Source organism: Natator depressus, chromosome 1 (genome assembly GCF_965152275.1).
Source record: "Natator depressus isolate rNatDep1 chromosome 1, rNatDep2.hap1, whole genome shotgun sequence".
In the NCBI taxonomy this organism is placed as follows: Eukaryota; Metazoa; Chordata; order Testudines; family Cheloniidae; genus Natator; species Natator depressus.
Genome location: NC_134234.1, coordinates 266,906,192 through 267,050,370, shown reverse-complemented (window position 1 = coordinate 267,050,370; position 144,179 = coordinate 266,906,192). Strand labels below are relative to the sequence as shown.

The 144,179-nt window shown below is 43.0% G+C and overlaps 2 protein-coding genes across 4 annotated transcripts; both read left to right on the top strand.

Moving 5' to 3' along the window:
• Positions 1-23,938: 23,938 nt before the first annotated feature.
• Positions 23,939-27,245, top strand: SOCS2 (suppressor of cytokine signaling 2). The gene is made up of 3 exons (XM_074941908.1): positions 23,939-24,339; positions 24,739-25,014; positions 26,685-27,245. The coding sequence occupies exons 2-3, from the start codon at positions 24,879-24,881 to the stop codon at positions 27,140-27,142; spliced, it is 594 nt and encodes a 197-aa protein (XP_074798009.1). The 5' UTR covers positions 23,939-24,339; positions 24,739-24,878; the 3' UTR covers positions 27,143-27,245.
• CRADD (CARD and death domain containing adaptor protein) lies at positions 24,994-143,490 on the top strand. Of its 3 annotated transcripts, none has more exons than XM_074941906.1 (4): positions 24,994-25,014; positions 55,334-55,631; positions 56,948-57,076; positions 142,063-143,490. In XM_074941906.1, exons 2-4 carry the CDS (start codon positions 55,334-55,336, stop codon positions 142,362-142,364), a joined length of 729 nt encoding a protein of 242 aa, XP_074798007.1. In that variant the 5' UTR covers positions 24,994-25,014; the 3' UTR covers positions 142,365-143,490. The 3 variants fall into 3 exon arrangements, with proteins under 3 accessions (XP_074798007.1, XP_074798006.1, XP_074798008.1); XM_074941905.1 differs by lacking the exon at positions 24,994-25,014 and adding an exon at positions 52,253-52,356 and having other exon boundaries at positions 142,063-143,489; XM_074941907.1 differs by lacking the exons at positions 24,994-25,014; positions 56,948-57,076 and adding an exon at positions 52,253-52,356 and having other exon boundaries at positions 142,063-143,487.
• Positions 143,491-144,179: the final 689 nt, after the last annotated feature.

Below are 144,179 nucleotides of genomic sequence, written 5' to 3'. Positions count from 1 at the left end.
CAAGGTCATGTGCCCCCCCACCTGCTGCTTGACTTTTTCTGATCATGCTTGCACAGACTGAACATGCTCAGTAATACTGCTGAAGACAGCTACCCTCACTCTGCCTCCCCACCCCCACAAGCAGGAGGCATGGGTCATATGACTGTTGCTTAAACTGTCCCAAACTCCTGAGAAAAGTTTCTTGAAGGGGCAATTGATTTCACTCTTGTACCTTCTCAGAGGGGCTTTATCAGTGATCATCAGGTAGCAGTTTTCCATTGTAACCCAGACACCTGTTAAAAACTAGTTTTTATAAGGCACAGAGAAAAGGTATTGCTTTCTGAATCACTGGTAGCAAGGGTGCCCAGGTCACCTTCCTATCACACCCTGGTCCCAATTCCCCCTCTCCTTTTCCCCATGTTTTACACCCAGCTTTGATAACATTAATGTAGATAAACCCCAAAGTATGCAGACACACTCATATTTGTTTTTTCAAAATAATTGTATAGTAAAAACACAAACATCCTACTTTAAAAGAAATTAACAGTAAATACCGAATGTATATTTCTATCAGAGAGAGACATTATTCAACTTGTGAGTAAAGAGATGGGTTGAGTAAATTAAGAGACAAAATGCACACTTTGCTTAAACTATTCTTGGTAAAAGGATTTGATAACATTTTTGCTTGTTCTTATCACAAAGTATCTCCATTCTGCTAACAAACTAACTCTTTCAGAATGTACATTTTAGTATTTGTAAGACTGAAAACACAAACAAAAGGCTTTCTGTAAGATTCAGCACATCAAATGCTTTAGCAGTGAATATTTTGCTTAAGTAGCAAATGACATACAGAAAACAAAAAGCATGAATCCCTTTTGCATAGGTCTACACTGCAGGTGAAGGTATGATTGTAGACAGAACTGTGCCAGGGTTAATCTAGCCAGCACAGGTAACAATAGTAGTGTAGACATGGTAGCGCATGCTAGCAATCTGAGTTTAAGCGGTCCAGGGAGCCTGCATTATATACTCAGTTGCTTGCTAGCTTGTGATAAAGCCTGTGTCACCATGCCTACTATTGTTATCTATGCTGCTAAATTAAAGCTAGCATGAGGTCCGCCTATCCTTACTACAATCACAGTTTCACTTGCAGTTTACACATAAGGGGTTGATGCTTATTATTTTCTGTTTGTAGTTTGCTACATGAGCAAAATATTTACAGCTAAAGCAGGTAAGATAAGCTGCATCTTGCTACAATCACACCCTCGCACTGTAGACATAGCCTAAGGGTGTGCAATCCAAGGTGTGACTGCAACAGGGGTAGGCAGGCCTGCGCTAGCTTGCCTAAAAATAGCAGTGTAGAGGTGGCAGCGTGGGCTTCAGCAAAGACCTGCAGCCATATTCCAGGAAGGTTTGTACAGCCCACACCACATCTACAGTGCTATGTTTAGCAGTGCTAGCATAGGTAAAACTAGCACCAGTATGTCTACTGAGGTGTGGTCACATCTTGGATTGCGCTATACACATCCCCCCAGATACAAACACATACACACTGCTGCAAACTAAACGTACGTAATGGCTGATAGTTAACTAGTTTAAAATGAAAACAAATTGCTCACATGACTGATCTTCAGAAAAAGCTGCCTTGCTTTCTTTCTCACTTCTTCTAGTTTGTCAAAAGGTCTGATTGCAAGAGTGCATCTAGCCCTTGTGCCTACAACCAATGAGGCAGAAGTTATAGCCCATACTTGGTGAGCAAGGCACACATGTTTGCGGACTACCTTGCCCCCCACCCCACCCCTTCCCTCTCTTTATTCAAAGCATAGAAAACTGGAGTTTGTGGGAAAGTTAAGGCATATATAGATTTTTACCTAACAGGACTTTGCCAATTTTGCAAATACATACAGGGACCTCATGAACATCAGCTGTAATAAGGACAAGTCACACAAATAGAAGCACAGAAAGTTAGACATACACATGCAGAGGAACACAAAGAAGCCACTTCCAAACACTTTTTTTAAAATTATTAAAAAATACATAAGGCACCCCCACATGTATGCAAAACCAGTATACTTGCTGAGTGAGAGAGAAAGTGTATTGAGCAGGTTAATAAAGTCACCAGACTGCAAAGCGAGCTAGACAATGTCACAGGCCTTCTGAGCCAATAAGAAAGCAGGTCACTCGAGTCCATTGAAGCATTTGTTACCCTACAGTCACATCTTCAGGATACATAGGAGTAGTTGCAGAAAGAGATGTGCCAGAAGCTGAGGCAGAGGGAGGAAGAGGAGAGCTCCAAGAAGCAGCAAAAGGAGGGGGGTAAGACCATGAGGTCCAGCTTGTGACTGAGAATCAGTTGCCCAGCTCTGGTGATGGAAGAACAAAAACGTGAAGAAGAGAAAGTGGTGAAAGGACACAGTGGAGCTGAGAAGGGAGGTCTTACTCATATAACAATGTGGGTGGAAGAAGAATAGATGGGGGGTTGGTTAAATGAAACCCTAAAAGTTTGAGGCAAGGTGATTCTGACCTTAGTAATTGGAAACCCCAAGAGGAGGCTAGATATTGTCACAGTCATTCTCAGTGCTGATGGGGGTTATGCATATTTTAGAAAACTCCCAAAGAGTAGTGAAATAGCTTTATACAAATTTAACCAGTGACAGCCTGACCTTGCTGACTTACTTCACAAGGACTGGATGTTCAAAATATACAGAAAGGTATAAATTATGACATTCCAAGAACCCTTGAAGACCATAGGAGTTGTATGAAGTGCACCAGACACAGTGCTGGCCAAGCTTTGATCACACTGAGGATGCCAAGATGGGGGCTATCAATAAAGATTTACAAGACCTTTTCCTGTCAGAAGTGCCCCCTTGGCTGGAGAATTGACAAAAAGAGTATCACAGAGCCTAACTGGGCATAGGAAGACTCTGGGGATGGGGAGAGGTCACTGGATGACTGGTCTCTTTAAGAGAAAGGGGGGTCAAGTGACCTGGGCTGATTACCTGCTCCACAACTGGGCGAAAGGGAAGGCACCTGGGCCTTACAAAGGAGAAGACAGCTGTAGGTAACCAATGTCTGCAGACACTGCAGGGGCTAAGAAGGCTCCTGCCGTGCCTTGAGTTAGGAGTGGAAAGATGCTAGTTTACCGCTGGAGAAGGTCAAGCCCTAGGCAAGAGATGCTGGGAGAGAAGGAAGACAGATCCTGGGGAGTCAGCTCAGTAGAAACTAGGAGGAAGCCCTTGTGAGTTTTCTTTTGTAAGGTTTTGTGTAGGATGTAATAAATTGGACCCCAGACGAGGAATGTTTTAAATATCTTGGCAATGTGGACTTTTTAAGGGTTCCTGAGTAAATGGAAAACTGAGTATAGCCTCACCAGAACCATATTTGGCCAGAAGGGAGCACTAGAGGGCAGACATGGCCTCTGACAACATAATAAAGAATAGAGTTCCTAATTTGATATGGACCTATCTCAATCTGTCCTACATGGAGTCAGGGTGTCTGGGATAGGAGTAAGAGTGAACTAACAGTGGGATTTTTTGTTTGACTTCCTTTACAGTACTGCACATTCATTGGTATAATAAACATACCTAAAGACAAAGCATAACAAAACAGTAACTGGTGCAGAACAGGGTAACTTACATATTATTTTAACCTTTAACTTAAAAAACAGGCAGCAGTGTACTCACCTTCTGACAATTCTAGTATAAGACTGTGGAAGCAGGAGAGGTGGAGGTTTATATAAAGGTTCTAAATAGATATAGGAGGTGTTATAAACTTATTCATGACCAAGAATTCACATTTTACTAATGCCGTATGTGGATTAGGATACACAACGGATGGGAAACCTGTAGCCAGACTGGGGCTGCTCACTAAGCAGCCATGACTTGCACTCCTAACAGAGCCTGCAGTGACTTATTATTCAGGCATGCTGCAACTGACTCATCCTTCAAGCAGAGCCTGCTGCAACTCAGCACTCAAGTGTACTTCAGCAGCCTATCCCTGGGTAAGACCTGGATCAGATGACCCCCAGGCACTGGTATGTCTCTGACCATGCCAGAGCTGCAAGTTAGTCTGCACAACAGCATTTCTTGACCAGGAACCCTCCTGCTTTCTCACAGTGTCACAGACTTCTATCGCTTCCAGCCTGCCCTTGATCCAGTTCCTGCCCAGGCCTTGCCGGAGCTTCATTCATGCCTGCTTCAGCCTTTCCTGTGCCCTACTCTGACTGTTCATGTCCTTTCACGGACCCACTCCAGGCCTGTAGCTGCCTTCTGACCCCAGAGTGACTCCTATCAGGCTTTGACCTTTGCCCTGTGTTTGGACTCTGACTACCATCCTGAATTGGCTCATCTACAAACTCTGATCTTGGTTCTGACCCACAGTCTGTCCCCAACCTTGGGTTTCAGCTGCCCTCAGCCCAGTCCCACCACTACAACCAGCTCCAACCCTTTACCTGTTCTTGACTATAGCTCTAACCACCAGAACTGACTGCTTCAAACGCAGACCCTGATCTGTTACCCATCTGTTTTCATTTAGACATTTTTCAGGCTATCAACAACAAAAACTCCTCTGACGAGAGATCTGTCCAAAAGATCAAAGTGATACAATAATGCTCTTTCGTCATGGATTCAGCTCCCTCTGGGAGCCCCACCACTCTTAAATTTCAGCTATATTGTCTCTTACTCAGGTCATCCAAATGTGAAGATAGTCACTTTATCTTTCAGCACAGGTGGTACAGTACCCTCAATGTCAAAGCTACGAGGCTCAGGAACTATCGTTTTGAACTCCAGCTTTGGTACTGATCTAAATACTGGCCCAGATCTTCAGCTCTGGCCAAGGAGCACAGCATAACTCAGGAAGGGACTGCACAGGTACCGTTTTTGAACTCCCAACTCTGCACTGACTGCGTGCTGGTCTAGTCCTCTGCTCTAGTGTATGTATGTCATGCTAACGGACACAAGGGGTTGTATGAGCAGCAAAGGATCTCTGGGGTTCAAACAAGTGTTTACCACTTTCTCCTTCTCCAGCTACAAGGGATATGCTGTGGGTATTGGACAGCATCTGACCTGATCCTCCCAGGGCCAGTTCTGCTTGATTTAGCAGTACAGCATAGGTGTAGTTTGACTTCTATATTGGGGGGGGGGCAGCTCCAGTCAGGCCAATGGAGCCACACAGTGGTGAGCTAGAGCCGGTTCGCTAGAACTGGTTGTTAAATTTAGAAGCCCTTTTAGAACCAGTTGTTCCGCGAGGGACAACCGGTTCTAAAAGGGCTTCTAAATTTAACCGGCCAAAAGTGGCGCCTTAGGCACCGACTCCACGGGTGTTCCAGCCCTGGAGCACCCAAGGGGAAAATTTGGTGGGTGCAGAGCACCCACCAGCAGCTCCCCGCCCCACCCCCGGCCCCAGCTCACCTCCACTCTGCCTCCGCTCCTGAACACGCCGCCCCGCCCTGCTTCTCTGCCCCCCCCCCAGGCTTCCCGCAAATCAGCTGTTCGCGCGGGAACCCGAGGCGAGCTGAGAAGCAGGCCGCGGCTTCCCGCTCAGGCCCAGGGAGGCGGAAGTGAGCTGGGGCGGGGGGGCGCGAGGAGGGCCACCCGCACCGCCGCAGGTAGCCCGGGGTGGGGGGCACTCAGGGGAACTGCTCCCCACCCCAGCTCACCTCCGCCACCCTCGGCCTGAGCAGGAAGCAGCCACCTGCTTCTCAGCCCTCCCCAGCTTCCCACCGAACAGCTGATTCGCGGGAAGCCGGGGGTGGGGGGGGCGGGCGGAGAAGCAGAGCGGGGTGGCGCATTCAGGGGAGGAGGCGGAGCAGAGGTGAGGTGAGCTGGGGCCAGGTGCGGGGTGGGGAGCTGCCAGTGGGTGCTCTGTACCCACCAAATTTTGCCCATGGGTGCTCCAGCCCCAGAGCACCCAGGGAGTCAGCGCCTAAGGTGCCACTTTTGATGTGATCAGTGGGGGAGCGGCCGCTCCCCCTGCTCCCCCCCGCAGTACGTTCCCCCGCCTCTAGGAGCCACAGGGCCCTGCCGGATGCTTCCTGGGAGCTGCCCCAGGTAAGCACCTCCGGGACTCCCCACCTCGCCCCCCGGGCAGGTGCCTCTGGCTCTTAGGGGTAGGGCGGTATTAGCACCCACTATGGTGGCCCACAAGACCCTCCTGCCAGGTTCTGGGGGCAGTCAGGGGACAGGGGAGTGGGGTGGATGGGGCAAGGGTCCTGGGAGGGGCGTCAAGGGGTGGGTTGGATGGGGCAGGAGTCCTGGGGGACAGGGGTGGGCAACGACCCCCTCGTGGGGTGAGGATGGAACCCGTTGTTAAGATTTTGGCAGCTCATCACTGGAGCCACATATGTGTGGGGGAGCAAATTCCATGCTTTCCCAAGGCTTGCAGTTTGCAAGGGGGGGCGGGGGGGGCAATGTCTTCCCTAAACTCCTCCCATGCAGTATAGTGCTGCTGACACTGGCTCAGAGAATTTATTCTTGGCCCCCATTTAGACACAGAGACTCCTGGGAGTTTGGCACCTAAATACCTTTGAGTATCTGTGTCAACATCCTGCATGGCGTCCAGCCTGTGTCTCAAAAAGTTCATTTAATGGTTTACTGTCTCTTCAGCGCTTTACCAGAATAAAAACCATTCTGCAGCAGAAGATGCTGCAGTTTCTTTGGACTTAGACTGATGTGGCCTGAAATTTTACTGTGCCTCAGGCATTTTTCCAGATAAATTATACCTTTATGAATAAATTTGATCGGGCAAGTGAGCTCAGAGAAGAAAATGAGTGCTAAAAATCCATAATGCATGAGAATAGCTCAGAGCAGTCAGAAAAGATATTCTACCAAAACACGTGTGTGCTCACATATGTAGTGTTTTTAAAAATCTCACTTATTTTTGTTATTGTTCAGGGATCTCAAGTTTGCTTGTTTTCGAGTTCATCTTTAAAAAGACAGTGATGATAATGTCACCTCAACAGCAGGTCTGAATTTGGTTTACACTGGACCAAATGCTAACGTCAGTTTACATGGCAATCAGAGATGTTTAAGTCCCACATGCCTATCTACATCAATTATGCTAAGGCCATTACAGCTCGGTAAGTCTAACTTCAGTACCAGGCAAATTGATTGAAACTATAATAAAGAACAAAATTATCAGGCACATAGAAGAGCACGAGTTGTTGGAGAAGAGTCAACATGGCTTTTGTAAAGGGAAATCATGCCTCACCACTCTATTAGAATTTTTTGAGGGGTCAACAAACATGTGGACAAGGGTGATGCAGTGGATATAGTGTACCTAGACTTTCAGAAAGCCTTTGACAAGGTCTTGCACCAAAGGTCCTTAAGCAAAGTAAGCAGTCATGGGATAAGAGGGAATGTCCTCTTATGGATCAGTCACTGGTTAAAAGATAGGAAATGAAGAGTAGAAATAAATGGTCAGTTTTCAGAATGGAGACAGGCAAATAATGGTATCCACCAGGCGTCTGTACGGGGACCAGTACTGTTCAAAGTATTCATAAATGATCTGGAGAAAGAGATATACAGTGAGATGGCAAAATTTGAAGCTGATACAAAATTACTCAAGACAGTTAAGTTCAAATCAGACTGTGAAGAGTTACAAAGGAATCTCACAAAACTGGGTGACTGGGCAACAAAATGGCAGATGAAATTCAATGTTGATAAATGCAAAGTAATGCACATTGGAAAACATAATCCCAACCATACATACAAAATGATGGGGTCTAAATTAGCTGTTACCACTCATGAAAGAGATCTAGGAGTCACTGTGGATAGAGCTCTGAAAACATCCACTCAATGTGCAGTGGCAGTCAAACAAAGCTAACAGAATGTTAGGAACAATCAGGAAAGGGATAGATAACAATACACAAAATGTCACAATGCCTCTATATAAATCAATGGTATGCCCACATCTTGAATACTGAATGTAGATCTGATCGCCCCATCTCAAAAAAGATATATTGGAATTGGAAAAGGTACAAAGGGCAACAAAAATGATTAGGGGATGGAACAGCATACAGACGAGGAGAGATTAATAAGACTGGGACTTTTCATCTTGGAAAAGAGATGACTAAGGGGAGATATGATAGAGAGCTATAAAATCTTGACTGGCGTGGAGACAGTGAATAAGGAAATGCTATTTACTCCACATACATGGGAACTAGGGGTCACTCAATGAAATTTAATAGGTAGCAGGTTTAAAACAAACAAAATTAAATATTTATTCACACAACACACTGTTAACCTGTGGAACTCTTTGCCAGGGGATGTTGTGAAGGCCAAAACTATAACAGGGTTCAAAAAAAGAACTCGATAAGTTCATGGAGGAGAGGTCCATCAATGGCTATTAGCCAGGATGGACAGGGATGCAACACCATGTTCTGAGTGTTCCTAGCTTCTGTTTGCTGGAAGCTGGGAGTAGATGAGAAGATGGACCACCTGATGATTGCCTATTCTGTTCATTCCCTTTGAAGTATCTGGCATCAGCCACTGACAGAAGACAGGATATGGGGCTAGATGGACCATTGGTCTGACTCAGTGTGGCCATTCCTATGTTCTTAATCTAGTCTGGCTTGTGAGTATGATATTCTATGTCTAACCCTGTCTACAATGAAGTGAGGGAAGTAATCATTTATCTTCTAAATCATTTGATGATTCACAGCACTCTTGTATGATCTTCATCGGCCTGTTTTAGTTATTTTAATGAGAAAGAATTAATTGTAGAGAATTCAGCTTGAAATTCAACTTATTCAGTGTGCTTGAAACTATCTTCTTTAATACAAGAATTAGAACAGTAATTTAACATTACCATACTCTTACGCAGAACAGAGACCAATGGGTCAGAGACTTTTTAAAGTACTGTCTTTCTCTTACTTTGGGTACCTCCCAGCTCTCTGCTTTGGAACTGTCTGTTGTATGTCCTGTTTTAATTTTCCCTATTAGCTTCAGAGCTGACTTTTTGCCACCAAGCAAATGCTAATTACCCATAGTCTGGCCGGGGACAGGACGACTGCCTACATACTGTCTGCCAGAAAAGCATGTTTCACAGACATTAACTCCTTTCTTCTACTTTGAACAACAGAACTAACAACTGTGAAGAAAAACTTCTGGACTCCTTGAAGTGTAAATTCTTGTTTTTTCCTGGCAACTTCTAGAACACTAATGCAGAAATATTGTAATGCATCCAACTGGGCTATCTGTTGGATTTTGGAAGAGAGAGATGTGTGTTTGGGTATGTACACACACACAATTCTAAAAATATCCAGAAATTCAAGGGAGTCTATATAGAAGAAACACGATAGTGTCTGTGCCCTCTATCTCAGCCAGAAATACAAGTGCCTGAATGTTACAGCTATATATTGTGATCTGAGCTTTAAAATTCACATTCAGTGAATATTCACTAATATTTACTTAAAATTTGCTGTTTCCAAGAACATTCTTACCTATGAACTCATTTGCTAGAATATTCAGAGCAACAGAACACAACAGGGGTGGGAGTACATTTGAAGCACATGTATTTAAAAATGTGAACTAAAGTTCACAGACGTTTTGCTGTATTTACCTCCTCTAATGTGTGTTTGTGTATATATGACTCCATGACAGAAAAAAGTCATGGAAAAGAACAGTTACTCACCTTCTCGTAACTGTTGTTCTTTGAGATGTGTTGTTCATGTCCATTCCAATCAGGTGTGTGCGCGCTGTGTGAAGGGCAGCCGGAAGATTTTTCCCCTAGCAGCATCCATCAGGTCGGCCTGGGTGCCCCCTGGAGTCGGGCCTCCAAGGCACTCAATATAGAGCCCTACAGACCCACCACTCCCTCAGTTCCTTCTTGCTGGCTACTCCGACAGAGGGGCAGGAAAGTGGGTATTGGAATGGACACAAACAACACATCTCGAAGAACAAGAGTTATGAGAAGGTAACTGTTTTTAGTTCTTCGAGTGCTTGTTCCTGTCCATTCCAGTCAGGTGACTCCCAAGCCTAAGTTCCGGAGGTGAGGTCAGAGTTCAGATGTCCACTGATTGGAGCACTGCTCTACCAAAGGCCACGTCGTCTCTGTCCTGCTGGGTGATAGCAAATGCAATGTGAAGGTATGTATAGAGGACCACGTCGCTGCTCTGCATATTTCCTGAGTGGGAACCTGTGCCAGGAACACTACTGAAGAAGCCTTCCCCTAATGGAGTGTGCTGTGAGTGGAGGGGCAGGCACCTCTGCCAGGTTATAACTCTCACGGATGCAGGACGTGATCCACAATAAAATTCGTTGAGAGGAGATTGGAAAACCTTTCATCATGTCTGCCACTGCCACAAACAGCTGAATGGACTTCCAGAACGGTTTCATTCTTTCAATGTAGAAGGCTAGATCTCTGCAGACGGCCAACAAGTGAAGCCTCTGCTCTCTGGAGCTCAAGTGTGGCTTAGGATAGAACACTGGGAGGAAGATGTCCTGATTGAGGTGAAATTAGGAGACAACCTTTGGGAGGAAAGCTGGGTGTGGCCTGATCTGAACCTTGTCCTTACAGAACACCATGTAAGGAGGCTCTGATGCTAGGGCCTTGAGCTCAGACACTCTCCTGGCTGACATTAAGAAAGGCCACCTTGTACGAGAGATAGAGCAGGGAGCAAGTTACCAGTGGTTTGAAGGGTGGCCCCATCAGTTTGGAAAGGACCAGATTAAGGTCCCAGGCTGGGACTGGTTGTTGGACATGTGGGTGTAGCCTGTCGAGACCTTTCAGGAAACAGCTGACCATAGGGTTGGCAAAGACCGAACGGCCTGCTGCGCCTGGATGGAAGGCCGAAATGGCAGCCAAGTGAACCTTTATTGACGACATGGACAACCCCTGCTGCTTAAGATGGAGAAGGTAGTCCAGTATAAGTGGTATGGAGGCAAGCGCTGGAGACGGACAGTGTTGCACCAACTAGATTGAAAATCTCCCATTTGGCCAGGTAGGTAGCCCTGGTAGAAGGTTTCCTACTGCCAACGAGGACTTGTCTAACCAGGTCTGAGCAGGAGAGCTCCATCGAGTTCAGCCATGGAGCTTCCACGCCCTGAGGTGCATCGACTCAAGGGCTGGGTGTTGGAGAGGTCCGTGTTCCTGAGTTATCAAGTCCGGGAAGAGCGGCAAAGTGACTGGGGCTTCCACGGACATTTCCATAAGAGATGTCCAGTGTTGGCAGGGCCAGGCTGGAGCTATCAATACCACTGAAGCTTCTTCCCTCCGTATCTTGAGGAGCACCTTGTGAATGAAAGGGATAGGCAGAAATGCACATAGGCTTCCCCAAAGGAGCAGGAACATGTCCGTGATGGAGCCCGGGCTGTGATTCAGGAAGGAGCAAAACTGCTGGCACTTCCTGTTGCATTGTGTGGCGAACAGGTCTATTTGGGGAAAGCCCTACCATTGGAATGTAACCCTTCTGCCTGTCAAAGTTGGCAGCAACAAGGGCCGGGTTCAGTATCTAGGGGTTCCATTCCAATAACACAATGCAAAACCGGCTCGAGCCCCCACCCAGTGACCTGGGACAAATATATACCACCCCCGCTGGGCGCCTCCAAGAGGCAATACTTCCCCTCTCGCAAGCACATAGTCTGAGTGTAGCAAAAAGCCTTTTAATAACAGAGAGAAACAATGTGGCATTATGTTGGGGAAATACCACCAACAGGATTCATAACAGGATTCAAGAATTCATGAGCAAAAAAACCCACCCCAAGCAAATTGGGGCATGTCCTTTCCCTTTGGTTCTTGAGTCCAGCAACCCAAAATCACCCAAAGTCCCAAAAGTCCAACGACCCAAAAGTCTCTGTCCCTGGTCAGGGCAGCCCCAGAGTTCAAAAGTTTATCTGCAGAGTTTTACCTCCCAACCTGGGTGGAGATTGGGTGGGGGGGGTTGAGGGGCACCTTACGTGGTCCAAAGCTGATGGCCCCACCTCTCCATGGGTCTCCGCTCTGCCAGCCGCCCCATTAGCTGCTCTAGGCATCCAACAAACTGCTCTGCTCCACCAGCCGCTCCGCTCCGCTCGCTGTCCCGCAAACTGCTCTGCTCCACCAGCCGCTCCGCTCTGCTCGCTGTCCTGCAAACTGCTCTGCTCCACCAGCCGCTCCGCTCTGCTCGCTGTCCTGCAAACTGCTCTGCTCCACCAGCCGCTCCGCTCCGCTCGCTGTCCCGCAAACTGCTCTGCTCCACCAGCCGCTCCGCTCTGCTCGCTGTCCTGCAAACTGCTCTGCTCCACCAGCCGCTCCGCTCTGCTCGCTGTCCTGCAAACTGCTCTGCTCCACCAGCCGCTCCGCTCCGCTCGCTGTCCCGCAAACTGCTCTGCTCCACCAGCCTCTCCGCTCTGCTCGCTGTCCCGCAAACTGCTCTGCTCCACCAGCCGCTCCGTGTCCCGCAAATTGCTCTGCTCCACCAGCCGCTCTGCTTGCCATCCCGCAAACTGCTCCACCATATGTCTTCAGGCTCCCCCACTACTTAACACAACACTCAGTGATTTCAGCTCTTAGTAAGTTTAGCTCTTTTATGATTTCAGCTTGTAGTAGGGGAGCCTCAGTGCTGGTGCACCATTAGCTCAAAATGAATTCAGCTCAGCAGCCTGTAACTAGACTCCTAATGGAATCAAAATTACCTCTGATATTCCACAGTGGAGAGAGGAGGAAGTGCAATTAGCATGTAAGGCCCTCACCAGGGGACCAATGCCACCAAGTATTAATACCTGTCCCCAGCCTCTCTCCATTCACAGAGTTTTGGAACCCATGTCCCTTGCCTAGCGAGTGCTACTTAGTTGATGGCAAGTCCCTCTATCATAACAAAAGGCCAAGTACAGTTCCACTGTCCTTGATTCCCATAATCAGGATAATAAAAATTTATTCTTCCTGCCCCAATAACAGAGACACTGGGGATCCCACAGCAGCCAAAGTGACCATTTGGGCAGCTATGGCCTCATTCTAGGTGGGGTGGGTGTGCCTATGCAAATGAGATCAGCCCCCGAAGTTCTTTTCCACAACTTGTCACACCTCACCACCAGATGTCAGGGTGGAGCTCATCCTGACTCTGCTTACAGGAAGATGGAGTTTGTGACATCCGGGCTTAGGGACCACTCATGGCCATGGAACAACCTGCTGAGATGGTCCACCAACTCGTTCTATACTCCAGGGAGGTACGATGCTTGCAGGTATATCGAATGCTCCACACAAAAGTCCCACAGCCTGAAGGCTTTCTGGCACAGGGGAGAGGAGCGTGCAGCCCCCATCAGTTGATATAAAACATCACTGTGGTGTTGTCTGTCATAACTGATACACATCTCTCTGCCAAGTGGGCTCAGAAAGTCTAGCATGCTAGGTGGACTGCTCTCAGCTCTCTGACATTGACGTGGAGAGGAAGTTCCGCCTGAGACCAGATGCCTTGCGTCTTGAGGTCTCCCAGATGTGCTCCCCAGCCCAAGGCTGATGCATCCGTCACTCGCGAGACGGATGGCTGAGGGCTGGTGAAGGGGATCCATGCACACACTACCTGCGGGTTGAGCCATCACAGGAAGGAGTCTAGGCCTGGGCGAGGCACAGTCATGACCCTGTCCAAACTGTCCCGACCCCGCCGATACACTGAGGCTAACCACAATTGGAGTGGCTGGAGTCTAAGCCTGGCGTGTTGCACCACATAGGTACAAGCAGCCATGCGTCCCAGGAGTTTCAGGCAATTCCTTGCTATGGTGGTGGGGAACTGCCTGAGACTTTGAATGATATCGCCCAGGGCCCAGAACCTCACTTCCAGGAGGTATGCCCTGGCCTGCGTCGAGTCCAGCACCGCCCCTATAAATTCTATCCACTGAACCAGGAACAACATAGATTTCCCCACGATCAGGAGAAGGCCTAGTTTGTCGAACGTTGTTCGTATGAAGTCAACTTGTGCCTCCACTTGGGCCCTGGAGCAGCCTTTGATCAAACAGTTGTTGAGGTACGGAAACACCTGTACCTGCTGCCTCCGCAGGAACGCGGCCACAACTGCCATGCATTTGGTAAATACCCAAGGTGCCACTGACAGGCTGAACCAAAGGACTGTGAACTGGAAGTGGTTGTTGCTCACCGCAAACCTGAGGTACCTTCTGTGGGATGGCGTGATTGCTACATGAAAGTACATGTCCTTCAAGTCAAGGGCGGCATACCAGTCCCCAGGATCCCAGGAAGGGATGATGGAGCCCAAAGTGACCATGTGGAACTTGAGTTTCTTCATGCTGAGCTCTCGCAGGTCTAGGATGGGCCTGAGCCCCTTTGGCTTTCGGTATTAGGAAATACTGGGAATAGAAGCCCTTGCCCTTCAGCTCGTGAGGAACCTCTTCCACTGCTCCCAGTGATAGGAACGAGTGCACCCCCTGTATGAAGAGTTGCTTGTGAGAAGGGTCCCTGAAGAGGGAGGGGGAAGGAAGGTGGAACGGCAGGAGGGCCAAGAATTTGAGTGAGTATCCCCTTTCTATCATGCGGAGCACACATCGGTCCGATGTGATACGGGCCCACCCGGAGTAGAAAGGGGATACTCAGGACGAGAAGGTAAGGCGGGTTGGATTCAGTCCATGCACTGGTGCACCATCCTCGTGTGCACCTTCAAAAGGCCTGTTTCTGGCCCAAAGATGACTTGGATTGGCCAGAGTCATGGCCTGAGGATGGGTGTTCTCTTTTCCTGCCGCTCCTGTTCCTCCTCCGGGAACCGCCCTGCTGGTTCTGTGGTTGGTAGAACCGTGGAGGGGGTTGTGGCCTGAAGAGCTTCCGCTGGGTGGCAGGAATGTGGAGGCCCAGTGACTTGAGAGTGGCTCTCATGTCCTTTAGGCTACACAGCCTTTTAACTCTCTTTTTGGAAAAGAGAGCCGAACCCTCAAAAGGAAGGTCTTGGATAGTCTGCTGGACTTCATACAGCAGACCAGAGACCTGTAGCCAGGAACTCCTTCTCAGGGCAACCTCTGTGGCCATAACCTGAGTAGCTGCATCCACCCCGTGCAGAGTGGCCTGTAGCGAGGCTCAGGAGATAAGCTTCCCCTCCTCCATCAGAGCAGAAAACTCAGCACAGGAGTCCTGCAGGAGCAGCTCCATAAACTTAGCCATTGCTCTGCAAGTATTATAGCAGTACCTGCTAACAATGGCCTGCTGGTTAGAAATACGGAGCTGCAAGCCGCTGGTCGAGTAGACCTTTCTCCCAAAGATGTTAAGTCTTTTCGCCTCCCAATTCTTTGGGGAGGGTCCCTGGTAGCCTTGGCGCTCATGCTGATTGGCAGCATCCACTACCAGGAAATCTGGTGAAGGGTGGGTGTATAAGTGCTCGTAGCCCCTTGATGGCATAAAATAGTGTCTCTCATTGTGCTTTGCTGTAGGGGGCAATGAGGCTGAGGTCTGCCACAAAGTCTTTGTGTGTCAGAGATGGCTTTTATGAGGGACAGGGCAATGCGTGCAGGTCCAGAGGGGATGAGGATATCCACCATGGGATCGGCGTCCTCCAGAAACTCCTCTGCCTTGATGCCCAGGCTCTGGGCAGCCTGCCACACAAGCTGCTGCAGAACGCTGCTGTCCTCTAGGGCCGGGGCTATAACAGTGCCCGCCAGATTCTCATCTGGTGAGGAAGAGGAAGAAAACCCCCAAAGTAGTGGCTGTTCCCTTCCCTCCATGCCCAGGGGGTCCTGCGGCGCCTGTGGTTCCTGGGACGCTGAAGTCAACCCCAATGGTGCCGTGACTCTCGGTGCTGGGACTATAGAAGCCCAGTGCCGGGAGAGTTGGTGCTGACATCAGCGTTGGTGCTGATGGCGTCCATGGGATCGGCGACAGTACCGCGGGAGCCAACGTCAGTGCCATGTATGGTGGTAACCCGCTATCGGTAAGTGCCAGAGCCACTCCTGGTACTCCCAAAGATAACAGAGCTGGAGGTGGTACAAAGGTAACCGAAGCTACTGACACCGCTCTAGACTGGGACCCCTGGCTTCGCCCGTGGCTTTGGTGGAAGGCCCAGGGTGTCCAGAAGGGCCACTGCGTCAGTTGTTGCCATTGAGCAGGCCATGGTGCCGGGGAAGCATGATGATCCTGCAGCGACCTTGATCTCCTGCTCATACTCCTGTCTGAACAAATGGCTCAGACTCTGACTCGGAGGTCTCTGAAGAGGACCATGGAGGAGCTGCACTGCGGGGCACTGACAGTTTGTGGCATGGGCTAGTGGACTGGTGTGGCTCCTGCATCTGGGCCGTTGCTGCTGGGGGGAGGTTTGGGGATGGTGAGTGCCGCGACATCATTGCTGGCTTTCCCCTTGACGGTGCCGTGGGACTGCCCAGTGCTTGTGATTAGTCCCTTCTGGGAGGGAAAAACAGCGCCGTATGGTGTAACAAGTTCTGGGCTGCCACAAATGTCTCAGGAGTCGATGGGAGCTGTAGTTGTTGGCTCCGTGAGGCTGGCAAACGGGGAAGGTCTGGACTCAACTGCGCCGCCACCAGGGCAAGGGTCGACGCGACCTAGCACATGAAGGGGCCAAAGTGGTGTGGCCCGACTGGGGTCTCACAGCGGCCAGCTCCTTGGTCTTGGCTGGGTGAGAGCGCCCCCTCTCTGGCCTCCTTTTCTTTTGTGGCACCAGCAATTACGACCGGTGCCTGCTCGCCGCCTGTATGTGGGAGGAGTTGTGATGGTGCCGAGAGTCTCGAGATGAGTCCTTTCTTGGCACCAATTCCCCTGTAGATGGTGCCGGGGTACTCTGCACTGAGGAGGAGGTGCTATGCGCGGAATCCCATGATCTGGAGTCTGACTGGGGCCGGAGCGCAGCGTCCGTAAGAAGGACTTTAAGACGCTGGTCTCTGTCTTTCAAAAACCTAGGGTGAAACTCGCAACAGATCTTGCACTGGTCTTTCTGGCGACTCTACCCTAGGCATCTTAAACACAAGATGTGCAGGTCACTTTTAGGCATATGCTTGCCAAAGGCCTCACAAGTTTTAAAACCCAGGGACTATGGCATACCACGGCGCTGGGAGCATTGGCGGGGGGAACCCCCAAAGAAAACCTACCTATATCTACATTACAATTACTAATAACTAACACTAACTAATGTATGAGAACTATATACAATGGACATTGCTAACAGCGCTTGCCAAGGCAAGAGCTATGGGATGTTCCAGCTAACCATCACTGGCAGTAAGAATGATCTGAGGGAGTGGCAGGTCAGCACGGCTCTATATTGAGCGCCATGAAGAGGTGACTCCAAGGGGTGCCCAGACCAACCCGACGGATGCTGCTAGGGGACAAATCTTCTGTCTGCCATGCACACACGCACGCACACACCTGCTTGGAATTGACATGAATAAGCACTCAAAGAAGAACAGGATTTGCCCCATTATTTGGTAGAGTCCTTGAGATCCTTTAATATGACAAGACTTGTATAAGTGTATGGAATGCTACGATTTATGTTTGATTCTCTGTGCCATCAGATTCCATCTCCCCTGCACCAGCATTTCCAATCAGTTCCCAAAGTATCAAGTTGATGTATGTTTCTAGTTTACTTTAAAATGCAGTTAATATAGTCGCAAAACTTATGAAAATACTGAATTTGACATATTTCTTAAAGTTCCTTAAGTATGTTTGTACAGCGCCTAGCACAATGAGGCCCCAACCTGGTTGAGGCCTCTAGGTGCTACCACAATATAAACATGATAATATAAAGCATATCATGAGATGAGAGAAGGGTCTTAGTGCCATATCTTCCCCCCACACACTACCACCACCACCAAAGCAGAGGAACAGACAGAGGAAAACAAATTAGAAAGACAAAAGGAAGATGTTTATGTTCAGAGTTCTAGGTTTGCTCGCAACCATTCATCTAGCCATCCAACAAAGGAAATGATCCTTTTCTCTCACCACAATCTCTGCAGGAAAATTATATTTTTATTTTAAAAAGACAAGGTGGGTGAGGTAATATCTTTTACTGGATCAACTTCTGTTGGTGAAAAAGACAAGTTTTCAAGCTACACAAAGCCCTTCTTCAGGTCTTTTTATTTTGTCGTTTAATTTTACCTTTTAATTCAGATATCTCCTGATCTAGATTTCTTTTATAACTAGAGTCTCTTGACAACTTCAGTGATTTATAAAACAAAAATGACTGAGTATATTGAATCTATGAGTATTCTCATTTAGCACTTTCATATTCATAAAGAATATTAAGAATTTACATCTAAATAGCTAAAATGGCAGGAAATACTGGTGGCAGCTGATTAACAGGAAAATTATTTGATAGAAATCATTATTTATTTCATAAAAACATTCTGTTCCTTCAGTGGCTGGAAAGAGCAGGTCAATCCCATTTACAAAAATATCTGTTGTATCTCTGTTGAATATATTTACATTTTAGGAACTATCTAACTCAATCCATTAAACTGATGGAAAGAACAAAAACAGTTTGTAGAAGCAGCAGCCCTTCTCCTTCTGGCTGCAGTCAGGAACCAAAGGAGTCTTCAGGGGTTCCATCAAAAACCCTGTTCTTGGGCTGGATGTAAAACTTGCAAGGCCTGAAATTTGGCACGCCCATTTCTTAGCCCAAAAGCTAGGGCAGAGGTGGTCAAACTACAGCCCACAGGACCATCCTGCCCAGCCCCTGAGCTCTCGGCAGGGGAGGCTAGCCCCAGGCCTCTCCCCTGCTCTCCCCCTCCCCTGCAGCCTCAGCTCGCCATGCCACCAGCGCTCTGGGCAGCACGGCGGCGTGGCTGGCTGCAGCCGGGCAGCATGGCTGCCAGTCCTGCCACTCTGAGCGGCATGGTAAAGGCACGGGGAGCGGAGGAGTTGGATAAGCGGCAGGGACTCCTGGGGGGTAGTCAGGAGATAGGGAGCGGGGCGGTTGAATAGGCATGGGAGTCCCAGGGGGCCTGTCAGGGTGCGTGGGTGCGGATAGGGGTCGGGGCAGTCAGGGGACAGGGAGCGGTCAGGGTTGAAAAGGGGGTGGGGTCCTGGGGGCACGGTCAGGGGACAGGAGGGGTTGGATGGGTCGGGGGTTCTGAGGGGGGCAGTCAGGGGGTGGGAAGTGGGAGGGGGCGGGGGCTAGGCTGTTTGGGGAGCACAGCCTTCCCTACCCAGTCCTCCATACAGTTTTGTAACACCGATGTGGCCCTCAGGCCAAAAAGTTTGCCCATCCCTGGGCTAGGGTGTTTGGTCGATTGTTACAAAAGTGGGATGAGGTGGAGGGCTGGTGGTTATAGTATTATTCAAATCAATTCTGGTAAGGAGTTGTCAAAATACAGCAAATAATCAGTAATTGTGGATGCTTGGGAAACAATACTGAACTCTTTAAGAAATATATTCCCTGGCCACGGAGCTATTCCAGTAATTGGGGGTTGTCAGAGTGCAAGGATGTTCTAGTTATGTATCCTGCACTGGGACTTTGAGGGGCAGGGATGGAAAGAATTAGGAAAGGCTCAGTTATACTGTCCATATATTCCCCTTGGTAGCTGGATAAACCTGCTTTACATCTATTTAGCAGCACAAAGCAACCTTAACCTGGCCAATAATCTGAGCGAAGGTCTCCCTCCTCCATTCATTCCATTACACAAATAAAACACTGTGCTAACCTGCCCATAAATTCAGCATACTTTTTAAGAACAAAGTAAAAACATTTCCATCAAAGACACTTCATGTTTTTGCCAAAAGCTATTGCCTCCCTCCTTGATTATGAAAAAAAGAATTTTGCTTAAATGAGAAAATACACAAATAAATCCTCCAGTCTCTCACCTCTCCTCTTTGTGAGCACATCACTGAAAGCATGTCTGAAATGCCAGTGTATTCTGTTCCTGATTTTCAATAGCACTTTGAAAATATAAGTATTCTCAGTAGTACAAAAACTATGTTAATCAGTTCAACTATTGGAGAGTGCACTGGATTAAACAAGATTTGTGCATTGTAGAAAGTGTCTGGAAAAGGTTCCCAAGAGACTTCTGAAATTCATGCTTTTAATCTTTCATTAGATGAATTGGCCCTAAAAACTGACTTAACCTGTCTTGAATACTCAGAACTGCTTCAGAATATTAACTAGTCAACACACCCAAAGAACTGAAAGTTTCAGCTGTACATGTATGTGACACTTCCCCTAAAATTGTTCCCATAAAGCACAGAGACAGAAGAATAGACTTTTTGGTTCAAGTTGAAATGATCACTTTAAACACCCTGTTTTGTAACAAATTAACTCTTTTTCCCTTCACACTCTTTGACCAGAGGAACCATTGTCAGGGAGCAGATTTTAAAATCCTTTTTCCAGTCTGCACTACTCCATGCTAAACTTTAAGAATTGCATTTATTACTGTTTCTTTTCTCCCCTCTCTCCATTTTTCCTTTTCCTCCATTCTCTATAACTTTGTTCTGTAAGACAGGACAGACCATGTATGCACCTAAAATAGCAGTGTCAAAGAAGATAAAGGGGCGCCATCAGCTTGCAATCTAGACAATTTATAGAAAAGGAGTTTAATGTATATACTGTATAGTTTAACATACTGCACATGCCCCCAAATCCCACAGCTAATTTAAATGAATGGTATTTTCCTACATTTAAAAAAAAGTTCTCTCTCCCTTACTCATTTTGAAAGACTCATACAAGCAAAAAGGAAAACAGACTAACAGATTATAGGTAGGAACAGAGAACTGTTAACTCATCCTGTCAAGCCTACAGGTAGTTATGGGGGTCTCAAAACAGCCTATAAACTTAAACATGTACTGAACTACAGTAATGAGGCACAAAAGTGTGATAAGAGATCCTACTGATATACTTTATATTTAATTTTTGTTCTAGCCTTTTTATAGTGATATTTGAATGAAAATAAGTTATTTACTTGTTAAAATTTTCTTTGTCCTTGTGGTTTATTCTCCATCTGAAGTCATAATTTCCTTCTTGTGATATCACAATCATTTTTACAGCAGCCAGTTGTGATTTTACAAACAGCGGATTAGGACTTCAAATGAGAAATAAATAGCAAGAGCAAAGAAAATCTTAAAATACAATTTACATACAAATGCCACTAACAAAACAAGAGAAGATACATACAGAAAATCTGTAATAAGGGCAGCTTTTTCTCTAGGTAGGATACATTACAAAGTTTTCCAGCATGAATCAGAGTGGCTTTAAAATGTGGTCCTCAACTGAAAAGCTATCATATTAAAATAGCATTTTCCTGAGCAACAGATCCGCTCCCAGCATATTTTCAGAGACACAATTATTTTAGCAACAAAAATACATTTGCACTACTTTTTTTAAAACGCCTGTTAACAATGCAGAAGCAGCACAGTTCTGAAAGAGTGAGCTAAATCCTATTCAAGTGCTCACATCATCAACATCAGAATTGCTAACTAAGTTCCGAACTATATGGACATATTCTGATCCCCTTCACATGTGTGCAGCTGGAAACAAATGGGCTCTACAGGAGTAACAGAGAGTGAATTTGAAAACATTTGAAATTGCATAGATGAAAATAGGAGCAGAATACGGTTTTCAAAATCTTTATTACTTTATATCACTGGTGACGATGCATGAGTCAGAAAGAAGCCTGCTTGATTTTGAACTCCCATCTTGAATCTGAGATGCTAGCAGTAATTAAAACCATCTTTTTGTTCAAACTAAACAAATGTGATCTGGAATCACTGAAACTTTATGAACATGGAAGCCCATAATGCCATATTTACAGTGTCACTTTGCAAAGTAGATTTTTTCAAAGGAGCCTCATGAATTGTATGAATGGCCAGCTAAATATTAACAATTCTCTTTGGCAACTAGCGAACTAAACAAAACTAACTCAGATCTTTCTCTCCACTTGTCCACATCCTCAACACAGCTGTTTGAAACAGTCCCCCCTTTCAGATGTTAAAGTAGTTGTTTCAGGAGTTACCCCAAAAGAACTCAAAAGACATTTGACACTCCCAGAGATTTCTCTCTGTATTGATAGTGAATCTATATGCATATTCTACCTACATTCTTTTATTCAGAAGTCATATTAATAGTAAAGTTCACATTACCTTATCACTAGACCTCACCCTTTTGCTTGCTATGCCACAAAACCTAGCAATGTTATACATATGTTTGCATCTTTCCCTGTGCCACAGATTTTGAGTTTTTTTTAATGACACAATTAAGTCTTTTAATGGAGTCTCTAGGATTTTTTAAAAAATCTTTCTAATCCTTTATCTCATGATACCTAAAAACAATTTTCCATCCCAATTTTTCCCTCTTCTGTTGGGCAATTGGTGACATTTTTCCTGTTTTGAACAGAGCTGATATTAATATGGTTATTATTTTGTTTGCTTTTAAATAATAAACAAGCTTGGCAGAAATCAATATTTATTTTATAATTTTGACAGATAATTTTTATTTTTAAGCATAATTTTTCTATTTTTATCAATGTTAAATGTTCAGAGCAGTCAGAAATTATGGTGGATCAGACAATAGGGGGGTTCGATAATAATTATTCAATGACAGTAGATGTTGAGACATAACTTTATAACTGTTAAAACACTAGCTGTCAACTTACATCAAAATATACAAACTAAATACCCTTAAATCAAACTATAAAAAGTTATCAAGCAGCATTTTTCTTACTTTGCCTATCTGTAAATTTCAGTTATTATCAATGGAAATATTTTTCACAGATGTCTGTCCAGAGAAATCCACATTTATCAACATTTCCAGGCAAAAATCTAATCCTTACAAGCCTCCTACCAAAACATCAACAGCCCTGAGCAATGCTGAATGGTGTTGGTTACTTAGGAGCTAATGCAAAGCCAGGGGAGGGACTACAATGCACCATTTTTGTGAGCCCCACCAAAAGCAGTTTACAGATTATATAAAAATGGAGTAACAGCCTAGAAGATGGTTGTAATAATGAGATATTTTAGTGTCTGGACGTGTAGGGGCAGGAGTTTCAACTATAAAAACATCTGTATAAAGAGTTTCTAACTCTTGGCAAAAAGAAAAGGAGTACTTGTGGCACCTTAGGGACTAACAAATTTATTTGAGCATCACAGACACCAGTGCCAGTGTCCAGATCCTGAGGGGAGACGGGCCTGCCAGGCGGGTGCCAGCTCCGGAGGGGAGACGGGCCTTGCCCCACGTGGCTGTCTCTGACGCTCAAATAAATTTGCTAGTCTCTAAGGTGCCACAAGTACTCCTTTTCTTTTTGCAGATACAGACTAACACGGCTACTACTCTGTAACTCTTGGCAGTGCCCCTTTAAGCCCCTAATGGGCCTGAGACTGATTTCCCCAAAGGAAACTCTGGAGCACTTTTATTACTGCGCAAGGCTCAGGTGCCGCTACAGCTTCCGAGTGCCGACTTCCCCTGGGAAAAAGAAACAACATCAAGCGTACAGAGAGGCTGGGACGCCCAACTCCTGAGGCGTGCAGGCAGGGCGAGGTTCCCCGCAGGTGAGGGCGACCCGCTTGCTGCGGGAGTCTCTCCAGAAGCGCCACCCGGCCCTTGAGGAGGGACCCTGTTTTGTATCCCGAAAAGCGAGGATTGCGCCCGGGCGGAGAAGAGGGTTTCCTGGGTCAATCAGCCCAGGGACAGAGGGAATAGCTAGTATGTGTGGGCTGCAGCCGGCCATGCGGCGCTGGGGCAGACGGCGTGGGAGGGCGGCTCGACCCTACAGCGGCACCTGGCCCTGGGCTGCGTCCGCCAGCCACACTGCGATCACAGCAGCCGCCTGACGCGCTGCCTCGGCCGCCGACCCCAGCCTATCCTCCTCGACCTCCGGCCGCGCCCCTGACCGCGTGGGCCCGAGGACGGGGCTCCGCAGAGCAGCGATGCGCCGGGGTAGGGAGGATTCACTAGCCTTGGGAGGCCGGCCCCGGCCCCTAGCACGGGCCAGAAGGGCCCGCGTCGTGCCCTAGCCGGGTGTGTCCCCTCCCGGCCGTGCGGGGTGGGAGGGGCGGCTGCTGGGGCTGCTCCACGCCTGGCGGCGGCAGCGGCAGCAACAGCTCCGGCCCGACTCCCCTTCAGCGCGGAGGCGCCAGAGCTGGCGCTGTCACATGATGCGGTTCCTGGAAAGTTCCTGGAAAGCAGCCTGTGCAGTCACCAGCGCGGAGAGGCGGGGGGCGCCTGGGGCTGAATACGTGCACGCGGCCCCGCGCTGCCGGGGGGCGGCACGAGCCAGCTCCCCTTAGCAGAGGCCTGCGCGGTGCGGGAGAGAGGGGCTCTCCGTCCCCCTCCCGCTTCCGCGCGCGCGGTTCGCCCTGGGGGCCCTGCCCGCGGCGGGGCGCCGCCTGCTCTGCGCAGTAACAGCCCAGAGAATCAGAGCAACCTGCTCGCCCCCCCTCCTGAGCCCGCCTGGCGGCCCCCACCTGGCTTCTTGTCTCCAAGTCCCCCCGCCCAGCTACTGACCCAGGGACGCTGGTGAGGCGAAGGTAAGAGCCGGGCTCGGTTCCCCAGACGCCTTCCTCTGCGGCCGCCCGGCTCCGGCCGCGCCAGGCGGTTTTGTTGGCGGGGCCGCGTGTTCCTCGACAGCAGCAACGGCGGCGGCGCCCTGGCTGGAGCGAGGCGGCCCCTCCGCTCCTTCCCCGCGCTGCGGACTCGGCCCCTCGGCTCGAGCTGCGCCCCCGGGGCTCCTAGCCAGGTCCGCCGCCCCGCGAGAGGCGAGTCTCCGCGCTGAGTGGGGGGCTGCCTCGTCTGCCTGCGGGCGGCTCCGTCCCCTGCTGGGCGCGGGCCGAGGTCGCTCCGGCACTCGGGAAGCGGGCGCTGGGCTGGGTGCGGGGAAGCGCGGGCTGGGACTCGGCGGTAAATCTCGCTCTCCTCTCCGCTTGCAGGCTGCGGCGGGCGAGCGCGGCCGGGCGCCCCGGGCAAGGGGCTGGGGGCATGTCTGAGCGGCGCTGAGAGCCGGGCGCCGCGGGGCTGGAGCGGAGTCTTCCCGGGCTGTCACCGGCGGGTGACTTCTGCCTCCCCCCAAATGACTCTGCGCTCTTCCGAGTCCTCGGATGGTGCGGAGCGGGCCGGGGCCGAGTGGCGGGGTCCCGGGGCTGAGGTGACCGAGAGGGCGGCGGCGGAGCGCCTGGCCGCGGCCATGGAGGAGCTGAGGCGGGCAGGTGAGCGAGCGAGCGAGGCGGGGGGACAAGCGCTTTTCCCGGGGAATCGGCCGGGCACATGCATCGCGGCTGAGCCGGCGGCCGCAGGGCTTGGCCCCGGAGCACTTGTCTGCTGCCTGGGGAGGCGGAGGTAGCCGCGGCGCGGAGGTGCCTCAACCTATCGCTGCCCCTTGCAGAGCCGGGCTTGCTTCCCCGGGAGTCTGGCCAGGCGGCCGGCCGGTGGGAGCGTCCCGTATCTCCCCTCAGTGGCAAATAGGCTGCCTACTAGCCCAAAGGCTGGGTCACATCCCCATCTTGGCGGGGGCTGGCTTCGCTGCCCTCCCCTCCGACTCCGCGGGCAGAGATGCCGCTTCCTCCGGCTAGCGCCCCGGCCCGATCAGCCTCTGCGCCAGATGGCGGGGCGCGGGAGACTGGCGAGGAGTCGCCTTGCCCAGGCTCCCTTCCCTCGGGCTGCGGGCGGACTAGCGATTTGTAGCAATTTCGTGCTGATCCGCTCGCCATTGGGTCACCCAGCGCTGCGCGCCCTGGAACCACGTCGCTTTTAATTGCTCGTAAAAAAATTTTTTTGTCTTGCTGCGGTGACTGCTTCTTAGAAACCAGCTCGGGGCGGGGGCTTTGTTTCTTATCTCTCTCTCTCTTTAGGTAGAGGAGAAGGAAGAGACAAAACCTTAGTTCTATACGCAGCAATGAACGGGGGAGGAAACTAATCCAATTGTAGATTACTGGGTTTCTATTTTACAAATAAATAGAAAACTTTTTAAAAAAAATCCTCTAACTTCAAGTTGCCTCTTTTGGAAAGATAGTATCTGGTGGAAAAACTACTCTTACAAATTCTCTGTGAGAACCATCTTTTTTGTTAAAGATCGCTTCACTTTATATATAAAAAATAAGCCTTAATAAAATCATGAAACACTTAAATTGCATTGTTATCCCAGATGGAATTCAGAATTACTGTCCAGGGAAAAATAAATGGTTAAAAATAGTATCAAACTTGAATTTCCCAAAGTCCAGAAGAGTTTAGCTTAGCCCTCTGAAATTCCAATACACTTTTTTAAAAAACCTCTTCAGTTATATTTATATCACTCAAATGTGGAAAAGGAAAAATAGCTGATCATACAGCTGTAGAAATTATTGGTTTTTAAAGTGAAGGATACTTGTAGGTCACAGGACAATCAAAGGCATTACAAAATGCAAGATTTTTATCTTCATTACACTGCCAGAATGGAAGCCTTGTCTCTCAACATGGATTTCCTCTTACTTGTACTGTCTTATTTCTAATTAATACAGATATCATTTGACTAATAAGCTAACCAGAATTATTAAAAGTAGGATCATTCTTGACTTCAAGCATTTATGTAGTTTGATATGAACTTATTTAGGATGTTGTACACAGGATGGTATATGATGGTTTCTCCCTATAGTTGTCAGCAAATTTTGAAATCTAATACTTATTCACACAGGAATACACATGAAAATAGTGACCTGATAGGGTCATGATAACACATTGTACAATAAACTAAGTTAAATATTTAATAGACATTCTACGATGCTTGCTTCTTGGCAAGTTATAGTACTTTTTCTAGTGATAAACGAAATAAGATACTATAAAAACTTTTTGCAATTTTTGTGTGGAGAAAAAACAACAACCAACCATCTCCCTCTTCTAACAGGGTGGTACTGGGGCAGTATGAATGTTGCTGAAGCCAAAGAGAGATTACAGGATACTCCTGAAGGTACTTTCTTAGTTAGAGACAGCTCCCATTCGGAGTACCTACTGACTATCTCAGTAAAAACATCAGCTGGACCAACCAATCTGCGTATCGAGTATCAAGACGGCAAATTCAGACTGGACTCCATTGTATGTGTCAGATCTCGGCTTAAACAATTTGATAGTGTGGTCCATCTGATTGAATACTACGTTCTTACATGCAAGGATAGAAAAACTGGGCCTGAAACTCCGTCAAATGGAACAGTGCATCTTTATTTGAACAAACCTCTATATACTTCAGCTCCATCTTTGCAACATCGCTGTAGAATAACTATAAACAAATGTACAAATAAGATCTTGGAACTGCCTTTACCAACAAGATTAAAAGAGTACTTGAAAGAGTATCAATACCAGGTATAAATATCTTTTCTAAATACGTCTCACATAGAGTAACTTTGAATGCAACTATTAAGATCAGCCAAAGAACTGAGTATCCAGCTGTACAATTCAGCATGGAATTTATTATTAAAATAGGGTCAGTCGGGGGGGGTGGGGGTGGGAGAAGAGGGAAGGTTTGGATTTTAAAATGCCTCCAAATAAGGTTCTGCGCAGAGCCTTCCCAAATCATATTTTTGATGGGAGCGGAGGGGGTGAGGCTGCAGTCTCTCTAACAAGGTATGTTGGCATCATATTAACTTGTGAGGACTTGGGATCCTGTCCAAAATGTAGTGTTATGTTTGAAGAAAATGGTGTAGAGCACTATAATGGCCACCATTGGTACATAAAATAGCAAAGACGATACTTGTATTGCAGTAGCTCCCAGAAGCTGTAAATGGGATGAAGACCCTACTCTCATAAGTGTGTGTGTGTGTGTACACACACACATATAATTTAGACTGAGGCACAGATGCATGTGTGCACACGTGTGTGTGTGTGTGTAACAGTAGGGTAATAGAAATATGTATTTTTTAGGGGAACTGGTCCACAGTTTGTTGCTCAGTCATCACTTTTATAAACAGGCAAAGGATTAAGATTATCTTAATGTCTGCTTTTTCAAATAGAACAGAGCTTGAACAAGGACTGCCAAGACTCACTATAAGCTAAACCTGCCCAGGTTGAAATGCTGCAAAACAAACTGGGGTTCTTGTTTTTGAGCAAAACTCCTTTATGCTACTGTCCAGACCCAATATCCACTAATCTAAAGAGACTTCAGTCTATATGATAAGAATCCCCCAACTCAGGCTCCAAGGCCCACTTGAAGCATTTTCAGAGTAGCAGTTTTTCTTTTTCATTGGGGTGGTTGTTTTTTTTTTTTTTTCCTTTCTGTATTTGATTTCCTAGAAGTGCGCAAGAGTAGAGCTCTCAGATCCCATCATGCCTTCTTGGTCTAACCACTGGTCTGTTTTTTGGGGAACCCTAATTCTGGAGTACCTTGGAACCAAGGCCTCATGTATGGCATGCTGGACCTGGAGATTGCTACTGGGAGACAGAGCCTTGCAGCAAACCAGAACATTTGGCAGCAGCTACCAAAGCACAGTCTCCCTCTATTCTGCTATTTACTTGTTGCATGTATATTTTCAGTATTTGCAGATTCACTTGTATTGAAAACCCATGACTGCACTACTGTTGTTGGCTGGAAATTTGAGTTGGGTGGGGGATAGTTTTAGCCCCAGTGGCATTTAGTGCTTTCTGTCTCCTCCCTTCTCTTCTTCTTCACCCGCACGCGATCCATTGAGATATGCTACTACTGCCAACAGCAAGATCTTATGCTTGCTGATAACTAACTGCTGGTGGTGTGGTTTGTTGTTGTTTTTTTGCTTTTGGCAAATGTGATATTTAATGGTCATTTGGCTTCAGGGATGCCACAGGGTGGAGGGGAGGTATTGTACTAAGTTGTGGAGGAAGGGGAAGGAGAGACTACACACTCTTAAAGATAGTCCTTACCCCCACAAAGAATCGACCATGTGTTAGAAAAGTGGATCAAACAAATTAGAGTTGTTTTGGGGAGTAGGGTTGTTAGGAGGCAACAGTAAGTTACTGACTTAGTACAATGAATGTGAGTCATGGCTTGCCAGTGACAGTGGGCCAGCAGGTGTCTTGTAGGTCTCGCAGCATAGTTAGATGGGTTTTTGTTGGAGGCTTTCCAATGTATATGGGTCAGCAAAAGAGAAGGTGAAGACTGGGAATGTCAGCCAAGTGAAGGAGACAGTACCTTATTATCCTATCAATCAGCTAGGTAGGGTGGGATTAGAAGTGCTCCTTGGCAGGGCTGAATTAACCTTTTGTGGGCCCAGTGCCAAACATATTTGTGGGCCCCCATGGAGGTAATGGAGCATGGCGTGGGGAGGTCAGTCCCCAGAGCGAGGGGTCAGCCATAGGCAATGGGGCATGCCATGGCAGGGGCGGCCCTGCTCTCCCAAAGCGAGGGCACTATTTACAAACTGGCAGTTGCCAGATGCACAGTGGCCTGCCCAGCCCTGTGCTGCCAGCATGCCCCTTCCCCTTGGGGGCAGGCCCATGCCACGCCACACAGTCCCCCTCCCCAACACCCTCCCAACTCCCTATGGCCAGAGCCCCCCCAGACCCACCCACAAATGCATAGCACCCTGCACAACACCTCCCCTGCCCACAGCCCCACTACAACTGCCTAGTGCCCTAACACACACCTTCCCCACCCCCTCACAGCCCAGCCCCACCCACAGCCCCCAAGAGACCCACTCCCCCACACCCTGCTTCCTGGTCACACTCACTGGCCTGCTGGGAGGCAACTGTGTCTGCCAGGCTGAGCTGGCAGCGCAGCCAAGGCTGGTCCCAGGGCCGGGAATTGCTCTGTCCCTTCAGGAGAGGTGCAATCAGCCAGGCCAGGGCCTGCCCTGGCCAGGCTCTCTCAAGATGCACTTGCCTAGAGGGGCCTAGCCAAGCCCCCCACATTGTCTTCCTGCTGCGCCCTCTCCCCCCTCCCCTCCTCGGCTGAGACTGGCCAGACTTCTGCAGCAGTCCCAGGCGGCTCAGCTCTGGGGAGACAGGAAGGGCCCCACAGGTGGTAGGAAGCAGAGAGGCGGAGGTGCACTGGGGTCCGGCCGGGGGCTGAGAGGGGTAGGGGGTGGGGCCAGGGAGCGGAGAGGAACCCTTTGCCACCTGGCGGGCAGGCCAAGAGGAGCAAGTGGTGGGCTGGGGGGGAGCTAGCGGGGTCTCGGGGCGCAGTGCAAGTGGAGCAGGCCAGGGCCCCTTCTGAGCATGGGCCCGGCTCCGTGGAGCCACTGGTGCCATTGAAATCCGGAACTGCTTCTTGGTAAAGACAAGCAGGTTGTGCTTAATGTACTAGAGGGACGTAGTGGTGGTGGATGTGATATGCTTTGAAGAAACAGCATTTTGAATAGATTTGAGGGCAAACATTCTTCCTATGAAAGCCTAGGTCAGTGGTTCTCAAACTTTTGTACTGGTGGCCCCTTTCACATAGCAAGCCTCTGAGTGTGACACCCTCCACCCCCTTATAAATTAAAAACACTTTTTAAATATATATCTAACACCATTATAAATGCTGGAAGCAAAGCAGGGTTTGGGGTGGAGGCTGACAGCTCATGACCCCCCATGTAAGAATTTTGCAGCCCCCTTAGGGATCCCAACTCCCAGTTTGAGAACCCCTGACCTAGATCTTGTCTACATTACGGACCTTAACACTGGTTCAGCTAGGCTGGTGCAAGCCCCAGGTGTAGACACAGTACACTGGTGTGACTTACCACAACTTGAAACCAGGGTTAATTGCACCAGTGCAAGCCCCACTTCATACTCATACAGTACAGCAGGCTGTGGTAAATTGCATCGATGTAAAAATCCCTCATGTAGAGTAGTTCTTCGATTCTAGGGCACAATCATGAGGCAAACTTCTTAAAAAAGCAGTGGGAGTAGGGTGGCTTTGTGGATTTTGCTGCAATGCTTAGAATGTTAATCTTTAAACTCATAGCTCTCTCAATTCCAAATCTGACTCTAACTGCTGTAATGTTGCCTTGAATCTGTAGTAGGCTCAAACAGACTGAATCAGCATTGCTAATCCTAAATGCTCAAAAAATGAGAATCAGAACACAAATCACGAAATTGCATTAAATTAGGAGACTTAAAAAAAAAAAAAAGTGCTGGGTCTTGTTTGCTTTTTTGAGCATTGAAGTTCCATATTTTCCGGTTCTTCCCTGCAACGGTAAGGGCTAGAAACTTCTTATTTTTAATTAATTGAAATCTGAGATTCTCTCAATTGCAGGAGGGTGGAACTTTAAGGAAAAAATCCTCCAAGTATTGAAAAACTCATGATGAAAATTACAAGTTGGCAATACAAATACCCAGTGTACTAAAACTCCATACTGAAGTGTGAATTTGGAGGCTCCACCTTTAATTGTTCAATATGGAGGGTTTCAGTGCTGCTTATACCATAGGCAGGGAGAATAAATGGCTCATCTACAAAATGGGTGGATGGGGTGGAAATGTAACCAGGCAGTTGTATCCATCCCATTAAATTTAAATCTGACCTCTTTAATATTGTAATTTATGTAATATTCTGAGTAAACACTCCTATAATTACTGTGTGGAAGGTGTGGAGTTGAGAGGGGAAAATAGTGTGGTCTTCCGTTCTAATGAGCCAATCTTACTTTGCCCACAGCATGGAAGTATAAGAATTAGCCCTCCCTAAATAAAACAGGATGGGCAATGTTCTATTAGTTACCCACCTCTGTCATGGCTCAGACAAACTTCCAGTAGGTAATTTCCTTTACTACAGAAGCTTATACCTAATAGTGGAGTTAAATGAAGCATCTTCCTGTTTCAGCCCAATTAGTTTTATAAGTTTGTTTTGCATACATACAAAAGGATCTATTGATATTATTCTTATTGACGCCTTCTCAGTATGTGCAGGATTTATTGTTTTCTCCTCCCCTCAAAATATTTGATAGAAAGAGAGCATTTAGAATTGGGTGTCTTTCATGAATAGTCTATTCATGTTTTAAATATCATTGCCTTTCTATCACTAAAATAAACTCTAGGCATTATACTGATGCAGCCAAAATGCATAAATTAAGTGTTTAAAAGGGTTCTCTAACTTATATTTGTGATTTGAAACCCAGATAAGTTTTAAGAAACCTTTTTGTGCGAGAAGAATGGCTTGAACAACGTTGTAGAAATTGTGATATATTCTATTGCATAAAAACATTCCTTCAGTTTCCAAACCAGCAGTATAATTAGAAACCACCTCAATGAGTGAGCTAGCCAGTCCACACAAAGGAAGTGGGTGTGAGAATACATGTTATCTTTATCTGAAGGTCATGAAAGCCACCTTTTCATGCTGCCCAATATTGTCTGATTGTTTCCCATCTGTCTGTATCCATCTGTTGTCTCTTATATTGTATGGTCGTTGGAGCAGGGACTGTTGTTTTGTTCGTTGTTTGTACAGCACCTAGCACAATGGGGTCCTGGGCTGTGACTAGGGTTCCTAGGTACTATAATACTAATAGTGCAGGTGGAGAGTGAGTTTAAAGATCCCCCGGAGGGATGGGGTGAGGGGGGGAGGGAAGAGAAGAAATAACTGAAATCCATATATGGCTTTGCCTATAAGTCTGAACTTAAAAGACAAAGCACATGGTAAAAACATGTGGCTGTTGGGTTCTCAGCGGGGCCAGAGGGCAAGGACTTAATTGATTAAGAAATACAATAAATACCTAATATGCTGAAGAAGAGACAGTTTACATAGAGCCTACATATTTCCAAGGAGAGCTTTAGAGAGCAATAAGAAACAAAAACTATCAGGCTTATAATGTCTGACTTCAGTGATAAACGATGTGGCTCTTTATTGCAGTCAAAAATCTAAAAGAAACCCTATTTAAAAAGGAGAGGGTCTTCTTCTGCCCCATCCCCTCCCACATGCACCCTTGGGACCAACCAAGAACGAATGAATAAATTGAAAAATGCTCCAGAAGCTGAATGCTGAGGCAACAGCATTAAGAAAAAAATTTAAAGTACAAGAACAAAAGCTGTGTATTTGTAGAGCCCTGCAAATCTGTAGCTATCTACTTTATATCCACAGACGATGTTTGCAGATACAAAATTTGTTATCAGCACAGGACTCTGTGTAGTTGGGGATGAGCAACAAGCAGAGATTTTATTAGAAAAGATTGGGATGGCTATTATGCAGGAAGTTTTCAGTGTTGACTCTGATACACAGAGTTAAAATAAGAAAACAACCAAATTAAATGTGTGCCTCTATTTTTCTTTCACTAGCATGGCTTATGTAAATGATTATTTTGTTTTGGAGCAAATTGGCTTTCAGCATTACATAATTGAGGCTTAAATTCTGCCTGCTGCAGAAAAATAGATGTCTGAAATATGCTTCATATAGGACCAGTCCAAAGTCCATAGAAAAATTCCTATTGACTTCAATAGGCTTTAGATCAGGCTCTGTAGTCTCTGTGTGAGAAACAGTTGCATGGTATTTATTGCTTTGTCAGAACCACTGTAAGATAACTTTACTTTTAACAAATACAACCACATTTAAATATACATGTTCAGGCCCCAGTCCTACAATCAGATGGAGTCAGTCTTTCATTGAGTTTAATGGGCTTTGGATTTGTTCCATATTTCAGGGTGGGTTTTTCTGTTACCCTGCAGTACTGTATATCACTCATTGCTGAAAATTTCCCTCGTAATATCTGAATCTCCACAAAACCTCTGCTTATTTCTCATCCCATAATACATAGCACAGGGGTTCCACATGTACAGTTCTAACTGTGGAACTGTAGCCATAATTAATGATATAATGGGACAACTTTCCTTCTCCTCCCGAGCAAAGATGGACATAATTAAAATACCATCTTTAGTAAGGAAAAAGTCATGGATCATTATTTCTGAGATTTATTTTTTGTTTTGTTTATGGAATTCCTTGTTGTTTCACTTTCTTATATGAAAAGCAGTTTTATACAGGACTTAGCCTTTGTAAGATACAATCTATGTGTGCTTATATGTAAGGATTGTGAAGGTTTGTATTGTTAATTATTACATTTTTGTTAATTGTTTTAACTCTGTTATACTTTAATAATACCTGCCATGAATTTAAGCTACAGTGGTGGTAATGTCTTTATATGGGTTTGCTTTGATGGGGAGAGATGAAAATAAGACCCGAAGCATCATATGTGACTACATTACACAAGCAATAGCAACAGAATGCCTGTCTGAGGGAAATTAGTTGAAGTACTTCAGAGGGACGTTATCTGTAAAGAAAATTGCTTGCATTAAGATCAGTGTTTTGAAGACCTTCATCTGCTCTTTCTCTTTGCTCCCTGATTGTCTCTGACAACATAATGAATCCACAGCAACGTCAAAGAAAACAGTAGTTTCACTACAACCAGGGAATAAATAGAGTAGTAGAGAATTGGAGGAGCCCGGTTTGTTTTAAAATGGATCCTGTAGAAAATGACAAGTCTCTGAATACACTACTTTGCAAAACTTTCTATGAGTCATGAATGTCCTCTTAAAATATACCCTGAAAGTTTTAGCCTTTTAAAAATGTAACATATATTGATTTGGTCATTTCAAAGTTGGGATAAGAAATATAAGCTTACCAAAATAAGGTACTTAATTTCTTCCTTTAAATAATAAAACCAGGTTTCTAATCTTCCCTGTATTTAAAATGCCAGGCAACTAGTTTTATGTTTGATATGTTGTAATTTGTAAATAAAATAGGGCTGAAACTGTATTTCAAACCCAACCTGACTCTTAATTTTCTTTCCCTTATTGGTCAAAGTCAGATGTTTAGGGTTAGTTTGTATATGTGGTTCCATATGTTTAATTCACACACTATTAAAATAATTGCTTTTCATTTTAATTTTTTTCTGTAAGCCTGAAACATTAAACATTGAGATTTTTCAATATTTCATCCATAAAGGTACTCTTAAAATTCAACTTGTAGATTCACTGCACAAAACACTAAAAAATGAAATTTACAAATAATTATGTATGTACTTTAAACAATGAACTAAACATTGCTTAGGTGGAAAATATCTATTAGACTTTGCAAATATCTGTTGCAAATGTTTATTGCCATGCATTCGAGGGATTTCTTCTTGTAAGGAATATGCTATATGCACACTTGAAGGTTGTTCTGCTCTTAGACCTACACAATATCTTTTTTTGGCCGGAGATTATCCATACCAAATTAAATATAATTAAGAAAAATTCCTTCCAGTACTGTTCATCAACAGTTACATTTTGTAGAAATTATTTTAAATTTAGGTATTATATGAACAGTTCAAGCTTTATTCATGGATTCTAAGGCCAAAAGTGACCACTGTGATCATCTAGCCTGACTTCCTGTATAACACAGACTATAGAATTTCCCTAGAGCATATCTTTTAGAGAAACATCCAATCCTGATTTAAAAATTATCAATGCTGGAGAATCCACCATGACCCTTGGTAACTGTTCCAATTATTAATTACTTGCACCGTTAAAAACATATGCATAATTTCCAGACTGAATTTGTCTTTGTTCAACTTCTAGCCATTGGATTGTGTTAAACCTTTCTCTGCTAGATTGAAGAGCCCATTATTATATATTTGTTTTCTGTGTTAGGTACTAACCAAATCACCCCTTACCCTCTCTGTGTTATACTAAATAGATTGAGCTCCTTAAGTCTATCACTATCAGGCATGTTTCCTAATCCTTTTAATTATTCTTGTAGGACTGCTCTGAATCCCCTCCAATTTATCAACATCCTTGAATTGTGGATAGCAGAACTGGACACAGTATTCTAGCAGCAGTCCAAATACAGAGTTAAAATAACCTCTCTTATACCTACTCAAGATTACTCTGTTTGTGCACCCCAGCATTACATTAGTCCATTATTTTACACTTGCAGCTCTTGTTCAGCTGGCTAGCCGTTACAATCCCCGAATCTTTTTCTGAGTCACTGCTTTCTAGTATAGAGTCCCCCAGCCTGTAAGCATGACCTACATTCTTTGTTCCTAGATGTATATGTTTACATTTAGACATATTAAAATGCATATTGTTTGCTTGCGCCCAGTTTACCAGGCATTCAGATCACTTAGTATCAGTGACTTGTCTTCATTATTTACCACTCCCCCAATTTTTGTGTCTTCTGCAAATTTTTATGTTTCCAGGCAGGTCACTAATAAAATGCTAATGCACCTAGGGCCAAGAACTGATCCTTGCAGAATTCCTCTAGAAACTCACGTGTTCAATGATGATTCCCCATTTACATTTTGAGACCTATCAGCCAGTTTTTAATCCATTTACTGTGTGCCATGTTAATTTTATATTTTTTTTTAATCAAAATGTCATGCAGTACCGAGTCAAATGTCTTATAGAAGTCTAAGTATGGTACATCAACACAACTATCTTTATCAACGAAACCTGTAATCTCAAATAATTTGTTTTTTAAGATATATTTTATCAACTTTGTCTGGATCTATTTTCCATAAACCCATGTTGATTGACAGTTAATTATAAAACTTAAACCATCTATTGTCCTTAACTCTCCTGGCTATAGCTTTATGTCCCTTTGCCTCCCTTATCTATTTTCTACAGTTACTAGTTTGGTTTATTTTCCTTACTGTCAACTTCCCCTTTCTTCCATATTACTGTTTTTTATAGCTGCCTTCACTTCCCTTTTAGTCCAAAGTGGTTTTTTAACAGCCATCTTCCTCGATTGTGGCTTTGGGGGCATCTAGTGAAGATTTCTTAAAGAATTCCTAATTATTATTTAAATTCTTCCTCCCAGCTGATTTTTGGCTCAGAATTGTTTTCAGCTTTGTGAATTCAGTCCTATTAAAGCAGTGTGTATAGTGTGTGTGTATATATACACACTTTTTTTATTTTATTTATAAACACTGGTCTGAACTTTGTACATTAAAAATGTCATGATCAATTTGTACCTAAGGTACCATTAATTTTTATATATCACGAAGACATCCAACACATTTTGAGTTAGGAAACTAACCTAAACGTTAGAAATTCCAAGGATGGTTTTTTTTAATGGCTGCATGAGATTTCAAGCATATATCACTCAAATTGAAGTCCTCCATGATTATACAGCTTTTTGCAATGGAGCAGAATCTCAGGCCTGGTCTATACTACAAACGTAGGTCGACATAAGCTGCGTTAAGTCGATCTAATGTACAGATGCTCCCTCACTTACGTAATCGTTCCGTTCCAGAAAGCCTTGCGTAACTTGAATTTTGTCTAAGTCGGAAACGTATACCCGAACGTTATGCCAAAAAAAACCCTCTTATTTCTAGCTTATGGAACTTTTTCTGTAAGTGCAAATTTGTGTAAGTTGGGTCTTGCGTAACCTGGGGAACGTCTGTATGTGTCTACACTACCAAGTCCCTTCCACCGACTTAAGTAGCTGTAAAGTCGACTTCTGTACTCCACCTCTGCAAGAGGCATAGTGCTTGATTTGACATTCAACATGGGGATAGTGTAGACACTGCGTTGTGCAATTTGAATGAATTGGCCTCCAGGAGGTGTCCCACAATGCTCTGCTGTGACCGCTCTGGAGAGCGCTTTCAACTCTACTGCATGTGAGCCAGGTACACAGGAAACAGTCGCTCCCTGTTAAAGCCCTGGAAACTTTGGAATTTTCAATTCCTGTTTGATCAGTATGGAGAGCTTGCCAGCACAGCTGATCATGGAGACTCAAGGCCGCAAACCCACTCCAGCATGGAGGACACAGGAGGCGGTGGATCTTATTGCTTGGGGGGGAGAGGGGAGGAGAAGAGTCTGGGCAGGCAGAGCTCCAATCCAGCAGAAGAAATGCTGACATCTATGCCAAGATTGCACAGGGCTTGGGGGAGAAGGACTATACCAGGGACATGCAGCAGTGCTGTGTGAAAATACAGGAGCTTTGGCAAGCATACCAGAAGACAAGGGAGGCGAACAGTCATTTTGGTTCTGCCACTTTTGTGACTCTACCACTCCCCCAAAACGCTCCATGGATACCTCCCAGGGGTTCTTCCCCACAGACATGCCACTTTTATGAGAAGCTGCATGCAATTCTCAGGGTTTTTTTGTTTTTTTTTTTTAATGTGTGGTCACTTGTAAAGTCTGGCATTTTGATCTCTAGTAATCCATGTTTAAAGAAAATAATAGCATTATCAGCGTGGGAGGCTGAGCAGTTTGCTTCCCACAGATTTTGACAGGCCACCCTAATCTAGATATTTTAGCCAAAGGAAGTCATGCAGTCCTGAAGTGTTGCTTCTGCATTCTTGCCCTAACTACAGGGGAAACACAGAGATAATCAACTTCCAACGTCTGTTGCTGATGATGAACTTAAACAACCAGAACTACATTTACTATTTCCAGTTATTGCTTTATATTTAAAGAAAACACCAAGACAAGCACGTGCCTTGAATGGATTAACCACATGATCATCTTGATGTTGCTCTCATCGTTTCCTGCCCCATCTTCTCCTGATTGTCATTCTAACTTGTTGCTTCATGTCTACACTTACTTTGGCCAGGAGGGATCTATGAAGGGACTTAGGCATCGCATCACTGAATGTTGCAGTATCTAACTTTTAGGCACCTAGAAAAGCACACGAACAACACTGTGATCCAGAAAGCTGAGTTAGATACCTAGCCTCCCTATATAGTGTTTGAGGAGAGACAGGTGCCTAAGAATGTGATCCACAAAAGGCAACACACTAGGTGCAGAGCCACCTAAGGTAGCCAATGGGAGATGCCAAGAAAAGGGTGATAGGTGCTGGGGGACTGGACCCAGGGTCTCCCACCTCGCAGGTGGGTGCTCTAACCATGGGATTATAGAGTCATTCTCTCTTGCTTGCTCTCTCTCAGGCCCAATGACTGTTCCACTGTGGATACTTACTTAAATGGTCTTTGGACCAGAATGAGAGAGAGAGAAACTAGTCCAGTGGTTAGGGCAGCCACCTGGGAGGTAGGAGACCCCTGGCTCCAGTCCCCCAGTTCCTATCACTTTCACTAGTTAGCCACCAGGGAACAGCTTCAACAGGAGAGACTGAAGGAGTCCCATAGCACAGAGTGCCTGAGATGGGGGAGAAGCCTGTTAAAATCCTTTCTCCCCTCTGATAGAAAGGGGAGAAAGTGAATCTAGGTCACCCACATCCCAGGTGAATATTCTAATCATTGGGCTAAACTTATAAGCTGGGCCTCATCACTACCTCCAGCCATTTTGAATGGCATCTGATCCCATAGGAGTGTTCAAAGGCTACCTACTGGATCAGGCCCCATGCATGACTATGAATGCCTATCTTTCCCAAGTCTGTGATTTGCCCTGGGGCTTAGGTGTGACATACCTAGAGGGAGGCAGCAGCACTTGTGCCCAGAGGCAGAAACAATCACTTATGGAACTTCTACGCTGAAAACTGAGGCGCTGAATGAGTTTAGGCGCCTACAGAGTTTGGTTGGGGTTTTGTGGATCACAGTGGAACCTAAAACTGGGACTTAAGCATGTAAGTACCTTTGTGGATTTGGGCCTAAGCTCTTTGGATCAAAGACAATGGGTAAAATCCTGGCATGACTGAAGTCAGTCAGCTTTGCTATTGACTTCAGTGGGGTCAGGATTTTACTCTATGAATTTCTCTCTCTTCTGTGAAGTACCTGTGACACTTCTGAGCACTATACAATAAATCAAAGTAATAGTTTGTGTCATTCCAAGGAAGGCACAGGTCCAGTCAGATGTTCATTTTTTTAAAATTTGCAAATGTATGCACGTTAAGTACAGTTGTCAGGCTTCCAGTGATATAACATTCCAGGTCTCAGTGTTTGATCATCCCAGGCCTGGATAATATGATTCCTTATGTTCTGTATACATCTGAGAGAAACAACCAGGCCACCAGAAAAGTGGAAAATTGTGAAGGGAGGCTTTCAGAGACCACATGACTCTGCTCTGAAGAGTGACTGTATAAATGGATCCTGAGGTTCCTTGTTTATTGTCGTCCATGATTCCATGCCAGTTTTGCTCTGTTTACAAATATTGGATTTCCTCACTGCCAGCCCTACAAACTCTCCCTGGTATCTGAAAGACTGTCAAACATCTCAGTTGCACTTTAGGTACAATTATAATATACCTCTTTGGGGTCACTGGTGCTGCTGCACAAGAAGGAAGAACTTGTCCATTTGTGTGATTGTCTACCTCAATAAAATACACTAATGTGTAAATGATATATTGGTACACCAGTCTGAGTCAAGTAGTAATGATTTTATTAATCTCACTGTCTAGTCTTGAAAAACTGACAAATCTGTACATGTATGTAAGGTAAAAACATTCAGTCACATTTACGGAAGTGTTAGAGTAAGATGCTATTTAGCCATTATTTTAAAATAATTTAAATGCCTCACATTGAAATAATCCCAGAAAATGGGCATGCCACTTTTTCGGGGGCTGACTACTTTCAAATATTCTTTTAGATTTGCTAATAGACTGCCTCTCCAGAAGTGCTACGTAAGTGATAGTATATATACTGATAAAATATATTGTAACTCTTTTAAAACACTTCTCAAACCCAGTATACCTTGAACCTTGCCTTTTAGGTTGTAATGTGTCCTGGGCCCACATAAAGTATTAACTTTGCTGTAAGCCATACATCAGTGAAAAAATTGAAGGAAAAGAGGCATGGAGGTTTGTTGGGTTTTTTTTTAAGTCAGACTCAACTCGATAATGCAAAATACACCTAGCATATGCAGTAGATTAGCTCTAACCAATAATACTTTGGTTTATATATTCTTAGCTTTGTCGCAGTTATTTCTGGAGTACAGTCCCCAACAAATAGCTGAGAAAAGTTTCCATAAACAACTTCAAATATGCTTAATTGTCTGAGTGATTTAAACTGTACATACAAATTAGATTTGCATAACAAGGTGGCAAAATTTTCAGGAGCAGCTGCAGCAGCTGCTATTTTTATTTCTTAAAGGAGAGTCCTCAGCACTCAGAGCAGCTGGTAGCAGACTCACTGTGACTGCCTACAAGTCAACGCATTCTGGTAATATAGCCACTCTTTTCTTTAATCCCTAGTGCAGTCCCCAGATACAATATGTGCTGCAAACCGAGTTTAAAAAATAAATTAGGTTATAAAAAGCAAGCACCTGTCATCACTCAAGCACACATGATGCCTGACACCTATCCTCACTCAGAAGAAAGTACTTTGATGACATGTGACAAGAAATTACATTAAATCACACTATTGGATCTATGGATCATAGGCTCCTGTTGTTTAAGTATTACATTTTCAACTATCTAGATAAAACAGATTCTTGTGAAAGAGATGTTCATATTTAATAAGATACTATTAATAACAATAAACAAATATTGGTTTGTATATGGCATCTGAAGTACAGTAAATACAATGTAAAAATACCACTGTTTTTGTTGAGATGGGTCCTAGTTTACCAATATTTCTCTTATATGGGAAAGTTTTTTTCATTTGTTTTAAGTTTTATGCAGCTGTTCAAATGAGGTGCAAAGTAGGTAACTGTGTATAATACTGTATACGTTACAGCTCTGGGTGTGGTACTTTCATGTGGCTGAGCACACACTTACGATGGAAGTCAATACCTCCACTGAATAATGAGTCCAAATGTTTGTTACAAAACCCCAACGGATTTCAGGTAAGTAGATTTAAAAGAAAGCAGGAATAAAAAGATCCATTAGGACTAAATATTGTTGTTAATCGTTTAGAGAAACTCATTAGTGATAGACACCCCCCCCCCCCAAAAAAAAAAAAAAGAACATGAACCTAGGCCCAATCCTGTGTACTTCTGAGCACCTTCAATTCCCATTAAAGTCCACAGAAGCTGGGCAAGTGCAGCACTTCTCAAGATCAAACCCAAAGTATATTACAGCGATAGTTCACAAAAAATATAAATTGGCTAGTACAACTAACCTACTGCCCCATGTTCAAATATGAAACACACAGAATCATTCAGTTGCACGGGGGGAAAGAATGTAATAAATACTACTACTAGTGGTCCTATTTTTTAACACTTTGAGAGTTTTACATCTTCAAAGAATTATGTAAACAATACATAATGTGATGATCAGAAGACAGGAAATTACATACAGCCTTCTAATTAGGAAACAAGCATGTAGCAAGGCTTTTTGAAAGTTTATCCCCTCGTGTGCTATTATGAGATCATATTTATTAAAGTTATGTAGCATGTAGATACGGAATCCTTTGGGGAATCTTTGTTACTGTTTTTTTCCGGATATCATGTATCAGGCTGAACACAATATATTGCTTTCTGCTTCCAAAAGAGGAGTTTATAAATGAAGATATATTCTGGATACAAGTTCAGTTTCAACAAAAATTCACTTCTCATATATAAGCTCCCCACCAAAATCAGTTTGAAGTTTTGAGTGGGTTTCTGTACTATTGAAACTAGTCACCGTTTTTGTTAAATGTGGCTCTAGACAAGGAGGGTAAGGTAATATCTTGTACTGGACCAACTTCTGTTGGTTCAAAGAAGAGCTCTGTGTAAGCTCATCCTCTCACCAACAGAAGTTGGTGCAATAAAGTATATTCCCTCACCTACCTGGTCTCTAATATCCTGGGACCAACATGGCTACAACAACATTGAATGTTCTAAAAAGTTAATAGGAGACAAGAAGTGTTTAAAATAGGAAGTTTAGAATGTTTGTTGAATGTCTTAGGGAGAATCCAAGAAGTTGGCTAATGAATTTCACTTGAGGGAACACTTGTACCCCATGAGCAACTATTTATGTAATGGAATTTTGTACTAACATAGGTAAAATAAGAATAACTTGCTGAAAATAGGTTTCTCAAGTACAAGACCCTCCCCAAGTAGCAAAAAATATCTTTTAAAATTGGGCAGTCTAACTAATTTAATCTAATAGTAGTAATATCAACTAGCCTGTCAACAGAATTTTGAAGCAGCAGTAGAGAGCCATTCCTCCTAGAACAATTTTCTTGTTATATGTGGTATTTATATTTAATACTATTGCAGAAGCCAATTTAAGATGTTTATTCCCAGGCAATGTATTAGTCAATAGGAAATGCTGAAGGGAGATCTAAATACAGTGAATGGAGGCTAAATTGATTTGCAATGTTACTAAAGAAAGGAAGAACAGTCAAAAGACTGGGAAATTGCTTTCTCTAGGTCCAACCATTTTGGTATTCTATAACTGAAGAGCAACCCCAAATTGCTCCTTGTGGCCTTGATCCTACATCTGTGTCTCACAGGCAGACTAATGGGCCCGAGCAAAGCCCTATTGACTTCTCTCTTAGCAGTATCAAAAAAAGAGAAAGTATGGACATTTGTGGAATATTTTACCTGACTGGTGTTGAAGGACTGCTATCCTGGGGGAAGGTATCACCATGTATCTCTGTGCAGGGGTATAAAGATCCCACCCCCCCAGCTACTCCAAACAGGGTGTGTATGAAGATTCTGCTACTGCCTGCTCTCTCTACCCCTTCCCAGGGGTGAGATGAAAATTCCATTTCTGGTGAAGAAGTGTATAGTAGTGGCTGCCTCAGTGGGCTACGTCTCAAGACAAGACTGCTTCTATGAAGAGCAGCAGGTTAGTGGCTTAATGCTTCCAACCCATTGCCCGAGAGCACCATGACAATCTTGTGCCCCTACCAATCACAAAACACTAGGGGGATTTGACACACACAAAGGCAAGAAATAAAAACTAGGGCTAATATATATATATATATATATATATATATATATATATATATACACATTTTGAAAATAGTTATTTTTAGCTTACTGACCAAGTAGAAATAATAAATGGGAAAGGGATATGCAAACAAATGCGGGGGGGGGGGAGGAGGTTCAGAACTAGGAAAGGGTTCAAAATAATTTATAATGAAGTAAGCAATGAATGAAAAAATTAAGAACTAATAGTGGCCAGCCAGAGAGGCAGTTGGGGATTTTATATAGACATATAAAACATTAAATTATATAGAATATATAAACATATATGAAAAACAAACAAACAAAAACCAACAATGACATAAACCCAATGGAACTAACGAAAGATGTCAGTCATCACTCTCATCCCTTTGCTTGTTTGCTATATCCTTTTCTCCCACCTTCTTCATTTCCTTTAGGCCCCAGTACTGCCAGGAGTCCCTTGCAGGTGCACCCACAAGCCTGCAGAGAGTTTCATTGATTGTAATAGGACTCCACATGATCACTGAAGTCTCCCTGCAAAGATCTAGTTGCAGGTGTGACACTGCACCCCATATTCATCATAGTAATGTTGTTATGATAAAATTATGACATAATTATGATGAATTTTGTACAAGATAAGTCATGAGGTATCATTGAAAATGTTATGATTTGATGAATATGATCATCCTTTTTGTATGTTAGTATAATTTTTGTATCTGAATTTATGAATATTGACTACTTATCTGTATTTCAAATGTAGTTACACCTGGGTAACACCCACTAGACAAGATGCTTTCAGTCTAGATCTGTGATTGGGAAGGGCCTGATCAGGGAAATGGGCCATTAGGAAAAACAATAGGCCTTCGGAGAAGCTTGTCCCCTACCTGGTGAGCCTTCTTGAGAATGCTACAGACAGCCTGTAAGTAATGGCTGCTATGACTCTACAAGGACATGTGACAAGACCATATGATGCTGGACTCCCATCTTGGGATGTTAATATCTTTCCACAAACTGGTCTGGGAACCAAGCTTTGAAACAAAGGGTTCCCAGCATATGCTAAAGCTATATAAAGCAGGGAGTGACATCATCTGGGATTCTTCACTCCCCATACAAGAAGACTCCTGGAAACACCTGAGGAAGTGGGGGAAGTGCTGGACCCAGGCTAAAGGGATTTCTAGCCTGTGTCTGAAACACCTGGGGATTCCAAGCTGCAAAGCAAGTGTAGCTTGTGCCTTAAGAATCTACAAATCTGCCTGTACCATCAGTTAGGGTGAGAATCTGCTATTCATATCCAGTCTTTGTAGTATATTAAGTTTAGGTTGTGCTTTTGTTTATTTGCTAGGTAATCTGCTTTGATTTCTTTGCCATCATTTATAATCACTTAAAATCTATCTTTTGTAGTTAAATTTATTTTATGTTCTAATCCAAACCAGTGAGCACTGACTGGAGTGCTTGGGGAAAATCTCTGCTTGGTCACCACAAGTGTGTGTTGTTCTCTTCACGTTGAGGGAGAGGCAGACTGGGTATTAAACCCATACACTGACCAGATTTGACCAGGGTAGAATGGTACTGCTCTGGGGTCCTAGGCTGGGAAGCTGGTGGTTAGAGAGCCTGCATGTCCCTATTTGTGTGAATGCTGGTGAAAGTGCAGGCTGGAGGGCTTGGCAGCTTGTCACAGCAGTACAGTGTGAAAGCGAGCCCAGGCTGGTGGGTTAGAGGGCTCGGGGTACCCCAGTGCCAGGTGGCACCCTGGGGGTAACCCGTCACAGTGGCATAGTTGGCAGGATTAAATGCACAGCTTGTTGTTCTGAGTGAGCACTCCATACACTGGTGGTGATTTTAAGTGAGTTTTAAGTGTGGTGGCTTGAGATCAGTCAAAGAGGTTACCAGTTTGTTATTTTCTGTTTGCTTATTTTGGGAAAGGGAAGTAGGGACAGAAAAGGAGCAAAATAAGTGAAAGTGAAACTAGTAAGAAGCTGGCAGGGCTGCTGATGGGAGGGGCGCAAAAGGGGCAGTGATGACCCGGCAGGGCCACTGATGGGGGGCACAAAAGGGGCAGCAATGTTAAAGCCCCTTTAATGTCATTGTCCCTTTTTCCCCTCCTCGGGCTGCTGACCTGAGGAGCGGGGGGAGAAGTAGCTGCCCCAGGGCCACAATTTAAAAGGGCCAAGGGCTCTGGCCATCGCTGCCACTACCGCCCTTTAAATCGCCACTGGAGCCCTGGGCGGTGTGAGCCAGGCAGCGCAGATGGGCTGGCTGGGGGACACTGACCCCAGCCCCGCCCTTTCCACCTGAGGACCCGCCCCTTCCGGAGGGGCCAGAACTGGCCCCGTACCTGTAAGAGCTCCATTTTACTTTCACCCCTGAAAGCAGGGTTCCCGTTTTACCCCTTGGAAGAAGATGGGGGAGAGGGGGAATGGGTGTTCACCTCCCCAAATCCATTCCTCTAGTCCTCATCCCAAATCTGTAAAAACAGAGGAACCCAGAAGGTGCTATCACTGTAATACATGAGAGGAAAGTGATCAGGAACAGTCAGCATGGATTCACCAAGGGAAGGTCATGCCTGACTAATCTAATCGCCTTTTATGATGAGATTACTGGTTCTGTGGATGAAGGGAAAGCAGTGGATGTATTGTTTCTTGACTTTAGCAAAGCTTTTGACACGGTCTCCCACAGTATTCTTGTCAGCAAGTTAAGGAAGTATGGGCTGGATGAATGCACTATAAGGTGGGTAGAAAGCTGGCTAGATTGTCGGGCTCAACGGGTAGTGATCAATGGCTCCATGTCTAGTTGGCAGCCGGTGTCAAGTGGAGTGCCCCAGGGGTCGGTCCTGGGGCCGGTTTTGTTCAATATCTTCATAAATGATCTGGAGGATGGTGTGGATTGCACTCTCAGCAAATTTGCGGATGATACTAAACTGGGAGGAGTGGTAGATACGCTGGAGGGGAGGGATAGGATACAGAAGGACCTAGACAAATTGGAGGATTGGGCCAAAAGAAATCTGATGAGGTTCAATAAGGATAAGTGCAGGGTCCTGCACTTAGGATGGAAGAATCCAATGGACCGCTACAGACTAGAGACCGAATGGCTAGGCAGCAGTTCTGCGGAAAAGGACCTAGGGGTGACAGTGGACGAGAAGCTGGGTATGAGTCAACAGTGTGCCCTTGTTGCCAAGAAGGCCAATGGCATTATGGGATGTATAAGTAGGGGCATAGCGAGCAGATCGAGGGACGTGATCGTTCCCCTCTATTCGACACTGGTGAGGCCTCATCTGGAGTACTGTGTCCAGTTTTGGGCCCCACACTACAAGAAGGATGTGGATAAATTGGAGAGAGTCCAGCGAAGGGCAACAAAAATGATTAGGGGTCTAGAGCACATGACTTATGAGGAGAGGCTGAGGGAGCTGGGATTGTTTAGTCTGCAGAAGAGAAGAATGAGGGGGGATTTGATAGCTGCTTTCAACTACCTGAAAGGGGGTTCCAAAGAGGATGGCTCTAGACTGTTCTCAATGGTAGCAGATGACAGAACGAGGAGTAATGGTCTCAAGTTGCAATGGGGGAGGTTTAGATTGGATATTAGGAAAAACTTTTTCACTAAGAGGGTGGTGAAACACTGGAATGCGTTACCTAGGGAGGTGGTAGAATCTCCTTCCTTAGAGGTTTTTAAGGTCAGGCTTGACAAAGCCCTGGCTGGGATGATTTAACTGGGAATTGATCCTGCTTCGAGCAGGGGGTTGGACTAGATGACCTTCTGGGGTCCCTTCCAACCCTGATATTCTATGATTCTATGATTCTAATCCCACTGAACACCTGAGGAATAAATGTCCTGTGCCTGGAGGGAACAGGCAGCAAGCAACTCATGTGAATGCTGCCACCCAGAGCACAGAGGCACCTCAGGCAATTGCCACTGATCATACAGGGTTTGTAAAAGTAGCCTTTTCACAGACAGGCATAAAGCACATGAAGGCTGTCAGGATTAATGGCAAGGAATGCCTTGGGTGGGAAGACAGGGGCAGAAATTTCTGTGGTTAGAAGGAATGTTGTACAGGAAAGTGACTTATTGCAAGGACAGATGGCAGAGCTTTTATTTGTAGGAGGTTACAAAATCCTTGTGCCTTTGGCTAACGTGCATATAGAAACTGAGGATTTGGAAATGGAAGCTGTATTGGCTGTGGCTGTGGTAAATGACAACTTGATTGCCTTGTTGCTGGGGAATGATTTCTTCTGTGTAGCTTGGGATGTCAAGGAGAAATGTTATGCTTGAACCCCAGAGGGAAAGGGTAAAATCTCAGGAACTACTGGAAGAATGGGAGTGTCTCTTTAATTCCTCAGCAGCAGTGGAAAACTGTACGCTTCCAGGGGTGGGTGTGGTTGAGACCAGCTCCTGCTGCCCTGTAGCTAAAGGCAGCATCTCCTCCTGCGGGGGAAGGGAGCGTGTTGCCTCTCAATGAGAAAACTCTCCAGGTTGCTGGCTGCCAGCAGGTTGCAGGTGAGCAAGGGACAGACCTCACTCTAGGATGCATAGAGAGATGAGTCCTAGAGCAGAGGTGGCCAACCTGAGCCTGAGAAGGAGCCGGACTTTACCAATGTATGTTGCCCATGAGCCACAGTAATATGTCAGCAGCCCCTCATCAGCTTCCCCCTCCCCTGCTCCCAGCGCCTCCCACCCACTGGCAGCCCTGCCAATCAGCACCTCCCTCTCCCTCACACTTCCCGATCAGCTGTTTCGTGGCATGCAGAAGGTTCTGGGGGAGGAGGGAGGGCACGGCAGGCTCAGGGGAGAGAGCGGGAAGGGGTGGAGTGGGGGCAGGGCCCGTGACAGAGCCAGGGGTTGAACAGTCAGCACCCACTGGCACATATGAAAGTTGGCATCTGTAGCTCCAGCCCCAGAGTCAGTGCCTATACAAGGAGCCGCATATTAACTTCTGAAGAGCCGCATGTGGCTCCAGAGCCACAGGTTGGCCACCCCTGTCCTAGAGGGAAGACCAGTGAAGGGTGATGGAATCGTAGAGACCACTGAGGTGAGTGACGGATCGATTGATTCTGTAATTGGAGGCAAACCCAACTCAGAGAGGGAGGAGGGTATAGTGCTTGCCAGTGAAAGAACTGTTTCGGCTGTTAGCTGTGAGCCCTTCACAGCTGAACAGGGGATAGATCCCACTCTAGAGAGCACAGAGATGTGTGTCTTACACGGGGACCCAGAGAAGGAAGCTGAGAGAATTGGTGGGAGTACAGGAATGTCTCCTCACTGATTACATGCGGGGCGTTTGCCCCGGACAGAACAGCTGTTCCAGCATCTGTGGACCTAGGCACCCAACCAGTGGTCAGGCTTTGAAAGGGAGCTGTGCAGCTGATCTCCCAGAGGGGAGCAGTCACACAACTAACCACTTGGGGATAGAGAGACGGGTGACAGAGGGTATCCCTATCCTGGTCACACTTTTGCAAAATGCTGTTCCTGATGTACTTGTGGAAACTAACTCTGTCTCTGTCTCTTTAAGACAGGATTGGAATCCTACTGAAGACTTAGCAGATTCTGGTTTTTAGATTGTTGTCTCCCTAAGTGCTTATACAACACCTACCACACTTTGGTACATAATATATGAATATCACACTAGTATATGGGCAATTGTGCTGTGAGGACAGACTTCTGTGGCTGACAGCAGCTGTGAATCATTGGAATCCAGAAGGGAAAGTCCTGGACACTGTAGGCTTTGAGAAGCTTTGGAGGCATAGGAGCCAACAGAGACTGAATGGGTTGGGTTGAGGGAGACAGATAGACAGGCAGAGAAAGCCAGCATCTTTTTAGCCAATCAGGGTCCTAAAGGAATATAAAGAATGGCAGAGAACAGGCATTACTCCATCCTCTCATTCACAGACTTGGAGATGCAATCATGCCACATTTATGCATCACTTCCCTCTTATTCCCTTTCAGATGTAGCCCTGTCAGAAAGTTTTAGTACTAGAATGCAGACACCATTCCCACTCTCCTGTGTGCATAATCATTTCAGTGCTACAGCCACTCTTCCCATTACTTGTGAAACAATGATCATTCATTAAAACCTTAAAAAAAAAAAAGGGAATTCCCAGCATTTTTGGTGCTTGTTTTTTTGTTGTAGGGTTTGTTTGTTTGTTTTTATTTTAAGACAAGGTTGCTAAATTCATCTCCACTCACAAAAACAGTTGTGAAAGAACATTACAGTTATAAAAAAAACCCTGAACACCCCAAAGTGAGTTTGTCCATAAATATGAATTCTCACTATAGTCACTGGACACTACAGTGCTAATAAACGATGGTCACATAAACACCACCCTATACCGGAAATCTACTGACCGCTATTCCTACCTACATGCCTCCAGCTTTCACCCTGACCACACCACACGATCCATCGTCTACAGCCAAGCTCTGCAATACAACCGCATTTGCTCCAACCCCTCAGACAGAGACAAACGCCTACAAGATCTCTATCAAGCATTCTTACAACTACAATACCCACCTGCTGAAGTGAAGAAACAGATTGACAGAGCCAGAAGAGTTCCCAGAAGTCACCTACTACAGGACAGGCCTAACAAAGAAAATAACAGAACGCCACTAGCCATCACCTTCAGCCCCCAACTAAAACCTCTCCAACGCATTATTAAGGATCTACAACCTATCCTGAAGGATGACCCAACACTCTCACAAATCTTGGGAGACAGGCCAGTCCTTGCCTACAGACAGCCCCCCAACCTGAAGCAAATACTCACCAGCAACCACATACCACACAACAGAACCACTAACCCAGGAACCTATCCTTGCAACAAAGCCCGTTGCCAACTGTGCCCACATATCTATTCAGGGGACACCATCACAGGGCCTAATAACATCAGCCACACTATCAGAGGCTCCTTCACCTGCACATCCACCAATGTGATATATGCCATCATGTGCCAGCAATGCCCCTCTGCCATGTACATTGGTCAAACTGGACAGTCTCTACGTAAAAGAATAAATGGACACAAATCAGATGTCAACATTATAACATTCATGAACCAGTCGGAGAACACTTCAATCTCTCTGGTCACGCGATTACAGACATGAAAGTTGCTATATTACAACAAAAAAACTTCAAATCCAGACTCCAGCGAGAGACTGCTGAATTGGAATTCATTTGCAAATTGGATACAGTTAACTTAGGCTTGAATAGAGACTGGGAGTGGCTAAGTCATTATGCAAGGTAACCTATTTCCCCTTGTTTTTTCCTACCCCCCCCCCCAGACATTCTTGTTAAACCCTGGATTTGTCCTGGAAATGGCCCACCTTGATTATCATGCACATTGTGAGGAGAGTGGTCACTTTGGATGGGCTATTGCCAGCAGGAGAGTGGGTTTGTGGGGGGGGAGGGGTGAGAAAACCTGGATTTGTGCTGGAAATGGCCCAACTTGATTATCATACACATTGTAAGGAGAGTGATCGCTTTAGATAAGCTATTACCAGCAGGAGAGTGGGGTGGGAGGAGGTATTTTTTCATGCTTTGTGTGTATATAAAAAGATCTTCTGCACTTTCCACAGTATGCAGCCGATGAAGTGAGCTGTAGTTCACGAAAGCTCATGCTCAAATAAATTGGTTAGTCTCTAAGGTGCCACAAGTACTCCTTTTCTTTTTGCGAATACAGACTAACACGGCTGTTACTCTGAAACTTGGTAAATTTAGTAATACCAAACTAATTCTGGAATAGGGAGCCTTAGTTTTGTCTATCTCAGTTTAAAAGGGGCACTTTGAGTGAAAAGTCATGTGGTGTGAGGAAACATTTTGTCTTGCCTATGGACTCCATCCTACAATGCAGAAGGGGGCTCTGCTGTGCACATGCAATTGCAGGCTCACTGATGGCCCAGATCCTGTAAAGACATGTGCTTACTTAACTACATGCCCTTAACTACATGCCCTCATTGTCGTTAATGGGACTACTCACAGTGAGTAAAGTTAAACATGTGTGTGTGTTGCAGAACTGGAGTCTGTATTACTAATAATGACATCTTAGATTTTTAAAACTGACAACATTTTAAAAACTCAATTTGCTTTTCATTTGCTATGTTGTTTACTTTTTTGAATTTCCCTCAATTTGGACAATCAAGTCAATTTCACCTTTGTTTACAGTCCGTTTAATTTGTACATTTTTAGTACTGCATTTTTTGAGTTGTAATCACTGTAGAAGTTTGTTTAAAAAAGAATTTCCATTGGAATAAAACGTAACAACATTTGTAATAAAGGAAGTTTTTCTTAATTTGTGCAAAATCTAAATATTGAGCCAAACTGTTCCCTTCCAATGGATTTTTGATATAATTATAGTTCTATAAATTTTACAGTTTGCTATTAAAATTAAATGACTGTACTTTAATGCATATGCACAATGGGGCAGAATTAAGGTTACATGTTCAACCTTAACTATTATAGTTCTGACTTTTGAGCATTTTAAATAGTCACCTTGTTTCATGGACGGACATATGAGCACTGTAACAATCAGGTTGGCTGCTAATGACAAAGACCAATCTCTCTCTCCCCCCCTCCCCCGGCAGAAGTGCTCTGTGTAGCTAGAAAGCTTGTCTCTCTTACTAACAGAGGTGTGTCCAATAAAAGATTTTGCGTTTGTCTGGGACTGCTAGGGCTACAACACCGCTCCAGACAAAGAACAATCTCTCAGGGGTAGCGATTACAACTCACGTTACACTTACACGGCATGTTCTAGGTAAGTGCTCTCTGCTAGTCTAACACTTGGGAGTGCCTGTGTCCACAACACTGATGGCTGCTGCGCTTTCTACGGCAAAGCATTTGACCTCAACAAACATGGCTGCTGCATTTCCTCTGGAGGACTCGTCCCCTTAAGAAGGATGGAGGCAGGGCATTTCCTGTTCAGCCCTTTTGCCTTCAGCAAAGATGGTGCCTCCAGCCCCGGGCCGGGAGCGTGTGTAATCCCTGGCTTTCCGGCTGTAAGTACGCTTCAGTGACCGGGGAGAACGCCGGTTCCGCAGTGCTTTCCCCAGGCGCTGGCTGGGAGCCCGGCTGCCCCTGCACTGGGGGCTGGCCTTGCACGCTCCTTGCCTCCAGTCTCTTGTCTAGCCCGCTTCTTATGATCTCTGCACCTTTCCTGCTGCCCCCAGCGGCGCTGGCTTTGGAAGATCAGTCCAGGCACTTACATGCACACGCACACCAAGACAGGTCCAGCCATGGTAGGCTGTCCTCCCGCAGCAGCTTCCGCAGTACTGACAGATCCTGCTACCGGCTCGGTTTATAGTGATATGGTGGCTTTGCGGAGACACGCAGTGCTGCTGTGATTTATGGTGCTGCTGCTGAGCCGGGTCTCCGGTTAGCATGGGAGGCTACAACGCTCCTGCCTTGCACACCTCAGGGGATTAGATCCACTCCTACCCAGCTACCGTAGCTAAGGGCTTTGTCCTGTCTGTTTTACGGACACAGTGCTATGAAAAAACAGCCAGACTCAGTCTGATGTATAGTAAGTGTAATTTGTTGGTGGATTCCTGTGTTACTAGAGTTAAATTACCAGCCACCCCAGAACCCCTGAGACAGTTTCATCTCCTGCGGGAAAGCTATGAAGTTCTCAATGAATTTCAGGTGGCGTTCTGGAGCTATGTGTATTTACACAGAGTCTGAGACAGTAGCCGCATATATCGAGTCAATGAAACGACAAATGTCTCCCTACAGCTTTATGACATTATTCCTCTTGCATAAAGTAATCATGAAGAGGGGGGGAACCCTAAATCTTACCTGCTAGATTAGATGAGCTACAGAAAATACTAGACGTGTAGTGCCAGTAATATGAATGGCAATAGCCAATCTGTTTGTTCTTTATTGTAATGGATGCACCTGTTTTCTAAATTATGTATTGATAACTTCTGAAGTGTGAATCTATGTCGTTTATGGAGCATTTTCCAACTGAAAAAGCTGGGAAAAACCATCCAGCCCTGATAGGATAATAATGAGGCCGTTTGGAGTTAATGGCTCACATCATTCCTGCCTAACCAGGCACTAACTTCCCTATTGAAACGTGCCAGGAGTCCTAGGGATCCAATCCAAATTATTATTGACTTGCAGAGAAACCAATTAATATAATAGCTATTAAATCTGGGGAAAAGCTAGAGTGTTTATTTCAAAGGTTAAATAAATGGGTATGAGGAAGCTAGTCAGAGCCAGATTTTCAACTTTCACTTCTGGTGTGCTTCCACATCAATGTATGCATGCAAATAGTGATTTCCCCTGTGTCTATAGCAATACCAAAGTGCAAGTCAGGGACTGTACAAGTACCACTGAGTTAGTGAATGTTTCTTAGTCTGGTCCTGAAATTGAAAAATCACAAATATTTAGAAATACTTGGGAAATTTTTGACTTTACTGTAACTTTGGTCTTCTTGCTTGGTGGACAGCAGTTTTCTGTAATAGGGATGATCTGGTGTTTCTTCTCTCTCTTCCCCTCCACCATCACTATTATTTACTTTAAAAAAAAAAAAAAAAGAAAGAAAAGAAAAAAAGCCTCCTCTAGCTTGATCTTGGATCCCTTCCAGACAGTGGTTATAGTAGATTGGAACAGGAGGGGGAGCTCTCACTGCAACAGTCAGGAGGGGGAAATTAGTGAGAAAAAAGAAAAGGAGGACTTGTGGCACCTTAGAGACTAACCAATTTATTTGAGCATGAGCTTTCGTGAGCTACAGCTCACTTCATCGGATGCATATCTCCTGCTGGTAATAGCCTATCCAAAGTGAGAAAGGGGGAGCTCTTTGCTTTTAGTTGTGCTCTATCTTTAAACTCTCCTTCTAGGCTGATTTCACCTCAGGAATGGATCATGGTAAGTCTCCAGGTCTTCTGCTTGGTTCCCTGTCCAGCGCCTTCCCCCTCCAAATATCTAGACTTTGGGAGCTCTCTTCCCAGCCTGAAAGACACTGGTATTTAAGCATCATTTAAAAACACAAAGGGGTTGTTGGTCCTTTGTAAATATCTAAGATATGTACACACCTCACTCCACTTCCCCCTTCCCCCAGCAGCTCTTGGCAAGGATCAGGACTGCTCATCAGTGCAATCTTGGCTCCTCTAATCTCTTACAAACAGCCTGAGTGGCCTTGGCTTTCTGGAAGGGAGCCATGTGGGAGGGGAGTTGTGGAATGTTATATGCTGGGAAGATGGGTGTGTGTGCGCAAAAAGAGTTCAACTGAGGTTGAGAGGAGAGGAAGCGAGAGCAGCACTAGCTTTTTCTTCTCTCAGGAAATGGTTGACTCCATGCAAAAACTGTCTTTCATATAGGAACTACCAGGTTAATCCTTGAAATATTTTGGTTTATGGGGCACCAGGAGTGTTTCTAATGGGTGTCTTGCATTGAGTGTACACCCAAGTAATTAAAGACAACTAATTCTATTGTGTTTAATACAAGCTGAGCTGTTTCAGATACAGAAAAGATCTTGAGCTCTTTCCTTTTAAATCCTTTCACAGTAAGTCTGTCCTGCCCTAATTCTCAGTTTTTCACTTCCCGCAAAAAAAGCGACTGACTCAGAAACATGCTGTTTTAATCTCAAGGCCCCAATCCTACCAGTTATCCAGCTGCATCCCTGTTCCAAGGAGTTTACAGGATTGTGGCCTTAGTGCTTCAGTTCTGCTCCCATCTAAGTCTACACTAAGGCAAACACACATTAACTTCAGTAGGAGAAGGATCAGGTCCCAAATTCATGGCCCCAGGTGCAATCTGAGAGGTAAGAAATCAACTCCCAGCTGAGGCGATACATGAAATCCCAGCAGAAAAAAAGGTGTCTGAGCAGTGATATATGGTTCCCACTTTGGCTGATCATAGGGTGGTTTTCTTTTTAAACACTTTGAACAGTAAAATAGCTTTCTTTGATCTTAAAAACTGAAGCATTTTAATATCTCACGTGTCCTGCTTCTTCTCTCACACGCCTCGTGACAGATGGATGCCAGAGACAAGCAGGTTCTGCGTTCCCTGCGGCTGGTGCTCTGCTCAGAGGTGCTGGTGGAGGGGCTCATCATTCACTATCTCTACCAGGAAGGCATTCTAACAGAAAACCACCTTCAAGAAATAAAGTCCCAAGCCACCAATCACAGAAAAACCATGATGCTTCTAGATATCCTTCCTACCAGAGGACCCAAGGCCTTTCGGACGTTCTTAGATTCCTTACAGGAGTTTCCATGGGTGAGAGACCAGTTGGAGAGAACGCGTAAGGAAATTATGGCAGAGGATCTTGTAGGTAAGACCAGAACTATCACTGTGGTTTTCACGTTGGCTTTGATGTTAGTAACCAAAGAGCTGCACTTTCTTGACTGTGTTGATATCATCATTTGGGATGAGAGAGGCTGTGCCACGTAGACGTGATGCATGGTGCCCATGGTTGGCCACAGACCATATTTCTTGAGAGTCCGCTGAGTGAGAGGAAGTAATGCAGATCTTGTGAGATGGGCAGAGGCTAGGCTAGGTTCCTAGGTCCTGATAGGCAGCCCAGCAGAGGGGGAAAAAGATGAGCGTTGGTTCAGGAGGAGCAGAATCTGGAGGGCCCAGGCAGGAAAGAATCAGAGGGTTAGAAGAGTCGTCTAGGCTAACCCCCTGCCAAGATGCAAGATTTGTTGTGTCTGAACCATCCAAGAGAGATGGCTATCCAGCCTCCTTTTGAAAACCTCCAGTGAAGAAGTTTCCACAGCCTCCCAAGGAAGGAGACACTAGACCTCCTGGCCAAAAAAGGACTCTGCTGTAAGCTTAGGAATGGTGTTAACTAGCTGAAGAACAGGTCTATAAACCACCTCATCAGTCACAAGGGTCCAGTCCATAAAATATATGTTGTGTGTGTGTTTTTTTTTTAATAGGGGTTTTATTCTGTTTTGTTTTGTTTTTTGTTTTGTTTTAATGGATGGATATTTGTTAGCTTTTTTGTTGTTTACTGCTTGATAAACTACCTATAGCATTACAAGTAGACTCCAACAGCCTCTATGGAAGCATAAAAATATGATAGTGACACAAGAACAGCTAAGAATGCAGCAGGTCCCAGTGAGACCAAATGTACATTAGTGTTTAGTTTTAGGAATGATGCAAGCTTGATTTTGGGTTTGATTCTCATTTACACTAAGGCTGCTTTTCCCCCACTTTGACAGTGTAAGGAGGTGTAAATGTACGTTTATGTCAACTTTAAGTACCTTTACGTTCCCAGAGCAGTGTAAAGTAGGCCTTGGTGTAAATGGGACTCATGCCCTCCACCTTAAATATCTAGGACCAGTCCCGCAAACCTCCTGTCCATTGCTCAATTACAACAGGACAAGGAGCTGAGAGACATTGTTAAAATTGCACAAATTTGTATTCTAACCCTTAGTGTCTTGACACTTACCAGTATCTTTCCAAAACTTTCTACTTCCAGTCTGAAATTTTCTAGGGTTCAGCTTTGCTTGAAAATGATTTAAAAAAAAAAAAAAAAAAAAGTATGTATGAAATTATTCAAATATTTTTAAGTACAAGGAGAGTGAATAAAATGCACTTCCCTCATCGTAAAAAGACACTGGCAACATTTTTTTTTAACAGCTGTAGTGCCAAAATGGTGTGAAGTTAGCAGGGAATTAGTCCTTACTTCAGAGCCTTTGAGTGTTTGGCTGGAAACTGGCCTTGATTTGACCATGTTACAATTCACTGAAAGAAAAATGTTCTGTGCAGGTAAGTTTTTGCACAAGATTTTTCTCTCTACACTTGTGAAGGTGCATAGCTAAGGAAGGCTACACAGCAGGGGTGCTCCCAGCTGATTTAGCTACACAGTGATGGATATTTATTGAAGGTACTCAGTGAAGCTCCTCATTCGCTGCACATCTTACGAGTGGAGTAATCAATGAGGCAAAGCAAAAAACATTTTCCTCGTTTGCTGTGCACCTTCAGCATAGGCCTGATCCAAAGGCAATAGAAGTTGGGTACATTTTTCTACCTTGACACATTCCTTTTGTATTGTATAAGGCAGTGTTTCACAAAAGTGTGGCACTCACTGCCCTGGGAGGAGGTGAAGGGCTAACCTGGTGGGTGGGGAGAGCAGGGCTGTCCCTACGGGGGTGTGGGGCCCAGGACATAGGCACCAAGTTTCTATCTGCTGGGGGATGCTCCCACCCCCGGCTCTGCCCAGGTCCTGCCCCTGCTCCACCCCTTCCCCCCCAAGCCCCACCCCTGCCCTGCCTCTTCCCCACCCAGTTCCATCCTCTCCCCAGCACCGAGTCCAGATGCTACAAAACAGCTGATTGGCGGTAGGCACTGGGAGGGAGGGGGAGGCGCTGATTGACGGGGCCAGCTGGTGAGTGGGAAGTGTAGGGGGGAGGGGAAGGTTGGTAGGGGGGCTCCTCCTCCCCCCTCCCTGCCCGCTGACTCCCGCCTCACCTCCCTGCCCGCCTCCTCATGAAGCGTGGGCCCCCACAAAGCGCGGGGCCGGGGCAGTCGCCCCAATTTGCCATGCCCTTGTAACGGTTCTGGGGGAGAGGGTGCAGAACAATGTAAATTTCCCCCATGGTGCCCTTCTAACATGGTGGGATTGAAGTAGGATGTGCAATTGGTTTCATTCTCTTGAAACTTTCCAAAGTTTGGAAATGAGCTAAGGTGGAAGCAGCACCATTCCTAAAAGTTACAAGATGCCACAAATGTGTATCTGAGTTTTGGGGGTGGGGAAGGGGCATGGAGAGGAAGGAATGATAATATATGGTGGAGGATGAGAACCATTATGTGATTAAAGATTTTTGAATGATTCTTTGACTTACACCCGGTGAAAGTGCATTGGTTCAGTGGTGTTACCCCTGATTTACACCCATGTAAGTGAGATCAGAATCAGGTTTTGTATCATAATACATACATACTGGGAAGTAGATTTTTAGCATGAATGTGCAACTTTAAATTTTGGTATTTCTTGATTTTATTTTTTGAGTGCTAAATTGTGCAAATTTAACATTCTCATCATATTCCATCAAAAACACAGTCACTTTTTTTGCTGGACCTGTGTAGACAGCATTTTATGCTTTCTCTCTGGCTACAGAAATGGCCCAATAACATTCACCATTTATTGAGAATAAAAAGCATATATGATGGGTGGGCATGAGTTGTATGAGCTATAATCACAGTGTATACCTGCAGTATTAAACAGTGTTGAAAAATACCTTATTGCTCTGACCCATCATGGTAATATTTTTGCTTGTTGTAGATTAGTGGTATATATATTTGCTACTTATTAGTTTATCGTCTGAATAAACTTTACAGTTACATGCATTGGACCCTCAAGTATGATCAGCAGCATCATACAGTTTGATATTAGAAGGACAGTTGCAGATTCGTATTCTTTCTTGGATTGTTTTTTCTTACAGCAAATAGTTTGTGACTAATGTACTTTATCTATGCACATTATGTTATTTGGTTTCAAGTGGTTGCCTCTGCTTGATATTCCTATTGCCAAACTGTGTGTGTAATCTAGAAAAGGGCTCCAGACTAGATTAGTGTGCCTTTTATTTTTATTGTAGCAACACGGAATCTGAAAACAAGATAGCAAGCAAATAGCCATACCTGATATCTGATTTTTGTACTGCAGGAGTCCGAGAACAGAGCACCCATCGTGCCTTAAGCAGCGGAGACCCTTAAAATAGGATGCTAACTGTGGTGACCTCTCCAGTGCTGCTTGTATGCAAACAAAGACAGTTTGGCATGAATGGCCTTGTTCTGTGTTTTTAAACAACAAACATTCATTTCTGTTCCATTTAAAAGAGGGGAAAAACCCTACATTTGCCAAATGGAAAAGAAGGAATTGTTAAAGAGGAGAGTATTTTCCAAGCTCATTAAATGAGTATCAAGAACCATGAAAAATAGAATGATCCTATTTAAATTATATGACACTATATACATTTAAATACTTTGTACTGTTTAGAATAATAAACTTTAAGCTCATCTAGAATGGACTTTTAAGGAGTTTAAACACAGTTCCTGCTAAAATGATTTCTGAAGTGGTTTGACTGGCCAATGTGGAACCCTTGAAGTATAGTTTTTAAATGTGGGTTTAAAATAGTATGGAATTGTCCACAGTGGTTGGACAAAGCACGTTAAAACGTGGAATGCTGGGACCCTACTTAAACTGACTGTGGAATGGTTAAAAATCCAGCATGGATGGGGGTCAAAGACTCATTTACTGTTTACAGATGTTTGGGTGATCAGGATGGATAGCGCTGCCACTGACTTGTGTGTCCATGGGCCCCAGTCCAACAAAGCATGTAAGCACATAACTAGTTCTTGCTGACTTAACGTTAAGCATGTGCTTAAGTGCTTTGTTGGATCAGCACCTATATTTCTCTGCCTTGGTTTCCCTGTCTGTAAAATGGGGATAATAAGATCTTACATTGGTGTGAGGTTTAGCTTGTTGGTATTTTTGAAGTACTTTGAGATGATCAGCTGAAAATTGCTTTAGACATGCCCTGTATACTATAGCTAATAAATGTTTCCTTAAATCTGTTATGAGAATTTTAAAGAAATTATGTTTTTATTTGCCAGCTTCCTAGTTCTTTCTGGCCTGAAATATGCAATCTCTTCCTGTTAGGTAGTAAAGACAAAAGGTATTAACAGGACAATTGAATATTTTCCTATGTGATTCGTAGTCATGGAGGAGATTAGTTTTGTGGCTAAGGCACTGGACTGGCACTTAGGAGATGGGGTTCCTACTCTAAGACTATGTCAGACATTCTGCATAGTCCTGATAAATCACATAATTCCTCTGTTAAACCTTCTGTAAAATGGAGATAACAGCACTTCCCTCCTCTCAGGCTATTCGCTGATGTTTGGGAGGTGCACAGATCCTAGAGGGGGGAGGGACAAAAATAGATTTTGATGAGATGTAAAAAGTATTTGGGAGGGGGAATACCACCAGTAGCAAAATGCTCTGCAGATCTCTGCAATCTATGGTTGCCTGAAGTTCTTAATATATTTCTACTTCAGTGTTTTAGGTACAGCAATTCACATTGTTGGGCATTGCTTCGTTATACTAAGATCTTGATTGTTCTGATGAAATGACGTGTAATGTCTTATTTTCACTTTTTGAAATTTCTCTTGTAATAATTATGGAGTATAGAAAACAAGAAAGTACTTTAAAGTGACAGATTGATTCAGTTCAGTTAGGCCATGATTAAGGAGAACATTTAGGCATGTGTTCAACTTTACCCATGTAAATAGCTTCATTGCAGTCAATAGGGCTTCTTGTGCTTCAAGTTAAAGCACATGTTTAAGTGCTCTTTTGTGTCAAGGCCATAGTAGGTAAGATCCTGAGCCAACTCCTTTCGAAGTCAATAGAAGATGCTCCCACAAAAGTCAGTGGGAGCCTATCTGTGAATCATAGTTTGTTAATGTCAATATGTTTGAGAGAATCTGTCTAAATGAAAAGAACCTGCAGTATACGTGTTTAACGTTATTTACACTCTGATCATTTGAAATTCATTTTATGAACCAAATCCTTTATTAATAGGAGAAATGCTTACCCATGGAAGTAATCCCACTGAAGTCAGGATTTACCTGGATTTTGTTGGCTCAAGCCACATAGCCCCAAACTGTGCAGATCTAGTTACGTAATCAGAGCCTGTTGGCATATAATAATTTGTTCCTTGAAGGCAGGTTGAATTTCATAGCTGATCAAGATTTGTTGTTGATCATATTTAAGACTGCTAAATTCAGTGTACTAGTCTCCCCCCATCCAAAGAAGCAAAAGAGTGAACATTGTTAAATATCTTGCTAAGCAGAACTCTGAATTATTCAACATTTTGTTTCACTAAATCAACCTCATTCTATCTCTGACTCAGTTAGGAAATGCATTCTGGTGGTTTCATGGTCCTAAAAGAGTGCTGCTTCAATTACTGAGAAGTTGTTTTATTATTTTTCCCCTTTCCAAGTAAAAAAATTTTTACAGGAATTTTAGAAGAACAACTACTATTATAAGATTTGTAGTGAGGTTTTCCAAAAGCTCTATAAGTGTACTCTAGTGGACTGAGTAGCTGTGGAATAGAAGCCAGGAGTCTGAGTTTTAAACAAGACTCTGCCACTGACTCATCGTGTAGCATTAGGCAAATCACTCTGAGCCAAATTATGTAGTGATGTACAACTCCTATAACTCACTGTGATTAGTAGTGGAGTAATTACACAGAGTATAGCTGTAGGTCATTACAGAATTTGGCCCTATATGTCTGTTTGGTCATTTGTAAATAAATACAAAAAAATTTGCAACACCTCTGAGTTTTAATAACATAAGGGAGTCAGTTAACTGACGATTCTGCTTGGAAATATTTTACCTACTGTTGTTACTAGAAACACTAAAAGGCCCCAGTCCTAAGACTACATAAGAAAGGGGGGTATCCCCACTGCATGCTTGAGTTTACGTATGTGCGTGCCTGTAGGTACGGGATTGGGGGGTCTAAGATTGCTAGACCTGAAAGACATGAGAAGAACAATATATTTTTCTCTCCCTGTCCTATCCCGTTTGTTTACTTTGGGCATTTGACAGCCCTTTGTGAATAGTTAGTTTCCTCTGTAGGTTTTTTTGTTTTTTGCTTTTTGGTTTTGTGTGGACATATCATATGGCAACAAACTCCCCCCCCCCCCAAAACGGGAAGGTATGATTGTAAAGCCAAAAAATCAGCAGAGAGATTCAGAGTCATGTAGTTCGGTTGCTAAGTTAAGTTGCTGATGTCATTTCTTGTTTGTAAAGTAGCTAGGGTGAAACAGTTCACCCCTGGGTGGAGCACTAGCTCAGGGCTCATACATCATTTAAACACGCAAGGGGTGAAGTCCGGGGTGCTGGAACAATTTTTATAGTGGGGGTGCTAAGAGCCATTGAACCAAACTGTAAACCATATATATGATGGAAACCACTTTAAGCACCCCCTAGTTCCAGCACCTATGGGTGAATATCACCCTTTGAACAGAAAATCCACTATTGTGCTCAGTATTAAGGACAATCTAGTAGGGCTATTTTGTAAGAAAAAGGCTTTTTTTTTCTACTGTGGACAATGTTATGGCTTTGTCAAAAGTGTAAATCTTCTATATAATGTTTATGATTCCTATGAAAGGCTACAGCTGTTGGCAACAAAATGTAATTCTTTCTAGGAACAGCAATCCGTTACCCAACGTGTGTTTATACAGAATGGAAAATGCATGTTAGGGAGGGGATTTGTTTGTTTGATAGAATGTTTTTGTATTCTGGTCTCTGTTCAGGAATGTCTTCTCTTTATTACATTTTTCTCTATATTTTAGATGTTTGTGTAAAAATTTATTTCTAAAACCTCTTTTAACCCACTTCTCTTCAGTTTGGTTTTTGTTTGTTTGTTCCTGGAAGAACCTGGCATATCAAAACAGATAGAAGTCTGAGGCTGAAGTTGGACTTGTGGAACAGCAATTGCTAACCTGCTTTATTGGCTTATGTTACTGAATTTTGGAGATGGAGTCAGATAGGATCAACCTGAGAGGAGATTGTGTTTCTTCCCACTAATAAAGGAGGTATTTTCTAATGCATGGTCTGTTTGCTGAAGTGTATAATCAGCAAATTGTGTTTGGGTCTTGTAAATTTGGATGTATATTTTTTTCTTTTGAATTGCAGTTTTGCCTTGTGTGGGATGTGTCTCCTTGTATGTATTTTAGAGTTTTGGATAAAGCCTATACATTTCAGAAAACAAATTTGTTGCTGGTAAAGATCTTCCCCAGCTCTAAAGTTTGTTCTCCACATCAAAGCTGTGCGTGGGTCACACAGTTTGGGAGAATTCCAATTCAGGACCAGTCACATTTGGGCTTTGTCAGGTTTACCTTCTCTCCTTACTTTTTGTGGGATGTTGCTGCTGCTAAGTACTTCTCACCCTGTTCCTGCCCTGCCTTGGCCCACCCATGGGGCAGTCAATGTATACCTTCAAGTCAATGGCACTGCTATGGGTACCCGCATGGCCCCACAGTGTGCTAACATTTTTATGGCTGACTTAGAACAACGCTTCCTCAGCTCTCATCCCCTAATGCCTACTCTACTTGCGCTATGTTAATGACATCTTCATCATCTGGACCCATGGAAAAGAAGCCCTTGAGGAATTCCACCATGATTTCAACAATTTCCATCCCACCATCAACCTCAGCCTGGACCAGTCCACACAAGAGATCCACTTCCTGGACACTACAGTGCTAATAAGCGATAGTCACATAAACACCACCCTATACCCGAAACCTACTGACCGCGATACTTACCCACATGTCTCCAGCTTTCATCCAGACCACACCATACGTTCCATTGTCTACAGCCAAGCTCTACGATACAATCGCATTTGCTCCAACCCCTCAGACAGAGACAAACACCTACAAGATCTCTATCAAGCATTCTTACAACTACAATACCCACCTGCTGAAGTGAAGAAACAGATTGACAGAGCCAGAAGAGTACCCAGAAGTCACCTACTACAGGACAGGCCCAACAAAGAAAATAACAGAACGCCACTAGCCATCACCTTCAGCCCCCAACTAAAACCTCTCCAGCGCATCAAAGATCTACAACCTATCCTGAAGGACAATCCCTCACTCTCAGAGATCTTGGGAGACAGGCCAGTCCTTGCTTACAGACAGCCCCCCAACCTGAAGCAAATACCAGAACCACACAACAAAAACACTAACCCAGGAACCTATCCTTGCAACAAAGCCCATTGCCAACTCTGTCCACATATCTATTCAAGGGACACTATCATAGGACCTAATCACATCAGCCACACTATCAGAGGCTCATTCACCTGCACATCTACCAACATGATATATGCCATTATGTGCCAGCAATACCCCTCTGCCATGTACATTGGTCTCTATGCAAAAGAATAAATGGACACAAATCAGACGTCAAGAATTATAACATTCAAAAACCAGTCAGAGAACACTTCAACCTCCTTGGTCACTCAATTACAGACCTAAAAGTCACAATTATTCAACAAAAAAACTTCAAAAACAGACTCCAATGAGAGACTGCTGAATTGGAATTAATCTGCAAACTGGACACCGTTAAATTAGGCTTGAATAAAGATGGGGAGTGGATCACAGAATGCTAGAATATCAGGGTTGGAAAGGACCTCAGGAGGTCATCTAGTCCAACCCTCTGCTCAAAGCAGGACCAATCCCCAACTAAATCATCCCAGCCAGGGCTTTGTCAAGACTAACCTTAAAAACCTCAAAGGAAGGAGATTTCACCACTTTCCTAGGTAACGCATTCTAGTGCTTCACCACCCTCCTAGTGAAAAAGTTTTTTCCTAATATCCAATCTAAACCTCCCCCATTGCAACTTGAGACCATTACTCCTTGTTCTGTCATCTGCTACCACTGAGAACAGCCTAGATCCATCCTTTTTGGAACCCCCTTTCAGGTAGTGGAAAGCAGCTATCCAATCCTCTCTCCCCCCCCATTCTTCTCTTCCGCAGACTAAACAATCCCAGTTCCCTCAGCCTCTCCTCGTAAGTTATGTGTTCCAGTCCCCTAATCATTTTTGTTGCCCTCCGCCAGATGCTTTCCAATTTTTCCACATCCTTCTTCTAGTGTGGGGCCCAAAACTGGACACAGTACTCCAGATGAGGCTTCACCAATGTCAAATAGAGGGGAAAGATCACGTCCCTCGATCTGCAGGCAATGCCCCTACTTATACAGCCCAAAATGCCGTTAGCCTTCTTGGCAACAAGGGCATGCTGTTGATTCATAAGAAAGTCATAAGATGAGTCATTACACTAACTAAAAACTATTTTCCCATGCTAATTTTCCCCCTACTGTTACACCTTCTTGTCAACAGTTTGAAATGGGCCATCCTGATTATCACTACAAAAGTTTTTTTTTTTCCTCCTGCTGATAATAGCCCACCTTAATCGATTGCTCTTGTTAAGAGTTGGTATGGCAACCCCCATTTTTTCATGTTCTGTGTGTGTGTATACCTACTGTATTTTCCACTGCATGCATCTGATGAATTGTGCTTTAGCCCACAAAAGCTTATGCTTAGATAAATTTGTTAGCCTCTCAGGTGCCACGAGTACTCCTCGTTCTTTCAGGAAACAAGGTTGGTCTTCTCCTCAATGCCTATCTTGAGATCACAAAGGGTAACAGCAGGTGGTTTCCTTCTCTCACTGACAGGCATTAAAGTGGTGGGGACAGTAGGGTGTGTATTCTCTCTCTCCTGTTTCTCCCCCACCTCTCCTCTTAATTGCATGGTCAGGTGGCAACAGGGTTCATTCCTTCTCTCTGTCGTCTCCCTATAAGTGCTGGAACTAGGAGTGTGGGGGCTGCTGCCGCACCTCCTGACTTGAAGTGGATTCCATTGTATACAGGGTTTACAGTTTGGTTCAATAGCTTTCAGCAACTCCGCTATAAAAATTGTTCCAGCACCCCTGCTTCCCCCACATGTTTTGGAGGAAGGAGGTGGGCTTTGGCCTCACTGGGTTGATCTTTGTCAGATCAAGGAGCATTCTGCTTAGCGCTACATTGTATGCCTGAGGGCTGTAGGAAATGATTCTCTCTCTCTGTTGAGAGGATCAAGTGTACTCTTTTAAGAGCACTTCCCTACCTCTTCTCCACATCCCAAACCTGCCTGAAAGCTAGATATGACATTCAGGGCTTTGGCTTTGGTTCCAGCTGCAATGAGCTATGTGAAATCTGACATTATGATCTGTGCATGCACTCAATAAACATTTATTGTGATATGGGCAAGTGACTTTCTTAGGGCTACAGGGTGTTCCATTTGAATCATGTTTCAATTTAGTGTGTGTGAGTACAAACTTGCGATCTTTTTGTAGCTAAAGGAAGTTTGTTTTGTAGCTTTTGTTTTATGTAGTTTCAATAAGCAGCTGTGTTTACATTTCTGTCTCCCTTTGAAAAGCCTAGAGCATTGACAGCACCAATAAGAGCTTAAAGAATGTACTGTGCTGTCTTAAACTATTTCCTCTAGTTAAGTGACCGGAAAGATGTAACCATACTTGGTCAACCCCAGAGAAACAGATAAAAATATTAGTTGGGGGGAGGGGAAGAATGATGGATTATTTGTAATAAAGTAAATTTAGTGATGAAGAAGGGTCCATTTTGACTCCCCTGAAGGCCTTTTATGTATCCACAGGATAGGTACAGCCTGGGCAACAACAATGCAAGCTTCCTCACACTGTCCTATCATCCCTTCACGCTGTCTTGGAGGGTTCCCTCCCAGGATGAGAGGGAGGGTACTTACAGTGTGCCATTGTAGTCAATGGGAGTTGGATGAGGACCTAATGCTTTAATCCAGAGTTTAGCTGATGTTGAAAACAGGAAACTTTTTGGGCTAATGGATGTGGTAGCCTTGCCCATAAGCACAAGCTGTCTTGGTACCATCTTTCTGCCTCCCAAAACATGCTATGCATATTTATATGGTGGCAGTGATCTTACAAAAAAAAAAATTAAAAGCTTGCTTTTGCTAAATTTAAGAACCAAAACTCTCCACTTAAACTATTGTACAGTGCTTCTCTCCCCCCATCAGATATATCCATTTCTAAATAGCTTGCAGATTGTATTACCTATAATTTTCCATCAGACTGTGTTTTCATAATACTGTCTTGGGTCCTTTTTCCTTCTTAGCTTTCACCAAAGCTGTTGGGCATAAGGTGATAAACTCATGCCAGAATATTCTTTTATTTCAAACAAACATAGGCCTATGTGATCCTGGGGATCCATTGTTAACTTGCTGCCAGTGTCTCATTGTTGCTCTTGTCTTTAATTGGATATGGAAAATGAGCCATTGAAAATTATTTGGATAGATGGCAATAATTACATTTAAAAAAAAAAAAAAGATTAAACTCTCTCTTTAACCACCTGCTCTTAGAGACTGATTAAGGTAGCAAATGAGCCTGAAAAGGCTGGAAAAAGTTACTTGGTTTTATGCATACATACTGCCACATCCTTGATACTAATATCTACGCACACAGAGGTCAGAGTGACCCAGAGAAGTCCATGCTCATGATTTTCTGGAATTTATTTCATAGAATTTTTCATCCCCAGTATTGAATATTTTCCTTCGTAATGGCCAGCTGTTGTTTCCACCTCCTTCTGAATTGCCTGGGGTACCATCTGATGATGATTTTCATCTTTGTTTGTATTCCCACTGCTGAGAAAGAGGCAACAGGTCTTCTAAGTAATGAAGAAATTCAGTTTGAAAAATACGAAATGTTGTGAATGCTATTCCGTTTGTTTTAAAAGCAAGCGTATTGTGTGTGGGTGAAAATTCAGGGATGCTCTAAAGCTGACTGAAGCCAAGGAAAAAACTGCCAACTACTTCAACAGGCACTGAGTCCAAGCTCCTATGGCAACTGAAAATTGTGCCACGTATCCTGGGGTGAAATCCTGGCTCCACTGAAGTCAATGGCCAAGCTCCCGTTAACTTCAGTAGGGCCAGGGTTTCGCCCCTGGAGACTGCCGTGGTCTGTTCATTCACAGAACAGATACAGCACAGGCTTCCTCGCACCAACACGTCAATGTGCCACCTTGACCTTGCATGTGGAAAGACCATCTCTAAGGGTGAAAGGGTGTTAATAATTTAGTTTATACACCCATTCAGTATGTGCTCTCTCTCCTGAGGTTGTCAACGATCTGACAGTCTCGCATCTGAGAACTGGACTGAGGTCACAACTCATTTGACACAGGTCACCGAGCTCCCATAAGGCAGTAGTAACTTTGGTCATTATAAACCTGGATCCCAATCCTGCAGTGCAGTCTGCTCTCAAGTTCAACCCACCCCTGCCACTACTCTTTTTCTGGTTCTTTTTTGTGTATTTTTAATTCAGTTGGTTGTATATCTGTGATTAAAAAAATTAGAACAGATACCCAAGTGTATTTCACCTCAATCGCACCAGGATTTGATTGCAGTTTATCCTGTTAGTACTGTGAACGGTTTATATGCAAGGCTTTTTAAAGCAATCATTATCTATTTGGCAGTAATTATGTAAGCAGAAAACCTATCTTGTTGCTTCTATGAGACATTTTTCTGATGGGTTGTTTTTTCTTTTATTTTGAACTTTTTTCCTGATTCTTCTTTTGTCTGTAAATAGATTTCTATCAACTCATGTACTGACACGTTGCCAAGCAGTTATACATGTACTTTGCAAAGCTCTCTTAACTCGTAATATCTAGAGCAGAAGATAAGACGTTTTCAGTGTTCCTTCATATTTGCCTTTTAGGGGAGCAGCTGGTTTGATTTGTTTTTAATTTTTTAAGGGAATCAGTGTTAAAGCCATGGGGCTGAAGGGAATAAATTGCCATTAATGCACCTTTTATTCAGAATGCTCTTTAATCTCTGCATTTAACCACCTCAAGTGGGATTTTCAAACTGCTCAGTTGGCCTAAATCTGCTGCCATTAACGTCCATGGGAAAGCTCCCATTGACTTCAGCAAGGGCAAAGTTAGGCCAACACTGAGCGCTTTTGGAAATCTCATCCTTCATTTGTAATTTAGTGTGTGTAGAGATATTTAATGAACAGCCCAGTTCCTCTCTCTCCCTCTGTATCTACAGCAATATGTAATACAACATTTGATAGGAGGAGGTGAAGGGATTTAGGTTATGGCAGGTATGGAGTTAATTAATCAAGCAGCGAGCCAGCCCTACATTTTTCTAACCAGCTCTAGTTGCAGGTAAGCCTCATTAATAGCAGGCAGCTAATTCTCTAAGTAGCAGTATATGAAACCCCAGGGAAAGAGCTGCAAGAAAAAGAGGGCTGGAGCTGAGAGGAGAACCAGTATTTTTCCTCCCTGTTGTCTGAAGAAAGCTTCTACGTATACATTTATTTGCTATCGTTGATAAAACTGTTATTTTTACTTGGCTATTTAAAGGAGCATGACATTTACATTTACTCTGTTTTAAATTAAACAAATCACACAGCTGTCTGTATTCCATTTCTGCCACCTCCTGCCTTAGATTATTTCCCCCTTTTTATCCTCTAGCAGTGATTGTAATTTTGATTATAATCCCCTTATTTCACATGCTCATAACTATCTGAAATGTTCACCTTCAGTGCAGTTTTGTTTTAAAAGCAAGCTGAGTTCAAAGACAATGTTTTATGTTATTGTAGGAGCTGATAGACCCTTTTTTTATAGGGGAAACTAAATAAGACCCTGATCTTGCATTTAGATCCACTAGCACTGACTCTGAAACTGTGTGGTTACATTTTATAACAGTTAGGCTTGAAAGGATTAGATTTTTATCACTAAATGTCGGTGAATGTCTATTTCACTGTACACTTCTCAACCAATGAAAAAAGTTCTATATTAATCCAAAATTTACGCATAGACAAAACAAGAACAAATGTTGCTCGAGAAGTTTGATTTCATATTTACTTTGTATGTTTTGACATGTGATGACAATTTGTGTTTTAGTGGTTTATAAAGCTTTAACTTGAATCTCAATGTCTGCTCTTATTAAATCATTGTCTGACCCACCCACCCCCAATAATTTCCTACAACTGAATATCAGACTATTCCGTAGCTTAGGGGTTTGAGCACCCACCAGAGAGGTGGCAGGTCCCTGTTTAAATTCCTTCTCCTCAGACAGAGAGGGGACTTGAACTGGGGGGTCTCCCACATCCCCTGTGAGTACTCTAACCACTATAGACTACATTTTATAAGGGGAGAGGTTCTCCTCTTCTCCCCATGCTGTTTTATGTGGAGTTAGGCAGCTTCTGAGCATGCCTAGCAGACTGGGCCACACACATAATTTAGTATTCTAATCCTTCCCGAGGTTAGAATCACTCAGGGGCTTAGGCAGGAGATGGTGCCTGGACTCCTAGAGAGAAACAACAGTGTGCATAGTCAGATGCAGAAACCTAGGCACCGAGGGAACTTGTACCCCAAAAATTTGGGTAGGATTGCCACCTTTCTAATTATTAGTAGCTGGATCCCTGAAGCCCAACCCCCTGCTCTGCCACTTCCCCCAGGCTCTCCCCCCTGCTCAGCCTTTCCCCCCACCCAAGGCCTGGCCCCTATCCCTCCTCTTTCCCACCTCCCCTCCCCATCAATCGCTGGATTGTCTCAAGGAACCTGCCTGCAGGTAGGAGGTGGCCCCAGCTGAGCAGGCGCTGGCGCGAGTTAATGAGTCGGTACCTCCCTCCACTCCGCAGTTACTGGACTCTTGGTTTGGGTGCCATTTAGGGCTGCCAGGTCCCTGAAAACCAGGTACCTGGCAACCCTAAATTGCACCTGGACACAAGTCAAAAACTGGACTGTCTGGGTAAAAACCAGACTGGTAGCAACCCTAGCGCTGAGCAACTTTAGGCACCTATTGGCAGGTGGCAGCTGAGAAGGAGTTCCGTGGATCACAGTGGAGCCTGAAAATGGGGCTTGTTTAGGTGCTTAAGTATCATTGGGTATGTCTACACTGTAACTAGACACCCTTAGCTGGCCCGTGCAACTGACTCGGGCTTGTGAGGCCCAGGCTGCAGGGCTCTTGCATTGCTGTGTAGACTTCTGGGCTCTGGCTGGAGCCCGGGCTCTAGGGGTAATGAAACAGCTCCTCAGCGTAAGCCCCAGTTGGCTGGCACTGGCTAGTCAACTGTTTTTCTTTGCTGTGTAGACATGAGGTTTGTGTCTCAGTTTCTTCCTTAGTATTATCCTTATTTTACAAACATATCTAACAGGGAGATTGTTGAGGATTTGATTCATCAGTTAATGTTTGTATAGCATGTAGATGGCACAAAGTGCTCTGAATGTATATGAAATTGAGTTGGTTGCCAAACAGAAACAAATTATTGCAATTTTTTTACCAATTTTTTACTGTTTTGTTGAAAACTCATTTTGAAGGAGACTTTCTGAACAGCTGTAAGATTAAGTAATATTGCAAAATAAATCTTACTAGAATCAGCATCCTATAATTTGGACATCGTAATGGTATCTAGGCAGTACTTCTAAGGACACAGTGACTGCATATACCTTGTCCATGTTTTACAAATCAGTATTACTGCTAATAATAAGGTAATCTCTGGGTGTATATTTTTATATATAGCTACAAATTGCTTGTTCAGTGAACTTGTTAAAAAAGAAATAATTCAGACTTGCTGTTTTTTCTTGAACCACAATTTAACATCTAAAAATATCTTAATTAGGAATTAGAATGCATTTGGAAGCAACTGTTCAATCAGTTTGGTTGAATATGCTAAGAGAGCTATATGTGAGAGCAGAATTCTAAAGAGCTAATTTTTTTATCTCAAGGATTGATGCTCACTAACTGTTTTTAATTAGATCTCTTGTGTTGTTGGGAGGGATTTGCTGGGATGTATAAAAAAACTTTACTAGAAAAATTCAGGTTTTTTTTTTAGTATATAAACTAAACAGAAATGGGAATTAACTTCCTGGAAAGAGTAGATTTCCGTTTTTATAAACTGAGTATTCTTTATGGACTTCATAGTTGAAGGCTCTGAGCATGCTGGCCTCAATCCAGTGAAGCATTTCAGTGCATGCTTAATTTAACCACATGAGTAGTCCCCTTGCAGTAAACCAAAGGAGACAGCAGTGTCTTAGGAAGGTTGTGGGACTGAAAATGTGCTGTGAAGGAGCTGAAATTACAAGAGAGAACTTAATTAACAGTGAAGTGAATTATAGCTCCAAAGATTCATTACAGTGCTTAACTACATTATTGCTGCCAGATTATTAGGTATATCAATTAAAATGCACCTACTGTGTGCCACCTCCCCGTCCTCCATTTAGTGGAGTGGATTTTTTCTTAACTTTTTCAATTTAAAAAATTCTGAAAAACATTGCTTTTGGGTCTACTCATGATTTCCCCCTCTTTTTGGCATCATTATTCTTATTTGTGCTAGGCAAAGAACAAAAAGACAGCTAGTGAACCAAATCTGTTATTCAATACAGCTCTATTGCGTCTCCTGAGTTTCACTTTATCTACATTAGGTATTATGTATTGGCACCCATCATCTCAGTGTCTAAGCAATTAAATTTCAGGTTTGTTTTTAAACCCTATTATGGCTAAAGCAAAACTCAAAGTGAAACTGGTAAGCTTTGTATTGCATATGGGTTTGCCAGGGCTTTGTAATAATTCCTGGAATCTATAAAACCTATTTATTGGTCAGGTTTTATTATGAAGGCTTGAAACATAGTCTAAAAAGTTCATTCCTGTTCAGAGATGTCAGAATTCCATGAGAAACTTTATTCCTAAAAGTTTCATAGACGCTAAAAGCTTGTCAGATCTACAAAAGGTTTGCACAGCTCTATTGAAAAGGTGCTGTTAATGTATGCTAGTCGCAGTTCTCAAGTTCCCCTGCTCTTCCCCCACCATATTCCCTGTCTGTTCTTGGGGTTTTTTTTTTTTGTAGACCACCAGAAAAGCACCAATAAATCATTGTTGGAATCTATCCTTTAGCTTCTTTGCCAAAGACTTCTCAGTAATACTAGCATGCTTCTGGGAGCTACTCTAAACTGTGTCTTCTGTGTCTGTTGTCCTTTTTTAATGGGATCGTTTCTTAGTTTGATTCGAATAGTGGATTGTAATTTGTTACAGAGAATAAAAAACTATGCACATGGGACTCTTTCAATATTGACATGAAGATCATTTGGCTTCCTTAATTTTTATTTGAAAACCTTTACTACAGAGCTGTATGCAAACTATAATGTGGGAAAGGTCAATAAATCACCTTTAGACTTTAATTACTATCTGAACAACATACTTATAATTATTAATTGGTATAATATGTCAAGGTGTGGGTGCTAAATTCCAAACCAAGACTAAACTGTCCTAAAAGAAATGCAGGCAATAGGAATTTGAACTTCAGGCTGTTAGTGTCACACAGGTCACAGGTATCTGAGAAAAGAAACATTTCCCTTATTGATACACAGAAATTAACAATAGCACCCAAGTGCTTGGTAAAGGGATCCTCACTTTTATAAAAACAATTGATTATAAAGCAACAAAAACTAGCCTCCGTCTTATAGGTGAGCAATGACACTTGTGTTTCCATAACAAAAGCTCCCAAACCATTGTTGTTAAACTAAACCAAAAATCCTTCAAAGGCTTGGTCAAATAGAGAAGTCCTATCTTTTGCCTTCAATCTTTTTATGATGGTTTGGATTTAAAAGGAAATACAAGTAACCTTTGGAGATCGCTGTTGCAAGATATCACTGAGACCAGGAGCTCAAGATGATTACAAAAAGGATTAGCCTTAGGGCAGGGACCCATTCCAGAGGTGAGACCTTCACTGGAAATACCCTCACTGGCCATGGGAGTTAAATACCGGGAAGGAACTGAGAGCACCAGAGATGCAGGTGTTTGTAACTTCTGCTGTACGAGATACATGATCTCTGGTAACTCTGTCCCAGATTATTAGGGTTTCAGAGATTGTGACCAGCACCTTGACTTGCACTTGGAAATAAATAGGTAGCAACTATAGAGCGTAAATACTTATTTTACTGAGCTTTTGTTCTCAATACCTATGTGAAGCACAGGGGTTTTGTTTGTTTTGGTTTTTTTGTTTTCCTTTCACAGAAGTAGTGTGGATTTCACTTTACCAGTTATACACTTCCTAATGTTTTAGCCTTTATTTCAGTTTCCCTGCAATTGAGGTTAGGTTCTCTATTAGTAATACCTGGGGTGTAATTGTCATGATCTGCCTGGATGTGCCTATTTTTAAAAACAGGCACCACATAAATGACTTTTCAGGAACAGTTGCTGTTTTAAAGGTTACAGTATGCTCTGTTTCAGTCTGCATCTCTGCTGTTTGACATCTTATCTTCAGAAATCTCCTAACAATTGCCACTTACACCTGGTGATTTGCAGAACTTGAGTTCTGTCTAATTTAATCCATGGACAGTTTAACCTTTGTTCAGGTCACACTGATTTTCTAAAAAATTGTTTGGAAAAATAATTTCTCCTTCAGATTCTACAGTAAAGAATGATATAAAAAAGTTAATTTAATTTATTTGATGCTTCTACATTCTCTGTATATATTATCCCTTCTTTTGGATAGCCTAGACTGTTTTCAGTTAGGCATGGAACCTTCTTGTTTCTAATACTTTGAAAAAAGTTATCAGAGAAAGTTATATCTTCTAAATGATTATGTACATTCTAGTAATGGTAGATGATCCAGCCAAGACTGGGGCTCCATTTGGCTAGGCATCATAAAAGCACGTAGTGAGGAGTGTTCCAGACCCACAGAAATTGCAATCTAAATAAGACAAAGGGTATGAGGGGAAACAGAGTCACAGAAAGGTAAATGACTTGTCCAAAGTCACAGAGCTAGATAGTAGTAGTGCCAACCCCAAGCATACAAAAACAGGAATCAAGCCCACCGAAATAATGAGATTTTAAAAACAGTCCATTTGGGGTTTTTTGTTTGTTGCCTTATTTTTGACCCTTTAGGAATCAGATTTTCAAGTTTTTCCTCAACCACAAGAACTAGAAGCTTTTTAAAAAAATGCAAACTGAGAGTCTGATGTAATAACTCAACTCCAGGAGTTGGGGCTTTAAGAAGAACACCGAAGAGTGTGTGACTCATAATAAAAATCAGAGTTGGCAACACTGTCGGGAATAGAACACAGATCTCCTGACTTCTGGTCCAATCCCCTGTCCCTCAGGTTAAACTGCCGCCTGTGTCTTAATTCTTTATAACTGTCTCTCTCACTCACACCTGGTGTGGCACTGTTAATATTGTGTGGATTGGGCAGGATTTCTGTTTTGTGAAGATGCTTTTGTAGCTCTAACAACTAATGTATTTCTCTACTTATTAGGTACACAAACCGTTCTCCTAATGTGTTATTCTCAAATAGCTCCTAAACTGATTGTGTGTTTTGTACGTTTCGCTTTGCTTTACTCTCAACCATTTACCTGAAGGCTGAACATATGCCCTTTGCAAAGTTTGTCTGGGCATTGCCTCAGGGCAGTTGCTTCCTACTACGTAATCAAACCTATCTGTGCACTGACTGCTGTCACCCACCTTTTACTAGTGCAGTCATTCTACTGTATTAACTCCTGCCTCTTAAGACGCAGTTGGGAGATCCTTCATTGTAGGCCCCAAAACAGGCTGATGTTATTTATGAATTATAGTATCAATAAATGACTTCCCCAAACCATGCCCTGATGTGCCATCCATCCAGGTAACACTGGGGTTGTTAAACTCTGTCAATATTATGATGCCAGCAGATTTTGCAACATTTTGAAGCTTGTGACATGCAGTCTCATTATCCGTATTCTAGTCTGGGAATCTGCAATATAATTTTACAATTACTATTTCTGGTACCTGAGATTTTAGATCTAAATAGACTCTACATTGAAATGAACTATCTGCAGAACATACAGTTTATCTTTATATAGGAACATAGGAAATGCTGTACTGGATCAGACTTACGGGCAGCCATTGTCTGTAATATTGGCCAGTTCCAAATGCTTCAGCGACAGCTGAAAGAAACCCCATAGGGGAGGTTTCTTAACTGACACCAGTTAATGGTTTGCTAATGTCAAGAAACATGAGTATGCTTATCTTATTTTTAAAAAAAGTCTTGTCAGATGTAACAGTGCGTGATCTCTTGGCATGAGTGATATCTTGTGGCAATGAGTTCCACAGAATAACTCAGCATTGTGTGAAAAGCTATTTTCTTTCATCAGTTTTAAAATGTTATCTTTTCAGTTTTACTGACTGTTCTTGAATTATCAGAACAGGTCAATGTACTGTGCCAGGCCCCTGAAGCAACTCTCTCTGCCTATTCCTCCCAATCTCCCCCAAGTAACCTTAACCTATATTTTCTGTATATCTTATAGCTGAGGTTCTCTGATGATTTATGATGGCACCACATATCTGAGCCCCTACTTATGTCAAGTCCTGCTTCCCCTTCTCTCTAGCCCTGTTACCATGCCAAATAATCCAGCTGTCCCATTTGGGGTTTTAAGACTATAGAATTATCATAAAGACGTGTATAATTTTTATTCCAAATAGTATAGTATAGCTTTTACTATTAGCCACATGCAATTGAAACCCTGCTGTTGCTTGGACTGATATATTGATACCCCTTGGAAATTGCACACTTCTCTTTTTGTGTCCTCCACCACTCACATTTAGGAATAGAATTGAGCATGCGTTCCATGGCACCTTCTAGTTTTGCCACAGCTCCTAGCGGAAATAGTCTCCCCCTCTAAATCTGTTAACATTGTCTGTAGTCTGGTTTATTTGAGTTGCGGTCTAGTGGATTGTGCAGGGAGCAGGAAGACAGGTCCACCTGAATTTTAATCCCAGCTCTGCCACTGATGTAGTGCATGGCTTTGGCAAATCAACCCTGTGTCTGCTTCCCCTTTTGTAAAAGGGAGGCAATGATATTTATTCATTATTCCTCCATGAGCTACTCAGATGTGCTACGAATAAAAGGAGAGAATGGGCCTGCAGGAACTGCAGTTACCTAATTGTACTGGTTATTATGGAGCTTCAGTGGTTAGCATACTTGTAAATCACTCATTTTTATTGTCCCCATCCCATGCCAGATGAGTTTGAAGTGAGTTTATAATTCTGAGAAACTGGAGTGCTTTTTCATATCGTGACATTTTTTGTGTGGATTGGGTATCTCACTAAAGAAGTCAAGTGGCTGGAACCTGAACCATTTGAAAGTTACACATAGCAGAAGGTTCCAAAAGAGGGCCAGATGCATGATTCCATTCTGGGAGGAAGAAAGAATGAGACAATTGCGGAATGAGGATCTACCTAATCTGAGTATTTATATATCCCCCCATCACTTGTAGTATATCATGGTGTCTCAAACAGCTCTTTAGTATTTTACTCTGAATTAGGTTTAACTCTTAGTGGAAATTATGGCATAAGAAAATCAATCAGAAGAACCCTGGAAAAGCTGGCAGACTTTGTTCAGGGGAAGGACCAGGTTAAACTGGAGATTGAATTACCCCTCCCCCAGGAGAGGGCTGTGCCTCGCCAACAAACAGAAGAATACTGAGGTGATTGGTGGCACAATATTGACATTGCAGTTTCCCTCTGTTTTCTCTGGATAAATGGAGGATTTCTGTTTCCACCACTGCCAGACTCCTAAACCTCATGAACAGCATCAGTGATCCCCAGAATTGTATCTCAAATAGGCAGGAAAAGATCATCAAGAGATTATTGTGAATTGTTTTGAAGTATGAATGCTGCTGTTCATGCCTAAATACAGGTGTTTAAGTATCACTTACTATATGAACATGGGTTTGTCACTTACATAGTATGCCTATGATTTCTACATCGAACACTAGCTCCTCTCCCCCCTTTGCATTTTATTTAGTGAAGAAGTGAAATGAAAGGGTTGGGGGGCCTGATCCAGCTTTACTGAAATCAATGGGAGTCTCGCCATTTACTTCAGTGAGTGTTGGGTCAGGCCTTGGATATCTATATTCATGGACAAAAGGTTTGATGTTTTGCTTCCACGTTGAAGTGGATAAAAGCAACAATTTAAATCAAAGAGCAATGAGATTGAAAGAGCTTTCAAAGAATAGACCCCTAAAGCTGTTCTGCATTTAGTGGTGTATTCGTCTGTTGGATCAAATCCTGAGCCATTTAATAAGAAATAAAAAGGTGCAACCAGTGTATAGAAAAAGATGGAAAGACAGAAAGGAAAGGGAATTCGGAAGCACAGGCAAAACCATCCTCGGACTTGTGCTTGGGTGGAAAGTGAGCAGAGTTTGCAATAAAATGTTAGTGCTAGGTTATAAAGAGCTTATTAGTCGTGAAATGTGCTAAGCTAAAATAAGAGCCCCAGCGGTAGGGTAAATAACGTGAGGTGCTACGGGCTAGGCACAGGCAATACCAGTATTCCTCAGGATACCCATTAAACTTAATGGTAATTAGGTACTTAGGTCATGTCTACACGGCAGCTGAGAGCGAGCCTGGCTAGACAGGCTCTCACTAGCAGGGCTCAAGCTAATGAGCTACAAATAGCAGTGTGGATGTTTGTGGCTCAGGTGGCAGCTCTCAAGCCCACCCAATCCTCTTGGGGGCTAGCCCAAGTCTCTGCTGAAGCCATGATGTCCACACTGCAATTTTAAGCAGGTTAGCTCGGCCCCACTACCATGAATCTGTCTAGCTGGGCTGGAAGGCTCACTACCAGCTGCTGTGTCAGCATATCTTTTGAGGTAGGTCTACTTACGAAAAGTGCTCTGTAAATACTAAGTATACTGGGTAACATTTTCAAAAACATTGAAGGGACTTAGGAGTCTTTAATTTTTACCCATCATGCATATATGGTGAGAGGAGCCTGTCCTAGCACTGTGTCCTTTGATTTGGTGCATACAAAGGGTTAAAGTTTGCAAGCATTGCTCTGAGACAGCATGCCCTCCCTTATTGACATTATGCACTTTGTAATATAAAACAGAGCTATCAAGATGAAATATCAACAACAATCTATAAAACTTTCTAGGAAAAGATAATTAAAACCATTAAAGGCCGTTTCCCATAACTCTCTACAGTGTATTATTGACTTCTGTCCTATTGTTGGAGTGATATTATTACTGACTTCAAGTATGAGTTCTGTTTATTTTAAAATGGGGAAAAAAAAGATGTGAAAGCAGTGGTAGTATTTATTTTAATAGAAGTCTTGTCACCAAAGCTGAGGATTATATAACACTGGTTAAAAATTCATTGATTCTTAGATTCCAAGCCCAGAAGGACCACCGTGATCATGTAGTCTGACCTCCTGTATAACACAGGTCATAGAATTTCCCCAAAATAATTCCTAGAGCAGAACTTTTAGATGAACATCCACTCTTGATTTACAAATTGTCAATGATGGAGACGCCACCCTGATCCTTGATAAATTGTTCCAGAGGTTAATTACCCTCTCTGTTTAAAAGTGTACATCTTATTTCCAGTCTGAATTTGTCTAGCTTCATCTTCTAGGCATTAGCTCATGTTACACCTTTCTCTGCTAGACTGAAGAGCCCATTATTAAATATTTGTCCTCCCACACAGATATTTATAGATTAATCAAGTCACCCCAGAATCTTCTCTTTGATAAGCTAAATAGATTGAGCTCCTTGAGTATATCACTGTAAGTAAGGTTAAGATTTTGTCATGCTAATTTTTAGTAAAAGTCATGGACATTTTGTGGGCAATAAACAAAAATTCACGGGAGCCCTGACCAGTGTTCCCTCTAATTTTTCCCACCATGTGCAAAATGAATTTTGTTATGTGCATCATCACCTCCATATTGGTGTACATAACAAAATTCATGTGGTGGGGGTGGGGCCAATGGGTACAGAGTGTGGGAGGGGGCTCAGGGCTGTGGCAAAGGGTCGGGTGTAGGGGTTTGAGGGCTCCGGCTGGGGGTGTGGGCTCTGGGGTGGGGCCAGGGATGAGGGGCTCAGGGCTGGGGCAAAGGGTTGGGGTGTGTGGGCTCCAGCTGGGGGGGTGGGCTCTGGGGTGGGGCTGGGAATGAGGGGTTTGGGGTGCAGGAGGGTGCTCAGGGGCTACGGCGGGGAGAGAGGACTGGAGCATCAGAGGTGGAGCACCCATGGAAAAATAATAGTGGGTGCTCAGCACCCACTGTTGGGGTCCTCCTCCCCCAAAGTGTCTCTGGGCGGCGGTGGGCCCCACTGATCAACGCCTCCCACCCATCACGATCAGCTGTTTGGCGGCATTTGGGAGGCGCTGGGGGGAGAGGGAGGAGCAGGGGGCAGGAAGAGGAGGGGAGAGGGTGGGGCCGGGAAGGGCTGGGGGTTGGGCTGGGCGATGCATGCCCCAGATGCCAGGGAGCGGAAGGGGCAGGACCAGCTCCTTCTGGCTGCTAGGATGCTGTTCTGCAGTGTGGTGGGCTGGTGGCTGCCTGAAAGAGCTTGGCTGGGGAAGCGGCTTCTGCTCCCAGCCCAGGCTTGGGTGCCAGGGGCGAGAGAGCCAGAGCCCCCCTTCTCTCTGCATGTTTCCGGCTTGCTCAGCTGCAGTCCCCAGCTGCCGAGCCTGGGCAGGGAGTGGAAGCTGCCTCCCCAGTTAGGCGCTCTCAGGCAGCTGCCGGGCTGCAGAGCAGCGACCGGAAGGGGCCAGCATTAGAAGCATCTCCCTCCCACTCCCCACTTGGGTTTCCTCCTGCCAGGAACGTGTTGGGGTGGGGTCAGGTACAGAGGGAGGACAAAGCACACCTCCCCCCTGCTGGTAACATAGGTCAGGGAGAGCACGGTGACCCTGGGCTGGGCATGGGGGGGGGCACTTCACCGGGGGGACATGTGACCAGGCATGTGACCTCCCCTTTAGATCATGCCCCCCCAGTACGGTGAGGCACCAGTTTCCATGGGGCGCCCTTGGGGAGGGGGCAGGAAGAGGCGGGGCAGTGTGGGGCCTTGGTGGAAGGGGTGGAGTGGGGGCAGGGCCTGGGATGGAGCAGGGGTCAAGCACCCCCCGGGAAATCAGGAAGTCGGTGCCTATGAGAGAAGGAATGAGAGCTGCCCCCCACCCCATCCCACCGCCACAGGGGGGCACAGCCTTGGCTGCAGCCCCAGGCAAAGCAGCGGGGGGTGGGTGCACAGCCCCAGCTTGGGCCACAGTTTTTCCTCCAAATATAGAATGGACATATTTATTGAACATTTCTGCCTTTTCTGCATTATTACTGAAAATTCTACCATTTACAACTAGTAATGGATCAATACCATTATCAGGATTCTTTTTGTTCCTAATACAGTTAAAAAAACTCCATCTTATTATCCTTAACTCTGCTGGCCATGGATTTCTCCCTGCGTGCCTTTGCTTCCCTTTCCAGTTTTCTACAATTCGTAGTTTCTGATTTAGATTCATTACTATCAACTTTTTATTTTTATTTTTTATTAATTTTTATAGCTGTCTTCAGTTCCCCTCTAAACCAGGTCTGTTTTTTAACCAACATGGCCACCTTTCTTGATTGTGGGATTGTAGGTTTTGGGCATCTAGTCAAGTGTTCTTAAACAATTCCTAATTATCATTCACATTTTTCTGATTTAAATTTTTCCTCCCAGTTCATGTGGCTCAATAATTATGAAAATGGCCATTTTAAAGCATCAAGTATTTATATGACTGATTTGGACTTTATTCTGTTTGGACATTATAAACGTGGTGAATTTATGATCCATTGTAAGCTACCATTAATTTTTAATTCTATGATCAGTTCCTCTCTGTGTCAAGACAAGGTCTAATATAGAATTTTCCTGTGTTGGTTACAGCACTTCTTGAGTTAGGAAATTGTCCTCTATAATATTTAGTAATTCCAAGGAAGTTTTAGCACTGGTAGCATGAAACCCTCGGCATATGTCACTCAAATTGAAGTTCCCCATGAACATGCAGATAGGTGCGTAAGTTCCATAGTGGGATTTGGTGGTCTGTAGCAGATGGCAACTAATACTCTTATCTTGTGCTTTGTGTACATCGGTATAGCTGCACTGATGTCAGTGCAGCTATGTCACACCTCAGCTGAGGATCTGCCCCACTGTATATAACCAAGCAAGTCATGATTTTTCATCCTGAAGGCTACTAATTACAGCATTGCTTTTGTTTTTATTGTCAATATGCATTGGCTTATTTTCCTACTAAGCATCATTAATAGGTTTTTTAGTAAGAAGCTCATTAAATTGTTTAAAACCATTTCTTTCCTGGTTTCAGAGTAGCAGCAGTGTTAGTCTGTATTCGCAAAAAGAACAGGAGTACTTGTGGCACCTTAGAGACGAACCAATTTATTTGAGCATAAGCTTTCGTGAGCTACAGCTCACTTCATCGGATGCATTCAGTGGAAAATACAGTGGGGAGATTTATATACATAGAGAACATGAAAAAATGGGTGTTTATCATGCACACTGTAGATGCAATGAAGTTTGATTTTTTTTTTCCAATTCTCCTCCCTAAAGCATATAGAACTTTTATCATGTCAGATCTAACTAATGCACCAAATGACATTTAACCAAATACATAATTTTCATTACAAATGTATTTACTATATCCTAATAAGTTTTTAAAGCCTGTTAGCATATCCTCTTGTAAAATAATATCTATATGGTTTTAAATTAGATATCCTTTTATTACATTATTGAAATAATTTATTCATTAATATGTCCTTATTCTGAAGATTTGTGCTTGAATAGCTTTATACATGTTCATATAACCCTGTTACTGTAGCAATTTGCAGTTGTTATACAGACATTAATATACAATTGCTTCTTCAAATACACAGAAGTTGTGACAGTTGGACAAGAAAATCATTTCTGAGACTACTTTTGTGTGAATATGTTAGGCCATGTCTATATGTACAGTGCTACAGCAGCGCAGCTGTGCCGCTTCAGCGTGAGTGGTGAAGACGCTCTATACCTATAGGGGAGAGCTCTCCCGTCGGCATAAAAAAAAACACCTATGCAAGCAGAATAAGCTATGTTAGTGGGAGAAGCTCTCCTGCCAACATAGAGCTGTGCACACTAATGCTTATGTCGCTCAGGGGAGTAGAATATTCACACCCTAAGTGACGTAAATTTTGCTGACATATGCAGTAGTGTAGACATAGCCTTAGTGTCTTAGCCATTAATGGCTCTCTCACAAATATACCATTATTCCAAATAATGAAAGGAGCCAGAAGACTATAAAAAGATAATTATAATTTAGTGAGTTTTTTAATGGATATAATTTCCCATACACTGGGCCAAATTTGCCCTCAGCTACATTAGTGCAATGTTCTGAAGTCACTTATGTCACTAAAATTAATATTGAAATTGAATAGGTGTAAATGAGAGAATTTGGCTAATTGACTTTAAAACTTAGATTGGATTGCACACTGCGTTGGGTCTACTTGTTGCTAGAATATAATATTAATAATAATTAGGGCTGTCAAGCGATTAAAAAATTTATTGTGACTAATTGCACTGTTAAAAATAGAATACCATTTATTTAAATATTTTTGGATGTTTTCTACATTTTCAAATATATTGATTTCAGTTACAACACAAAATACAAAGTGTACAGTGCTCACTTTATATTTATTTTTGATTGCAAGTGTTTGCACTGTAAAAAGACAAAAGAAATAGTATTTTTTCAACTCACCTTATAAAAGTACTGTAGTACAATCTCTTTATCATGAAAGTTAAACGTACAAATATAGAATTATGTGCAAAAATACTGCATTCAAAAATAAAACAATGTAAAATTTTAGAGCTTGCAACTCCACTCAGTCCTACTTGTTCAGCTAATCGCTCAGAAAAACAAGTTTGTTTACATTTGCAGGAGATGATACTGCCCAGTCCTTTGTTTACAATGTCACCTGACAGTGAGAACAGGTGTTCTCATGGCACTGTTGTAGCCAGAATGGCAAGATATTTACGTGCCAGATGCACTAAAGATTCATATGTCCCTTCGTGCTTCAACCACCATTCCAGAGGACATGCGTCCATGTTGATGACGGGTTCTGCTCAAAAACCATCCAAAGCAATGTGGACCGATGCATGTTCATTTTCATTATCGGAGTCAGATTCTACCAGCAGAAGGTTGATTTTCTTTTTTGGTGGTTCGGGTTCTGTAGTTTCCGCATCAGAGTGTTGCTCTTTTAAAACTTCTGAAAGAATGCTCCACACCTCGTCCCCCTCAGATTTTGGAAGTTACTTCAGATGCTTAAATGTTGGGTCCAGTGCTGTAGCTATTTTTAGAAATCTTACATTAGTACCTTCTTTGCGTTTTGTGAAATCTGTAGGGAAAGTGTTCTTAAAATGAACACCATTTGCTGGGTCATCATCCAAGACTGCTATAAAATGAAATAGATGGCAGAATGTGGGTAAAACAGAGCATGGGATGTACAATTCTCCCCCAAGGACTTCAGTCACAAATTTAATGAATGCATTATTTTTTTAACTAGTGTCATCAGCATGGAAGCATGTCCTCTGGAATGATGGCCAAAGCATGAAGGGGCATACGAATATTTAGCATATCGGGCATGTAAATACCTTGCAGTGCTGGCTACAAAAGTGCCATGCAAATGCCTGTTCTCACTTTCTGTTGACATTGTAAATAAGAAGACTGCAGCATTATCTCCTGTAAACGTAAACAAACTTGTTTGTCTTAGCAATTGGCTGAACAAAACTAGGACTGAGTGGACTTATAGGCTCTGAAGTTTTACATTTTTGTTTTTGAGTGCAGTTATGTAAAAAAAAAAAATCTACATTTGTAAGTTGCACTTTCACGACAAAGCTTGTACTACAGTACTTGTATGAGGTGAACTGAAAAAATACTATTTCTTCTGTTTATCATTTTTACAGTGCAAATATTTGTAATTAAAATATACACTTTGATTTCAGTTACAACAGAGAATACATGATATATATGAAAATGTAGAAAAACATCAAAAATATTTAATAAATTTCAATTGGTAGTGTCTTGTTTAACAGTGTGATTAAAACTGCGATTAATCACAATTAACGTTTTTGAGTTAATCGTGTGAGTTAACTGTGATTAATTGACAGCCCTATTAATAATATAACTTTAACACTGTTTTAACAACATTTAGCCATGGGATTATAGTAGGTATGATGGCCTAAAAGAGTCATTTGTCTTCTCATATCTTGTTTGGTTTTTTGTTAGTTTATATACTTGTCAGAGCAATGAGCATGCCGAAATCCAACTGAGGTCAATGGGAACTGCAGGTGCTCAGCACCTGTGAAAATCCAGCCCTCAGTGGCTGTCTCACAATTATACTGTTTTAAACAAACAAACAAAAAATTCTTAAAGAAATCAAAGGAATATAAAAATATATTTTTTGTGAATTATTCTAAATTAGTTCAGAGCAGAATTGGAATATAGTTAATCAAAATGAGAATAATTTCCATCCCTTCCAATACCTTTTTATATTATGATGACTTAAATGGTATATTTGTGAGATTAGTGAACAAAAACACTCTCTCTGTAAAGATTTTTTTCATTGTGCTGTCAAAACTGCTATAATTCTGTGGCTGAATTTTTAAAATAATATCTTGAAGGTTTCAGAGCCAGTGTCCTGTTTTGTGACTAGTTAATATCATTTGAATGTCTGACTGCGGTTTAATCTGGGTGGATAATAGAAAATGTGAAAATGTTTGTTTGTTCTGCAAGTCATTTAAAATTACCTCCAGATTCTCATCAGATATAGAAGATGTGGCTCACACTTGACTTTCTGGAAGGATTTTCAAGTGTTTTATTATTGAGTAGAGAATGCTTTACACTATAGATATTTGTTCAGTGGTGTAATAATTGTATGACCCTAGTGTTAATCTATTTTTATGTGATGCTAAAATGATGTGAAAGAGAACACACACAAATACTTGTGAATTTTTAGAGCTTTTGTGCAAACTACATCAGTTCATGTCACTTGTATTTTTCTGTATATGTCTGACGTTAAAAATAAATAAAGGCTGCACAGTTTGACTCCATGCTGGTGTTTATTCTCCTTAAATGAAAGATGATTCTTTTAGCTGTTTGCCAAGATGAATCCACAGAGGATTTTATAAAACTGTTTTCCCCATATTTTTAAACAAAAATATTTACAGTTTAAAAAAAATCTGAGTAAAGGTTTTCACTCAGTTGCCGATGTGTGTAATCAATTTCTTTCAATATTCCTTCAATCTGTGATATGTGATTTTTTTTAAGAGATAATATAAATTTGCCCAGCATTATGCTACTGGGGAAGTGTATCTCTATTAAAACTTTTGTTTTGTGTTTTGATATCTGAGTGGTATTGGGAAATTTAAAACCTAACAGACAAATGTTACGAAAAGACAGTAAGAAAGGCAAACTAATCCTGCCCCTCACCACTCCTTTTCACTGTAAAGCAGTCCCATTCTGCCACGTAACCATTCAAAGCTGGAAAAGGCTACCTTTAATAAATGTCTTATGTGTTCATAAAGCTGCTGAAGTCAATTTTTTGTCAAGGTCTGCTTTGTTGACTTTGTAGGCTCTACTCTTATCTATAGTATATGGGAAGCTTTGCTGCATATCTTGAATATCTGTTACTGCTTTTACGCAGGCAGTAGCATACTTTTCAAAGTACCCACTAATATTTCCTGTATCTCTAGGATTAATATAGAGCCCTATGATTTTGCGTTGTTATCCCACCTTGTGACGCTGTTCGGGTTTTATATAATGCTCTTGTGAGTTCAGAGGCATAAGCAGTTTTTATGTACAGCAGTGGCTGACTGTGGAGACACCCCAAAAGTTCCCAGTAACAATTTATTTCCAAAAAGGGTGTTAAATATTTTGCTATCAAGAATCTTTTGTTTTTCCTCTTTAACAGTTCTTGATGTCAGCTGAGAATGCCGGGAGCTTTCATTTCAGCTACTTAAAATATTTAAACGTGAATGTAAAAATTGCTGCAGATGATGTGACCCAGGAGCCTTAATCCTGTGGCCATCACCTAAATTTAATTCCCATTGTATTAAAGGGAATGTTGCCTGCAACCGCAATATTAGATTCGGAGTCCTAGATGTATTCAGTCTTCTGCAGTATGGTTCTTATTAGATAGTACTGGGCAACAGATATGTGACTATGCTTACTCCGAGCTTTACTGTGTATGCTCAGCTAGACAAATTCAGACTGGAAATAACATGTAAATTTTGAACAGTAAGAGTAATTAACCACTGGAACAATTTACGAAAGGGTCATGGTGGATTTTTCATCACAGACAATTTTTAAATCAAGATTGGATGTTTTTCTAAAAGATCCGCTCTAGAAATTGCGGGAAGTGCTATGGACTCTGTTATGCAGGGGATTGGACTAGAAGATTACAATTGTCCCTTCTGGCCTTAGAATCTATGAGATTACCTTTGAAAGTGAAGAGTATAAGGTTAAATTTGATCACTTATTCACAATTCCCGATTCAAAGGCTGAAGTAGGTTAATGTCCTTGTAGTGTTTGTTCAGAACTCATCTGCTTTCCTTTTAAATCATTAAATTATCAGTAGTTTTCAATGTACTTTTAAAAAAAATCCGGTCAAAGCAAAAATCAGACTGAAATGCATTTGGAAATAGGACATTCCTTAAATCAAAAATGTACATACTATGCATTTTCCAACAAGGATTGTTTTGCAAAGTGAGGAATGGTTAATGATTGTGTGTGGTAATTTTCATGCAAACGCAGACCTTCGATGTCTCACAGGAGCCTTAGTAACAGTGCAACAAAATGAAGGTGAAAAACAAACTGAATTAGAGAGAAAGTAAACATCATATTTTATAACTGAAAATAAAATTCTTCAGCAGCAACCAGTCCTGTAATGTAATCCAATCTGTTTTAATCCTGAGATTTTTCCAAGAAGGCAGGAAACAGTAAAGGGTAAGGCTTTCAAACCTCTGCTGTTTCGTTTACAGATCCCTTGTGTTAATTTAATGTTTCTAGGGAACCAGGACTTTTTTTTTCTTTTTCTTTTTCTTTTTTTTCCTTTCTCAGAATCCCTTCTCTAGGAAATACTGAGTGGTACGGCATTGGGAAGCAGTCACGGTTTACAACAGATAAGCCAAAGGGCCTGGCTTCAAATACCACACTTTTTTTGAGAAAACAAAACACACCAATGTGTGTTCTTTTTAACCGTCTCTTATGAAGTTCCCATTTCTTTGCTACATGTTATGTAAAAGTAACCTTTGAAAGAGTTCATATAGGCAGCTTTTTTTTTAACCATTTTCAGTGTGTGTTTGCATCTAATAAGTTTGTGTAATATGTCACTGGGAGACAAAGTCCAAAAGGTAAACATTAGACAGTTGTGTCTTTTGAAGCACTGTCTAGGATTTGGTCTATACTTAATGATTTTTTCCAGCATAACTATGTTGGTTAGGAATATGATTTTTTTCAAATTCCAAAGGCCTAATGTAGATGCAGTTAGGTCAGCAAAAGAGTGCTTCTGCCGGTATAGCTTATTTTATTTGGGGAAATGGTACAAGCTGTACCAACAAAAGAACATCTTTGCCCATATAAGCTGCATTTCCATTAGGAGGCTATGTCTGTACTAGAAAGGGTATCCCAGTATAGCTATACTAATATAGGTTTTGGTCTTTTTAGTATTACTTTTTTTTTAAATTTCTGTTGGCTCAAAAAAAAAGGCTATGGAATGAGAAATTAATACAAAGTATGACTTTTGCAGGGGGCGAGGGTTACTGGGGAAAGTAAAGACAAAATGAGGGTGGGTGCAATAGTTTTCACTAGGGTTGGGCATTTGACGGGTTAAAAATAATTGGGCATTTGATTGATCAAATGTAAAAAATGGTCAAATATTGTAAAGCACTAGTTTATTAGAACAGTGCGCACACACACGCACACACACACACACACACACACACACACAAATAAGACTTTATGGTCTCCAGTAGGCCTTACCCTTGGTAGATTATTATGCCTAATTCCAAAAAAGTTACTTGTGAGCTATTGTAACTCAGAAAAATGGAGACCAGTGAAATGAAGTTCAAAAAATGAACACATAATTATTACCATTTTTAGCAACATTAGGTTAGCATTTAAATGCGAACGTTATTCAAGATTACAAAAGAAAAGAGAAATGAAATTAAACAAATAAAACACGCATAGCAACTGTAAAAGAAAGTCATTTTAAAATGCACTTATGCTAGGTAGGCAGCAGGCCAAATCTTCAAACTGCTTAATGGCTGTGCATCTATTCTCTTTGTGTTGCAGGAGGAGATTTAATGGCGCTGAACCTTCCTCTCCCTTCCACACTCCCTTCTGAGTTAATTTCTGCATGTTAGTCCACTCAGTTTAGATTGGTTTCAGAGTAACAGCCGTGTTAGTCTGTATTCGTAAAAAGAAAAAAGAAAAGGAGTACTTGTGGCACCTTAGAGACTAACCAGTTTATTTGAGCATGAGCTTTCGTGAGCTACAGCTCACTTCATTGGATGCATATGCATCCGATGAAGTGAGCTGTAGCTCACGAAAGCTCATGCTCAAATAAACTGGTTAGTCTCTAAGGTGCCACAAGTACTCCTTTTCTTTTTTCAGTTTAGATTGGTTTCAGAGTAGCAGCCGTGTTAGTCTGCATTCGCAAAAAGAAAAGGAGTACTTGTGGCACCTTAGAGACTAACCACTTTATTTGAGCATAAGCTTTCATGAGCTACAGCTCACTTCATCGGATGCATTTAGTGGAAAATACAGTGAGGAGATTTATATACACATAGAACATGAAAAAATGGGTGTTTATCATGCACACTGTAAGGAGAGTGATCACTTAAGATGAGCTATTACCAGTGGGGGGGGGGGAAGAAAACCCTTTGCAGTGATAATCAAGGTGGGCCATTTCCAGCAGTTAACAAGAACGTCTGAGGAACGGGGGGGGGGGGAATAAACAAGGGGAAATAGTTTTACTTTGTGTAATGACTCAACCACTCCCAGTCTCTATTCAAGCCTAAGTTAATTGTATCCAATTTGCAAATTAATTCCAATTCAGCAGTCTCTCGTTGGAGTCTGTTTCTGAAGTCTTTTTGTTGAAGAATAGCCACTTTTAGGTCAGAAATTGAGTGACCAGAGAGAATGAAGTGTTCTCCGACTGGTTTATGAATGTTATAATTCTTGACATCTGATTTGTGTCCATTTATTCTTTTATGTAGAGACTGTCCAGTTTGACCAATGTACATAGAATCATAGAATATCAGAGTTGGAAGGGACCTCAGGAGGTCATCTAGTCCAACCCCCTTCTTAAAGTGGGACCAGTCCCCAGTGTTTGCCCCAGATCCCTAAATGGCCCCCTCAAGGATTGAACTCACAACCCTGGATTTAGCAGGCCAGTGCTCAAACCACTGAGCTATCCCTCCCCTCCCCAGGGGCATTACTGGCACATGATGGCATATATCACATTGGTAGATGTGCAGGTGAACGAGCCTCTAATAGTGTGGCTGATGTGATTAGGCCCTATGATGGTGTCCCCTGAATAGATATGTGGACACAGTTGGCAACGGGCTTTGTTGCAAGGATAGGTTCCTGGGTTAGTGGTTCTGTTGTGTGGTGTGTGGTTGCTGGTGAGTATTTGCTTCAGGTTGGGGGGCTGTCTGTAAGCAAGGACTGGCCTGTCTCCCAAGATTTGTGAGAGCGATGGGTCGTCCTTCAGGATAGGTTGTAGATCCTTGATGATGCGTTGGAGAGGTTTTAGTTGGGGGCTGAAGGTGATGGCTAGTGGCGTTCTCTTGTTTTCTTTGTTGGGCCTGTCCTGTAGTAGGTGACTTCTGGGTACTCTTCTGGCTCTGTCAATCTGTTTCTTCACTTCAGCAGGTGGGTATTGTAGTTGTAAGAATGCTTGATAGAGATCTTGTAGGCGTTTGTCTCTGTCTGAGGGGTTGGAGCAAATGTGGTTGTATCGTAGAGCTTGGCTGTAGACAATGGATCGTGTGGTGTGGTTTGGGTGAAAGCTGGAGGCATGTAGGTAGGAATAGTGGTCAGTAGGTTTCTGGTATAGGGTGGTGGTTATGTGACCATTGCTTATTAGCACCGTAGTGTCCAGGAAGTGGATTTCTTGTGTGGACTGGTCCAGGCTGAGGTTGATGGTGGGATGGAAATTGTTGAAATCATGGTGGAATTCTTCAAGGGCTTCTTTTCCATGGGTCCAGATGATGAAGATGTCATCAATATAGTGCAAGTAGAGTAGGGGCATTAGGGGACAAGAGCTGAGGAAGCGTTGTTCTAAGTCAGCCATAAAAATGTTGGCATACTGTGGGGCCATGCGGGTACCCATAGCAGTGCCGCTGATTTGAAGGTATACATTGTCCCCAAATGTGAAATAGTTATGGGTTTAGATTGTGAGCTCTTCCTGGCAGGGACTATCTCTTTGAACTTGTTTTAATGTGCTTTGTAAACCAACATATACATTGATGGGCTGGTGTACAAATAAAGATGTACATCTTTACAATATTCTAGAAGATTCCAGTCAGTCAGCTTCCAGTTTATCTTTCTCAACAGGTAGCATTTTGTAGTAAAGTGAGAGATCAAGATGTGTAAGTAGGCTTGCTAACAGATGGCACTATGTTGCAATCCAAAAGGTAAACTGCCACCTACCTCAGGGCATTCTTGCCAGAATATTTGACACTATTTTACCATGGTCAACTAACGGGGGTTCAACTGACCTGTCAGTTGACATTATTTGGCTGGTCAACTGACTGTTTTGCTAAATCTAATCTTCAGCATATCTTTGATTTAACTGCTATCTGGCTGCTCTGGGGAAGATTTTAGAAAGACTCTTGTCAATATGATGCAGATCATCCCTCTTTAGATCCACACGTAAAGGGTTCCCACTGAGCACAGATCTCCTCAGTACTGGGTGGAGGTGCAGGAGGGGTTAGCCACCTTTATAGCAATGGTTCCACCCCTCCTCTCTTCCAAATCCTGTGAAGTCCCTTCTTCATGACTGTGGTTCATACAGAAGGAAGGAGTAGGTTGCATAGGACAGAGGGAAGAGATTGCGTAGGACAGAGGGAAGAGAGCTGTTGGGGCAGGGCTAGGGCATGCACTTTTTGACCCACCCCCGTGGAGTTTAGGTGAGAGAGAGAATGCAACCAGGGGTGGTTGTATATTTAACAAAGAGAGCAGCCTCTGATGATCAGCAACCTTTTGGGGTTGTCACAGGAACTGCCAATTTATAAATGATCACTGCTCCACAGGGTTTCCAGCCTACCTCTAGTCCTAATGATTGCATTACCTATGGGCCATGGCAGCAGGTGTAGGGTCTCGGTAGGCCCCAGTACATGGTCCTGTTTCTGGAAAATTATTTCTTGTTCCCTAAAAGCCAGGCTTTGATTGGGGATCATCAGATGGAACCAGAGTGTGTCTTGGGGAATAATGTATTACATGCAAACAGGACTGTTACCGGCTCAGTCTGAGTACGGAGATGCTAAAGGAGACAGAGTGCTATGTTCACTGTACTTCAGCAAGATCATTAATGACATAGAAACACATCTCTACCTTATTATTTAGGGATGACTCATTCCAAATGCACTGAAATGGTGTTATTTACCAATTTAGGTCATGCAAGGGACACTTGATAATGCTATCTGTCTAGGAGCACCGTCCATACCAGTTATGGAAACAGACTCTGGAAAATAAATTTGCTTTGTGTCTTGAATTTACAAAATAAGCATGTGCTCCTTCCCCTTCCTTCCCCCGCCCTTCAGATTTTTCTTTATTACAGGCCCAGCACTGAACAGCCTACACACAATGGGAAGCAAGACAATCAGAGATGCAGGCTGCTAGTCAGTGTTGTCAGAGCTCCCTGGTGTGTTAAACATCTGCAACAGCATATATCATGTTTAATTTTTTTACAGTGGAAGATAGGATTACAAATATATAGGTTTTCTATAACAGCAGGAAGGTGTGATTGGATTCTATGGCTTGAACTTTTGGATCTATATTTTCATTACGATAGGGTTATTTATGCTTTTGTGCTACCATATGAAAGGTTCCTTCTGCTCCCAAATCACGGAACTGATACTGCAGCGGAACCTTCTTGTTGTAGCTCAGGTGACTTAAAGGAGCAATGATGGTTGACACCAGCTAAGGATCTGGACCTGTATCTCCATTTTAATGACATCTAACCTTGTTTTAAACATATGGGCCTCCATCCTGCAAGGAGATGCACATAGGCAACCCTGTCCCCCTCTCCCCGCCGCCTGTGCTAGTGCTAGGGCCTCTGCTCAGGAGCAGGGTGTGTCGGGTTTGGTCACAGAGACCCCCTTGGGACTGCCACCTGATGTGCTGAGAACTACCTCTGAGCCCGTTTTCCCTGCCAGCTTGAGACTTCAAAACCCTGCCTTGTTGAGCCAGACACTCTAGCCTGCTGCAAACACAGACCCAGGTCTGAGCCACATGTCCCAAAGCCGCAGACTTAACTGAAACCAGCTTAAGAAGTGCTCCTGTCTCCAGCACCCAGATACCCAGTTCCCAATGGGGTCCAAACCCCATATAAATCCATTTTACTCTGTATAAAGCTTATTCAGGGTAAACTCATAAATTGTCTGCCCTCTATATCACTGACAGAGAGCTATGCACAGCTGTTTGCTGTCCCTGGTATTAATTGCTTACTCTGGGTTAATGAATAAGCAAGTGATTTTATTAAATATAAAAAGTAGGATTTAAGTGGTTCCAAGTAATAACAGACAGAACAACGTAAGTTACCAAGCAAAATAAAACGAAAACACGCAAGTCTAAGCCTAATACATTAAGAAACTGATTACAGATAAATCTCACCCTCAGAGATGTTCCAATAAACTTCTTTCACAGACTAGACTCCTTTCTAGTTTGGGCCCATTCCTTTCCCCAGTACAGTCCTTGTTCCAGCTCAGGTGGTAGCTAGGGGATTTCTTATGACTGCAGCCTCTTTTGTTCTGTTCCACCCCCTTATATAGCTTTGGCACAAAGCAGGAATCTTTTGTCTCTCTGGGTTCCCACCCCTCCTTCTAAATGGAAAAGCACCAGGTTTAAGATGGAGTCCAGTACCAGGTGACGTGGTCACATGTCCTGTGAGACCCCAAGCCTTCATTCTTCCTGGCCTGACTCACAGGGAAGCTTGCAAGTAAACAGACTCATTTACAACTCTCACAAATCTTGGGAGACAGGCCAGTCCTTGCCTACAGACAGCACCCCGACCTGAAGTGAATACTCACCAGGAACCACATACCACACAACAGAACCACTAACCCAGGAACCTATCCTTGCAACAAAGCCCGTTGCCAACTGTGCCCACATATCTATTCGGGGGACACCATCACAGGGCCTAATAACATCAGCCACACTATCAAAGGCTCGTTCACCTGCACATCCACCAATGTGATATGTGCCAGCAATGCCCCTCTGCCATGTATATTGGGCAAACTGGACAGTCTCTATGTAAAAGAATAAATGGACACAAATCAGATGTCAAGAATTATAACATTCATAAACTAGTCGGAGAACACTTCAATCTCTCTGGTCACTCGATTTCTGATCTCAAAGTGAGTATCCTTCAACAAAAAAACTTCGAAAACAGACTCCAACAAGAGACTGCTGAATTGGAATTAATTTGCAAATTGGATACAATTAACTTAGGCTTGAATAGAGACTGGGAATGGTTGATGCATTTTAAAAAGTAACCTATTTCCCCTTGTTTATTATTCCCCCCCCCCACTGTTCCTCAGACGTTTTTGTTAAACCCTGGATTTGTGCTAGAAATGGCCCACCTTGATTATCATACACATTGTAAGGAGAGTGATCACTTTAGATAAGCTATTACCAGCAGGAGAGTAGGGTGGGGGGAGAGAAAACCTTTTGTAGTGATAAACATCCATTTTTTCATGGTTTGTGTGTATAAAAACATCTTCTGTATTTTCCACAGTATGCATCCGATGAAGTGAGTTGTAGCTCACGAAAGCTTATGCTCAAATAAATTGGTTAGTCTCTAAGGTGCCACAAGTACTCCTTTTCTTTTTGCGAATACAGACTAACATGGCTGTTACTCTGAAACCATTTACAACCAATTGTCCTAGTTTATGGGAGCCATCAAGATTCCAAACTACCGTTAATGGCCCACACTTTGCATAATTACAATAGGACCTCAGAGTTACAATTCATATCTCTAGTTTCAGATACAAGAATGATACATTTATACAAATAGGATGACCACACTCCGTAGATTATAAGCTTTGTAATGATACCTTACAAGAGGCCTTTTGCATGAAGCATATTCCAGTTACATTTTATTCACGCTCATTAGCATACTTTCATAGAATCATATGGAGTGCAACGTCACACAGGGGATCTATCTGTGCCATCTCTTTGCAGCGTCCACAATCAGTAAGATGGTTGACTGATAATTCCTTATAAAAATAAACACAGAGTTCACCATCTGTAGTTCAGGTGCTAATTCAAATGTTACGTTGATGTATATTTAACAAAGTCTCCTCCAGTGAGCTCAAGCTATTTCCTTGTATTAGGGCTAGTCTACTCTGTCAATGTTAAAGCGCTGGGGCAGCAACGCTTTAATGTGCCTTGTGTAGTCGCGGCAGAGCGCTGGGAGAGAGCTCTCCCAGCACTCTCAAAAAATCACCTCCACGAGGGGCATAACTACCAGCGCTGAGAGCGCGGCTCCCGGTGTTGGTACACTGGTGCTTTACAGCACTGAAACTTGCTGTGCTCAGGGGGGTGTTTTTTCACTCCCCTGAGCGAGAAAGTTGCAGCGCTGTAAATTACTAGTGTAGACAAGCCCTTAGGTATGTTACATTGTCATTGGCTTTCTGTCATATATAGTTTTATACTACAAAATATTAGAGAGGTAGTTTAGGCCCAGAAAATAAGTCTTGGATATATAATTCTTGTAGTTATTGCATAGCTTATTATTTGTAGAAATATATATGTGTTTATATGTCCTTATACATATGTATGGGCCTGATCTTGCAGATATTTGTTTGTATGAATAGTCCGGCTAGTCAAAATGACTACTTGTGTGTGTAAATGCTATTCATGTGAGTAAGGGTTTGCAAAACATAGTTGTGTGTTTGTATATACAGGCCATGATAAATCATAAACAACGCTTTACTTGGTACAAATAGAAAGCAACCTTCATCTTGACTCAGCTAGAAATCCTAGTACAATTTTTAAACACTATGGTGACCTCTGTCTATCCTAGGTTTTTTAAAAAGTCCCTATCGTTGTGGTATGTAACTGGTTCTCTTTCAATATCTGAAGAAAAAATCAGATCCATTTTTGGGAAAGAAACCAGGTGTTTTATTTAAATTTTAAAATTCTATCAGTCTGCTAGTTGGTGGGAGTGGGAGGAGAAGCCGATTTTTCAGGAGTTCAGGTTACTGTGGGTGGAAGTCCGGGCATAGGCAGCAGAACTGGGAGTGGAGAATCCAGGCTGTGATGAGAGATCAAAGCTGGGTAAAGGATAAGCTGAGTGGAGGAAACCAGGCTGAGGAAGAGCTGAAGCAGGAATCAGCACTGGAGAAGGAACAGCATGAGATGTCAAGGTGAAACAAACCGGGGCAGAAGGAAAGATGGACCTGGGTGGCACACAAGAAAAAGGGGAATCTCAGAACAGCACACCAGGGAAGTGGCCTGATATTTGCCCCCTGGAAGATGTGCAAATGTAAAATTCTGTGTTTTTTTGGCAAGCTATAAGTGTGTAAGTTCTTGCTAATTTTCATCTCTGGCTTTTCTATGGTCTGAGATAGGCAAACCTGCCTGCACTCTAGCCATGCAGCTGGTTCCCTGCAGAGAGGCATTTGTGTGAAGAAGGGAATGAGGTCATGGAAGGGACATTCTCTCTTCTCTCACCTTGATCTGCTGCCTTCTCCTCCGCTGTGCTTCTAGGGAGGTGGAGAGGGTGTTTGGGTTTTGAAGACATAGCTCCACCCATTCTCAATTTTATGACATTAAATAACATTGCAAGTTTAAAGCACAGGAGAGTTGCTTGGTGCAGATAAAAAGTAGCATTTAGTATTAACTGATTGATAACATTCTTTTGTTGTCATCATTTTTTCCTCCAACTTTAAAACTTCCCGGAACCCAGTCTTATACCTCCTCTCCTTGCAGGATCTGTGCAAGGGTTACTGTAGTCATCCCCCATCAGCCCCATTTTGGTGTGGGGAAGAAGTGTGTCAGGATAGACCTGTGGCTTCCAGGGGTGACTGAAGTTGATGTGCATGTTTTCCATTCCTGCACCAAGCAGCTCTGTCCCTGCCACGAATGGAATGGGGGTTTCATGCAATCCCCTTGTGCAGCTAGACCAGCCATCCTTAAATCTGGTCAGGCTGCAGTACAGCATCTTTATGCAGTCCTCTGGGGTAGTTGTGCCCTTTAGTGGTGTGTAAACAAGGTTGCCAATTTTGATTGGATGCATTCCTGGAGATTTCATTACATGACTTAATCTTTAATTCCTGGAGACTCCCGGCCAATCCTGGAGGGTTGGCAACCCTATGTGTAAACAAGGGTCAATAAATAAACAGACGCCTTGTTTTATTCACAAAAGGTCAAAGTCTGGCCCACCACATAAAGGAATCCAGAACAGTGTTAATGTGAGTGTCTGTATCCTGGCTGTCAGTGGCCTCATGCAGAGCATAGGTGGTTAGGCCTACACAGAGTAGGATTAATCTGCAGTATGTGCGTATATCTGCATAATTGCCATTTTGGGCCAGGGGGTGCATATGCACTGATGTGGGGATTGCAGTAGTCCAGAGGTTCCCAAACTGTGGGTTGGGACCCCATGGGGGTCGCCAGGGCTAGCTTACTCTTGTTGGGACCCGGGGCCGAAGCCTGGGGCTGAAGCTCTTGGGTCCACACCACCTGGGATGGTGGGGTCTTGGGCTTTGGCCCACCCACCCGGGGCAGTTAGACTCAGGTGGGCTTGGATTTTGGTCCCCCATCCTGGGGTCATGTAGTAATTTTTTTTGTCAGAAGGGGGTCGCGGTGCAATGAAGTTTCAGAACCCCAGCAATAGCCTGATGCCTAAGCCCCATGCTAGGCCTCTCCTTTGTGGTTCTTGTACACAGCAACTTTACCTCTTTGTGGGTTTGTTGGGAGCCAGAATTAGGATGTTAAATTTTGCCTGGCTGTGTTCCAGGCAGACAGAGTTTGGCCCAAAATATACTATGTAGGGCATCTTAATTCACAGTTGCTGTTTTAAAATTAAGATGCTCATGGGTATTTAATTTATATATCAAATAAAACAATTTATGATGTCGCAATTTGGGCTCTGTCACTGTATGCTAATATAGTGATCCTTATTTCGACACAAGCATTTTAAGAACTGCAGCAGGGTTCTGGGTTTTTTTTTGTTTTTTGTTTTTTAATTACACATTTCAAGGTTATTTCCCCCCATGGTTTATGTTTTTTTATTAGGTGGTACTGAAACCGAGAATTTTTAGGCGCTTTTTTTATTATCATTATTTTTTTAAAGAGAGTGGGATTTAAATGTAGAATATATTTTTGTAAAAACCAAAGATGATGGGAGTCTGGAGCTAAAATTGGGTGAGAGCTGCAGCTTTACTGTCACTTCAGTGCATAACAATATGGCTGAATTTGGCCTCTTGACTTTTTAGCACTAGGCACTGTTCATTATGGGGGGTTGTGACTGCGACTGAAACCATCTGAAACACGGTTATGTTTGTAACATGACTTTTGTCTATACTTGATACACTTACAAACGATGGTACCAGTCCTGCAAACTGAGCCACATGAGTCAACCCAGACGCCCATGTAGATCAGCTTGCAGAATTGGGGCTCATGTTTCTGACACTGTTATACTATGTTGTAGTCCTGCAGGGGGTTGAGTTTATAGCAGAGCTTGGCAAACACTACAAACATTTTCCATTAGCATTTAAGCATGAAAGTGGCTTTGTTTGAATCACACTTAAATGTTTTCCCTCCCCCTTTTGAGGTTTGCTCTCTGTGAACATTCAAGAACGGCTATACTGGGTTAGACCAAAGGTCTATCTCGTCCAATATCCTGTCTTCCGACAGTGGCCAATGCCAGGTGGTTCAGAAGGAATGAATAGAATGGGTAATCCTCAAGTGATCCATCCTCTGTCACCGATTCCCAGCTTCTGGCAAACAGAGGCTAGGGACGCCATCCTTGCCCATCCTGGATATTAGCCATTGGTGGACCTATCCTCCATGAATTTATCTAGTTCTTTCTTGAACCCTGTTATAGTCTTCACAACATCCTCTGGCAAGGAGTTCCACAGATTGACTGTACGTTGTGTGAAGAAATACTCCCTTTTATTTGTTTTAAACCTGCTGCCTAATAATTTCATTTGGTGACCCATAGTTCTTGTGTTATAAGAAAGAGTAAATAACACTTCCTTATTTACTTTCTCCACACCTGTCATGATTGTATAGATCTCTATCATATCCCCCCATAATAATCTCTTTTCCAAGCTGAAAAGTCCCAGTCATATTAATCTCTCCTCATACGGAAGCTGTTCCATCTCCCTAATCATTTTTGTTGCCCTTTTCTGAACCTTTTCCTAGTCCAATATATCTTTTTTGAGATGGGGCAACCACATCTGCATACAGTATTCAAGATGTGCATATACCATGAATTTATACAGAGGCAATACGATATTTTCTGTCCTATTTATGCCTTTCTTAATGATGCCCAACATTCTGTTTGTTTTTTTGACTGCTGCTGCACATTAGTGGATGTTTTCAGAGAACTATCCACAATGACTCCAAGATCTCTTTCTTGAGAGTAACAGCTAATTTAGACCCCATCATTTTGTATGTATAGTTGGGATTATGTTTTCCAATGTACATTACTTTGCATTTATCAACATTAAATTTCATCTGCCATTTAGTTGCCCAGTCACCCAGTTTTGTGAGATCCCTTTGTAGCTCTTTGCAGTCTGCTTGGGACTTAAATGTCTTCAGTAATTTTGTAGCATCTGCAAATTTTGCCACCTCACTGTTTACCCCTTTTTCCAGATCACTTATGAATATGTTGAATAGCACTGGTCCCAGTACAGACCGTTGGGAGACACCACTATTTACCTCTCTCCATTCTGAAAACTAACCATTTATTCCTACCCTTCATTTCCTATCTTTTAACCAGTTACCGATCCATGAGAGCACCTTCCCTCTTATCCCATGACAGGTTACTTTGCTTAAGAGCCTTTGGTGAGGGACTTTTGTCAGAGGCTTTCTGAAAGTCTAAGTACACTATATTCACTGGTTTCAGAGTAGCAACCATGTTAGTCTGTATTCGCAAAAAGAAAAGGAGTACTTGTGGCACCTTAGAGACTAACCAATTTATTTGAGCATAAGCTTTCGTGAGCTACAGCTCACTTCATCGGATGCAGCCAATGAAGTGATCTATAGCTCACGAAAGCTTATGCTCAAATAAATTGGTTAGTCTCTAAGGTGCCACTAGTACTCCTTCTATTCACTGGATCACCCTTTTCCACATGCTTGTTGACCCTCTCAAATAATTCTAGTAGATTGGTGAGGCATGATTTCCCTTTAGAAAAACCATGTTGACTCTTCCCCAACAAATCACGTTCATCTATGTATCTGACATTTCTGTTCTTTCCTATCGTTTCAGCCAGTTTGCCCAGTACTGAAGTTAGGTTTACCAGCCTGTAATTGCCGGGATCACCTCTGGAGCTTTTTTTTAAAAATTGGTGTCACATTAGCTATCCTCCAGTCATCTGGTACAGAAGCTGATTTAAATGATAGGTTAGCAGTTCTGCAATTTTACCTTTTGAGTTCCTTCAGAACTCCTGGGGTGAATACCATGTGGTCCTGACTTATTACTGTTGAATGTATCAATTTGTTACAAATCCTCTTCTAATGACACCTTAATCCGGGACAGTTCCTCAGATTTCTGACCTAAAAAGAATGGCTCAGGTTTGGGAATCTCCCTCACATCCTCAGCCATGAACGCCGATGCAAAGAATTAATTTAGTTTCTCGTTGAGTGCTCGTTTAGCATCTCGATTGTCCAGTAGCCCCACTGGTTGTTTAGCAGTCTTCCTGGTTCTGATGTACTTAAAAAAAATTTTTGCTATTACTTTTTCAGTCTTTGGCTAGCTGTTCTTCAAATTCTTTTTTGGCCTTCCTATTATATTCAAGACATTGCATTTCATTCTTACAGATGATGTAGATAGCCCCTTTTAAGCTCACTCATGTGAGTGTTCGTATATGGAATGAATTGCTACTTGACACACCGGGTAAAAGGATTCCCAAACCCAATGACAGAGCCTGGGCATTGAAGTAACTAAATGAACCAGACAAGGATCTGGTTACACCCCCACTGCAAATTGGTCTGCAAATGCAGTTATTATGTATGAGTGTGAATCGAGTCTAATTTAAATGTGCTTATGTCTTTATCTAGTCAAAACTTACAGTAGACTATTTTCCCCTTAGGAATGATGCCTTAGGCAAGACCTGTATGGCCCCAAAAGAGAGAGTTCAACATCTGCCATCTTAGATTACCTCCAGAGCTGAAAGCATTAGTCTCTACACCTTGAGCTAAAGAGCCCAGCTCTGAAGCTAGGGACTGTAATACACTTGTCTTCTCTGAGGGTTGGGTACAGAGGGGAACAAAGCACACTGAACTGTAGGTCACACATGCCTACCTATTTCCTCCTTGAAAGCTTCAAAGCTCCTGGTCAGATTCTTCAAGTGTTGCAACCATCCATTCTGGGGATAGAAACATTGATTTCTATGACAAGTCACAACTAAGCAGCTTGAATTTAGAATGATATTGTTCATGATCGAGCTACAGACTTAAAAAAAAGTGTACAAATATTCCAGGGATCAGTATCTATTTAATTAAAGCTATTGTAATAATTGGATTTCTAAGATTAAACTCCTCCAAAGTTGCTATTTCAAGTCCTTTAAGGTTCCCTGAACAAAAGAGTGGGGAAAGCACTAGTTGCTTCTTGTGCAGGGAACGCATAAATCACCAGCATGTACATTTTCTAAGCAACCTGCTAAAATAAATTTAAAATTTGCTGGTACAATAGAACTTCCCTGTTTTATTAGCTCAAGAACCACTGTTCTTGCCTTTCTCAGTACATTTAAGTTAAGTGCTCACTGCAAAAATTGTGAACAAGATTTTACACACATGACCATTGTGTTTGTGTCAAAAAAGAGCCTTCTCCCTTCTCGAGACAGATATCTGAATGTTAGACTCCAGCAGGTGTTAAGGATAGGTATGAAATTATGTATCTGAATTTTCACTAAAATCAGGAGTTGGAGACAGTGGATACAACTGAAATCAATAGTTTTGGAGTGCATGAATTTTCACCTGTCATAACGTTACTTGTTTTTTAGTCACTTGTTTTGTCATTTTTAATATGTTAGTATTTTAATACTTGTCATTGTTTGATAGTGAATAAGTATAGAACTTTGGCTTGCTGCAATTAATTGTAACTGCAAATGGAAACATGACTGTTATGGTCAAATGGCATATACATAATCTGACTGTTTGCATCCTGCAAATGTACCATGCTGCTTTTCACAATCTATAGGAATGCATCTGTAAAAGACATAACATAATGACTAGTCCTAAATTGGTACTCTAAGGTTCAGTAAACAAATTTGCATTTAACTATGCAGTGGTTTCTGTCTCAAAGAAAACACATACTGTAATCAAGCTAGTGGCTTATAAGAGTGGCTTAATAGAGAGACTTACATCAAGGAATTGAAACCAGTTGTAGTAAAAGTTGATGATGCTGTCTGGATTTAATCAACCTAGCTATTTATTAGAAAAGCCACTGGCTGATTTAACAGTTCACATGAAAAAAAAAATGTGGCACCTTTCTGGAAAAAAAAATTTCTTAACTGCTTGATTTAATAATACAAATCTACTGTAAAGTCTTAAGAATGTTTCTGGCAAGTCTGTTTTTTTTCTTTTACAAAAAAGGACATCTTAAAGCTAATTAGCTCTAGTACAAGTCTTCAGAAAAGTCTAGTTACAAGAGGGAAAGAACATGTTTTTATTTACCAGATTTTAGTAAAATAAATGAATGAACACATGTTTCTATCACAGTGTTTCACAATGGATCACAATGTTTCTACATCTGAATTAAAATTAAACCAAAACTTATTTTTTATCATGCATTGCAAATAATTTACAATAATCCTTTTGGGTATTTATAGCAAATAATTACCTTTTTTAAATAAGCCTTTGTGTTGGTGGATTTTCAGCTTTAATCTTGGTAGTAGTAAATCCTATTATATCCCTACACTGTATTTTGATTGTGGGAGATGTAATTCTGAGCATCTGGAAGATCATTATATACCCAGCAAAAGATAATTCTAAAAACAAAAGCATAGAAACATGTATTTATTGATGACTCCAGCCTGAAAGCTGAATATATGTCCAAAAAGTATGTTGAAATTTCTAATACTCCCTGGAGCTATGAAATTACGTAGGTTGTTATAATTGTGTTACAGCTGCTATTTGTTGTGCTTTTGTGGTTCCTGGTTTCTTCTCAGTTATTCTTAGTGTTTTCCAGGAACCCTTGAACTGAGAAATGCATTACTTAGAATTTGAAAACTTGGAGCCACTAATTCAGAGAGTTTTTTTTTTTTTTTAAGTTTCGAAGACCTGTGAAATAGAGATTTGTAATGCGTTACATAACATGCTACCTTTATAAGCATGTTTAACCAGAACAGAACCACAAACAGTAATTGCAGATATAATCGTGGCACTGAAAAAACAAACAGTACCCATCTGAAGTAAAAAGTGATTCCAGTTACAAACAAACAAACAAGAAAAAAAAATAAAAAATAAAAGGAAGGAGTGGGTGGATGAATAAATAATAAAACTAATTTTCAGAAAACATAAAAATAAATGCTGTAATATTTTTCTACGTTCTTTCCTCTATTCCTGAATTGCTTCTTTTTTATTCCTTTTAGATTTAATGGAAGGGATAATAAGTTACTTGTTTCCATCTGATTTTGTTTTTCACATGAAACAATGCCATAACTTGTGACTTCCTGCCCTCCTCCTCCTTTTTCTTTTTCTTCTTCTTCTTTTCCTGCTATTTACTCAGCAGATCCTATTTTGTCTCCTCTGTCTTCCTCCCCCCTCTTCCCACGCACACACTTTTCCTCATTTTGCTGAGTGCCCACGACTCCATTGAAAGTCAAGACACAGATGGCTTTGTCTTTGTGCTAGAGGGCAAATCTCTGTTGCAGATCATCTGCAGCACCAGATATCATATGTATTATAGTTTTGATTCATTCTACCAATGAAACCTGGGTTTGTGGGTCTGTGATGTTGGGAGACCTGCCTGGAGCTGGGTATGGTTTCAGTGGTACAATTCTCCCGCAAACCCACTCCCCTGGCAAGTGTGATTAGGTAACTAGTGCAGTTTGTGGTTTGTGACCCTGTCACCTGAGTGTTGCACTGGGCAGACATCTGCACCCCCAAATAAAAGGTTACACAATTTAAAAAATGTATTTGGCCATCATCAGCCATGGAGAAATTAATTGGAAAATATCCCTTTTCTCCTTCCCCCCTCCCCAAACCCCCCTCTTCCCCCGGTAGCTGAATTTTTAAAAAATTCAGGTTTATTGTTAGTGACTATTTTAAAAAAACAAAACAAAAAAGGGGGGTCAGGGAGCAGGAATAGACTTACCCTGCAAGAGAGAACATAAAGTGTGTCATACTGACACAGACAGAAATGAACTGCAAAAAGAAATTGCCCAGTTTCTGAGGTAACGACACCTCTGTCCCTTTTGTGGTCTCCTTGAGGGCACCTGCAGTTTTGATTTCAGGCTTTCTGTCACCTTTCTCAGGGTTGGCTGTCATGATCTCCTCCCTCCAGACTTGGGGCTTGGACTGCCAACTCCTGCAATTCATTGTGATTATCTTGGCATGTCTGAGCTGGCTATGCAGTCATCCCTCTTCTATGTGGATCCCCTACGAGGGCCTGAAGCACTTTTGCTCTTTCTATAGGGCCTGGCTCTCTTGATCACAGTTTGTTGTCAGTTCTTGGATGGAGTGACAGTGACTCCTGTCCCTTCACCGGAGCTTTATACAGTTTTAAGTTCTTTGTCTGCCAGGCCTCTTGAATCAAGTCAAACCAGTATATGCTATTTCCACACACTTGTTACCTGCATTAGGGATTTGTATGAAGTACCCAACAGTGATTTTAGTTCCTACAGGAAACATAGTTTAGCTCATTCATTGAGCCAGGAATATAATACAAGCCAGCCCATAAAGATACATATATTATTTATATAGTTAATACAATAGGCTTTGACTGTTCTATGTGTCCATAGCATTGGTCACATCTCACTATAATAGTCCTTGAACATTCCCTATTTCCAGAGCGATGCATCTATCACAAGAATCACAAACACAACAAAACTCAGCATGATTTTTCAGGAATGCACAACTCAGTAGTCCGACTACCTTAGACATTCTTTGACCAAGCTTCAGATTATTTTTTAATTTTCTAACTGAGATCCATTGTAGTTCCCCTCTTGTGGATTTCAGAGTAAGGAGAGGTTTCAGAGTAGCAGCCGTGTTAGTCTGCATCCGCAAAAAGAAAAGGAGTACTTGTGGCACCTTAGAGACTAACAAATTTATTTGAGCATAAGCTTTCGTGAGCTACAGCTCACTTCATTGGATGCATTCAGTGGAAAATACAGTGGGGAGATTTATATACATAGAGAATGTGAAACAATGGGTATTACCATACAGAGAGCAGCTGCGGAAGATACAAGGTGGTACTACACAAAAGCAATCAAAGCAAAATACCAGACAATTAGTAGATTAGTCACCTAGTGGTCTTAATACCTAGTGGTCTTAGAAGAAGTGCGGCAGTACTATCAAATACATATCACATCCAGATCTGACACAGGCCCAAGATGGTGCAGTTCTGTAAAATTAGGATATTGGAGCATATTGTTGTAACTCTTCTTGGTATGAGTGTTTCTGGAATGAAATAATGTGTGTTAAATGCAAGAAATAATAGGTCAAATCACCAATTGACATAGTTCCATCAGAGGCAATGGAGTTACACCAGTTTACACCATCTGAAGATCTGGCTCAGAATCTGAAGGAAATAATTACTGGCCTTGGGCAGTGAATGGATACTTGAACTGTCAATTGGCACATTGACTAAAGGCAAGTGCTTTCCCAGTAGATAATGGATAGTGTCAGGTGATTTATTCCTAAAGCCAACAGGTAATATTTTGTAAGTAAAGGACAATAATGTGTGCAAAGAGGAGGCTTTTTGTCAAACAGCCTCTATGGGAGAAAATTAGAAGATTGGTAGTAAAATTGGTTGCCGCCCAGTGCAGGAAATAATAGAAGTGTGTGTTTGTAGGAGTGAATTTAATTTTCAACTGACTGACTTTTGAAAGCCATAATCTGATCCTGCAGACTCATGCTAATGTAATCTTTACTCAGGCGAGTAGCCCTACTTTCAGTAAGGATTACTTCATTAATAAAAGCTTGCAGGATTGGGCTTAGTGTTTGTCTTTTAAATATAAAATTCCCGACTGCTGCCAGCATTTGATTTCCTCATTTGCATGGAATGCACTGCCTATATACTGGGAGTGTTTATCAGAGCAAGTCTTATATAAGGGGTATGCAATAGATACATTTCTTTCAGGTTCTGCAACAGTCACTTTAAAAATAAATGTATGGGTAACCCAATGTAAAGACATAGTGCTTCCAAGGTGGATCAGTTCTCTGGCCTACCAACCTTGATAGTTTCTTCCAAAGTGCAGCCTTTGGGCTGGGGCCAAGGGCTTCACAGTGTGGGAGGGGGGCTCCGGGTTGAGCCTGGGGCACGGGGTTGGGGTGCAGGAGCGGGTGAGGGTTGCAGGCTCTGGGAGGGAGTCTGGCCTCCTGGCTGGCACAGGGGCTTGGGGTGCAGGAGGGGGTATGGGGTGTTGGCTCTGGGAGGGAGCTCAGGGCTGGGGGTTGGGGTGTAGCCTCCCACCGGGCAGCACTTATCTTGGGTTGCTCCTGGTAAGCAGCGCAGTGAGGCTAAGGCAGGCTCCCTGCCTGCCCCGACCCCATGCTGCTCCCAGAAGGGGCCAACGTGGCTCCACACACTGCCCCTCTCTGCAGCCACTGCCCCTGCAACTCCCATTGGCCGGGAACGGAGAATTGAACGGGGGCAGTGCTTGCAGGCAGGAGCAGTGTGCTGAGACCCTTCCCCTCCCGCCCCCCACGGGGCACGCTGGCCGCTTCCAGGAGCAGCATGGGACCATGGCAGGCAGAGAGCCTGCCTTAGCAGCAGCCCCGCTGCACCACTGGAGATCACGATCGACTGGGAGAGTCTCTAGGATCAACCAGTCGATCGCGATTGACTGGTTGGTGACCACTGCTTTAAGGCTAGAAGGGACCGTCATTATCTAGTCTGAACCTCCTGCACATTGCAGGCCACAGAGCCTCACCTGTCCACTCCTGTAATAGACCTCTAACTTCTACCCCCCACCCCCCCAAAGCTGCCCATCTTACTCCCTACGATACAGACAATATTCAGCTATACTCCTCCACCAACTCAGTCCAAACTGCTGGACAGATTCTCATCCCCCTTGTGTTTTAGGTGGGGGGCTTGCAATCCTGGCAGCTATGTTAATTGAAGGATGCATTCACACCCAATCTGAAAGAGATTTGTGACTCATGCACTCACCAGTACCTCTCAGCATAATAGTCATGGGTGAGATAGTGTTGACTATCCGATGAAGTGAGCTGTAGCTCACGAAAGCTTATGCTCAAATAAATTTGTTAGTCTCTAAGGTGCCACAAGTCCCCCTTTTCTTTTTGCGAATACAGACTAACACGGCTGCTACTCTGAAACATGTTGACCTGATAGGTCCCTTGTATTATTGAGGGGGGGTCGGCGGAGGAGAATCCCACATGCTTCTGCCAAGTCTTTATTTGTTGTAATTACAGTTTTTCAATTACATCTCGAAGTTTTTTCATAGTATAACCTGAACCAGAGTAAAATGTGGAGTCTGTAGTCATTTTTAAGAGTGTTTTGCTTTTCAGGGTTTTCTGTTACAGTTGCAATTGAATTTCCTACTGAACCACTCTGGCAGTTAATCATTTATAAGTATTCATTAGTATACCAGGTTTACAGTGGATAACTTTGGATTGGTGCTGGCAGAACCTTTTTTTTTTTTTTTTAAACTCTTAATGTGCTCGGAGTCTAGTTATGGCTGTGAGTGAGTCCTGGCGTGAGTGAGTCACAGTGCATGATTAGGCCATACAGGGATGTCTCATCTACTTTAGTCTTTCTAAAGCTATGTCTACACGTACCGCGTGGCATGTAGAGTACAGGTCCTGCATGTCCCACTAGCACCGGTATAAAGAGCAGTGTAGGCTGTGAGGCACTGCTTAGGCGAGCACCCGAATCTTAGGGTATATACCCTACATGGCTCTCTACTCACCCAAGTAGTGCCTTCCACATCTACATTGCTATTTTTAGTAGTGTAGTGTCCTGCTGCTAGAGCCTTTCCCTGCTGCCTCCCCATTGCCGTCTGTAGTGACACATCACAGTGTGGACACAGCCTGCTTTTCACTCCGGTGTGTAGCTATGTGTACTGTAAACACCACTGCCAGTGTAGATAAGGTCCAAGGAAAGAGATGTCTGCCTCTAATGTTCTACTCCGATTAAGGGAAAGAAGAGGAGGTGGGGTTCAAGCCTCTGTTTTGTCTGATCTGTGGTTGGTAGTTGCAGATGTGACCCATGTGCCACAAAGAGATTTAAGAGCTCAATCTGTTTAGGAAATCAAAAAGAAGATTGAGAGGTGACTTACCTACAGCGTATAAGGTACCATCATAGGAAGAAAATATTGGGTAGTAAAGATCTCTTTAATCTAGGGGAGAAAGGCATTACAAGATCCAAAGGCTGGAAGCTAAAGCAAGACCTGGGGCAGACTGCCCCATCTGTCTCCTATCTCGTATCAACATCTGACATGTTCAATCAACCCTGCAAACCTATAACCTTTTAAAGCCATTTCTGCCTCTAAATTATAGAAAAAATCCAATTCGGAGAACCAATCTGCTGGTTGGAGAGACCTGGGAGTGGGAAACAGGATATAGGAAACCTGTTCATAGATTTTTAAGGCCAAGCTGGGACAATTATGATAAAGTAGTCTGACTCCTGCATAACACAGGCCAGAGAATTTTACCCAATAATTCCTCAGTAAACCCCATAGCTTCTGGTTGAGTTGAAGTATATAAAAGACACTGCCTCATCTGCTTTGAGTTGCATAAATTCTGTGCCCCAGTATGCCACTTGTAAAATGGAGATAACACTGAGCTACTTCACAGGGTTTTGCAATGTGTGTAAAGTACTTTGAGCTCCTTTGATGGAAGGTGCAACAGAAATACAAATTATTATTTCTCCATCACCATTAAGCATGCATGAGGCTTTACAGATTCCAACTGAATGTTGTGCTTATGAATTAACAAATGTGGACAACAGTTACTACTACTAAATTTTAGGGGCGTCTCCATTTATTACAGCAGCATAATGTATAGTGTCTCAAATACTTGGACTATTCCAGCTACATCATCATGCTGTCATAGGGCTTGATCCTTCTGTTGAAGTCAGTATGAAATTCGAGTTCTTAGTACCTCAAAGGATCATGTCCATTTAGCCATGAACCAATAATACCTGTTTGTGTTAAGCCTTAAAGCTGAGACTTTCAAGGAGCCTAAGTGGGTCAGGTTCCAACTCTGAATGAAATCCAGTGGGAATTGGAGACCTAACTCCCCGGGGGTTTCTTTGACAATTCAAAGCTAAAAGAATTTCTAAGTGGATCACCAGCTGCTGTCTGACTCGCTTGCTGGAAATTCAGACTGTGAACAAAAGTAGTTCATGCAAATAGCCAGCTGGCTTATGAACAAGACTAAAATCACAGTACAAAAAGCAGTAAGTTATCGTTCATCAGCAACCCTGTAATTTCAGATTGTAAATTAGCAGGTGATCATAGCTAAATACAACTTCATCATTTACCCATACCCATACATTTATAACAGACTTATGATATTTATTGAACAGTTACCACAAGAACACAGGGAGCAATTCCAGTCTATCATCTGTGAGGGCCAGTTGTTGGCTAGAACTGCTCTTCAAGCATCCTTAGATGCTGCAAACACTGCTGCCAGATCCATCTCCATGGTGGTGGTGATGTGCAGAGCGCCATGGCTTCAGCTCTCAGGGTTTCTGAGAGACAGTATAGAACACTGTTGAGGACCTCCCCTTGGATGGTCATAAACTCTTCTCGGAAACCACAAATGAGTTCCTGCACACACTGAAAGACTCGAGGGCTACCTTAAAATCACTGCATATCTATCTATCTATCTATCTATCTATCTATCTATCTATCTATCTATCTATCTATCTATCTATATATAATCTGCAAATAATAAGAGATTTAGTAGGTCAGAGACTGCCCAGAGGTCACGTCCTACTCAGTTTTCTGGACTCCATGGATCTTCTGAACTGCCAGAAAGAGAGAGAGATTTCGGGGAGAGAAAGAGCCACTCAACCACCCTCCTTGGCCACCCAGGCCTCATCCAAGCAGCAGTGTTGATAGTTTGCTTGAGGATTTGAAGCTTCCTTTAGCTCTGGACTTACAGTTGTGCCCATTGGCCTACCTCCTCCACTTTGGGGACCATCTTTCTTGTTTCCAGAAGCTTGGAAATAGATCAACATGGACAAATGGGTCATGGAGGTCATAACATTGGGCTATACCATCCATTTTACATTATCTCCCACCCCCTGCACACTCTTCCCTGTCCCTCTTCAGGGACACCTCTCATGAGCTTTTGTTGAGACAACAGCTGGACTCTCTCCTCTGGTTAGGAGCAACAGAATTGGTTCCTGGTCCCTTCTCCCCACAGGGGCAAGGGGCTCTATTAAAAATATTTCCTGGTGGGGACAGAGGGTGGAGGCTGATCTTAGATCTAAGACTCTTCAACAAGTACGTGAAGCCTCAGAAGTTCAGGATGGTGACTCTGGCAACTATAATTCCCTTACTGGAGGAAATGGATTGGCTTTTGGCCCTCGACCTACAAGATGCCTATTTTCATGTATCAATACAACGGTCGCACAGGAAACACCTGTGCTTCACCGTAGGCCGGGCTCATTTTCAATACTGGGTACTTCTCTTCAGCCTATCATCAGCCTCCTCGGGTGTTCTCAAAGGTTTTAGCAGTAGCAATGGCTTACTTTTAGCAGGACGCAATCTTAGTCTTTCTGTACCTTGACAACTGGCTACTCCAGGGTTGCTCCTACAAAGTAGTGTTATCATCCACCCTCCTTGCTCTGTTCCAAGAGTTGGGCCTGCAGCTGAATGTACAGAAATCCACACTGATACCCATACAAGGACCGATCAAGCAAGGCTGAACCAAGATTGACTCAGATCAACCTATTTCCTGCTCAAGGACATCCTGGACAGGCAGCTGATGGTTCCCCTGCAGGTAAAAAAAAATCCCTAAATTGGTGGAAGGAACAAATCAATGTCTGCGTGGGCATCCCTTTCTGTCTCTTGAGCCCATCAGTGACTTTAACAACCCCTGTTAGGATGGGGAGCCCACCTTGATGCCCTCCTGATTAAAGGCAGAAGAACAGCCTGAAAAACCAGGCTACACATCAATCTGTTGGAGCTCATGGCTGTCAGGAATGCTTGCCGTAATTTTATTCCCAAAGGCAAAGCAATCAGGGTTATAATGGAGAACATGTCTTGCATATTCTACATCAACAAACGGGGGGAGCAAGGTCCCACTCCTTGTGTGACAAAGCCATGAAGCTCTGGAACTGGCATATAGCCCATTAGGCCCATATTTCAGCTGTCTACCTCCCAGGCATTCAGAACACTGCAGCCGATGCCCTCAGCAGACGCTTCTCACAGGACTGTGAATGAAAGTTGGACACTCAAATTCTCCGCAGCATATTCCAAAGATGGGAACTGGCACAGGTCAACCTTTTCACCATCTCCAGAAACAGGAAGTGCCATCTTTTCTGTGAAAGAGTGGGCCTGGGTCACCACTCTTCGGGAAAAGCCTTCCTTCTCCCTTGGAAGAAGGGTTTGTTTTATGCATTTCCCCCATACCATTAATTCTATGGGTTATGCACAAGATCAGACAGGATGGAGCCAGAGTTATCTTGACAGTACCAACCTGGCCGAGACAACTTTGGTACTCATATCTGCTTCATCTATCTGTCCAACCACTGTTCAAGCATCCAGTCATTCCTCATCTCCTGTCTCAGGATGTAGGTCTTGTGCTTCATCCCAACCTAGCTGTTCTACGCCTCAGGGCATGCTTCCTCCATGGTTCTCTGAATTAGAGGCTTCCTGCTCTGCGGACATACAGTAAGTGCTACTAAACAGCAGAAAGATCTACAAAAATGGGCAAGATTCTCTCATTGGTGCAGACATTGCTCCCTCTGGCCTTATTCAATTTCACTTCCACTCATCCTGGATTACCTGCTGGATCTGAATAAACTGGGATTGTCCTTTAGCTCAAGTAAGGTACATTTGACTTCCATATCAGCCTTTCATCCCCCAGTGGGAGGGATTCTTTGGATTTGCTCACCCAGCATTGTCTAGAGTCATTAAGGGCTTGGGCAATTTCTTACTTTCTATTAGCAGCCTACCCCTACTGGGATCTCTACCTGGTTCTCCATCAGTTTGAGACCACCATTCAAACCAGTGGCAAATTTCTCCCTGCCCCATTTATCTATGAAAACTGCTTTCTTAGTTGCCATCATGTCAGATCATAGGACTGTGGAAACTGGAGCCTTAATGGCAGAGTCTCCCCCCGCCGCTCCTTAGTATTCTTCAAGGATAAGGTCTCCTTATGCCCACATCCTAAATTCTTACCGAAAGTTCCGTCAGATTTTCACCTTCACCCATCCATCTACCAGTATTTTTTCCCAAAAAACTCAGTTCTCAGCAGGAATCCTATTTCCATACCCTGGATGTTAGAAGAGCTTTAGCCTTCTGTTTAGGTAGGACCAGACAATTTCAAAGGTCACCTAGGCTCTTCATCTCCATCACAAATAGATCCAGGGGATTCTCTATCTCTACTCTGAGACTATCAAAATGAAATGAATATCTGGTTGTATTGTAAATTGTAATGAGACTGCAGATGCTCAACATCCCCTTCCCCCCTCTTTTGCCCCCCACTCCCCCTCCCCCCCCCCGTCTTAGGGTGATAGCACATTCGACCAGCTGTCAGGTAACATCTGTGGCTGTACTGAAGAATGTACTGATTTTTTTAAATTTGTAAGGCCTCTACATGGGCTTCAGTATATACTTTTATGAAACATTACGCCCTTATCTGTACTGTCAGGTATGATGCAGCACTGGGCTCTGCAGTATTATCTTCAGTTCTGGACTCTGTTCCAAAGCTCCCTTCTCCTTCTGGGGATACTGCTCGGAAGTCACCTGAAGTGGAGCACCCATAGGGACACTACTCGAAGAAGAGGTTACTCACCTTGTGCGGTAACTGCAGTGCTTTGAGATCTGTATCCGTATGGGTGCTCAACTACCCGCCCTCCTTCCCCTCTGCTTTGGACTGGGCCAGGGGATGCTGGGGTAGAGAAGGAACCAAGGGCGGTTCTCCTGCAGGGGCCCCTCCCCCCATATAGCCTTGGTGTCTGGCATGAGGAGGTTTAGGGCACATGCATGGGCCAAAAGGACACTGATAGCTGAAAATCTCTGCTTCAGGGCTCGAGAGGCACATGTGCACCTGAAGTGGAGCACCCAGCGGGGGACACATCTCAAAGAACCACAGTTACAGCACAAGATAAGTAACCTGTTCTTCATGTCAACATACCACAGACAGGTGCCTTAGATTTAGGCATTTGCCTACGCTGGAGCAGTCTATTTAACTTCCAGTATATCACATATGAAAATGTAACTGATAGCCAACTGGCCTTTTTCTCTTTTTAGAGGGCTACGGAATGCTTGATCAAACAATTAGAAACTAGCCAGACTGAAATTAGTCCCATAAGAGCTCACCCCCAAGAGGAATTCTCTATTATTTGAGAACTCTTGCACCAATGGAAGACATCCCTTAGATAGAAAGCTTTGCCAAGCCCTTATGAAAACATTTTAACTGGAAATGGCTGACTAATTGTCTGGGCTTTTACTACCAAAGCCAAAAATTGTTGTTAGTGGTAATGGTGTTTTAACCAGGCTGATTTTGAAACGTAAGAAATTCCTGGCCATTCAACCGACTATGCTTACCTGCTACTTCTGGCTACTGTTATAATTGCTGCAACAGGAAGTCCTATTATGTTCTGTTATGATTCAGACTACTCTTTCCCACTACTCAGTTAGGCCTTCCCAATCCCATGTAATCCCTTTTGAAGTCAGTGGTCCTGAGGGAGAATTTGGTTCCTTAGTCACAGAAACTGATGTCTTCTTCTTGCTCTCTGCTTTATGGCTAAGTTATAAGAACTATGCAGCTCAGTGTGGGTCTGTTCTGCCAACCAGCTGTGCATCCTCACGCCCATTGAAGTCAGGGGGAGTTGTAGACACTTGGAACCTCTTCGGTTCATAGCCTCATCCTTTCCAGAGCACCGTTGATCACTTCTGAGTGAAACCTTACATGCATCTTTTTCTTGTAACATTATGTTTCACTTGACACTGTCAATTTTAAGAGGTCAGGAGATAGGTTAATGTGTCCCCTCAGAAACCAAAGAGGTCAGGCTTCTATATTTAAACAATTAATCCTGTTTAGCTGAATGCTAACATATAGCACTCAACTTCCCTCCGTTTTGATCCCATCCAAAAATGCCAGTATACATCCCTGGAGTTTCTCCCACCAGATAACATGGCAGATACACGCAACTTCTGTGGGAGTTACATGTGCTCAGCTAAGAGTAACATTTTCCCTAAGTCCCATTAGCCTCAGGAGAGTTCAGCTTTTTACAGCTGGTTCAATACTCGGAATATTTCCAAGTTTTCTTCCAAACTAGATCTTTCCTGCTCCACTGCTGGCTGTTTCATCTTCAGGTAGGGTCACATTTCTGTAACACCTGCCAAGGAAGGTTGGAATTGCCTTCTAATTGGTTAAGGAATCTTCCCCTTGACTACCCTCAGTTAGGTGCTATATCTTTGAGGCTGTTTAATTCTTAACCCTTCAGTTACTTATTCAGTGGTGCAGGTATCCATCTCAAAGAGCAGCCCAGGAGAGAGAGAAGTGGTCTTACCGACTTAATTGCTATATTGTCCATTTCAGATGTCTTCTAAGGGGATTGCAGTTATAGAATCCATTATGGGCAGCATGTCTGCTTTAAATTTTCACAGTTCTCATCACCATCCTTTTTGCGCCTCTGATTCAACCATCTCTTTTGTATGCTTCATACCTCAAAGGCTATGGATATTGCAGTTGGGTCTGAACATTCCCAAACTTTAGGAAAGTTTGTTTCACCTACCTCTAATGAATGTACAGTAATAATACAGCTGAATATTGCCAGATGTGAAACATGCTGTTAGCTAGGATACAGTGTTCTTAAGGCTAGACTTACTGCTACGAATTATTCTTGCAAACATAGATGCCAGATTCTATTTTTGAAACCTTAGTGGCAGACTCTGAGTCTACTGAGAGCTTTGCAGAGTATGTCTGATAGCATGATTCATCTTGGAACTGATAAGATTTTGTTTATGCAGGACAACGTGCTAAGCATAAATCATTATATTTTAAATGTATACTATATTTAAATGTACTATAGTCATAATATTGTAGGCCTAAACTGATATGTTAAAACATGTAAATATCAGAGCTTTTGGTATAATGATGATATCTTTGTATGTTCTGTAGAGACACTGTCAAGTTAAAAATCATATATTTTAACACAAATATCTGTATGTTTTTTAATAACACCTTACATTACTGAAACAGAAAGAATTACACCCTGGGTTTATATTTGTATATCTGATTCCATGGGAGTGCTTTTCTAACAGCTAATGCTGTTTTATGTTTCATGTTCCATGAACAAAGGAAATAGATTGGTCAGTTTGACTTTAAAAAGAAAAGTCCAATTTTAACAAGTTTCACTTTCTGGCTCCCCTCCACTAGACCTGTGGTGCAATGTTTGGGTTACAAATGCCGCATTGGAAATGTTTGAAATCCAAACAATTCCCCTGCACCCTGTTTTCATTAAGGCTATGTCTAAACTTGCGCACATACCTGAGTAGTGGATCGTGTAATGTTCTTGCGTGCTTCCCATACTTGCACCCAAGTGTCCCTGTGTGCTGTGCTGGACATGGGTATAATGCTTTGTACACGCATATACTTGCATCCACACTGCCACTGTGGTACGCAACATTAGCATCATTTTTGGGATGGTATCCCAGGGTTCTGTGCATCACAAAGAGACAGTCTAGGAACTACTTTGCTGTGTTTTGTTGGCACTGTCATCCCCCTTTCACCCTTTTGCCAATGGCAATTCCTGATTGCGTAAATCCTTGTTGTTATTCCCTGCAGAACTGGATGGAAAACATGGAGCAATGGGATGATGATCCAGTTCTGGTCCTGCTCCTGGTGGGACAAATGTTTATAGAGTTTAGTGGGCACTCAGTGAGATGCTGGTTAGAATTCGAGCAGCATTTTATGACATGTCAAAGATGTCTGACCTTTGCTTGCTGACCATTGCTTCTGTGCAGGAGAACCAGTGCAGTGTGGTGGGATCGCATTATTTTGGAAATCTGGGGTGACCAGCAATAGCTTCAGAAGTTCTGAATGAGGAAACAGACTTTCATGGAGCTGTGTGAGGAGTTTGTACCAGCCCTCCAACACTTGATTCAGAGAAGCCATACCACTTCACAAGTGGGTCGCTATTGCCCTGTGAAAGCTGGCTACACCAGACAGATGTTGGTCCATTGGTCCAAACCACTTTGGGGTTAGAAGTCCACTGTCAGGGTAGTGGTTGTGCACATTTGTAAGGCAGTTAACATGTGATCTATCCACAAGTGGTTGCCATTAGAAAAGTTTCAGAAATAATAGCAGGAATTCTGAGGATGGGGTTTCAGAACTGTACAGGGGCCATTGATGGCACCCACAGCCTAATACTTTGCCCACTACAAGGGGAAAATGAATATGTGAACCGAAAAGGTTGCTACTTAGTTGTTTTGCAAGGCTTAGTGGACCCCAGAGGCAAATTCCTGAATTAAATGTGGGAAACACTGGAAAGGTTCATGACACCATGAGGATGGTGACTCCACCCACACATGGATCAGCACTTGGGTGCGCTCAGCAGGCCAAGCTGCTGCTCTCAGAGGTGGATCCATTTTCACCTGTAAAGAGTGCAGTGGAAAGCTATTCTGCTGCATGCTACTACCACTTCTCAGAGGAACAGGGGCCTATATTGTGTCAGGGTCAAGAAGAATAAGGTTCAGTGCATGATAGGAATGAGGGTGGAGAACTAATGAAACTCAATACCTGTTACGTGCCCCTTGACCTCTTTCAAACTGCAAAGTGGCATGGGTACAGGGCAGTGGCACAACCTAAAGCATGTACTCACCCACATCCTTCAGGCATGCTTGCTTACTCACCCTCTATTCACCTTGAGACATGTGCTTCTGGGGTTTAAGTGTGGACAAGAGGGGGTTATGACGGCACAGACCTGCACATGGACACTTGTAGAGTCGCTAGCGTTGACGTATCCAAAATCTTTTTGTTTCTTTTTGGATGGGTAGGAAGGCTCCAATTTTTCCTTGATGTCTTTTAAACAGACGCAACTCAGGGTTAATAATTGCCGGTGTGACTGATGGGGATGAGAAGAGGGATTTTCAGGGGCCTTCACTCCCCTGTCACCAAAACCATAGTAAATCCTTCCCTCTGCTACAATGTCTGAAAATAGACCTTCAGGTTGTGTTAATAAACAATTGACCTACTAAAATTTTCTGGCATATGGAAATTTTCAGTAATAACGTCTCCTTTGTATTTCCTTAAGTGTGATACAGAGAGCCCTGCAAATCCGCAAATATCTGCTTTATATCCGCAGATCATTTTTGCCACTCGCAGCTCAGATGTAGATACAAATTTTGTATCCATGCAGGGCTCTGCAGCACATGCTCACCCAAACAGAGCGGCTGTCACCCAGCTCTCAGGCTGTAGCTTGGCTCTCTGAATCATGCAGCAGCAGGCTGCAATATATGCCAAAAGGCTGTTGGGCGCTCTGGGCGTTGTAGTCCCCAGATTTCTTGGACCGAGGAGGTAAACTACAGCTCCCGGAAGGAAGCGTGACCATGTTCTCCTGTACAGTGAGCCAAGCACCATTTTGAAAGAGGCGTGGTTGTACTTTAAACTAGCGGGCAACAACAGCGGAGAGTTGCTGTTGCCACTGTCTGTCCCGGCTGGGTCTGCATGTGTTAGAGCTGTGGTGGCTGCATATGGGTGTCTGAGCCTCCACACTGGGAGAGCCCTGGAGGCGACTGGGGGCTTGGCAGAGCCCTGCATCACTGTGGGAGAGAGAGCTCAGTGGTTTGAGTATTGCCCTGCTAAACCCAGGGTTCTGAGTTCAATCCTTGAGGCGGCCATTTAGGGCTCTGGGGCAAAAATTGGGGATTGATCCTGCTTTGAGGAGGGGATTGGACTAGATGACCTCCTGAGGTCCCTTCCAACCCTGATATTCTATGACCCATGGATTGCGGATATCCACAGACAGTTTTTGCGGATCAGATGCAGATACAAATTTTGTATCCGTGCAGGGCTCTAATGATACAGCCTCTTTCCTTTTCAGACTGAGGACATATTAGTCTTTCTGAAACTGTACAACTGGCCTTCCAATGGAGACACAAATAAGCTCTGAGAAGTGTTTTTTTTTTTTAAAGGGATATTTTTCATTTTTGTAGGAAGTTTGGCAAAAACAGAACAAGATATTTAAGTATTCAGTGATAAATACTTAATGGCAGAGTCCTTATTTGCTGAGCCCAAAGTAGACATGTCCCAGAAAGAAAAAATAAAAAGCCCCTCTCCCATGTGATTAAAACTGCTTGCTCTTTTCCTTCAAGAGACAAAAGTTTAAAAAATCTGGGTGGCTAAAGTTAGGCTGTTACTTAAGCACCAAAATAAGTGGGTGAGTTTTCAAAAGTGTGCCCAGAAGTTTCCATTAACTTCAGAATTTTTGAAAATTTGCTCATGTATTTAGATGCTTAAGTATGAGCATAAGAGTCTAGCTTTAGGCACCACCACCCCCTTTTATTTTTAAAATCAAACGATGGCCCAAAGTTTTCAGTAGGCTTTGGATTAGTTTACTGCATTATGTTTTCCATTTGGTGAAAATCTATGATTAGATCTAAATATTCAGCATGGATACACTAGGCAAGGAAGCAAAAGCATAATTCTAAAACATCCCTTCCTCTCCACAACTCATGGCATGACCAGAAGTAAAGAAAAGATGATGATTTATTTGTATTACCCTATCACCTAGGAGCCCTAGTCATGGAGGATTTATATGACAGTATCCCTTGTGAACGTGTGCGGTCCAAACGCATATGAAGACAACCCCTACCCCAGGAAGCTTAGGAGGGAATATTGGCTTTACAAGTCACCTCTGTGTGCATGGTTGTGGAAGAAATAGATAAAATGATGTATTGAGGCTGGTGGCATTGTGGACTAGGCAGGGCTGATGCAATAAAAGAGCTGGATAAGCAGGGAGGCGCCAAGTTACTCAGAGTCTTGAAGTCAAGGAAAAGAAGCTTGAATATAATGTAGTGAAGGGGGTGCCCTGGGGAGGGACTCAAAAGCTGTGAGGGTGAAATAGTTGTAGCTACCATCAAAAAGATGGTTTAAGGGGCTGCAGTTTGCTCAGAAAGGAGCAGGGGAAAGTGGGAGTCAGGGAGACTAGTGTGGAATGAGGCTGTAAGGTTTGATAAAACCACATTCCTAGACTCCTAGGGACCGTCTTTTAGTTCTGTGCTTGTACAGCATCTAGCGCAATGGGGTTCTAGCATGGGTGTAGTTGGGACATGGGGGCATTGCCCCCCAAACTGCAAGTCTCAGGTAGGTGCAGAATTTGCCCCCCACACATGTCCCTGTTGGCCTGACTGGAGCTACCCCCTCCAAACATAGAAGTCAAACTACACCTGTGGGCTTTAGTCCATGACTGGAGTTCCTAAGTGCTACAGTAATACAAATAATAATAAATTCAGTTGTAATAATTGCGTAGTCCTGCTTCTCCAGCAGTTGGTGGTACTTAATCTTGCACTTACTTTAAACACCAACATGCAAAACTACCTTTCCCCCTGCTCATACAGTGCTCACCCACACCCACTGCACATGGATGGAGATGCCAAGAACTCACCTTTTGGGGTCTTTGCAGAGCCACTTTATTTAACTGAGAAATTCTGAAATAAGGAATTTGCTTTGAATAACACAGCTGGATAAAATATGCATTTAACACACAGTTTGAGAGACAGTATATTCTGAGGGCTAGTCTACGCTGTGGGGTAATGTGCTCCACAAGAGTTTGATTTCTGAGGCGCACTGTGTTGCATGTAAATTAGCCTGCGTAGGTTCTGCTGGTGTTCTTTAACATAGTGCTGTTTGAAATAGTACTATGTTAAACTGCACAAAGGACCCTTTAATGCACACTGGGGTCTACACGGACCAATTTATATGTAACATGTGAATGCACTTTAGAAATCACACCACTGTAGAATGCATCACACTACCATGTAGACAAGCCCTGAGAGTTGTATTCCGGGTACGACAGTAATGAATTTTTCAGAAGTATTTGGTTTGAGTTGATGAACCTGAGTGCACTCAACTCTGTTATTTTATTTTCAGCTCTTTGGCACCAGTAGGTAATAAACTTGATTCATTACACTATCCAAGAAAAATACTACTGCGATGGTCATGAATGTTTCAGATCAAGATGTCTTAGAAAAATCTGGACATTCCTGCAAGTCTGTCCATTTTAAATATTTGTGTGTTCATGAAGAAGTGTGGCAAAATTTGAAGTATTATTTTTTTAAAGTATTTTAGTTTTTAGGCTGTATTCCTTCATTTTTACTACTTCCTGACATGCTAACTTGCCTGGGATGTAGATTAGCTCAACAGTAGGAGCCAAGTGGCCTGCCGACTCATTCTTATTTTGTGCAGAAGTCTTGCAAATTGCATATTTTACTAGCTCATCTTCAAAAGCACTTCAATTACTGGCATTTTAAAGCGTGTTAGAGGAAGAGTGAAACAGTTACAGCTGACCTGAAGCTATCTGTCCTCCCAACTCCGTCCTATTTATTATTTTAAAGCACTCAGTAGTATGCCAGCTGCTTTGCAGGAACAAATAAAGACATCATCCCTGCAATGAAGAGTTTATAGTCTAAGCAATCCTAGGATCAGAGAAAAGGAGAATGGGACTGGCCACTTTTCTGTTCAGTGAACCTAGAAGTACTGTGATGTCCTCCACCCTTTTATTGCAAACCCAGCCTCCACCCCAGACCACCTGCTTCTGGACTGCTCCCAGTCTTGCTGATTCTCTCTTATCAGCAGTTACTGCAGGAAGCACTGTAATGGGTGCCAGGGCTGCAGGTGCTTCATCTCATCTGCTGGCAATGTTGTGTGCGAGCATTTGTTTAGTGCTGCTTTTATCTATCCCTCAGTTTCCCTCCTCTTTATTGCAGTGACAGGCAGGAAAAGGAACGGGACTGGAAATAAGGAGGAATTGAGGGAACAAGTAAGCTTTTTGGGGCAGGGACCATGTTTTTGTTCTGTTTGTATAGTGCCTAGCACAATGGTGTCCTGGGCTGTGAGTAGGGATCCTTGACTCTTCTACAGCAATACACATGACAATAAACCTTGCCCAGATCCACACCTTTTGGGCACTGTACATTGCTCCATTTTCTTTCTGGCAAGTGGGCAAATATATTAGTAACATACATGTTTACAGAATCACAGAATATCACGGTTGGAAAGGACCTCAGGAGGTCATCTAGTCTAACCCCCTGCTCAAAGCAGGACCAATCCCCAATTTTTGCCCCTGATCCATAAATGGGGGGAGCGATAGCTCAGTGGTTTGAGCATTAGCCTGCTAAACCCAGGGTTGTGAGTTCAATCCTTGAGGGGGCCATTTAGGGATCGGGGCAAAAATTGGGGATTGGTCCTGCTTTAAGCAGGGGGTTGGACTAGATGACCTCCTGAGGTCCCTTCCAACCCTGTTATTCTATATTTCTATATCAGACCAGTGTTGCAAATCCAAGCACTCAGAAATCATGAGATTGGTTTAAAAATTATTAGATTTTACAAATCAATAGATTTTTTTTTTCCTGGTGTTTGAGCTTGAGAGTTTACCTTTCCAGCTTTTCGTTGCAAATGAAAACTGAGACTCACACTTATTCACATGACTCCAGAAGCCAGAGCTATCAAAAAAAAGGTCACATATCACAAGACTCTTGATTTTATCAAGAGAGTTGGCAACACTGTTTTTTAGGATTGGTTTTTATTGTGGTTTTTTTGGCTTTGGTTTTAGTTTAAGACTTTTCTCTCTCATGGTTGTGGAGAAAAGCTTGGAAACATGACCGAAGTGTAATCAACGCAGAGATGTCTGCCTGTGTCTGAAGACAGTCAGAAATTATATCTCAGAAAGTCGTGCATTTCCCCATGCATCTCAAGGGGGGGTTAGCTCCAAGACCTGTTGACCTGAAAGCTCTTCCAACACCACTCCAGCAGAACGCTGTGTGGCTGGAGAAGAACAATGCAACAGGTATAGCCTGCTCACCCAAGAAGATGCAGCCTGACTACAGGGGTAAACACTGGGAGTCTCTCCTGCTGCCACTGCTGCTTCTCTGGAGGGTAGAGAAGATTTTTGTTGAAACGTATGTTTGTTCTGAGTGGGAGGAACTTTGCTGCTACCCCTAGGGGAAAGAAGGGAACTCTGCTAAGATGAAAAGCTCTCTGTCATCACCAATCCAAGTGGGGTTGAGGTGAAGCTGTGGGGATAGAGTCATGTTTTTAATGTGATTCACCTGTGTCCTTTGGGGATCGACAGATAGCAGGGAGGGAGGCAGGCACTGGAGGAGTGATCATTTAGGACCAGGCATACGAGGTAAGGCCAGCAGTGGGACAGATTGGGCAGAGAACTATTGCTATCTGCCGCTGCCTGAGAGAGAGATTAAAGGCAATGAGATACCAACAGAGCAAGCATATAGGCTGCCAGGGTTTTTAGTGTTCCAGGGGGGTTAATCATTTGGAGCCCTCTCAGTGTAGCAGAACCCAGGACTAAAGAGATTAAGTGACAGTAGATGTCTAAGTAATAGCACTTGCTATCTATCTCTCTGGGTTATTCTCTCTCTCTCTCTCTCTCTCTCTCTCTCTCAAACTGTTTTCAGTATGCCTGAAAACCCCTGGTTTGTAGTTTTCCATCATTAGCTGTTATACCAAGATTACAATTTACTTTGGAAGATATTGCAAGGCTATAATTTTATAGGTGGGTTTTCTGTGCTGTCGTAACTCATCAAAGTACATTTCAGTTAGGTCAGTTACTGGAATTCTGTGGTGGAGAAAAACAGTGTTAAAAAAACAAAACCCCAACGTTAGCATTAACAGTTTTTCAATATATTGCATAATAGGCTGACTTCATTAGTCAATAGCTTTTTGGCTCTTCACCCATTGGAATAAGTTTTTGTGGGCAGAAATCCAAACTACTTTTAGGGATGCGACCTTACTGAATCCAGACTACCCCCAGAATGGGGAGAAAAGAATAAGAAAAGAATGGTGAAGTTCCTGAAAATCCTAAGTGCTCCTGGATCAGGAGACAGAAAACTCAGGTGTTCACATGGAAGAGAGGAAGTTTTGTCGCCTGGGACTTAGGAAACCTGGGTTCAGTTTCCAGCTCTTCTACAGTCATGCTGTGTGACTGTGGGCACGTCACAATGTCTCTCTCTCTCTCTCTCTCTCTCTCAAGGTCCCCCAGCTGTAAAATTGGGGCTTTTAGGTGCTACTATAATACAAATACAAAATAAAATCATATGTGTACCTAGGAAGCTTGATTTGTGCCAATAGTTCCATCAAGGTTGAAGCTAAAAGGAGATGTGCTTTAGCAACAAGTGCTGCACAGAAGCAGATGAAATTATGGACTGATGAAAAACATTGCATTTGGTACCAATGTGAAAAATTATCAAACCAGTGTTTTGACAGTATTGCTCTATGGTCTAGTAGCAGCTGCGTTAAATGAAACCGACCTCAGAAGGCTGGAGGCAGTAGAGATGAGTGTTCTTCAGAAGATGGCAGGTGTAAAGTGGAGTGATTTTAAGACCCATGAGAAAGTTAGAAGGAGAGTAGAGTGTATAATCAAGGAACAGGACTGATTGCTGAAAAGATTGAAAGTTGAAAAGATTACAATGGCGGGGGAAGGGGATAACAAGATAGAAGGTAGAAACAGATAACAAGATACTAAAGAAAATTAATGCAAATGCAACCAAGGTCAGTCAGATCACCAACTAGATGGCAGGACATTTCGTGCAGGGACATGACCAGGTTGAGCGTAACGGGTTGAACAAGCCATCGACAGGCATGAATGGTGACGCTTTACTGCTGCCCATGTCTGTAAAGATGCATTGGGTTGAGAATTTATACAAATAATTATTAATAATATATATATTCAAAACCCTACATTATGCTTTAGATTTCACAAGCACACATGTCAAGAAACACAAGGGTATGGTTCCTGTTTCAATTGTCCGTCTTCTCTTTGTCGCATGTAAGCTCTTCAGGGCAGGGAACATCTCGTACTATGCATTTGTACAGTGCATCATTTGCACAGTGGAGTCTCAAACTGCCACCACACCACAAATAATGATGTGTATACCATTCACGCGGACTTATTTCGATATGTAACATGTTCACGTGCCATACAATAGACTCACTGGAAAATGTTTCATTTTTTCATTATGGCAAAAAACTTAGAATAAAACGAAACATTTCTGTGGTGTTTGGAAGTTTTTAAGGAAAACATCAAGCCTTTTTCTTTTTTTACCGTCTCCAGCCCTAACTCTCTAAAATCCAAGCCTACAAACCTCTCAGCCCTAAGCCTCCCTGTGCCACCTCAGCTCACTCATCCCAGACCAAGTCACCTGCTCAGATGCAGCCTGGAGAAATGGGTGGGCTTTGCAACATGCCCTAATGTCATCAGACTTGGGCCTCTGTCCAACCAAAAGTGGTAGGTGTGGGGAGAGGACTGTATTCCAAAATCTGGGGCCCTTAACAGAAAATACCCACTTACCAGCTGAACACATCCAGGAAGTGTGAGCTCAAGTGAGTCCATTGGTTTCAATGACAAGGAGGAAATGCAAGGAAGAGAAGCAGTCTGAGTCCCAAACCATAAAAGGACAAATTCTGCTCCCCTTACTCATGTAGATGATGCCTCATTGGGCAGTCAGACCCATAGATTTCAGTGGGACTATCTGTGGTGAAAAGCTACTACTCCATATGAGTAAGGGTATCAGAATCTGGCCCAAAGGAATTTACAGATTAAAACCAACACCCTGAAGTGCATCTGGAGACAAAATTGGAAGTTGGTGCAACCTGTGGAGCACAAGTGTAATCTGCACCTCACAGGAAGCACTGCTAAAGTGAGCTGGCAGCTGCATTCTGTGTCAGCTGGAGTTGGAGTGGTCATCAAGTAGCTCTTCAGAGAATGCACTGCAGTAATCTAGTAAAAAAAAAATAATAATAATAATAATAATAATAATAATTGTGGTGAAGTCCACATCCAGGAGGAGAAGGTGCCAGATGCCCACTGGGGCTAAAAGCATGGCTGTTCTCTCAGCATCCATAGCCTGTTTCAGATCCAGCAAAACCCTCTAATTGAAAAATCTGAGTAACAAGAGGTAGACAAACTTCTTCAGCTGTGGCAGCAGATATTACACGTGCCATCTCCTCTGATTGTTCTCCCCAGGTCCAGCAGCTTTACCTCACTTCTTTCTTATTAGAGTTGATCTTAACCCAGCTAAGTATTCTTCTGAACACTAGGCCTGGTCTATACCTAAAACATAGGTCGACCTAACTACATCTCTCAGGGCGGTGAAAAATTTGTGTGACAGTGTGACAGTGAGGTCGACCTAACTTCTACCATAGATGCAGCTAGGTCGATGGAAGAATTCTTCCATCGGCCTAGCTAATCGCCTTTTGAGATGATGGATTTACTACAGCAATGGAAAAATCCCTTCACTCACTGTAGTATGTGTCTACACTATAGCATGGCTGTAGTGCTTGTGGTGTAGATGTACCCTGAGTCTCAGCAAGTCACTGGGGAATGTCTAACAACTGCACCATGTGCATCTAATACAAAACCAGACAAACAAGTTGAGTGTCATGTGCATTCTGAAGACATCCCAGTCCATGCTACTTCACTGTCTCTGCTAACAGCATTACACTCACAGCAAACAGAAGGGGCAATAGCATGAATTTTTTAAACAGGTTGATTATATATGATGGAGGTTGAATAGTAGATAGTAAGTCAGTAATGATGCAGCTTTGATTGGAATGTTTGGATACTTACATTTGTGAAACTTTACGAGTTCTCAGATGTTCTCACAAATAACCAGGTGCTCACTGGAACAGTCGCAAACAATGAAGCATGTGATTCAAGGAACAATATCAGAGCAAACTCCTAGGCTCGATCCTGCAATTTACAGTACAATGTGTGGGAGGCCCTCTGGGACTGTGCAGAGCCTCATTGACATCAGTTGGGGTGGGGTTGGGGACATAGAGGTCCATCTATGCATAGTCAATTGCAAGATTGGGTCTCTTGTTTATTCAGAAAAATATGTATGTATTATTCTATCAGCTGTAGCTCAAATAGCTAGCTGCCGAGCTAGTAAAATAGCCATTTCAGTCTGGCACCTCAGATCAATAGGTTAGTGGATTTGCCAAATATCACTCCCAAATTTCACACTACAGATGACTAGGAACAATTTATTATTTAAACTCTTGGAGTCTAATAACTTAACTAGTCTCTCTTATGAGCCAGCTTGCAGATGAATTTAATCAAATCAAGTAAAACAGAGAAATAAAAGTAGGTCAGGATTCTACCAGAGCCCTACATTAAGCATGTGTGGAAACCCTGACAATAACTAGAAGAGGCAGCAGTGTCCAGTAGTGCTTTGGACTGGGAGTCAAGCTATGAGGTTCTAATCCCGGTCCTGCCACTGACCTGTTGTGTGATCATAGGCAAGAAGGAACAGTCTCACTTCACTAAAATCTAAAACTCAATAAAGCATAGTGTATACAATGTTAATTTTGGTTTGACACCTGTCAACCAAAATAATTTTGCCACCCAAAAGCGCTCTTCTAAACTGAGGTCCAGCTGTTGCATAGATCTTTAATTTTGACTTCTTAAACCAAGGCCAGAAAAGTAGCCAGTTCTGAGGAAAGATCTCTGTAAGGAATGAATAGCTTTATCAAGGCTAAATAGAATAGCCTACAGTAATACTTGGTTTAAATCCCGTAAGGAAAAAAAGTGAGATTAACTGCATTATATAACAAAACAGCACTTAATAACTGGCAGTGTTACTTTTGTTGTTGCAAGAAAGAAACAGCTGCAGCTAAATCCAAAGCACTTGATTCTTCTGTTGAAAAGTTGCATGTATCCTTTGGAAATTTCCCTCTCTAGGAATGTCACTAATAGGAATTTCACTCTGCTTATTAAGAGTTTTTGTTTGTTTCTTCGAGTTAGGAGAGAAACACCTTGTCAATTTTTATCATGATTTTTCCAGGCAAAAGAGCAATCAAATAGTGTGTGCTCAACATCTTTGAGAGGAGAGCATAGGCCTTTTGAGATGAGGGTTCAAGGTGGATAGAAGTGATTTCCAAATCCCTGATGAAAGTCATATGATGAATTTGTCACAAAATGGTTAAAACAATTATTCATCACTTCAGTTTTCCCTAGTTTACCATATACATGGGGGAAACGTACTTTCAGTGCAGCCACATCTGCTTGGTGTGCACTGACAGAAGCTAAATATGGTTCCAGTGGAACTAAAAGATATCTAGTGCAGATATGCATGTACTTGATGGTTATCATGATAAGCAGCTGCTGACTGCTGTTACTATTTCTTATTTGTATTGTGGTAGAACCTAGAGGGGATTTGATGTGGGGGATAGGGTAGATTGGTTTGGGGCCTAATCTGGGAAAGGGTTGAACACCTCCTGAGTAACCTCAGTTCCCACTGATTTCATTAAGAGCTGCAGAGCTTCCAGAATTAGGCCCTAATTCATTGCATAAATGTATTTTCACTTAACTTTATTTCGTTTCATAGCTGTTGTGTTAATTCTGCATTATGTCTGAGATTTTAAAATGCTCAAATGTCAGAAAATTCACTTGTGGGCTCCATACTAACTATAATGTAACTTCCTTGCACATGTGTTTAACTTAGTACTAATGTATATCAATAATACCTAGCTCTTGTAATCAGTAGATCTCAAAATGCTTCACAAAGCAGAGAAGCCTCATTATCCCCATTTTACAGATGGGGAAATAGAACCAAAGAGAGGGGAAGTGACTGGTCCAAGGTCACCTAGCAGGCTAGTGATAGAACCAGGGATAGAACCCAGATCTCATGAGTCTCACTCCAGTGCTCTGTCCAGTAGACCATATTGCCTCCTTCTAATACAGAGTTTCATTTATTCTGCCACAAGCTGGACCTCTATTCTCATGGAAAAGTTAGCATTTTTTTTTTCAGCACTCCGGGGCTAAATTCTGAGGCAAACAGGAAATGCTATTGTAGCTTTAAGCACACTAAAAATGGTAGGATTTTTTTTAATTAAATATAAAATGAGTAATATAATCTGTTCAGTCTTTCTTGTGTTACTTATTTTGAGATTAAATTCTGTTAATTTTACACTGCCTCTAATATTCAGTTTTCAGTGTGCCACAGAACTTGGTTGGGACCAACATGACAAGCTCAAACATTCAAAATTGTAAGTCAGGCCCCAACAATCATGATTGTCTTAAAAATCATGATTTAAAAACAAAATGAATTTTGGGTTCTGTTTATTTTAATTTGCTTTCTAGCCTTCAGTATGCATATTTCTAGCTTTTCTTCACAGCCTTAATTACTAGAAATTCCCTTTCTCCCTCCCTCCCGCTTTTTTTTTTTAACTAACGATGAGATTCTCACATAAGCGCATGATGCCAGCAGCTAGGGCTTGAAGAAAAACACCAAATATTGTGAGGTTCACAACAAACTCATTAGAGGCCACAACACTTATATTAAGATTTAAGTGATGTGTGGGGTTTTGTGCAGATCCTCAGTACTTGGGTGAATTTCAAACTTCAGTAAATGGAAAGTGATTATCACAGAGGCTGAAAAAAGGAATCATTGGAATTTTTTATGAGGATTCCTGCACAGAATATCTTACACTGTACACGTTAATGCCAAATAGTCTCACTTTCAAGCCCAAAGAAACACTGGATCCTCCACTATAATGCTGCAGATTTTCATTGCAGTGTAGGGTTTAAGCAAAGTGACTTCTGTCATTAAGCAAAACAGATGGAAAATTTAAATTTAACTAGTTATTTTTATACTTCTGTCAGTGACCTGTGCTGGTTATCATTTTGTCGGTTTAATACTGCAAATGGGGGATGGAAAGCCGGTATAGGCACAGAAGTCTACTGTTATGTAAGGCTTTTTTATTGCTATAGTATTCATGTAAAATATTTCTTGTTGATGATGGTGGTGGCAGGATATGTCTTCAGGGATCTAAATTGCCAAAGGAATGTATCACTTTTTCATACATATCAGCAAGATATTTTATGCATTTTTTCAATGTGTAGTAGATGAATAAGACAAATTGTAGATTGAAATCAAATAACATTTTAAAATGTGAATTTGAAACAAAGGGGAAATTTTGAAGCACGTCATCTGCTTAAATGAATCCACTGATGTTTTATGGGGCAAAACTTTTAAAACTGTCTTTCAGCAATTAACTATTGATACAGCTGACAGCGTATACACATATGACTTCTTGATTTTATGTTTTCTTTTTTGTTCACCATCAGGTAATTAGATAGCTTCATACTGTCATTTGTCCCCACAATTAATTGTACCTGCAATTGATTTTAGAACAAAAATTAGTTTGAATTTTAAAAATGTGACCTTATGTGTGTGTGCTTTATAACTTTCCCTGTCACATCTGCTAATTTACAAAGATCTTTGGCGAGATTTTGAAAAGTTCAGTAGCAGATGTGACCGGGAAAGTTATAAAGAACAAACACATGAAGAACACATAAAGAACAAACTCAACAATATGTGTCGTGGTTTGGTTTGTGGCTGCCCACATTGATAGAGTGGACTGTCTCTGAAATGCCACCAAAATTCCACTGTAGCACAAATTCCATGTCTGGTACGAAACCAGTTCAGAAGGCTCCATCGCCTTCACGGTAAATCAAACCCGGTTTGACGTTGAGTGGGGTCGGAGACAAGATCATCATTTGTCACTTTCTCTGTGGACCATGAAAGTCGCCACGTGTCCTCTACCATAAGCCCTCACCTGGTAAACATATCCATAATGGGTGCTGTCAGGGCAGACAACCATGTGGTAGATTAAACAAGTCCTTAATTACCACTAGATGTGGCATATCACGCAATTTTGTGACAAGTTTTGCTACGCTTTCCTCTCTGCAAACGCTGGGTGGAGCAATATTGTGGAGAACTGGTAACCATAGCAGAGGAGTAGATTTAAGTGTGCCTGAAATAATATGCATGGTGGAATTAAGTTGTACGTCAATCGTCTTTGTATGAGACAAATGAGCCAGTACTGGAGCACAGTACTGCGCCGCTGAATAACAGAGTGCCAAGGCTGAAGTGTGTGATGTTTGGGCATTGGCACCGCATGTCATTCCAGCCAGTTTTCAGAGCAGATTGTTGCACTTTTTGACCTTAGTCGCTATCTTTGTAAGATAGTCATGATATGTGAGAGTTCTATCCAATAGATGCCTAGACAGTGGGTGTGAATCATGCTTTATTCTCTGACCATTCAGAACTATATTCAGCTCTCTGTCCACTCTGTATGATGTAAGTGAAAGACGCTCGACACGGTCTTACTTCCACTTGGTATCAGGCACCACCGATGGCAATAATTGGCCATAGCCTCATTCAGAACACTTTCAAGTATGTCAAAGGAGTGTGACTGAGTGCTGAGGCATATGTCGTCTGCATGAGCAAACCTGCGAGACCCAGTATATGGCAGGTCATTCAAATATAAGTTGAATAATGTTGGAGACAATATGGATACTTGCAGGAGGCCGTTCTTCTGGTGCCTCCAAGCACTTTTTCCATCACCAATACCCACACGGAAATGACGATTTCTCAGAAACAGAGCCATTGCACGTACTAACCAACTTGGCATAGTTCTAGACAATTTCACCAGGAGGCCCATGTGCCAAACCATACCGTATCCCATGGTCAGGTCAAGGAAAACTAACACCGGTCTTCAGCTTATGTTGGAATCCATTTTTGATGGAAGTTGTAAGTGCCAGCACTTGATCACATGTACTACAACTGTGGCAAAAAACAGCTTGCTCTGGTACCAGTATGCCTTCCACAGATGGTCAAATTCTTTCTGAAATCAGATGCTCAAGCCTCTTAAAGCAGACGCTTAGAAGTAAATTGGTTTATAGCTCAAAGGCAAGTGTGGATCTTTCCCTGGTTTCAGCAAGGCAATCTTTGTTTGGCACCAGATTCTAGGCAGTCTGGATTCCCGCAGAACTCTGTTGAAAAACCAAACGAGCCATTCCTGAGCTCAAGAATCCAGATGTTTCATGAATTCAGGCGCAATTCTATCCTATCCGGGAACTGTACACGTTTTTAAATTATTCGGCACTTTATACAATTCCAGACTAGTAAATGGCTCCATTTTACCATCAGCTGGATTACTCCTTAGGAAACATTGCCATTCATCATGTACTTGTCATTTGACAACTCTGTCAACAGGAGCTTTGGTGACCTTCAACAGAAGACTGGCAATCTGATTTGGAATAACTGCTGGCCTGATTAATGCACATGGACATTGAGCCATACCTGGATGATGAATTAAGCTCCAGCTTTTCCGGCTTGATTACATAAAGTCAAGTGCCACTCTTGCTTCCTTCCATTAAGCCTGGCAAGTAGCATCCAACGATTCTATAAAATGGTCCACAATCTCCGGATCCCTTGACTGCTCATACTGCCTGAGCAAGTCTTCACAGTCCTCGTTCAGACATGGAATGTACATTGGTCAGAAGCTGCGTGGAATTGTTGCACTTGCAGCTTTAAAAATGGCACGACAGAAACAATGGTTTGCATCTTGCCTGGAGATGATGTTTAATAGGATGGTTATAATCTGTTGCTCCGTTCTAAGTATCTGTAAAGGAGTCGCAGTCTGCCTTCTGGAAGTTTGATCTAGGCTTCAGTACACTCCCTATAATTGGAAGACGCATTCCCATCTGAATCAATGACAGACAATGTTGGCTATTGGAAAATCATTAAATACAGTACACGCCACTGGCTGTGTGTGGTTGGCATATAAGGTGACCCAGCCCTGGCCTGGGCAGTAGTCCCTATTCCAACGTGCTGAATGGAAGATACCACGCTGCTTAGGGTCATGGACCAATGTGAGATCATTATTAGTTGCCAACTCCAACAGTTGTTCGCTGTTTTGGGTCTGCGGTCACAAAACCCCACTCGCTATGATGACTATTAAAGTTACCAACGTTCACTACCAGATGCTTAAGGTTTGGGAGAATTTGCAGATCCTATGTAGAAGCATTTCAAAGGACATGGCAAACCATATTTTATTTTTTGTCTTCCATTTTTATTAGCAGCTTCAATCAATCAGTTACAATACATGGAAATACTAAATATCATATGGATACTTGTCAGTGTCTGTGATTTCTGGTATGATACATATTCTGCATTTTAATGACTTTTTTGTTTGCAATCATCAGATTAGAAGCTATCCAGTTATATAGGCTTCATACCATCCTGAATGAATTCAGACATGAGAACAAGGGCTGCGGAGCAAAACTATACCTACAGTATATACCTAACTCAGCAGTATCCCAAACTAGCATAATTTTCTCATTAAAGCCTGTGCTACTGTAGGTTTGAGGGAATGGGGAATAAACAGGTAAGTGCTAACTGAACCTGAAAAGTATTATGCAAGTTTTGGAAGACTTGTGGTGTTTTCCTCATTCTACTCTGGGTACAGATTCCATATTGCAGGATATTTAATAGGCCAGACTCTGAGCTCGATCCTACTCTACAGCAGGCAGTGGAGTTACTCTGGATTTATCCTGAGGGGTTACTGAGAAAAGAATCTGGTCCCTCGTTTCTGCAGATAGCTTTTCCATCACCAGAATTTTCCAAAATACTGATTCCATTCTGTAATTCAAGGAAAAGGGAGTTTCCACTTACAGGTCAGCTAATTCTTGGCAGCAATTATGAGACAGGACTACAAGCAGATGTCCTTGTACTGGGTTATGAGGAGAAGGCGAGGCTAAGTAGTGAGTAAAAACCTCTTCCAGGGGAGCAGTGGGGAGAGATTAGGGCAGGGCCTGCCAAAATCTTGCATCATGGACATGTTCTCCCAAGGTGAAGAAATGTTACTCATTGCTCATATGTGTAACAGCACAGATAGATTCCTGTACACAGCAACGCCTGCAGGGGGTTCTGTACCTTCTGAAGAACGTTCTAATCTATATTACTTTAATTGACTTTGATAAGGAAAACTTTTTAACATATCCAACCTGTTTGCTTAAATTCAAATATTATAGCATCTAAATCCATTTTCCTTGATCCTTGAAATACTTTTCCAAAACCCATTGATGCCAGTGGAAAGACCACCATTGATTTGAATGGGCTTTGGTTCAGACTATTCCATCCTGTTAGTAGACAGGGTGGAAAGGGGATGGTATGTACATAAGTAATAGCTTCCTATTCCAGAATATATGATTTATTTGGAGCTGTTGCAAAGTGCCATTTTTCCTCCCTGAGCAAGTTCAATGTCCAATTTGCACAACGTCAGAAATTGGGAAATTGTCTGGGTAATTTATATGACCGCATCGATGTTGAGCAATCTGAGCCCATGCTTGTGCTTAAATGAGAGCAGGATCTGACCCCTTTGAAGTTTAGAATAATTGTAACATCACTGTAATACTTCATTCTCATTGTCAAGTATTTGCGAAGTGCAAACAAGGGGCTTGGTGCTGTACATAGTAAACATTCACTGTGCAGGGCTGCTAAATATCATGCGTATCTCAGGACATGTATCTGACAGTCCAGTCACGCATTCCCACAGGACAGCCTTGAGCTCACGTATTTGGATATGCTGCAGGGGGCTACAGGCATTTGCCCGTAGTTCTGCCTGATGGAATGGGGCTAAGAAGGAGCAGCCAGGAAGAGAAGGTGGGAAGGGTGACAGCACAAGAGGGAGGCCTGATACTGGCCTCAGGTTGCCCTCAGTACAAACCAAGCTAAACTACCCCATCCCCAGCAAAATTCTCTCCTCAACCTGCCCCCCACTCCCAGGGAGCCCCAGAACCTTCTATTCCCCACCACCACCTCTGCCAAGTGCCCCCACCTATGAGCCCCAACATCCTCTATCCCCCGGCCTCCAGAGCTCCCAGCTCACTCTATCCTACCCTGCAACAAGCAGCACAAGTACCTCTTACCTCCCCCAGGGGTTCCCTGTCCCTGGGAGCCCTAGCACTCTGCTCTGCTGCAGCACCAGTCCCCACACCACCACCTCCCCATGCTTCCCACTCAGATTTCACTGCCCCCACCCAGCTACCAGTCAGAGCTGCCAAATTCTGTTCCAGTCTATGCCCTGAGTTTATAGCTACATGCAAATTATTTGCTAATAGGAACATTCACTCCTTAAATAATTTGTGTAATATATCACACCTGGAGCAGGACAGAACCTGGCAGCTTTGTGTGTGCCAGTTTTGTACCTGCTGTTAGATCTGTGATGTGTTTCAGTTAAGCAAGTGTATAGGCCTGTAGGGGGCCGCAGGGAGAGCAATTTGGTGTTAAGTTCCTTTAAAAAATTAAACGTGTGTTCCGAGTGTGACAGGCTGTTGGCTCACTAGATTTGTCAAGTGAGCAGATTTGCTATGGAGATCACTGAGAGATGAGAAATGTTGAGCCCCAGGCTGCCTTTTTTAATTTAGCACTTTTCAGGGAAGAACTGTGCTCTGAGTGAAGGCAGGAGGCTAAAGTCATCACTGAGGCTATTGATACGCTTGCTGTGAACTCTGTGGGAATTATGCACTTCCTAATGACTTCCAACAATCTTGGGAATGGAAGACCAGATCCTTGGCCCTAACGAGTGGCACAAAGCAGCGCTAAAGCTGACTGACGTGGCCAGCTGGGGAGTCCCCTGACATAAGAAAATCTCAAGGTGGCATAAAGCCTGCTTTGGTTAGTTTTATGCCATCTCCCCTCACCGCCCTTGGCATCGGGGCATTACTGGAATGCTCCAATGACCTGGGGCTGTTCAATGGCCCCTTTAGTCTGCTGTAAGTCAGAAGAGCCCTGAGGAACAAGGGAATTCACAGGTTGCATCCTGCCATTTTGCCCCACTTAAGGCTGTGCTGCTTGGATTATTAAGGGAGAGCCATGTTGTGTCCGGGTACACATCTATGGTCTGTTCTGTTTAGATCCTGATTCTGTTGGCTTTCTGCTTTCACCAGCACAGTACCATCCTCCTGTCTGTGCACTGGTCTGGAAGCTGAGGAACACCCCGCCTGATCCTGCAGCATTAAAGTCAATGAGAGCTTTGCCATTTCGGTATAGAGCGTCTTCATCATATGTTCTAGAGCGGCACAGCTGCATCACTTCTAGTGTAGACTAGCCCTTAGAAATGGGAGCAGACAGGGCTTTGGAAGGTGCAATACAATTTGCATGCATCAGGACTGAAAGAAAAGGATTATGAGTTTGATCCTTGTTCATTGAAATTTGCTATATGGTCCCAACACCTAGGCTCACTAGAGCACACTGAAGTAGTATTTAAGGGGATACTTTGTAGTTACTACAAATTACTTGTAGTATCTGAACAATATGTTAAGACTAAGGCCTCAATTGTATAGCAAATTTCACCCTCAACTCAAATGCCTTTGCTTTTGTAAAACAGTAATCATAATAAACCTCAACCCTCTTTTATGTAACTTAGAATCTAAAGTGGCCTATTTAAATATTTCTCAATAAAGATACAACAGTTTTTATCTATCTATCTATCTGTCCCAAATGTTCCAATAACTGTGCTACTATATATGAAAAAGAATCAGCACAGAGTATAGAATGGGACTCAGATAACAATGCTTTGTATTAAATATAACATCTGGCTAACATCCCAGAAACATGTACACCCGTATTGGATTAAATGGAAGATTAAAAGATTTCCTGGATGGGTTTTATTTATGACGATGATGATGATGATAATTTATTATTAAAGGGCTGATAACATGCTGAAGGCAAGATACTTGTGTGATGCTTCCCAGGGGTACGAGTTGCCAGGCATCTCACTACCGCATCTGCCCTTAGCATGAGGAAGCCTTGTCTGTGCCTGGCGTGGGTCAGCTCCCCAACACCACCATCAACTCAAACACTCCCCTTTAGTCTTTGCAGGCCCCACTGCTACTCTGCAGAAGTAGCAATAGTTGCTCTCCAAACCTTGAGCCCTCCAATCCCCCTGGAATGTCCAGCCCCTCGTCCACTGGACACTTGCAGTATACACAGATTCACTGTTTCCAAAGAAACACTACATCCCAGCTTTCCAGATCTACCTTGGATCACCACTCCGCGTAACGCACAGCAATTAGCTATGTTTATAATTAAGGCCCTACCAAATTCACGGCCATGAAAAACACGTCACTGGCTGTGAAATCTGGGCTCCCCCCCTTGAAATCTGGTCTTTTGTGTGCTTTTACCCTATACTATACAGACTTCACGGAGGAGACCAGCATTTCTCAAATTTGGGGACCCTGATCCAAAAGGGAGTTGCAGGGGGGTTGCAAGGTTATTTTATGGCGGTCACGGTATTGCCACCCTTACTTCTACGCTGCCTTCAGATCTGGGCAGCTGAATAGCAGCGGCTGTTGGCCAGGTGCCCAGCTCTGAAGGCAGTGCCCCGCCAGCATCAGCACAGAAGTCAGGGTGGCAATACCGTACCATGCCATCCTTACTTCTATTTTGCTGCCTTCACAGCTGGGCAGCCAGAGAGTGGCGGCTCCTGACTGATGGCCCAGCTCTGCAGGCAGCAGCTCAGAAGTAAGGGTGGCAATACCATACCAGGCCATCCTTACTTCTGTGCTGCTGCTGGCAGCTGCGCTGCCTTCAGAGCTGGGCTCCCGCCCGGCAGCCACCGCTTCCCAGCTGCCCAGCTCTGAAGGCAGCACTGCCTCCAGCAGCAGCGCAGATGTAAAGGTAGCAGTACCGCAGCCCCCCTAGAATAACCTGGCGGACCTCCCCCCACAACTCCTTTATGGGTCAGGACCCCTACAATTATAACACTGTGAAATTTCAGATTTAAATAGCTGAAATCATGAAATTTATGATTTTTTAAATCCTCTGTCCGTGAAATTGACCAAAATGGACTGTGAATTTGGTAGGGCCCCATTTATAATGAAATTAAGTATAAGTTTGTTTAACAAAGCACAGAGACTCAAGTAGTAGCAGGGGAAATAAATGGTTACATATAAAACAAAATCATAACATTCATCCTAAAACGTAGACTTAATTACTAAGATATTCTCGTGTCTTAGAGCAATGCTCACCCCAAATCCTTGCAGCGCTTTACAACCAGGCTTGTCTGTAATCCTCCTTTCATGAGACAGACAACTTGTCAGCTTGTCTCCTAGGTCAAGGATGACTGAGTGAGTTTCTTTGCCCCCCAGGATGGACCACTCCCATCCTTTTTCTACATCCATAAACAGGACACTCCACCTGCTGTATTTTTCTGCCTGTAGATTTTCTCTTTTGTAGCTTTTGTAGCTTTTTGACTGGCACCTGGCTCAGTATGCACATAGGCCTCCAGTGTGAGGCAGACAATACACAAATGATCAGACAGGGATATAAGTGTCTGCTACCTCCTGCCTGAAAGGAATATGTCCATGGTATGTCTCCTCTTGGTGACCTCCCTTACTCTAAGACCTTAAGAACATAATTTTCAGTGTAGATACATAACTCCTTAAATATTATCCCTACATACATTTTGCAATAGTTATGTCAACCATTGGGCTACCAGCTCTCGGTAGAGACCTTTCATGTCACCTTCTGGTGAGCTATCATGCAGATATCTGACCCAGGAGATCAGATCCCTGTAAAACCTATCCAACCCCCTGTGCTTTCCGCTATTTGGCACCAAGGGTTCCCTGGGTCACAACTAGGTGTAATCAAATCTGTTTAATATTAGAGAATGGATGCGCAGGATAGTGTGTTTTTGTTAGGCCTCCTGCATGATCACATTTCAATATCCTCAGCATAAAATCATCTTATTGCTAGTGCCCAGAAAATGTAAACAGTTTGGTATGAGAGCAAAGATCATAGGAGGTTGGCAGATAACAGTTCTTGGGGGGGAGGGGAGCAGTCATTGTTTTATATTTAGTAGCTAAGCATAATAATAACTGTATTACCATGAGATATTATCGGCCAGAGTACAATATAACCATAGTTATACTGTACCATATCTTTTTAATTTTAGTTTTAGTTAAATATTTGTTCACGGAGGGTTCAGATTAACAGTTATGGAGACAGGCCTCTGATTACCTGCAGAGCTGGGAAGCGGCAGTACAGGCAGCCCCACCAACGTTGTCTTAACCCTTTTCTGGAGAGACCCCTTCTACTGACGAGAGGGTAGTTCAGTTTTCTTACCCGTTTCATCCTTGATGCCTTTGTTGAGATTGCCAACAAAAGGCATGACCCAAAGCTTACTGAAGTCGGTTGAAAGACATTGATTAACTTCAGTGGATCAGGCCCAAAATAATCCACTTTTGCAAACTGATTGGAAATTACATCCACTGTGATCTGGACTGAGACCATCAACTCATTTCCCATAAGCCATGAAATGGCCGATTGGGGGGGTCATCCTGTTCAGCTAGTACTGACTTGGGCTGGGATTGTATTGGTGACCTAAGGAAGGCAGGGTAGCCCATCATTAGTCCTCTGTTAACCATCCAACCCCCCAGGGCTCTTCTAGTGGTCTGGAGACATAAAAATGAAAGCAGCCTAAAATATTTTTCAGACAGTAACTATTTATTTTATTCAAAAGAGCTCTTGATAGTGTAATCAGTCTTGAATGACCCAAATGATCTGCAGGCCCTGGATATTTTATGCCAAAAATATTTTACAAGAAACTTTTCATGATGCAAAGGGAGTGCTGCATTTTCACTGTTGTTACTGTGTTACACTGATGGAGACTGAGCATGATATTGGAGCTATGAATTAGATTTCACAAAGCAGCTCTTCTGTAAGCTGGCTGCTTATTCATTATTGAGATCAGTAGGCTATAATTAGCACTCTCTTGGAGGGTATTTATCTTCCATTTTGATGCAATCCCCCAGGCAACAAATTTAGAGTACAAAATTCATTGGCCTGTAGCATCAGGGTGTAATCTCAAGGGACAGTTAGTATCTAAGGATGACTAGGTTTCATAGATATGTTTGCAATACCTTCTTTCTAATTGCATCATTTTCAACGTAACTAGTATCAGCTGTGACTTTACAGGCAAAAGACTGTGTCTCTGAACAGCACATTGAGATCTAAAATATCCTTTTCAGGTCCTTTGAAATTACAATAAAGAATACTCAGGAAGGCCCCCCAGGTTAACAGGAGGTTTTACGTTCAATTCCTTTAACATTTTAAACACTGTTAACTATGGTAACCTATGCACTTCCGCAGGTAGCTGTATTGGTGGATGGACTGTATTGGTACTGTAGTCTGTGACTCTGGTAGTAAAATCTTGCAGTGCATTGGAATTTTTTGAGGTGAGCAATACATGCCTGGATTTTGCGGGAAGCACTGAGGAGCTTGGACAAAATTCAGGAGCTAGCCAAAAGAATTGTTTTGGGACCATGGGACTGGAAGAAATCCCATGAAAGAGATTTGAGGAAGGCCGGATGAATGGAACTGGGTCGGGGAAGAGGGATTATGGGAAACAATTTGTAATGGGAAGGAGATTGTGAATGAGGAGAGGCCAAATAGCTCAGTGAGATAAGGCGTTGCAGGTTGGGATTGTATTGGCAGGAGTGGAGAGGAGACTTGGGCAGTTTGGTGAAATTGATTAAAAACTGGCTAACTGCTAGATCTTTTTAAAAAAAAAAAAAAAAGGTAACTGTAAATGGGGGATCACCATCCACTGGGAGCATTTCTAGTAGGATCCCACAGGGATCTTTTAATGGCCCTCTGTTATTCAATATCTCTATCAGTGGTCTGGGAAGGAACTATAAAATCATTGCTGGCAAAATTTGCAGATGACAAAAATTGGTGGAATGGTAACTAACGATAAGGACAGGTCAGTTCTACAGAGCAAGTTTGATTCCATGGTAAGCTAGGCTTATTTGAAGTACATGTATTTTAATACAACTATATGCATGAAAGTTAGGTCATGCTGAATGTAGATCAGACTCATAGAATAGGGGACTATATTTTGGTAAGCATCAACACATAAAAGACTTAGGGGTACTTGTAGAACGCCAGCTGAATATGAGCTCACAGTCCAATGTGATCATTGCGCATATAAGTAGGGGAATAAGAAGCAGTATGGAGATTTTACTATCTCTGTATAAAGCCTTAGTGAGACCATTACTGCAATACTGTGTCTACTCATCATGGCCACACTTCAAAAAGGACTTTGACAAATTGGAAAGAGATCAAAAATGAGCAACAAGAATGATTTGAGCATGCCTCTTAGTGAGACAAAAGAAGCTCAATGTATTTAACTTAAAAGACGATGGTTAAGGGATGATCATGGTCTATAAGTAACTCCATGGGGAGAAGATTTCTGATAGTAGATGGCTCTTTCATATAACAGACAAAGGCATAACAAGATCCAATGGCTGGAAGCTGAGGCGAGACAAATTTAGACTAAAAGTAAAGAACAAATTTTTAACTATGTAGTTAATTAACCATTGGAACAAGTTATCTAGGAATGTGGTGGATACTTCATCCCTTGAAGTCTTTAAGGTTGGATATTTTTCTCAAAGATATACTGTAGTTAAACCAGGAATTATGGGCTTGACGCAATTACGGGCCAAAATTCTATGGCCTGTGTTTATGCAGAAGGTGAGACTAGATGACCATAATGATCCGTTCTGGCCTTAGCAACTATGACAGAAACTCTGGCCAAAGTTTTCCAAAGTGACTGGTGATTTTGAGTGCCCAGCTTGACACCTTAGAGGAACCTGCTTTTCAGAAAGTGCTGAACACTAACCCTCTGTTCAGGAATCTCAAATTAGGCACCCAGTACCACCAGTCAGTTTTGAAAATCTTGGCCTCTTAGAGTATGTGTACTAGTCTGTGACAGCAAGCTTCCCAGCCTGGGTTGACAGACTCGGGCTAGCAGGACTTGCGCTAGCCCTCTGAAACTAGTTTAATAGATTCATAGATATTAAGGTCAGAAGGGACCATTATGATCATCTAGTCCGACCTCCTGCACAACGCAGGCCACAGAATCTCACCCACCCACTCCTGCGAAAAACCTCTTACCTATGTCTGAGCTATTGAAGTTGCAGCTCGGGCTCTGAAGCCTAGGAAGGGGATGGAGGGGGCTTCAGAGCCAGAGCCGCAATTTCAAAGCGCTGCCTACACAGCTCTTTTTGGAGTGCTAATGTGCGATGAAGCGGGAACAATTTGTATCGTGGAGGCACAGAGAGCCATTGAACCAAACTGTAAACGTTGTACATGATGGAAACCACTTCAAGCCAAGGGGTGTGGCAGCCCCCCCAGCATTCCTAGTTCCAGCACCTATGCTAGTGTGAGCCCTGCTAGCCCACGTCTGTCAGCCCAGGCTGGGAGGCTTGGTTCCACAGGCTGTGTAGACATACCCTCAGTAGTATCACAATGTCTAGGTCTTTTATTTTCCTAAATCTCAGAGTCCTATAATAAAGTTTGTTTAGCACTTTTTTTTTATAATGAATCCTTCTGTTTTATATATGTTTTGTTCCCTAAATTAATTCAGTCTTTAACCATAAACCTTAACCCTTTTGCTGAAGCTTCCGGCTGCATTAACCTTGCCCATTTTTTGCCCAAAATATTGCCTAGTGATGTATGTATGCTTTTTGCTTTTTTCCAGGTGACGGGTTAACTGGAATTCCACCAGACGTTTTGAAGAACCCACCAACAGATCAGCAGATTAACAAACTTGCCAGGAGTCTGGGGCCTGAGTGGGAGCATATTGTACTGTCCCTGGGTTTGTCACTGAATGACATCTACAGATGTAAAGTCAATCACCCTCACAATGTGCAGTCACAGATTGTGGCTGCATTTGTCCTTTGGAGACAGCGTTTTGGAATCAAAGCAACAATCCAAAATCTGCACACCAGTCTGATGGCCGTAGAAGTGGATCCTTCTGTGATCCAGCATATGCTTGAGTGAAGTCTTGTTATTGATTGGTGGCTCTTGAGTTTTTTGCTAAATGAAATCAATTGGATTCACTGAATCACTTATCAGTGTTCTGATTTCTCTTAATTAGAAATCGAGGAAATGGCAGACAAGCAGCTTGGTAATTTTATTACTCTGTTCTTCCTTGTAGCTTTCAGTATTCTGTGGGAGGTTTTGATGTCCCTTATAATTACATGTATGCCAGATGATTTTTTAACAGGCTTTAAGAAATTATCGTTCTTTTTGTTCACTTTTGGTAGGTAAACAGTTTGGGTCCAGAATTTTTAGATCAATTTATGGGCAGCCCCTCAAGCAGACTGATTCATCTCTAGAGCCAATGCGGAACATCCTTCTCCCCCAGGTTCTGCCCAATATATTTCAGCACTCTCACTTAGGTCAGAGGTCTTCATAAAGATTTTTGGGGTGAGAGGGTTTTTTCTCCTGTACCCCCAATTCTCAAAACCATAAGGTAAATTAGGGAAGAGAGGGCTATCTGAACGGTCTGCTGGCTGCCCAGTTTGCCATGGTTTTCTGGACTCCTGGTACCTGACAGTATGGTTTGGCAGAATCAGCTCATTCAGGCCCAGAAACAATCTGCTGGTATTTTATTTTTAGTCTTCTATAATACGGTCCCGACCTTCAGCCATTCATGATCCTGTTACACCTCACTTACATCTTAATTAATTATATCCTATTATGGTATATGAAAGCATAATTCTATCAACAAGTCTCAAATAAACAATGTAAATCAATTTGAGCTTTGGAATTTTTTTTATAGATATAGCTATAGATTAGATATATAATATTTTGCTGTGTCAAACTGCTTAATACCAACATACATGTATATGTTCTATTTGAAAACAATCTGAGTGCGGCTTATGTATATGGGATTGCGTGAGCATAAAGATCATGGGCTAATTCAGCCAAATGTAGCCTGGAGAGGGGAAGTGCAACTCCTGGAGGAATTTCTGGGCAAAATCCAGAAGTGATATAAACAGTGGTGTTAGCTACACGTTAGGTGTACGTGGCAAAAGAGGGTAACATACACCTGCTGCATCCACTCTGGTGCCCTAAGCGAATAAAACTTAGACAGGGAGCAAGAGAAGTTACTAAGAGCATGAAAGATTTTTTTTTTTTTTTTTTTTTTTGCAAAGCCCCTCTCAGCTGTTACACACCCACACTATACATTGATCTCAAAGGGAGTTGAATCCACCACACCAGGCAGAATTTGATTCTCAAGGAATACTAAACCCATGCAAGTGGAAAAATAATGTAACCTACCCCACCACTTTATGCCACTGTTGATAGACTCTTGAGTCAGCTTCTTTGAATCAGGTAAACTTTGTGTTTTACATTCTGCACTGAAAGGTCACCGTGTAGGGTTAAACATAATGAACACATCCAGAGTTAAGTTCCAAAGTAAAGATTAAAACAAAAAATGTTTGCAAGCGATATAAACCCTCGTGCTTCAGGGCTTTAGCCAACATCTAACTGATAGGGGTTAGGAAGAAACTTTCCCTGTGGACAGGTTATCCCGTAACTATCTACTGCATTGTTTCTTGCACCATCCTTTGAAGCAGCTGGTGTCAACCACTACTGGAGAGGACACTGGACTACATGGTCTGATCCAGTATGGCATTTCCTATATAGTTTTTAAAATAAATCTCCTTACCTATTTTGCAGATAACATTTGAAGGTTACATCCTGCATTCCTAGAATTCCCAGTACTACCTTAGGAAAGGAAAACAGAAAATTTTTAAAAATCTTGTTCACTTGCCGCTATTTATCCTGTTTGATAAATACTGTTTG

What these genes read in the sequence shown, in the direction of transcription:
- SOCS2 (XM_074941908.1), top strand. Translation starts at nt 24,879, where the DNA reads ATGACTCTGCGCTCTTCCGAGTCCTCGGATGGTGCGGAGCGGGCCGGG. An exon ending in GGAGGAGCTGAGGCGGGCAG is followed by an intron (nt 25,015 to 26,684) that starts GTGAGCGAGCGA and finishes CTCTTCTAACAG; the next exon opens with GGTGGTACTGGGGCAGTATG.
- CRADD (XM_074941905.1), top strand. Translation starts at nt 52,258, where the DNA reads ATGGAGGCAGGGCATTTCCTGTTCAGCCCTTTTGCCTTCAGCAAAGAT. An exon ending in TAATCCCTGGCTTTCCGGCT is followed by an intron (nt 52,357 to 55,333) that starts GTAAGTACGCTT and finishes GCCTCGTGACAG; the next exon opens with ATGGATGCCAGAGACAAGCA. An exon ending in AAGAAAAATGTTCTGTGCAG is followed by an intron (nt 57,077 to 142,062) that starts GTAAGTTTTTGC and finishes GCTTTTTTCCAG; the next exon opens with GTGACGGGTTAACTGGAATT.